Source organism: Pipistrellus kuhlii, unplaced genomic scaffold (genome assembly GCF_014108245.1).
Source record: "Pipistrellus kuhlii isolate mPipKuh1 unplaced genomic scaffold, mPipKuh1.p scaffold_m20_p_22, whole genome shotgun sequence".
Lineage (NCBI taxonomy): Eukaryota > Metazoa > Chordata > Mammalia > Chiroptera > Vespertilionidae > Pipistrellus > Pipistrellus kuhlii.
Genome location: NW_023425521.1, coordinates 1,719,582 through 1,855,342, shown reverse-complemented (window position 1 = coordinate 1,855,342; position 135,761 = coordinate 1,719,582). Strand labels below are relative to the sequence as shown.

General features: G+C 55.1%; 8 protein-coding genes across 16 annotated transcripts in view; 3 read left to right on the top strand and 5 right to left on the bottom strand.

The window, feature by feature from the left end:
- RSAD1 (radical S-adenosyl methionine domain containing 1) overlaps positions 1-3,265 on the bottom strand; it is a 6,032-nt gene extending 2,767 nt beyond the window's left edge. Inside the window, exons 1-4 of the mRNA XM_036451357.2 lie at positions 2,941-3,265; positions 2,215-2,348; positions 1,900-2,104; positions 1-74 (exon numbers count right to left, since the gene is read on the bottom strand). The exon at positions 1-74 is cut by the window's left edge and continues 292 nt beyond it. Coding sequence (XP_036307250.1) covers positions 1-74; positions 1,900-2,104; positions 2,215-2,348; positions 2,941-3,081 — 554 coding nt within the window. The 5' untranslated portion in view covers positions 3,082-3,265. The remainder of the gene's footprint in view (positions 75-1,899; positions 2,105-2,214; positions 2,349-2,940) is intronic.
- A 2,271-nt stretch (positions 3,266-5,536) lies between these two features.
- On the bottom strand, positions 5,537-35,708 carry ACSF2 (acyl-CoA synthetase family member 2). Its single transcript, XM_036451353.2, has 16 exons — positions 35,552-35,708; positions 18,943-19,135; positions 18,452-18,580; positions 18,160-18,213; positions 17,697-17,815; positions 17,397-17,562; positions 16,765-16,860; positions 16,467-16,624; positions 15,880-15,971; positions 15,520-15,596; positions 8,900-9,007; positions 7,543-7,694; positions 6,338-6,479; positions 6,142-6,252; positions 5,949-6,017; positions 5,537-5,688 (listed from the first exon to the last, which is right to left on the bottom strand). Exons 1-16 carry the CDS (start codon positions 35,677-35,679, stop codon positions 5,638-5,640), a joined length of 1,845 nt encoding a protein of 614 aa, XP_036307246.1. The 5' UTR covers positions 35,680-35,708; the 3' UTR covers positions 5,537-5,637.
- Positions 11,054-15,318, top strand: CHAD (chondroadherin). Of its 4 annotated transcripts, none has more exons than XM_036451360.2 (5): positions 11,055-11,259; positions 11,302-12,086; positions 14,118-14,281; positions 14,469-14,614; positions 14,810-15,318. In XM_036451360.2, the coding sequence occupies exons 2-4, from the start codon at positions 11,313-11,315 to the stop codon at positions 14,608-14,610; spliced, it is 1,080 nt and encodes a 359-aa protein (XP_036307253.1). In that variant the 5' UTR covers positions 11,055-11,259; positions 11,302-11,312; the 3' UTR covers positions 14,611-14,614; positions 14,810-15,318. The 4 variants fall into 4 exon arrangements, with proteins under 4 accessions (XP_036307254.1, XP_036307253.1, XP_036307251.1 ...); XM_036451359.2 differs by having other exon boundaries at positions 11,259-11,265; XM_036451361.2 differs by having other exon boundaries at positions 11,054-12,086; positions 14,900-15,318.
- Positions 35,709-42,488: 6,780 nt separating the features above from the next.
- On the top strand, positions 42,489-56,587 carry LRRC59 (leucine rich repeat containing 59). The gene is made up of 7 exons (XM_036451363.2): positions 42,489-42,819; positions 44,767-44,826; positions 46,954-47,112; positions 47,368-47,472; positions 50,841-50,913; positions 53,127-53,300; positions 54,674-56,587. The coding sequence occupies exons 1-7, from the start codon at positions 42,715-42,717 to the stop codon at positions 54,916-54,918; spliced, it is 921 nt and encodes a 306-aa protein (XP_036307256.1). The 5' UTR covers positions 42,489-42,714; the 3' UTR covers positions 54,919-56,587.
- On the bottom strand, positions 56,346-63,514 carry EME1 (essential meiotic structure-specific endonuclease 1). Of its 2 annotated transcripts, XM_036451354.1 has the most exons (9): positions 63,376-63,514; positions 61,296-62,086; positions 61,085-61,212; positions 59,363-59,452; positions 59,148-59,269; positions 58,814-58,940; positions 58,482-58,597; positions 57,288-57,477; positions 56,346-57,039 (listed from the first exon to the last, which is right to left on the bottom strand). In XM_036451354.1, exons 2-9 carry the CDS (start codon positions 62,059-62,061, stop codon positions 56,863-56,865), a joined length of 1,716 nt encoding a protein of 571 aa, XP_036307247.1. In that variant the 5' UTR covers positions 62,062-62,086; positions 63,376-63,514; the 3' UTR covers positions 56,346-56,862. The 2 variants fall into 2 exon arrangements, with proteins under 2 accessions (XP_036307247.1, XP_036307248.1); XM_036451355.1 differs by lacking the exon at positions 57,288-57,477.
- MRPL27 (mitochondrial ribosomal protein L27) lies at positions 63,377-67,755 on the top strand. Of its 3 annotated transcripts, none has more exons than XM_036451364.2 (4): positions 63,377-63,523; positions 65,953-66,084; positions 66,476-66,543; positions 67,385-67,755. In XM_036451364.2, the coding sequence occupies exons 1-4, from the start codon at positions 63,484-63,486 to the stop codon at positions 67,589-67,591; spliced, it is 447 nt and encodes a 148-aa protein (XP_036307257.1). In that variant the 5' UTR covers positions 63,377-63,483; the 3' UTR covers positions 67,592-67,755. The 3 variants fall into 3 exon arrangements, with proteins under 3 accessions (XP_036307257.1, XP_045442052.1, XP_045442053.1); XM_045586096.1 differs by lacking the exon at positions 63,377-63,523 and adding an exon at positions 65,093-65,230; XM_045586097.1 differs by lacking the exon at positions 63,377-63,523 and adding an exon at positions 65,096-65,211.
- A 2,483-nt stretch (positions 67,756-70,238) lies between these two features.
- Positions 70,239-80,806, bottom strand: XYLT2 (xylosyltransferase 2). 2 transcript variants are annotated; one of them, XM_036451338.2, is made up of 11 exons: positions 80,580-80,806; positions 76,519-77,011; positions 76,143-76,318; positions 75,678-75,880; positions 74,933-75,013; positions 74,550-74,766; positions 74,286-74,462; positions 73,811-74,073; positions 73,270-73,465; positions 72,332-72,665; positions 70,239-71,399 (listed from the first exon to the last, which is right to left on the bottom strand). In XM_036451338.2, the coding sequence occupies exons 1-11, from the start codon at positions 80,712-80,714 to the stop codon at positions 71,077-71,079; spliced, it is 2,598 nt and encodes an 865-aa protein (XP_036307231.1). In that variant the 5' UTR covers positions 80,715-80,806; the 3' UTR covers positions 70,239-71,076. The 2 variants fall into 2 exon arrangements, with proteins under 2 accessions (XP_036307231.1, XP_036307230.1); XM_036451337.2 differs by having other exon boundaries at positions 74,550-74,790; positions 80,580-80,790.
- Positions 80,807-110,275: 29,469 nt separating this feature from the next.
- TMEM92 (transmembrane protein 92) lies at positions 110,276-118,001 on the bottom strand. Of its 2 annotated transcripts, none has more exons than XM_036451319.2 (5): positions 117,851-118,001; positions 112,871-112,893; positions 112,018-112,095; positions 111,642-111,840; positions 110,276-111,448 (listed from the first exon to the last, which is right to left on the bottom strand). In XM_036451319.2, the coding sequence occupies exons 1-5, from the start codon at positions 117,917-117,919 to the stop codon at positions 111,335-111,337; spliced, it is 483 nt and encodes a 160-aa protein (XP_036307212.1). In that variant the 5' UTR covers positions 117,920-118,001; the 3' UTR covers positions 110,276-111,334. The 2 variants fall into 2 exon arrangements, with proteins under 2 accessions (XP_036307212.1, XP_036307213.1); XM_036451320.2 differs by having other exon boundaries at positions 112,018-112,092.
- Positions 118,002-135,761: the final 17,760 nt, after the last annotated feature.

Here is a 135,761-nt window from a genome sequence, read left to right as displayed (position 1 = left end):
TCTGCCAGCGTCCGCAGAGCATCGTTGGCCGAGTGCGTCCGCCCCAGCAGCTGCAGCTCGGCGTCATCCAGGGACTGGGGAGAGAGGCAGGCGCCGTCAGCACACAGGCCGGCTCAGGGAGACACAAAACCACGTGGCCCACCCTACTGTAGGTAGATCAGGCCCATCTGGATATTTATAACATCATTTCTTCTGCCAAGGGCCATTCGGATATTTACAACATCATTCCCGGGCCAAGCAAAAATGATCAACTTAAAAGTCAGCTTGCTTGCCCTAAGTGGGTTGGCTCAGTGGATAGAGGGTTGGCCTTCAGACTAAAGGGTTCCAGGTTCGATTCTGGTCAAGAGCATGTACCTTGGTTGCAGGCACATCTCCAGTAAGGGGTGTGCAGGAGGCAGCTGATTGATGTTTCTCTCTCATCGATGTTTCTAACTCTCTATCCCTCTCCCTTCCTCTCTGTAAAAAAAAATCAATAAAATATATCTTTTTAAAAATTAGCCTGGTATATTTGGTCAAATATGTCATCAACTCACCCCTAATGCCTGGGACGGGCCAGACCCAATACCGAGGGCATACCATTCACTGAAGGGTCACGCACTACGGGCCAAGCTTTTCTATGTGACATCTAATTCATCCTTATAACCCTCCAACGTTCACTCCAAATTTACAAAGGAGGAAACTGATGTTCAGAGATGTTACATAACGTGCCCAAGGTCACACAGTCAGACCCTGAACGTAGAGGACTGCCTGGCCCCAAAGCCAAGAGCCTTTCTTAATTTTACTTTTGATTTTGAAATATTTCGTATCTATAGAAAAGTTGGGGGGAAAAAGTCAACGAATACCACCACCATTCAGATTCACCTACCACATTTTGCCACATTTGCTTTGACTCTATAAATATACATGCATATGATGACGATGTTGACCCATTGGAGAGTAACTGACAGATTAGCCCTACGGGAATATCCCATACCTGCTCTGTCCAATATAGCAGGCGTTCACACACGTGGCTGTTTACATTTTAAGGTAACTGAATTTAAATGGTCACATGCCAAGTGTTCACCGACATACAGTCAGTGCGGCTATAGAGCATTTTAGCGGGAGATGGTAGCCACTGGCCACATGCTAGTGAGCATTTGCAAATGGGTTACTTAAATGTAACCAACTTAAATATTGCACCCTTTCACCCCTAAATAGTGAAGTGTGTACTTCCTAACAACAAGGACACTCTCTTACATAACCACAAGCCAACTGCAGAGGTCAGGAAATGTAACGTTGACAGGAAGCCAGTATCTAATACACAGTCACATTCAGATCTGGCCCACTGTCCCAATAATGGCTACTGCAGTAATGTCCAGGAGCCAAGCAGGGGTCACACACAGCACTCAGCCGTCACCGTTTCATTGGATGCCTGTAGTCTAGATCCTTAGCCTTCCCGTATCTCTCAGGATATTGACATTTTTAAAGAGTATGGGCCAGTTATTTTTTTTTTTCCAAAATATCACTTAATGAAGAAATTCGAGAAATCTGCTGCTCACCACTGTCCTAACAGTGAACAAATTTTTACTGTATACCGCATACTAAAAATTTGATAAGAGGTTAGATCAACCTCTTATTTATGCAGTCACTGGTTGATCCTTGTATGTGCCCAGACTGGGGATCGAACCCACAACCTTGGTGTATCAGGACAACACACACTAACCAACTGAGCTACCCAGCCAGGGCAAAAAATGTCTCTTGATTTACTAGGTTTCTTTGCAATTAGAGACCAGATATGCATGCATCTGGGGCCAGACTCTCTCAGCATTAGGAAATGTTTGCCTGATAAGTGAGTGTGACCAGTGGAGAGTCGGCACGGCAGGGCTGGTGCCCTGGGGTGGGGGTGGACAGACTGGTTACCTGGAGGCCAATGGACAGCCTATTGACTCCGGCTGCCCCAAAGGCTGCCAGTCGGGAGGCTGGGGCAGAAGTGGGGTTGACCTCCAAGGTGACTTCGGAGTCTGCAGGCAGGTGAGCTGTCTGGGCCACTGCCTCCAGGACAGCAGCCACAGTGTGGGGGCTGGCCAGGCTCGGGGTGCCTCCACCAAAGAACACGGACTCCACCCTGGGTAAAGAAGATAAAGAAGGTGAGGCCTGGGGGAGCCCTCCAGCAGGCCTGCAGCACCCGTCCTACCCACCTCCCTCCCAGCCCTGCTCCAGCCCCCCAGGACCCACCGCCGCACCCCGCTGAGCAGCAGCAGCGTCTGAGTCTCTGTCACCAGGCAGCTCCGCATCGCGGCCTCGTCCACGCCCCGGGGGATGTACTTGTTGAAGTTGCAGTAGCTGCAGCGCTTCTCGCAGTAGGGCCACTGGGGGCGAGGGGTGTTTGCAGGGGGTGAGCGGGGACTCGGGGCGGCCCTGGCCTCTCACCTCCAGGGCTCAGGTGCACACATTCCCACCCCATTCTAGGTCTGTGGACAGTGGTTACGCCCTCTGAGCCACACAACCCCCTAAGGCTGGGATTGTGCCCGCTCCAATAAGACAGGGTTTCCCAAACTTCTCTCATGATGAGAATCACCTGGTGGAGTTGTTAAAACTACCGATTCTAGGTACTCTAAGCTTAGTTAAGTATACAATTTTATCTATATGTTCCCCAAAATTCTAGTTTAGCACTTCTTAGTTGGGCTTCAGGAATCTGTCGTTGAACAACTCCACCAGGTGACTCTCATCATGAGAGAAAGTGTGGGAAACGCTGCCATAAGACAAAACTGGGGCTCAGAAGGGAAGCCACTGGGTCAGAGGTCGCCTCGCTGGTGCGCACAGAGCCTTCGGGTCCCATGTCCCTGCCAGGGCCCGGGGCCCTGCCAAGACCCCGCCCGGGAGCAGGGAAAGCCGGCGGGTGGGCTCACGAGTGACATGTCCCCCCGTGGAGCCCCGCTCCCCCGCCGCCGCCCCACTCACGTGGACGTACAGCGCCGCGCGCTGGCTCCGGGCCGCGGGGCTCGGCGATCCGCCCGCGCCCTCCGCGCGGCGGCGCCTCTGGGCCGCTTTGGCCGCCGCCGCCCAGGCCCCGGCCCCGGCCCGGGCGCGGGGAAGCGCCATGGTGCGCTCGGCGGCGGCGCGGTGCACCGGGCGGATCGGAGCCCGAGAGGCGCCCAGGGCGCACGGGGTGCGGGGAGCCGAGCCGGTGGGGCCGCCCCGGCGGAAGGAAGAGCGCCTGCGCGACTGAGCGCCGCGGCCGACGCGCGCGGAGGGCCGGGGGCCTGGGTCTCTGGCGCCACCTGCCGGGCACAGATGCGCTCACCGCATTTCTTTTCTTTTTTTTAAAAAATATGTTATTGATTTTTTACAGAGAGGAAGAGAGAGGGACAGAGAGCTAGAAACATCGATGAGAGCTGCCTCTTGCACACCCCCTCCCCACTGCGGATGTGCCCGCAACCAAGGTACGTGCCCTTGACCAGAATCGAACCTGGGACCTTTCAGTCCGCAGCTGACGCTCTATCCTAGGGGTGTCGAACTCAATCAGAGAAGGGGCCAAAATCTAAAATCCAGCCTAAATCGCGGGCCGAATGGTTTACTGAACAGTCATAAACTGTCATTGTGATGGAAACGCAGCGGAGTGCAGTGATGACAGCGCGGTGCGGGCCACATTGCAAGGCCTGGCGGGACGGATTTGGCCCGCGGGCCTTGTGTTTGACACATGTGCTCTATCCACTGAGCCAAACCGGTTTCGGCCCACCTGGCCTTTTCACTGGCCACTGGGGTGAACTCCCGCTGCCTACTTTCAGCACTCTGTGGAGCGCGGGTACCCCCGCCCACCCAGGAATTCCCAGTTCATTCAATGAATTCCCTTAACATCTTATGGGCCTGGCACAGAGCTGGGCACTGGGGGACATCGGATGCCTAAGACCGAGTCACAGTACAGGAGAAGCAAGCCAACGAGAGACAAAAGGCAACAGATGTCAATTCAGCATCTGCTGGATGCTAAGCCAGTCTGCTCTGTGCTGTGGGGCCATCTGTTACAAGGGCCCATGAGTTGGTATGGGAGGAGAGGACACTGGGCTGGACGTTGAAGGAGCAGAAAAATCCCAGGAGAAGCCGTTAGGCCAGGAGACTAGGCTGTCATCTCCTACATCAAACCCCCAGGCCCCCTGCACCTGCAGGGTGGAGAGCCGAGGGTGGTGTCCGTGGGAGAGACAGGGTTCAGGTGAAGGGCTCGGCAAGTAGGCACCTGAACTGTTCCCTGAAGTGGGAAGATCATGGGCTTTGGAGACAGAAAGTAGGTTCTCATTCCAGCTGTGTGACCCCGGGCAAGACACCAGATGGCTCTGAGTGTCTGTTTCATCATTTGTGAAATGGGGCTCATGTCCACTTGACAGGGTTGTTGGGGAGAGTTCAAGAAAGTATCTAGCATAGTGCCTGGCACCCAGAGAACCGTGAACTTATGTTCATGGTCTAAAAAGAGGAGAAGGCCCTAACCGGTTTGGCCCAGTGGATAGAGCGTTGACCTGTGGACTGAAAGGTCCCAGGTTCGATTCCGGTCAAGGGCATGTATCTTGGTTGCTGGCACATCCCCAGTGGGGAGTGTGCAGGAAGCAGCTGAATTGATGTTTCTCTCATCAATGTTTCTAACTCTCTATTCCTCACCTTCTTCCTTCCTCTTTGTAAAAAAAATCAATAAAATATATTTTGAAAAATAAAAATAAAAGAGGAGAAGGCCACTGCTGCTGAGAGTAGACACACTAGAGGGTATGGATTGCAAGAAGAAAGTACAGTTTTTATTTCTTGGGTCAAGGTACAGCCTGCTTATCTGGCTCTGCCCATCAAGCAAACGCAGGTTCATTGACTGAAAAAGATATATGTATTTGTTTTTGGAGGGTGGGAGAGGTAGGATAATAGCTAAAGGGTATAGAGTTTCTTTCTCAGGAGATGAAAATGTTCAAAAACGGACTGTGATGACAGTGGCATAGATCTGTGAATATACTGAAAACCAATGAGTCCTACACTTTATTTATTTATTTATTTATTAATATATTTTATTGATTTTTTACAGAGAGGAAGGGAAAGAGATAGAGAGTTAGAAACATCGATGAGAGAGAGTCATCGATCAGCTGCCTCTTGCACACCCCCTACTGGGGATATTCCTGCAACCAAGGTACATGCCCTTGACCGGAATCGAACCTGGGACCCTTCAATCCCCAAGCCCACGCACTATCCATTGAGCCAAACCGGTTTCGGCGAGTCCTACACTTTAAATGGGGCACTGGATGGCAGGTGAACTCTATCTCAGTGAAGCTGTTATGAAAAAAGAATACTTCCAGATGGACTAATCTGGTGATAATATGAAAAAGAAATGCATATAGTCTTTAAAAATCCTCACTGAATCCCTTTGGCATCTCCAGGGAGCGAGCGAGGATTACATTAAGCAGCGAACACACACCAAAGTGCTCAGCACCCGCGTTGACCAGGAGCGTGTCTGAAAGTGCTCCTTCCCCTTTGGAATCTGCCCTCCGTCCCCCAGTAGCTGCCAAGAGACCACCACCAGCGAGAGACCAGCCAAAGAAAACAGAGAAGCTCTTTATGTCGAATCACAAAGACAGACGAGGGGGATGTGGGGGGAAGGGCAGGGAGGGCCTCGCAGGCCCCCCTCCCCTTTATTCACAGGTTTAGATGCCGTTCCATCTGCTCTCGGAGTTTGAATTTCTGGACCTGCAGAGAAGAGAAAGGAATAAACACTGGGCTCACGGCCTCTGCCAGCGAGGGCGACCAGCCGTCTTGGTTTGCCTGGGACTGAGAGGTTTCTTGGGGTAAAGCCAGGAAACTTCGGGGCAAACCAGGATGAGTTGACTAGTTGGTCATCCCACCTCCATGCTCTTACCCATCCCTGGGGCAGAGTCAGGGCCCCCTGGCCTTCTGTGCCTGGGCCCCAGGCCATCCTGCCCCTCCCTTGCCTGCTCCACCATACACACCTTTCCTGAGATGGTGAGGGGGTAGTTGTTGACAAACACGATGTAGCGGGGAATCTTGAAGTGGGAGATCTGCAGACCAGAGGGAGACAGGGCGTGAGGCTGGGTGCGGAGGGGACAGTGGGTGCAGTGGCTGGCAGGGAGAAGGGGCGTGAAGAACGTAGCACAGTAACTTGAGGTGCGTGGAGGCTCCCACCTGCCCTTTGCAGAAAGCCTTGATCTCCTCCGGGGTGGTCTCTTCCCCGCTCTTCAGCTGAATGCAGGCACAGACTTCCTCCCCCATCCGGTCATCCTTCACTCCCACCACCTGCCGGGGTCACAGACAGGCCTCAGCCCTCACCATCCCCACGGGTGGCTCCTGCTCCCGGGGCTCCCTGGCCCGGGGGCCTCACCTGCACTTCCTGCACCTTCGGGTGCGTGTGCAGGAAGTCCTCCAGCTCGGTGGGGTAGATGTTCTCGCCGCCCCGGATGATCATGTCCTTGGAGCGGCCCACGATTTTGCAGAAGCCCTGCTCGTCCATGGTGGCAATGTCTCTGCAAGGAAAGGCCAGAAATGGCCTCTTGCCTCTGCCCAACCGGCCGGCGCACTCACCCATCCATCCAACCTCCACTGAGCACCTACTCTGTGTCCTGCATTGCTCTAGGCTCTGGAGGCCACAGCACGAACAAGACAGTCCCTGGGCCTTACAGTCTAGTGGGGGAGGGAGAAAAAAACAAGCCAATACCTATAGCGTGGCCTCTCTCAACAGATCTAGGCACATGCTGACTTTCTTTTTTAATTTATTGATTTGAGGGAGAGAGAAGAAACACTGATTTGTTGTTCCACTTATTTATGCATTCATTGGTTGATTCTTTTTTAAAAATATATATTTTTATAGATTTCAGAGCAGAGGGAGAGGGAGAAGGAGAGAGAGATAGAAACATCAATGATGAGAGAGAATCATTGATCGGTTGCTTCCTATATGCCTCCCGCTGGGGATCGAGCCCACAATCTGGGCATGTGCCCTGATCAGGAATCGATCTGTGACCTCCTGGTTCATAGGTCGAATGAGCCACACTGGCCGGGCCATTGGTTGGGTCTTGTATGTGCCTGACCGGGAATCAAACTTGCATCCTTGGGGCATGGGGACCGTGCTCTAACCACCCCAGCTACCTGGCCAGGGCTTGACTTCTTTTCTCTCATTCAGGTCTCAGATCAAAGGCTTACACCTTGGGAGGCCTTCTCTGACCACTCAAGCTACCCTCTCTGTAAGAGGCACTTCCTTTCCTCTGATCTTATATTCTCTTCTTCATTTTTATCAACACCTGAAATTCTCTTATTTGTGTTGGTCTCCCTCCACCAGACATGTGCGAAGTAACAGTAAGATCGTTCTCATCTTGCTTTCCACTGGTCTGCCAGTGTCCAGAAGAGGGGCAGGTGAGTAAGAATTTGTTGACTTAACAAATGAGTGTCTGACTCTTGGCTCCAATTGTGGAGACACTGGTGTAGTGCTCGGTCCAGGGGTCCTAGGCCCTGACTCTGATGGTCCCCAGCTCAGCCTCCGGACCCCAGCTTCCCCTCAGCAGCCGAGCCCTCTGCCCCGCTCCGCCCTCTCACCCTGTCCGATACCACTTGTCCTGTCCGATGACTTCCTCGGTCTTCTGGGGCTCCCCCCAGTAGCCCAGCATGACGCAGTACCCTCGGATCCACAGCTCTCCGGGTGTGTTCAGCTCTGCCATGGTCCCCAGCTCCATGTTCACGATCTGGGCCTGGGACGGGGCAGCTTCAGCTTCATGATTCTGCCCACACTTTGGGATTTCTCCCCCACCCATTTCAGGATGGGGTGGAGGGAGAGACTTGGGAATGGCTGGGAGCTTCGTCTTTCCTCCTCCTCTAATAGTGAGCCCTCCCCCTGACCCCTTCCCCAAGGAAGGGACACAAAGGCCAGAGCGGACCCATCACCAGGCAGACGCCTGAGCCGGGCACACAGAACAGGGAGGCCCAGCGCAGAGGGCCTGCGGACACGGAGGGGACAGGAGCTGCCAGAGGAGGAGGCCCATGGCGGGCCGGGCGGGCTGAGGCGTTACAAACTGTGCAGAGGAAGTGGCCGTGTTCCCTGACTTGCCATGTGGCAGCAAACAGAGGCGCCAAAGAGGGTGGTGTGGTGAGGCCGTGTGAACAGGACAGGCGGCAGAGAGGCAGCCTGAAAGCCAGGCAGGGAACTGGGCCGCAGCCAGCGTGAAAGGAAAACGCGGCCTCTGCGTGCCTCAGTGTTCGCCTCCGTGAAATGGGGAGAAGGGCGCTGGCCCCGTGCAGGGCATCCCCCCACATGGCGGGGAGGCTGTCAGACGCCTGGGAGGGAGGGGGCTGAGGTCACGGCACGCTCACTCCGGGGGGGAGGGCAGGAAGGATTCGCACCAGGCCGGCAGAGGAAGCAGCTGCCTGGGCACCCGGGCAGAGACCTCAGGGCGCCAGGGCACAGGGGGCAAGGGGAACCAGGCGTGGGCTGGCACAAAGCTCCAGCGACGGAGCAGGAGGGGAGTCACCGCTGGGAATGTAACAGTGAGAGGTGTTGGGGGTCAGCCTGGAGGCGCAAGGGGGTCCCCAAAGGGCCAGGCTGCTTGGGAAAGTCAGTATTTCCGCCAAGCGGATGGAGGAACCCGGAGGTGAGGGTAGGGGGACTGGGAGGTGGGGGTGAGCAGAGAGCGCTGTCAGGAAAAATCTCTGTGCCTGGCTCCTCTTTGAGGCTGTCCTGGCTGCCCCAGAACAGACAGTGGGGCTTGGCAAAAACACACCTCAGACAGGAAGGGAGCTGCGGAGAGGCGCAGCTGGCAGCTGCTCAGGCCGCCCTCAGCTCTTCCTCCGGGGCCTCAGCCCGCAGAGGAAGCCCAGGCCCGGCCGGGGAAGACCCTGCTGCGGGAGGGAGGGCGTCTCTGCAGGGGGTGGGCACTTGGGCTCCGTGGTCGGGGCTCACCTCTGTGTGAGGCATGATCCTGCCCACGCTCTGGGACTTCTGCTCCTCCGTGTCCTCGGGGAAGCTCATGAAGGTCACAGGACTGTTCTCTGTGGTCCCATAGGCGACCTGGAGGGCCCAGAGAGGGTGTCTGAGGGGAAGGAGGGAAGGAGAAAGGGAGGGAGGGAGGGAGGGAGGGAGGGAAAGAGGGAGGGGGGTAGCTTCGGAGAAAGGGGGGAGCCACCCTGAGGGACGGAAGGAATTGGGGGGAAGTGGAGGACAGCTGAATGGTGGGGAAAGAGGGGCAGTGGGTCGAGGTCAGAGGTCAGGAGGCAGAGCCGCCAGGACACTGGTCTGACTCAACGAACAGGGGCCCCGGATGCGAAACGGAGAGCAGGGGAGCCATCCTCTCCCAGCCGGGGCTCGCTCAGTCTCTGGCTCAGTCTCTGTCTCCCTGGAGCGGCCCCACGCCACCGTCTGTGGCCCCCAGCCTTCCCCGGGCCCAGCCTTCTCCCCCCATCCCCAGGCCGCCTTAGCCCCACTTCCTGACTTCAGGCCACATCAACCCCTCCCCCTCCCTCCCAAGCCAGAGATCCCACCAGCTGATGAGAAAGCCAGCCTGCCTGGCCCAGCTAGGAGCCGCAGACCCATTACCCCCACCCTACCCTGCCCTGTCCGTCCCCCAAAACCCGGGACAAGTGCCTGGCCTTGGGGTGAGTGCCCCTATGCTCTGGAGACTTTCCTGTGGGTTTTATTTCCATCAAAATAAAAATCCAGCCAACGCAAGGATTCCTAAGCCAGTGGCCCCCTCTGCCCTCCCCCCACCCCCCATCCCTAGTGGTTGGAACATCCTGAGCAACAGAAAACCAGAAGCCAGTCTTGGAGGAGCCTGAATACCATCCGGGAATGTCCTGGGCACGTCTGATCCTCACTGAGAGGCAACGGGGTGAAAGGGGCTTGGAGGAGGGGCAGGCCCCCACGCCCGAGTGAGGAGGGGGCTAGCCACTCTGTATCCTATGTCCTTCCCAGTCTGCAAAGACACGGGACCTTTGTCCTCCACACCGCTCCCCCCCCCCCCCCCCCCCCCCCCCCCCCCCACTTCCCTGTGCCGGCTGGCACCGCTCAGGCACAGCTGGAGTCTGGAAATCCCTGGGGTCCAGTTCCTGCACCCCCTCCCGGCACAGACCGCATTCCCCGCCAGGCAGCCCCGCACGGAGTCCCTGATTGCCCCCCCCACCCCCCACTTTCCGCAGGCATCCGGACACACAGAGGCCTGGTCGGCTGGGGCAGGGCTGCCCACAGGACCTGGGCCCCCTTGCCCGCCCGGCCCTCCTGGTCCTGGGGCCACTGCCCAGGTGTGGCCTCTGCCAAGTACATCTTGGCGCCACTCTGGCCGCCACCCTGGAGATGGGAGTGAGGGGACGGGATATTTTGAGGAGAGGAGGAGGGGTGGGGGTGGGACTGTGCTTGTTCAGTTGCCCTGACTCCCTGCCTGTGGTCTTCAGGTGTGTTTTGAGGTCTGTTGGTCACCCCCCTCCCTCTCCCCATCCTCTGCCCCTGACACACACACACACACACACACACACACACACACACACGCTGTTCAGGCTGGTCGGGCTGGTCTTAGCCATGGAAAAAGGGGAGAGTGGGTGCAGGGAAAAACCCAGCTTCAAGCTGGTAGATAGAGCCCCAGGCAAGTCCAAGGGCGTGGGGGGGGCGGGGTGAGAAGGACGGGGGGGGGGGGGGGGGGGGGAGCGCCCACCTCCCCGGGGCTGCCTGCGCGTCTGGCCGGAAGGGGGAGCCCGCCGCCAGGGCGGCTCGCACGCTCCGCTCGGCGGGCGCCGCACAAGAGCCCCATTAAAGCGCCGGCCGGGCTGGCCGACCGCGGCGGCGGCGAGACTCGCGTCCGGCCGTCCGGCCCCGCTTCCTCCCTCTCCGGGTCCAGGGCACCCGGCCCAGCGCGTCCGGGCGGGGGCGGGAGCACGGAGGCTCGGACTTGAGCAAACAAATACGTCCGCGGAACGCCCCCCTCCCCTCGGTGTCATCCCCCACCTCGCCCCCCAAAAACCCGGGGAAGGGGTTAGGCTCGGGGGTCTGGAGAGAAGCAGGATCCCGGAGCGGGGAGGAGGCGGAGGGCCAGGGTCCCGGTCCTGCAAGGTCGCCAGCGGGGAGGGGCCACCCCCACCCCCACCCCCACCCCGCGGAGGGCGGGGGCGCATCCCCGGGCGGGCGGGCGGGAGCCGAGCCCGATGGCCTCGGGGCTCCACGTAGGAGCTGGCTCCGGCTGTCCGCTGCGGTCAGGGCGGCCGTATAAATAGGGCGGGAGACCCGGGCGCCGAGGACTTCCCGCTGCTGCCCGGTGCCCCGCCGTCGTCGTCGTCGTCGCCGTCCAGGTCCTCCTGCCGCCCCCAGCCCGGCCCCAGGCGTCCCGGCCATGGCCGGCCCGGTGCTCCTGCTCAGCCTCGGCCTCCTGGCCGGCCTGCTGCCCGCGCTGGCCGCCTGCCCCCCGAGCTGCCACTGCCACGGCGACCTGCAGCACGTCATCTGCGACAAGGTGGGCCTGCAGAAGGTGCCCAAGGTCTCGGAGAAGACCAAGCTGCTCAACCTCCAGCGCAACAGCTTCCCCGTGCTGGCCGCCAACGCCTTCCGGGGCCTGCCCGGCCTGGTGTCGCTGCACCTGCAGCACTGCCAGATCCGCGAGGTGGCCGCCGGGGCCTTCCGGGGCCTCAAGCAGCTCATCTACCTGTACCTGTCCCACAACGACATCCGCGTGCTGCGCGCCGGCGCCTTCGACGACCTGACCGAGCTCACCTACCTCTACCTGGACCACAACAAGGTCACCGAGCTGCCCCGGGGGCTGCTGTCCCCGCTAGTCAACCTCTTCATCCTGCAGCTCAACAACAACAAGATCCGCGAGCTGCGGGCCGGGGCCTTCCAGGGCGCCAAGGACCTGCGCTGGCTCTACCTGTCCGAGAACGCGCTCAGCGCCCTGCAGCCGGGGGCCCTGGACGACGTGGAGAACCTGGCCAAGTTCCACCTGGACAGGAACCAGCTGTCCAGCTACCCCGCCGCAGCCCTGAGCAAGCTGCGCGTGGTGGAGGAGCTGAAGCTGTCCCACAACCCGCTCCGGAGCATCCCCGACGGCGCCTTCCAGTCCTTCGGCCGCTACCTGGAGACGCTCTGGCTGGACAGCACCAGCCTGGACAAGGTGAGCCCCGGGCGGCGGTGCTGGGCCCCGGCCCCGGCCCCATCTTCGCTGCCCGGAGGCCCAGGGAGCCAGGGCCGCGGGGGGGACACCGTCCCCTCTGTCCTAAAACTGCCCCGTCCCTCTGGCTGTCTCCTCGGCGAGGAGCTCTGTCTCTCATCTGGCCCAGCAGCCCCTGCCCTCCTAGCATGTCTACTTAGAAGCGGGGCCCGGCTGCCCAGGCCCCTCCAATGGCCCCTAGGAAGCTGGTCCAGGGCCCTCCAAGTCCCCCACTGTGGGCAGCAGCCACCTCTTCCTGTCGGGCCTTCGGCCCCTCCTCTTCTGTTTTTCTGTCTCCGGCAAACCTACCGCCCCACAAAGGAAGGTTTGTTTATTGAGGAGCCTTCCAGAGGAGCTGGGTGAATCGGGCCCACAAAGAGACCCTGTTCCCGGAGCGGGGTGTGCGTGTGCGTGTGCGTGTGTGTGTGCGTGTGGTGGGTTGGGGGGGCTGGGGAGCAAGGGGGGAGCAAATACCCAAGGAAGACCTCCTCCAAACACCCCAGGGGCCGTGGCGAATGCCCCCCCTCCGTCCACACACACATGCCACTGCATTCTCAGGTCCATTTCAACCAAATGGGGGCCAGGGACCAGAGCCACCCGCCCCCAAGATTGCAGGCCCAGCCCCCCAGGAGCTCTGTGAAAGGGCAAAGGCAGGCACCACACACCGTTGTCCACCTCTGGCTCAGGTCCCCAGTGTCTCCCGACGGGAAAGACGAGCTGTGCCACCCTGTCCCCTGCCCACCCCAGCCACCAGCCCCCTCTCCTGGCTGCAGCCTCGTGGAATCCCTCCTCCCCTATGAGGCTCAGCACCTGGCCCGGTGGGGCTGGCTGCCTTGGGTCCGGGCGGAATCCCTTCTGGGGGCTGGAAACATGGCTGTGGTGCAGGCGCTGCGGCCGGGAGTTCGGGCCGGCACCAGGGAAAGGCGGGGGAGGCGGCCACCAGAGCCGCCTGGTTACAGAGCCCCTCACACCCACCCTGGCCACAAGCATGGCGATAAGGACAGAATCAAACCTGGACGGCGGCCAGCCTTTGTTTGCATGAACGGAGCCTGCCCTTCCCCACCCTGGCCCCTCCCTCCCTCGCTGAAGTCAGAGTCCCGTCTGGGGGGGGGGGGGGGGGGGGCAGTGCCAGAGCTGCTTTTCGATGGGCAGCAGAGCAGGGGCAGCAGGGACGGACCTGGGCCAGGGGAGGCCGGGCAGGATCCGTGACGCCCGGGCCAAGGTGTGGGCACCAATAGAACATTTCCTCTGGAACAGTCCAGCCTGGCCAAAGGCTCCATCCACCAAGGAGGCTCCACAAATAGCGGCTGGCAGGCGGCGAGGGAGCAGCGAGGACAGGACTGGGGGAAGTCCCGGCACCCTGGGGCTGCGGGGAGCCTGGGCCCATGCCCATCCCACCACACACTGACCTGCTTCACCCTCTGCCAGCCTGGGCCAAGCTCTGGCAGCCTCCCCAGGGGCGCTGTTTGCGCAGGGAGAGAGGTGCCAGGGGTGGAGGAGCTGGGTGTGGTCCTACAGCTACTGTGGACTCCCTGATGTGACCCTGGGTGAGGGACTTCACTTTCCCCCCTGCCTGCAGGCTGGACACAGCACGAGCTACCTCTAAAGGTGGTTGCTTGCACTCAAGCAGTGGTCGGCAAACTCATTAGTCAACAGAGCCGGATAGCAACAGTGCAGTGATTGGGATTTCTCTTGAGTCGAAAACCCACTTTGCGCATGGGCCACGAAGTTTCAATCGCACTGAACGTGCATGCCCACAAGTGGCATTTTGTGGAAGAGCCACACTCAAGGGGCCCGAGAGCTGCTTGGGCCTCGGGAGCTGCGGTTTGCTGACCACTGCACTAAAGCATTAGAGACAACTTGGCCACTTTGAGACACTCCTCAGGGTGCTACTGCTTATGTCCAGGGAAGGACCCTGCCCCTCTGGAGTTGCAGAGCTGGGAGAGGCCGGGCCCTGGGGCCGGGGTGCTCACTCGTGGCTGCCTCGCCCCACAGATTTCCGACGGTGCCTTCCTGGGGGTGACCACGCTGAAGAACGTCCACCTGGAGAACAACCGCCTGACCCAGCTGCCCTCCAACTTCCCCTTCGACAACCTGGAGTCACTCACTCTCACCAACAACCCCTGGAAGTGTACCTGCCAGCTCCGGGGCCTCCGGAGGTGAGAGCACCCCCATGCCACCCCCAGAATCCCCCCCATGTGATGCAGTGGAGGCAGGCTGGCCTTTCGCAAAGACTCCTGGGCAGATGGCCTAGGTCTCTACCTGAGAGCAGAGGTCCTCTGTTTGTTCCTTCCCCCAGCGATGCCACATCTCTCCCCCAACCCCGGCATGCCTCTGTCTCTCCAGGTGGCTGGAAGCCAAGCCTTCCCGCCCCGATGCCACTTGTGCCTCACCTGCCAAGTTCAAGGGCCAGCACCTCCGCAACACGGACGCCTTCCGCAGCTGCAAGTCCCCCACTAAGAGGTCCAAGAAAGCCGGCCGCCACTGAACAGGTGGGCACAGGGCGGGCAGGCCGCAGCTGCCCAAGCCCGGAGGGGGGTCCCGGGGTATGCCCTCTCCACAGAGGGGCGAGCAGGCCCTCCAGTTTTGCAGGGAGCGGAGGGGGGATCCCGCCCACAGCTCTCCCCATTCTCCCCAAGCGTCCTCTGGGTTCCCAGAATCCTGACCCAATCCTTGCCTCCCTGCAGGTCCTGACCCGGCCAGTCCCGGCGACTGGTCTCTGCCTTCTGCTGGAGAAACTACTGACCGCCCACCTCTGACCCCGCCTTCTCCCACAGCCTCTGCTGACGCACAGAGCTGGCCTCCCCTGGATGCGTCCCGGCAGGGGGCTCGGCATCCAGCGTGAACCCAGCTCCGCCATCTCTGCCTGACAGCGAGGGCTCCATCACACCGGCTCCTCTCAGAGAAGTGGCTGCCGAGACCCTCAAGACCTTCAGAACCAGCACTGGGTGGCCATCAGGATGGCCGCCCTTCCGGAACCCTCCTTCCACTGTCCTCTCCCCTTTCCCTTCCGTTTGGAAACAAACATCAGATCCTTGCCCCGCCCCCTTGTGTCCAGAAAGGGTCTTGAGCCCATATGCCAACTCCGCCAGCCCCTGCTGCCAGGACGCTCCAGCAGGACGCTGGTGCTTTGCCAAACCGCCCCCTGCTGCGTCTCTCCCGGTTCCCATGAGTAAAAACGTATGTATGTCTGATAGTCACTCCCCGCCGTTCCCTCTCTCCGTGACGCGCCGCTGACGATGGGGTCAGACTGCATTTTCTCACATCCGCTTTCTGGAAGAGGGGTGGGCTGAGAGGGTCGACATTGGAGACCTGGCCTGGCTCATCCCCACACCCCAACATCTGTTCTCACCCCAGGCTGCCCTGCCTCCCTCCCCCAGCCCCAGCCCCCACTCACCACCAGCTCCTTTGCGTTCAGCTTGTGGATGATGGCTCGGACCACCTCGGGGGGTGCAGGGGACCCAGCGATCACACCTGGGTCAGAGGGAGGGCTGACACGGCTCGCTGCTGCCTCCCCAGGCCCCGGGGACCCCCTTCGCCCCCAGCTCTTTCTAGGGAAGAACATTCACTTCTCATCCCCGGTCCTGGACCTGCTCCTGCACTTGGCAGCTGGCCTTGGGCTGGTGTCCAGCGTGGCTGGGACCTTGCCTCCCTTCCTCCCAGATTTCTATGGTGACCTTTTTGCCCCCTCAGGACTGGGTGCCCATGTAGCGCGTCCAGGCCAATGCTGGCCTGACCACCCTTGGCCCCATCCCACCTCCACGCATGGTTGAGATGTCATAACTGGAGAAGTCTGGCTGGTTCAGCATGTCCACGAACATGGTGGGGGTGCCATACAGGAAGGAGCCTCTGTGCAAGGGGGGTGGCACCTCAAAATCAGGCTTGCAAGGAGAAGGGAACCCCCTCTTTCCACCCACCCACCCACCTTGAGCCTAGAGCACATGTGTCAAACACAAGGCCCGCGGGCCAAATCCGTCCCGCCAGGCCTTGCAATGTGGCCTGCACCGCGCTGTCATCACTGCACTCCGCTGCGTTTCCATCACAATGACAGTTCATGACTGTTCAGTAAACCATTCGGCCCGCGATTTAGGCTGGATTTTAGATTTTGGCCCCTTCTCTGATTGAGTTCGACACCCCTAGCCTAGAGGAAGGGCCGAGGCTGCCACGGAGGGAAGCAGGCAGGAGTTCGCTGGAGGCAGGAGCTGATGCTCTCCTGGGGCGCCCCCTCCCCTGTCTCCCTGACTCCTGGCTGGAGGGAGGCGACGTCCCGGAAAGGGATCAGGGCCCAGGATGAGGAATAGGAGGGTCTCGTGAGCCGGCAGGTAAGGGCCCACAGGTGCCCACCTCTCTTTGCTGACGGCCTCCAGCGCCATCTTGCCATCGAACACCGGAGAGGACAGGATGAGGGTGACGCCATGCATCATGCTCACCATGGTGCCCCCCACGGAGCCCAGGCAGTGGTACAGGGGGGTGGGCAGCACCACCCTCGACTCCTCTGGGGTCTGCAGACGGAGGCAGGAGGCGAGGTCTAGCCTGGAGCCCAAAGCCCCAGCAGCTAGTTCCTCTAGTCAGCAGGGGGCGCCCAGCAAGACCCCCCCCACCCATGCAGGGTACCAGCAAGCCTGCACCAGCACCCCCTCACCTTCAGGTGCAATTTCAAGCGCTCCCCTATGATGTTGGCGTTGTTGACAATGTTGTAGTGGGAGAGGGTGGCCCCCTTGGGGCTTCCTGTCGTTCCCTGATGAGACAAACAGGTGACACGTGGCCTCTTCCTCCCCATCCCCCTCACGCCCTGGGCCGCCCCCATGGGAGAGCTCTGGCCGGGAGTCAGGAGCCTGGGACTGCGGCCCCAGATCCTCTCATTCACGCAATACGTGTTCACCAGGGGTCACCACACGCCTGCGTGGTGTCAAGTGTTAGGATCCAGAAACATGGAGGAGGAGATTTCTGTCCACAATGCCTCTCACGTGGCTTAGAGAACTCCGTGGCCCAGCAGCAGACTCTGGGCCTCAATTTGCCCATCTGCTAAATGAGGGGGCCGGCTCTTCCTGTGCGTCTGCCCCTGGGCTGGGGACAAGAGGGCCGGGGAGGGGGACACGTGACCAGGGTCCCCATGGCTGATGGGTTCCAGAGGACCGCTGGGGCGAGCCCCAGGAGAAGGGTGGCTGCACGCCTGGCCTCCTTCGCGTGCCCTCCTTCTTGGGGAAGGGTCACGGGGGCAGGCGGGGGTTAGCATGCCAGCCCGGGCTCCGGCGCGGGCGACCTCTGCCTTACTGAGGTGAACTGGATGTTGACGGGGTCGTGGCAGGACAGGAACAGCTGGGCGTGCCGCAGCTCGGCCATATGCTGCTCTTTGCTCCCTGCGGCCACTATGTCGTCCAGGAGCATAGTCCCTGGCATTGGGGTGTCCACGGAGATGACCGTGGTCAGGTCTGGGAGCCTGGGGGGAGGGAGGATGGAGAGTCAGGGGCTGAGGACGGGCCCACAGACACACCAGCCTCCTCCCGGGGGTGGGGGGAGTGAATGAGGGGGCTGGGACGCCTCATGACACACTCCTAACCCGGGCCATCCCACCTCTGACTCCTCAGGAACCCTGGGTGGGCCTTCTCCACCTCCGGACAGATGTGCTTCAGGATGTTGTAGTATTGCTGGGTCTTGAATTGCTTGGGGAAGGCCAGGGCTTTGCAGCCCACCTGTGGGAGGGAGCCCCCTCCCCAGTCAGCAGAAAGCCCCCCCGCTGCTCTCTCTCTCATACACACGCACCACGACCCTTACACGCATGTACCACCTCTAACACCACACATTCAATCACACACTACTGCCGGGACACATACATGTACCGTACCACCAGACCACCCCCAACACATACACCAGCTTTGTATCTGCTCAACTACCTCCTCCCCCCACCCACTCACAGCCTAAGGAAGGACAGGCTCCCGGTACCCCCACCGGTGCATGCCTTCCCCGCCTCATCAACCAGAGCCCGTGTTCCAGGCACCCACCCAGCCCCAGGAACAGACCCAGGAACAGACCCTACCTTCTTGAGGGCAAACTCCAGTTCCATAGCCTGGTAGGCGGGGTTCACAGATACCTGATGGAGAGCCAGGGGATGTCAGGGTCCTGGGAAGACCTTGTCCCTCTCCTTGCCCCTCCACGCTCAGCAGGCAGAGAAACACCGTGCAGACAGAGGTAGCACCCTGCCCACCTGGCTCCCCTTGGTGGCTTCAGGAGAAAGCTACCCAAATAGCCAGGCAGGCGCTGGTTGGGTTCTGAGGCCACGAATGATGTTCCCCCACCTACCCAGCTGGGCCAGGCCAGCCCCTCCTCACCAGCACGATGCCCGCCTGGGCTGTGGCCAGCTGCAGGAGCACCCATGCATAGGAGTTGGGTCCCCACATGCCCAGCCGGTCACCCTTGCGAAGGCCGATACTCAGGAGCCCAGAAGCAGCTTTGTCCACCTGGTGTAAACAGACGGGGCACACGGGGTACGGTGTGGGCAAGCAGGGAGGGGCCACGGCTCCCACCTCAGCCCTCGGCCCAGCGGACCACAGCAGAGTCCCCCAGGAACAAGGGACAGGCCTCAGTGGACCTGGAGTGGGGCATGGAACACGGAATTAGCAACTGCCCCAGCGCGACTGATGCAGGAGGCATCCAGGCAACCTCTGCCCCAGTCCTGTCTCCATCTCCTAATGTCCCGTTCCCCCCACACACACACACACATACACACACCCCCGTCAGGTGCCACCCTTGTGGCTCCACCCAGCCAGGGAAGCCTGGGGGTAGCACCTGCCCACTTTCAGGGGTCAAGGTCAGGACCCACCTCTTCCTTGAGCTGAGCAAAGGTCAGTCTGACGTTCTCATGGACGACGATCAGCGCCTCTCGGTCCGGGAACTTTTGTGCCGCAGCATCCAGGCAGCGCCCCACGGTCTTGTTGATCAGACGGAACTTGGTGTAACCCTGGACATAGCTGAGGCCCCCGATGGGCAGCGTGGCAGTGCGGTCCTCTCCGGAGCTGCAGGGAGAGGCGCCGTGGGCTCCAGTGCGCCAGGCCAGGCCTCCCTGGCACCCAGGGCCTGGCACCCCCAGCCGGGAGGCAGGCTGCGAACTGGAGCCCTGGCCATGGAACTTAGGGGCCCTTCACCTGGGGGAGTTTCCAAACCAGAAGCTGACTTCCTGTCCTTTATCAGATTCCCCTCCCGGGTTTCCCAGTCAGAGCCAGGGCCCCGGAGCCTTGGTGCCAAATCACTGGAAAAGGAAACTGAGGCAAATCACATTCCTTGGACTAAGCAGAGAGGTTGCCTCAGGGCTAATAACCATGGCCTTATCCTAGACACCCTCGGGGGTTAGAAAGCCCCTGGGAATTCCTCAAAAGAAACCTTGATGTAAACTATGGACTTTGGTCGTAATAACGTATCAATGCCGGAAGCACTAACTGTACAAATGTACTACACTAATGCAAGATGTTAACAACAGGGAAACTGTGTCTGAGTGGGGTAGGCCAGTGGTCGGCAAGCTCACTAGTCAACAGAGCCAAATAGCAACAATACAATGATTGAAATTTCTTTTGAGAGCTAAATTTTTTAAACTGAAACTTCTTCTAACGCCACGTCTTCAAAATAGACTCGCCCAGGCCATGGTAATTTGTGGAAGAGCCACACTCAGGAGGCCAAAGAGCCACATGTGGCTCGAGAGCCGCAGTTTGCCGACCACAGGAGTAGGTATATGGAACTCTAGTTCGACCTGCTGGGTTATTCTGTAACTGTAACACTGTATTGAAAAAATTAAGTCTAGCCTGATCTGTGTGGCTCGGTGGTTGAACCACTCAAGGTCACTGGTTCAATTCCTGGTCAGGGCACATATCTAGTTTCCGGGCTTGATCCCCAGTAGGGGGAGTATAGGAGGCAGCCAACTGATGCAGTTTCTCTCTCACCAATGTTTCTATCTCTCTGTCCCTCCCCTTCCTCTCTCCCTAAAATCAATTCATAAAACACATACAAACATTAAGTCTATTATTAAAGAAACAAAACCAAAAAAGGCCTCCAGGAGTCCAGGGATCACATGCTTAGGCCAGTGGGTGCTCATTTGCCCATCCCGGTGACAGCTGCTGGCTCCCACCCAGGCCTGGGGAGGAGAGTAGCAGGCGTCAGACCCTGTGCCTGGCAGACAGAGCATGCTCCAGGCTCCAGCCTTCCAGGCCACCCCTGGCCCTGAGGGCCAATCCTGATAATTCCATTCTGCAGCTGCTAAAAATATCAAGGTTATCGTTTGTTGATTGATCGGTTCTGGCTTGTGGGGAGAATTTCTGGGAAGAACAGGTATGCAGGGCAGGAGGGAGCAAAACTAGGTCACCTTGTACACGAGAGAGGAAGCCACCACCATCTCACAGAGGGTGGGCGGAGATGCTGGCTGATGGGGAGGCGGCCCAGACGTGGCTCCTGAGTTAGAGCTGGGGAGGGGAGCAGGAGTCACCCACTGGGGGCTGCTGAAGCTCTGTAGGGAGCGAGCTAGCCCTAGGCTGGAGTTGGAGGCCTGAGGTCTCATTCCAGGTGTGCCACTGGCTGGGCCAGTGACTGTCGCAGACACCTTTGGTGTCCCAGGTCACATCTCCTCAGCGCATCTCTGGTTTCAGCTGCTGGGGCAGTTCCTGGGGGGTCTGTCTGCTCAGGGACTTCCTCAAGTCTCCCTTTCTGCCTCTGGGCAGTTCTGGGAGGCAGCGGTACCCCCTCAGAGGTCCTGGTTCCCTGGGGCAGTGGTCGGCAAACTCATCAGTCAGCAGAGCCAAATATCAACAGTACAACGATGGAAATTTCTTCTGAGAGCCAAATTTTTTAAACTTAAACTTCTTCTAATGCCACTTCTTCAAAACAGACTCGCCCAGGCTGTGGTATTTTGTGGAAGAGCCACACTCAAGGGGCTAAAGAGCCTCACGTGGCTCGTGGACCGCAGTTTGCCGACCACGGCCCTGAGGTGACAACTTCAATAACACAGCCGAGCCAAAAACAGTTTGGCTCAGTGGATAGAGCGTCCGCCTGCGGACTGAAGGGTCCCAGGTTCGATTCCGATCAAGGGCATGTTCCTTGAGTTGCGGGCAGGAGGCAGCTGGTTGATTTTTCACTCTTGTCAATGTTTCTAATTCTCTATCCCTCTCCCTTCCTCTCTGTAAAAAATCAATAAAATATATATTTTTAAAAAATAACACAGCCAATATTAGCTTCTCTTCCTCTCTCCTTCTCCCACTTCCTTACTCCCATTCCTAGGATCACAAACAAGTCCTTGTTCTCAGGGGAATCCAAACTAAGGCACAGGACTAACCCTCTCTAGGCCTCAGCTTTCCCACCCATAACGTGTGGGAACTGAATCAGTGGTTATTCTCAAGGGAATGTTGTCTGAATGAGCCTGACAATCTTCTCAAAGGATTGTGGTGAGCCACCTAAGCTAAGAAAATAGCCAAGAATTATTGCAGGGTGTAAGGTCCACAGGTTGACAAACTTAAAGAACTGATGATGTGGCTTCCAGTGGTCACCATGCACCACTCAAGACAGCGTACCCCAAGCCCCTACCTCACAGGCATACTGTAGAGAGTAAGAAATAGAGTGAAAATTCTCATCGTTTGCAGCAACCTGGATGGAATTGGAGAACATCATGCTGAGTGAAACAAGCCAGTCAATGAAAGAGAGACATCACATGACCTCACTTATTTATGGATGATAAAGAACATTATAAACTGAAGAACCAAAAGATAGATATAGAGACAGTAAAGCAACAAGCAGTCTGTCAAATTACAGCGGGGAGGCTGGGGAGATCTGGGGGAGATAAGAGATCAACTGAAGGACTTGTATACATGCATATAAGTACAACCAATGGACACAAAACTCTGGGGAGGGAGGGTATGTACGGGAGGGGGGGCATTGGTATATGTACAAAAATAATAACTTAATAAAAATAAAAAAAGAAATAGAGTGAAGAAATAAAATGGAGTCACTACTGTCAAGTTGCTCAATGACGAAAGTCTAGTAGGTGGAGGCGTGAGAAAATCATTCTTGCTTTAGCCCAGGCACTTACAAGTCTCATATAGCTATCCTATGGATAATCCCCAGGTCACCCCTGAAGGACGAAGGGGAGAATGTCTGGGTGTCCACTGGCTCTCTTGAGACAATCCAGAGGCTAAGCAGGCAAGGCTGGTTCTTCTCAAGAGTGTAATGTTTACTAGAAGAACGCTTAGCTTTTCATTCCTCCGCACACTCTAGCTATCGCCTGGTTGTGTTTCTGGTGTGCGAATCCTAAGAGCCGGGAATAAAGCCTCCTGCTTCGTTCATGCGAGGTCAATGAGGGCACCCACGTTTGCCCTGATTGGGAAACAGATGTGCTCTTTCCTTTGGGTTTGCCAACGCCACCGTTGCAAGAGTAAGCATGTGGGGAGAACCTGCGCAAGCAGAAAGTGACACAGGGGAAAGCAGGGAGAGAAGGAGACGGGGAGGCGGAGGGAGACAGAGACAGAAACAGGGAGACAGTGGCCAACTTAATCTTAAGATTATTGGATCTGTAGGCCCAGCCATGTAAGTCTACCTCTGGACTTTTCACTGTCAAAAGCCAATAAACTCCCTCTTCAAACAATTAAAAAAAAATTTTTTTTAAACAACCTGATTTTTAGAGAGAGAAAAAGGGAAAGGGAGAGAAACATTGATGTGAGAGCAAAGCATCAATCAGCTGCCTCCCACAAGGCCCCTCCAGGGATTGAGCCCACTACCTGGGCGTGTGTCCTGATTAGGAATCTAACCCGCAAGCTGTTGGCGCACAGGACGATGCCCAACCAACTAAGCCACACCAGCCAGGGCCCCTCTTTGAATTGAACCCGGTTTGCGGGGAGGAGGGAATCGCCAAACTCCGTTTGTGACAACGTGGATGAAAACGGAAGGACATTATGCGAAGCAAATAAGCCAGACATAGAAAGGCAAATATTGCATGATCTCACTTACATGTGGAATCTAAAATATTAATTAGTTAGTTAATTAATTAATGTCAGCTTTAGTTGGGTTTCTGTTGCTTACAACTGGTGAATCCTAACTATACCTACATTTCCCACAGTCAGTGGGTAACTGGGGCCCTGGAAGGCCTAGCAGGCCACCTCGCCCAGCCCAGCCCTGGATTAGGAGGCAGCAAAATGCAAATCTCTTCCAGGTTAATGGTCTGACTGTCAACAAAGCACTGAAGGTGGTGATGGGAGGGGGTGAGGTGTGTGTTTCTGCTTCACAACAGGCATCCTTCTAGCCTCACAACGAACCAGAGTTTTATTTGGTTTAGAACTTGGTTTTCTCCTCTTTCATCATTGTTTTTTGATTGGGCAGTGGCTTCTTGGAAAATCTAGTTATCAAATAAACAGTACAATATACATTCCCCCCACAAAAACAAAACAAAACCCTAGTTCAATTGTCACACATGCTGTCTCCGTTATCTTTACAGCAGCTCTGACAGAGACCCCTCCCCCCAGCCCCTTCTTCCTTGGTAATGCACCCTCAGACGTTTCCCTGGCCCTGTGGAATAGAGTCCACTCTTTCAAGCTCCCCAAGAAGGTGCTCTGACTCAAAGGTGAAATTCTGGCCAATGCTGTTTAAAGAGAGGGACTGGGTGCAACTTCTGAGAAGAATCCTCAAAGGAAAGACCACCTTCTTTCTTTTCTAACCAGCCACATGCAGCTGTGTCAGGGAAGTGTGGCAGCGAGTCCTCTTCAGGTTGGCTCAGTGGATAGAGCGTTGGTCCATGGACTGAAGGGTCCCAGGTTTGATTCCAGTAAAGGGCATAGACCTCCTACCTTGATTGCAGGCTCAATCCCTGGCCCCAGTTGGGGTATGTATGTGTGCAATCAATGTGTCTCTCTCATATAGATGTTTCTGTCTCTCCATCCCTCCTACCCTCCCTCCATCCCTCCTTCCCTTCCTCTTCCCACCTCCATTCCACTCTCTCTCTAAAATCAATGGGAAAAAAATACCCTGGGGTGAGGATTAAAGAACAAATAAAAAGAATGGCAGCTATGTGCACTACCTGCTGAGCTGGGACACCTCAGAGCAGCAAGACAGAGGGCCTGGAGCCTGCCGGCAGGATGCACCATGCCCGCGCCAGACTGGCCGTCTCCCAGAGACAGTAACTCCCACCTCCTCTAAGCCACAGGGAGCGTGGGTTTCTCTGCTACACATTGTGGACAGAAAAAGGGGTTCTATGGAAAGTAAGGTTGTCTTATCCTAAATTCTGGAGGTGGTCATAGCCCAGGTTTATCACTTCTTTGGTGAAGGTTTATCTTGGCCCTCAGTAAGCCTGTCCATTGTTTCTGTGCATCTGGGTTCACACACCTTTGAAATGAGCGTAACCACCTCCAGCGAGTGCACAATCTTACCAATTCCAACCCCTGCCTTGCTTTCCCCCACCTCCACGTAACCCTCCCTAGCATCCCTCCTTAGTTTCAAATGCGTAAAGGAACCTGCAAACTTTTTCTCTGAAGCATTTAGTCCGTCTGTTGAGATCTTGCTTCCAGGTGCATTCTCTTTTTGCCTCAGATACATTTTTTATAAAAATTCTCTACAGGCCGAAACCGGTTTGGCCCAGTGGATAGAGCGTCAGCCTGCGGACTGAAAGGTCCCAGGTTCCATACCTTGGTTGCGGGCACATCCCCAGTAGGGGGTGTGCCAGAGGCAGCTGATCGATGATTCTCTCTCATCGATGTTTCTAGCTTTTTATCTCTCTCGTCCTCTCTGTAAAAAATCAATAAGTATATTTTAAAAAAAATTTCTCTACAGGTTTAAACATCCTTATGTCGAATATATTAAGCAAATCCTAAGGAAACAAAGGTAGGAATGATGAACTCTTCATTCTGTAGATAAGAAAACTGAAGGTCAGCCCTAGCCGGTTTGGCTCAGTGGATAGAGCGTCGGCCTGCGGACTGAAGGGTTCCAGGTTCGATTCCGACCAAGGGCACATGCTGGGGTTGTGGGCTCGAACCCCAGTAGGGGGCATGCAAGAGGCAGCCGACCAATGATTCTCTCTCATCATTGATGTTTATAGCTCTCTCTCCCTCTCCCTTCCTCTCTGAAATCAGTAAAGATATATATATATATATAAAAGAAGACTGCCGAAACCGGTTTGGCTCAGTGGATAGAACACATGTGTCAAACACATCCCTGGTGGGGGGTGTGCAAGAGGCAGCTGGTCGATGTTTCTCTCTCATCGACGTTTCTAGCTCTCTATCTCTCTCCCTTCCTCTCTGTAAGAAAAATCAATAAAATATATTTAAAAAAAAAAGAAAGAAAAGAAGACTGAAGGTCAAAGAGGCCGAAGGGACGACCCAGCTGGTAAGCAACTGAGCCCAATGTGGAGAACCCAGGAGGACTGCCACGCTCCGCCTGGACCAGGGAGAAAGGGGTGCGCTGGGTACTTCTGTTCTAGGGTTTGGATTTACCTCCTCTCTGACCACCAGACTGTCTAATCTCAATGTTATTTTTTCCACAAGAAACTGGGACTGGGCTAGGGCAGGGCTGAGGTGGAAACAGGTGGCTCCTTCAAAGGACTTCAGAGTTCTATATAGAAACTCCTATCAATGCCATTTGCTCATGAACTTCAGCACCGCCCATCGTGTCAAAAGTCCAGGCACAAACAGACCGATTCTACTTCCCTCCTCCCTCCAACACACCCCAGAGGCTTCGGGCAAAAGGGGGGCCACTTCTTTTTCTATTCTCAAAACAAAGGGCAGAGACTCCGTTTGAACCCGAAAAAGACAATAAGGAGATTTGGTTGCAGGAAAGGTCGTTTGCTTGTTGAAACGTGCTGCCTTGGAAGGACTGCCAGCAGTCCCAGTTGCGCCCAATAAAGAACTCAGAGAACAAAAGTAAACACATGTCTAGGGAGGCCTTGGCTCCTGGGAAGGCGATTGTGAAACCCCAGGTCCCAGCTGAAGTGGGTGAGCCAGCCAGCCAGGTGGAGGCGGTGAGGGAGCTGGAGACAAAGCACAGCCCCTCACGGCACCCCCAGAGCGGGCCCGGGAGAACACAGCCCACATCTGCTGCCGGATCTGATTTCATAAGAAAATTCAGGAAACGGGTTTTTGTTTTTTTTTTACTTTTTAAAGAACTCTCTTGACTTCTCAGTGTTTGGCCACTGGTGTGTTCATTGTTTTATCCCAGTGCCTGGAGTGTAAGAGGTGCTCAACTGAATGACCAGATGAACGAATTGATAGTAATGCATACAGCAACCCGATTAAAAAAGGAGCAAAAGCCCTAGCTGGTCTGGCTCAGTGGATAGAGCATTGACCTGCGGGCGGAAGGGTCCCGGTGTGATTCCAGTCAAGGGCACATGCCCGGGGTTGCAGGCTTGATTCCCCAGTGTGGGGTGTACAGGAGGCAACCAATCAATGATTCTGTCTCATCATGGATGTTTCTATCTCTCTCTGAAATCAATAAAAAATATTTTAAAGATAAATAAATAAATAATGAGCAAAGGCCTCGAATAGATATTTTTTCCAAAAAGAGAGATACGAATGGTCATTGTGTGCAGGGAATGCAAACTGAAGCCACAATGAGATGCCAGTGCCCTCCACTGGGAAGGCTATGATTTAAAAACACACGAACAACAAGTGCTGGCCAGCACGTGGAGAAATGGGAACCCGGGTGCACGGTTGGAGGGATGTAAAATGGGGCAGTTACAGTGGCAAAAGATTTGGCAGCAATTCTCCAAACAGTTAAACACAGATTTACCGAGGGTCCCAGCAATTCCACTCCTCGGGATATACTCAAAAGAATTGAAAACAGGTATACGAAGACTTGCACACAAAGTTCATGGCAGGACTGCTCACCATTGCCAAAACAACCCAAATGTCAGCCATGGATGACAAAAGGTGGGACACCCATGTAATGAAATATTACCTGGCCATAAAAAGGAATGACATACTGATACATTTCAAAACATGGGTGAACACTACACCATCAGTAAAAACGAAGTCGCTCATTGTGTATTTAATGATATGGAGAATGCCTCACATAATTTAGGTGAAAAAGCACATTTTTTAATCATGTAAGCTGCCATTTCATGGTGTCACCTCATACCAGCTCTCCTCCAAAAACTCCACACTCGTGACTTCCTGTGATCTCTATAACCACACCCCGACCAAGAAGCGTGCCCCCTTCACAGGAGAGAAAATGAGGCTCAAAGTCAGGAAGACAGCCAAGATGAGATTCAAACCAGGACTGCCTCACCCTAAAGCCTTGATACAATAATAAATCTTTGTAGAGCCTGATGGCTTAACTTGGGCTTCCGTATATGCCTCACATGATCCTCATGTCAGCTTTGGATCTTCTATTAAGAGGCTTATTTCCTTGCCAAAACCAGTTTGGCTCAGTGGATAGAGCACATGTGTCAAACACAAGGCCCGCGGGCCAAATCCGTCCCACCAGGCCTTGCAATGTGGCCCGCACCACGCTGTCATCACTGCACTCCGCTGCGTTTCCATCACAATGACAGTTTATGACTGTTCAGTAAACCATTCGGCCCGAGATTTAGGCTGGATTTTAGATTTTGGCCCCTTCTCTGATTGAGTTCGACACCCCTAGGATAGAGCATCGGTCTGCGGAATGAAAGGTCCCAGGTTCGATTCCGGTCAGGGGCATGTACATTGGTTTCGGGCACATCCCTGGTGTGGAGTGTGCAGGAGGCAGCTGATCGGTGTCTCTCTCTCATCGATGTTTCTAGCTTTCTATCTCTCTGCTCTCCCTCCCTCTCTATAAAAAATAAATAAATATATTTTTTAAAAATAAAAGGCTTATTTCCTTCTGTGGATGAAGATACAAGAGGTTCATTTTTCTTAAGGTTCTAACTCTGGTGGAGGGTTTTGTGTACTGCTCTTTATTTTATTTTTAAAAATATATTTTTATTTATTTATTTATTTTACAGAGAGGAAGAGAGAGGGATAGAGAGCTAGAAACATCAATGAGAGAGAAACATTGACCATCTGCCTCCTGCACAACCCCTACCAGGGATGTGCCTGCAACCAATGTACATGCCTTTGACCAGAATTGAATCTGGGACCCTTCAGCCGACGCTCTATCCACTGAGCCAAACCGGTTTTGACTAAATATTTTTTTATTGAGTTCAGAGAGGAAGGGAGTGGGAGAGAGAGATAGAAACATCAGTGATGAGAGAGAATAATCAATTGGCTGCCTTCAGCACACCCCACACTGGGGATGGAGCCTGCAACCTGGACATATATGCCCTGACCGGGAATTGAACCGTGGCCTTCTGGTTTATTGGTCAATGCTCAACCACTGAGCCATGTTGGCCGAGCCATGTACTGTATACTGTAGCCCACCCCAGCCTCCCCTGGGGGCCTGCAGTGCTGGAGCAGCACACCTGAGGCGGATGGGCCTTCTGCCTGCCACAGGTGTGGCCCCCCAACTGCCACCTCTCAGTCCTCACACACACCTAGCCCTGTGTATTGTTCACTGGTGTGTCTGATTCATCTTCTTCGCTGCCTCTCTTCTTATGGTCCTGTCCTCACGGTTCCTGCACACCCCTCCTGGAACAAACTGTAATGGCCTTGCATCCTAACGGCACCACCCCCTGGTGGCACAAACCCGGAAAGCCTTGTACCCCAGGGTGGGCCTCGCCTGGCCTTCCAGCAGGAGCTGGGCACACAAATACAGGCTGGCCGGTTCAGGGGACTCCAGTGGAGCAGCTGTGACGCTCTGTCACTTCCCAAGGCTGACAACCAAGTCCAGGCTACAGGCCTATCTGGCACGAAGGCTCATATAGTCATAAAGGATCAGGCAGAGGCCACGGGCAGAGCTGGGCTCTGATTAGTCCTGGGAGGCAGGGATGGGCAGGTCACCTGAGCAAACAGATCTGCAGAACTGACTTGGGGGCCAAGCTGTTTGTTTGGTCTCCCGTCAGATTACTGCTGGGTGGAGGTGCTTAGGACCCGGGCCGGAGGCAGATTCTGTCCCGGATCCTGAGCGAGGCCTCTTAATCCTTTCAGGAGCCACCGGGAGGGCGGATGTGTAGATGTACGGGGCCCAGGGAACTGCAGAAACATGCCCCAGGCCGAGGCCGAGCGTTGCTCTCTGGGCAACGTGCCAGCGCCATGCCAGCCACCAGCAAAAAGGCTTTAGAAACAAAATTGAAAGCAATTGCCTGCTTTTGTTCCGAGTCTTGGCCTGGCCTCTGCCCCTCCCCCCCACAGGCGTTTGATGCCAGGCTGGCCCCCAGCCCTGAGGAAAATATAAATCATCAACAAAGCTAAAAAAAACAAGTAACTGCCTAGGTTTACAAATTTCACTTCACTTTTATAAATTTTATTTATTGATTTGAGAGAAAGAGAAAAAGAGCAAGAGAGAGAAAGAGACATCAATTGGTTGTGCCGCTTATTTACGCATTCATTGGTAGCTTCTTCTCTTTTCAAATACATTTTTTTTTTTTATTTCAGAGAGGAAGGGAGAGGAAGAGAGAGACAGAAGCATCGGTGAGAGAGTCATTGATCGGCTGCCTCCTGCACCCCCCACACTGGGGATCAGAGCCTGCAACACAGGCATGTGCCCTGACTGGGAATCGAATGGCAACTTCCTCATTCATAGGCTGACGCTCAACCCCTGAGCCATGCCAGCTGGCCATTAGTCTCTTCATGTATGTGCCCTGAAAGAAGATCAAACCCACACAAGGCTGGTGGGGTGTCAGGACAACGTTCTAACCAATTGTATCTAGAATACAAAAACGAACTTGGACAATTCCACAGTCATAAAACAAATGAACCAACCAGAAATTGGACAAAAGACATGAAGGGATAGTTCACCAAAGAGGATGAATAGGACATGAAAGGACATTCCACATCGTTAATAATTAAGGAAATGGGCGCTAACATCACAGTAAGATATCGCTATATTTACTTATCACAATGTCACACACAAAAAAATAGCGGCAATACCAGATGCTGGCAAGGATACTGATCACTTACATTGTTTGTAGGAAAGTAAAATGGTATAGTCATTGTGAAAAACAGGCAGTTTCTTTAAAAACTAAACATGTGCCCGGCCAGTGTGGCTCAATGGTTGAGCATTGACCCCATGAACCAGAAGATCATGATTTGATTCCTGGTCAGGGCATGTGCCTGGGTTTTGGGCTCCATCCCCAGTGGGGGAAGTGCAGGAGGCAGCAGATCAATGATTCTCTCTCATCATTGATGTTTCTAGCTCTCTCTCCCTCTCCCTTCCTCTCTGAAATCAATACAAATATAATTAAATATTTTTTAAAGTTTTAAAAAGAGATCAACTGCCATCTTGCAATCTGTACTTTTTGTTTTGTTCAGCAAGAATCAGCAAAAAAAAAAAGTAGCCCTTAATCCCAACACTCAGCATTAAACAGTTGCCCTACCAGAACTGTGTCCCTCCTCCTCTCAGGACAAGGTTATTAAACTGTGGGCCATGTCCTAACCGGTTTGGCTCAGTGGATAGAGTGTCGGCCTGCGGACTGAAGGGTCCCAGGTTCGATTCCGGTCAAGGGCACGTACCTTGGTTTCGGGCACATCCCCAGTAGGGGGTGTGCAGGAGACAGCTGATCGATGTTTCTCTCCCATCGATGTTTCTGACTCTCTTTCCCTCTCCCTTCCCCTCTGTAAAAAAATCAATAAAATATATTTAATAAATAAATAAAATAAATAAAGCCATTGTTTCACAAGCACTCCCTGTATAATAACTAACTCATCCCTGCAATGAATTGAAGGTCTCCTCAGCATGAGACTGTGGGTTAAGAATCTCCTTATATGAGCTCACTAAACCCTCACAACATGACACATGAGGAAAGTCAAGTTCAACTTCAGAACCAAAGCTACCAGCTAGAAAGAATCCAGGCCTGTCTGACTAACGTTTCTGCCTGTAGATTCAATCAGTACAATCGTGTTGGGGAGGTTAACGGGCTTCATACCTACAGTCAAAAGAGTTCAAGCACAAGCAAGATTTCATTCATGTCTAGAGGCTTCATATTTGAAACTATAATACAGTCCTAAGGGGTGGAAGTAGGGGGGGAGGGGGGCGGTTCCAGCCTCTCTAGGAAGCCTTCCCTAAGCCCATTTCCACCAATCCAATCCTCTCCTGCTTTGATTGACAGCATCCACGGTGAAGCACCCTTTCCGCCTTGAGTCAGTGAGTCTATGGTCTTCCCTGTAGACCTTTTTGGACAAAGAACTCAGTAAAAACAGGTTTGTACCCCCCACCACACCCTCTACGTAGAGTGCACACCTACCTTGTGCGAGGCATTAATGTGTAACGATGTATACCGTTCACTGGCTACAACGTTCAAGTTTATAGTTTATTTTCTATTGTTACATTCAGAGGGGAGGAGCTCCTGTGTGAGCCGCATAGGGCTGTCATTAACCAATCACTTTGTTAATCATCCCTAAGGAATTATGAGAAGAGTCTATGTTTTGTAACCATTATGGTTTCCATCCAAAACACTTCCTGGCTTAATGCAATCCCCTCATAGAGGGATGGCACTTTATAGTTTCCAATACTGGTCCCACCTAATGGCAGCCATCCCCCTGGAGGATGGTCCATGAAGGCAGCTTACCCCTCTGCCCCAACCACCCGCATCAGGTCACTGGAGCCCCAGCTCTGAGCATCACACCCATTTCTGAGAGGTTCAAGTCACTGTTCTCTCTGTCTGTCCCAGCTCTAAGGCTCCCAACACCCCAGACCAGTGATTTCCAACCTTTGTCATCTCATGGCACACGTCAACTAATTATAAAATTCTGTAGCACACACAAAAATATAGTTTTTGCCAATCTGACAAAAAAAAAAGGTATAAATTTGATTCATTCACACTGGACAGCTATTGTGTTGCTTGTTGTTATTTTTTTTAATCCTCACCCAAAAAATGAGGATATTTTTTCCATTGATTTTTAGAGAGAATGTAAGGGAAGGAGGAGATAAGAAATGAGGGAGGGAGGGAGGGAGAGATGGAGGAAAAGGGAGGGAGGGAGAGAAAGAGAGGAGAGAGGAGAGAGAGAGAGAGAAAAGAGAAGAGAGAGTACTACTGGAGAAAGACACATAGATTGGCTGCCTCTCACTCTCGCCCCAACTGGGGCCAGGGATCAAACCTGCACCTGAGGTAAGTGCCCTTGACGCTCCAACTATATTGAGCCAAGCTGGCCAGGGCCTATTGTCACGTTTCTGTATGACAGCCTAGCAGGGGTCCTCAAACTTTTTAAAGTGGGGGCCAGATCACGGTCCCTCAGAGAGCTGGAGGGCCGGACTATATGAACTACTAATTCCTACTGTAACACCTCGGCTGCGCTCACTGCCCAAAAAACCTGGCGGGCCGGATCAGACTCCTCTGCGGGCCGCATGTGGCCCGCGGGCCGTAGTTTGAAGACGCCTGGAAGGGGAAAAGAGGCCAGTGCCCTACCTGAGTCGTCAGGCTTTGCATGTCTGCCGCAGCCTGGCTGCAATCGCTGCCCTGGGTGGATGGCACTGTGTCACAGGTGGCCCAGGACAGCTTCAGAGGGAGGAGGAACCTGTTCATCCCGGTTCGTCAAGGAATCCGTGCTGGGTGGCTCCCTCCGGGCTCTCCGAAGCCCCACACTGGGGTTTCCTTGGGGAAGGGGATGTGGCGGCAAGGGGGCAGGAGTGGGGGTTCAGGGCGCCTGCAGAGCAATGGACAGCTTCTATTTCCTTCGGGGAAAAGGGCTCTGGACAGCCTTGACTTTTTTTTTTTAAATGTATTTTATTGATTTTTTACAGAGAGGAGGGGATAGGGATAGAGTTAGAAACATCGATGAGAGAGAAACATTGACCAGCTGCCTCCTGCACACCCTCCACTGGGGATGTGCCCGCAACCAAGGTACATGTCCTGGACCGGAATTGAACCCAAGACCTTTCAGTCCACAGGCCGACGCTCTATCCACTGAGCCAAACCGGTTTTGGCAGCCTTGACTTTTAAAAAAAATATTTTATTTTATTTTATTTTATTTTATTTTATTTTATTTTATTTTATTTTAGAGATAGAGGACAGGAGAGGGAGAAATATGTTTGAGAGAGAAACATCATCAATTGGCTGCCTTAAACATACTCCCCTCCTGGGGATCAAGCCTGCAACCCGGGCACATGCCCTGACCGGGAGTCGAATCGGAGACCTCTTGGTTCCTGGCCTGGGTGGATGCTCAACCACTGAGCCACACAGGCCGGGCTGGACAGCCCTGACGTTGACGGAGAGAGGAGTGCCCAGCAGATCCAAGGACTGGACTTGTGGCTTGGCAGAGACTGCCATCTTAGCAGCTGGCCAGGAGCGAGGACCAGGTGCAAGAAAGAGGCCTCTGACAGGGGATCCCAAATCAGTTGGAATTCCGCCCTAACCGGTTTGGCTCAGTGGATGGAGCGTCCAGCCTGCGGGGGCTGAAGGGTCCTAGGTTTGATTCCTGTCAAGGGCATGTACCTTGGTTGTGGGCACATCCCCAGTAGGAGGTGTGCAGGAAGCAGCTGATCAATGTTTCTCTCTCATTGATGTTTCTAACTCTCTATCCCTTTCCCTTCCTCTCTTTAAAAAAAAAAAATTAATAAGATACATTTTAAAAAACCGGTTGGAATTCCTACCCAGACACCATTCACAGGTTTGCAAGGACCAGCCTGCCTCAAAGGGAAGGCTGAGAAGGGCAAGCCTCCAGCGAGGAGGTGGCATGAGCGAGCGGCAGCTCACCATGCTCAAAGGTTAGGGGAGCTTGCCAGTGAGGTGCCAAAGGTCGTGCGGCAAATAAGGTGGAAGCCAGGGCTGTCACAGGCCACGCTGGGAATCTGATAAATAACAGGCCCGGCGTATTGAGCAGCAGACTCTCAGGCTGCACGGAACCAGATTAGAAAGAGCAAAGGACAGGCGGCCGTGAGCTTTGCACACCCTTTGACTGGGAGCAGGGAGCCAGGTTTAGGTTCTCCCCGCTAGACTGTACCAACGCCTGCGTCCAAGGGCTCCCCCAGCCACAGCCCCCAGCCGGGGCCGGACAGAACGCGTTTTCAGGAATGTCGGTGGAATGCTCGAGTCTCTTGAAGGTTTCTGAAGGGCAAATCGAGAATGGAAGCGATGGGGAAGAACTGGGCCAAAAGGCTTAGGAATCTTCTCTCTCCGGATAAATAGGTTTTCCTGAGGCCTGGCGCCCCTCCCCTGGAAGCCCCTCCCCTGGAATCGCAGGCCGGTAGCAGGAAGGTGGCCTGTTTTGTGTGTGCGCGCGCACGCGCACGCGCGCGCGAAAAGTCAAAGTTCAGAAATGCTGCCAGGTATCCAGAGGTGGCCCGATGTAGCATCGTGAGGCATGTGCACTCTGGGGGAGGGGTCCCTCACAATAAGAGACGGCCCCCAGAACTCACGAGGTGGGGGCCGGAGGCTAAGGGGGGAGGGTAGCCTTCATGGCTGAGCTTGCCCAGGGAAACCCTGGAAAGTAGCAAGAGACAGAACATGAGGCACAGGGATCTCAACGCAAGTTCAAAACACGGTGATCCAGCGCCCGTCCTCGTTAGTATAGTGGTGAGTATCCCCGCCTGTCAAAACACGGTGATCCTGGAATTCTAGCCAAAAAGAGGAGTCTGTGTCTTCCCCCAGCTCCCACCGTGCAATTCTGCTCTCCTGAACCCAACGGTTCTCTCCGCTGAGAAGCCTCTTCGGCCTTCTCCTCCTTGTCCCGTGCCCAGGCCCACACGCTGAGATCTGGTGTCCACCACTGTGTCCTGACCCCAGACGTAGGGCCTGGCCCAGCTGGGCAGCAGGGCGGGCTCAGGGGTGCCCAGGCCTGAAGGCAATTCCCTCCACTGAGCCATCCGTGGGTGCCCAGCCCGGCCAAACCAACACCACCTCCAGCTTTGCAATCCCGCAGGAAGGCAGCCTGGCTGGCGCTACCCCAAGCCTCAGCGCATCCTCCACCTGCCAGCATCCCACCCTGTGCACCGAGGACGGAGGCACACAGGCCAGGCCGGGTCAGGAGGGAGGAACAAAAGCTGTTTGGCGGCAGCCCACGAGGAGAAGGGAGTTCCGTGGCCTGGGGTGAGAGCAAGACCCGCCTGAAACCCCCCGACTCTGTCCCTGGCGCGGGGTCCTGGCCTTGCCCCTTCCCCTCAGACTGGACTGAACAAGGCCCGCGCCGCTGGCCCTCCTCCTGTGCATGAACCGGAGACCCTCAGCGCCCTGGACCAGGACCCGGAGCCGGAGCCAGGGCAGGGTCCCTACGCGCCACCCGCCACCCGCCGCGCCCACTCTGCGCCCGCGTCGCCAGCATTTCCTGTCGCCCGTGTGTGTGCTGAGCGCGGGGAGAGCCACCCATCGGCGGGCAGCGGCGGGATTGCAAACCTCCCGGGGGACGGGCCCGCCCCCTCTCTTCCCAGGCCCCCCCTCGGCCCCCCTCCCCGGCTCCCCGGCCCCCCCGTACCTGATGAGGCGGACGCCCAGCAGCCCGGCTTCCTGCCAGCCCCGGCAGAGCGCGGCGCGGGCCCCCAGCGCCCCGGTGCCCCCCGCGCACAGCCTGCCCAGGCGCAGCATCCCCGCGCACGCAGCCATGGTCGCCCGCCGGTCCCGGCCAGGAAACTTTTAAAGAGAAGCCGAGCCGAGGCGGGGCGGGCGGCGCCGGCGGGGGCGGGAGGGTCGCTCTGCCTATGGGTGCGAGCGGCGCCCGCGGGCGGGGCGGGGCGAGGCGTGGCGGGAGGAAGCGGCTCCGTGCCCCGCCACCGCCTCCCTTCCCACCGCCCGAGCTCTCCCACCTTCGAAGAATTGCTTATCTGAATTTCCCTCCAGCTCCCAGGGCCCGCGGCTGCAGCCCAGGGCGGGTCCGTTCCCCTCCTGGCCCCCGGGGACCTGGGTTTGGGGGCGCAAGATGTTGTGGATTTGGCAGAGGGAGAGCCGGTGGTGCTCGGATGCGGGGCGGGGTGAGGCACCCATTCGACCATCCCCTGAGACCGGTTTAGCGCGCGGGTTACGTGCAGTCTCCGCTCCCCCCTCCCCCAGCCCCACCCCTCCCCTTGTGTTCCCAAGGCCTGCCAGCTGGGTCAGGGGGCCGCGGGGACGGGAGATGGGGAGCCGGGACCAAAGGTGCCAGGGATGAGCCAGCCCAGTTGGGCCACACAAGTTAGCTTGTGCGGGTGGGGCCAGCTAGTACCCCCATCTCCCGTGGGGCAGCCTCCGCTCCCGGTGCCCAGGCCTCTGCCTTCCTCCGCCCACCTGTGCAGTGAGTGGCCTCAGGCACTGCCCCTGGGGGTCACCGTCCCTCATCTGCCCAGCCAGGCCCCGTTCCTGTGAGCTGCCCCAGGAGCGAGTGGAAAGCGACTTCACTGTCTTTCCAGATCCTCTTCTCCGTCCCCTGGAACCCCGGTGTGGCCGCAGGACGGAGAGGGAGCCGCCCATCGCTGGTCCTGGCTGGAAAAGGTGGCACCGGGCACCAGAGTGGCACGTGTGCCAGGTCCACCCTGTCTGACTCGAGCCCTGACCCTTCCTCCAGAGGCGGAGAGGGCGAGCAGTGGGGTAAAGGCCCCGGCAGGGTGACCCTCCGTCCGGTGACCCAGAGGTGGTGACGAAAGCGGGGCTCCACAGAAGGGACAGCTTCGGGTGCGGGGTGGCCCGAGAAGACCTTTGCCCTCATCTGGGAGGTTTGGCTGAGAAGGAGACTGAGCTGCTCCCCCTCTCCAGGATCCTGGAGGGCAGCCCTGGCTCCTGGGAAGGCTCTCCATACTTCAAACGGCGGGGAGCCGGGCCACGGCGGCTCAGGAGTTGAGCGTGGACCTACGAACCAGGAGGTCACGGTGCGATTCCCGGTCAGGGCACACGCCCAAAGTTGCGGGCTCAATCCCTGGTGTGGGGCGTGCAGGAGGCAGCCAATCAATGACACTCTCTCTCTCATCACGGCTGTTTCCATCTCTGTCTCCCTCTCTCTTCCTCTCGGAGAACAATAAAAATGTGGTGTGGGAATGGAACAGGAAGGAAGATAGGGGAGCAGAGAGGTGATGGGAAGCTGGGCTTGCAAGGGCAGGCCTTTCTGATGAGACTGACTCAAACAGCCCAGCCCAGGCACGTGGCCTGAGGGACGGGTACCCCAAGTCTGGGACATTAATCTGCCTGTCAGGCTTTGCCACCAGCTTGCTGGGTGACCCTGGGTAAGGTGCTGCCTCTCTCCCAGCCTGTGATGTGAGAGGCGGATACCCACCTTGCAGGCCCTTCCCCTTACCTTGCTGGTTTGAGGGTCAGTCTTGGGGAGAGAGACGCATGAGTTCATCCTTGAACTTTGCTCCAGCCTTGGCTCTCCACACACTGCGTTTCCCTGCCTTCCCAGACACACATGCCATGGAATCCCAGCCAGCAGTTTCAGAATTCCTCCCACAGTCGGACTCCTCATGGCTGTTCCCTCTGGCACACACAATGCCCTGCAGGGAGCAGGCGTGCCTTGGAATACGCTCCCATGGGTGAAGACAGACTCAGGGAGAGTCAGCCACTTGCCCAAGGCCACAGTGAGCCAGGCCAAGGCTCTCCCCGTGCTCGCTTTGTGGCTTTGGGTACGTGGTGGGGCCTCGCCGGCCTCAGTGGCCATCTTGAAGACGGAGGAAATAATATCATCGGCCTCCCGCCAAGGGTTGGGGTAAGGATGGAGGACCGTGGTACAGAACTGGCGCTCCGCCAGCTTTCAGTTTTTTGACTTTCACCATCCTCTCCCTCCTCCTGTGTCTACACGCTGAGACCGCCCTCTGTGGTAGGCGTGGCAAACCTAGTTTAGGAGGAGGGATTATTTTTTATGTCTGCGAAGACACTGGTTCCACTGGAGGTGGGAGAAAGGCTGGGAGAAAGGATAGAGATGAATAAATCCCGAGTATTTGTACTGGGCCGTGTTGTCCAGAATTCTGGGACTGGGAAACAGGGCATGTGGACCATCCAGGCCCTTCAACTTCCCTCCCTCTTTCTTCAACCGACTCCATTCCTCCTAGCTCCCCGAGTCTTTTTTTTTTTTTTTTTTTTTAATATATTTTATTGATTTTGTACAGAGAGGAAGGGAGAGAGATAGAGAGTTAGAAACATCAATGAGAGAGAGTCATCGATTGGCTTATATGCCCGCAACCAAGGCACATGCCCTTGACCGGAATCGAACCCGGGACCTTTCAGTCCCCAAGCCAATGCTCTATCCATTGAGCCAAACCGGTTTCGGCTCCCCAGAGTCTTTCTGCCTGAGCTGAGCACACCTGCTGTGAGCTGGACATGACTCACCCAGTGCACCGTCCCTGTGATTTCGCGCAGGCCATTGGCTACTCTGGGAAAGAACCTTAGCCCCTCCCCTTTGTCAACTCCCTTCCCATCTGTGCTTGGAAAATGGCTTAAACTGTAAACACCACCTACAGATATTTTAAAAATTCTTATTATCAACCTATGAAAAAAATCCAGAAGACTTCATCACAGTTAGAAAGCGATGTAAATACTATGAACCCAGAAGTCCACCTGGCTGCAGTTGAGAGGCAGTGAGAGAGCAGGAGGTGGGGAGTAGGAGGCACATGTTCTTACCTTGTAAATCAAGGTGTCAGGAGATCCTGTCTACCAAGGATGGACATGAAATAAAGGGTATGGGGCCAAAACCAGTTTGGCTCAGTGGATAGAGCGTCTGTGTGTGGACTGAAGGGTCCCAGGTTCAATTCCGGTCGAGGGCATGTGCATTGGTTGCAGGCACATCCCCGGTGGGGGGTGTGCAGGAGGCAGCTGGTCGATGTTTCTCTCTCATTGACGTTTCTGGCTCTCTATCCCTCTCCCTTCCTCTCTGTGGAAAATCAATAAAATATATTTTTTTAAAAAGAAAGAAATAAAGGGTATGGGGAATTCTTTCCCCTTCCCCACGTGGGAATCTGTTCTTGTTCTTCAATAAATTTCCACCTTTCATTCATATATATATATATATATATATATATATATATATACACACACACAATATATATATATATGGAGTATGTTATTCAGAGTTACAGAGCCAGCCAGTATATATACAAAATAACAGCAAAACTATTTAGGGGGGCTTGGGGAAGAGAGATGGAAGTGTAAATCCTTACTTATCAAACAAAACCAAGAAATAGCTGAATAACTATGTGGTTTGGAAGTAAATCACAGAAAATAATAAAAGAGAAATGGCTAAAATAGTTAAAAATGTTCCCCTTTGGACTTGAAAAGACATTTCTCCAAAGAAGATATATACACGAATGGCCAATAGGCTCTGGTAATGACAACATTACGAGTCATTAGGGGAATGCAAATCCAAACCAGAGTGAGAAATCATCTCACACCCATTAGAATGACTCTTCAAAAGAACAGAAAACAAGTGTTGGTGAGGATGTGGAGAGATAGGAACACTTGTGCACTGTTGGTACAAATGCAAAATGGTGCAGTTGCTATGGAAAATTTTTTGACTGTTCCTCAAAAAATTATAAACAGAATTTACCACATGATCCAGCAATTCCACTTCTGGGTATGGGTCCAAAAGAATTGAAAGTAGGGCCCTGGCCAGGTTTGTTCAGTGGTTGGAGCATCAGCCCTTGGACTAAGGGAATGGTGTCTACTTCCCTGAAGGGAGGGGGCATAGGGAAGATGAAAAATTTCTGGAGATGGATGGTTAGGTGTGCCGTTCAGCATTAAGTACTGAACGGCACACCTAAAATGTTAAATTTTATGCCCTAGCCAGTTTGGCTCAGTGGACAGAGCATCAGCTTGCGGACTGGAGGGTTCCAGGTTCGATTCTGGTCAAGGGCACATGCTTGGGTTGCAGGCTTGATTTCCAATGGGGGGCATGCAAGAGGCAGCCAATCAATGATTCTCTTTCATCATTTATGTTTCAATCTCTCTCTCTCTCCCTCTCCCTTCCTCTCTGAAATCAATACAAATGTTTTTAAAATTTTTATTGTCTCTTTTACCACAACAACAGGAAATGGTTCTATTTGGAGCATGGGACTGAGAGGAGGTGTAATGCAGAGAACTGTTCTTCTTGTTTAAAAGCCTCTTTCTTGTATTTTCCTAAGACAACATACATGCTTTATCTTAATAATGTTTTGGTAGCAGGGACTAGTACGTGAGTTTTTTCACTCTAAAGCGATGAGTGCAAAGGGCTTACACAGGCGTGTGGTCAGCCTGGGAATTTGGCTCTGCTTCTTTTTCTCTCAATGACCTTGAGCAAATATCTCCTCCTCTCTGATGTAATTTTCATAGCTCTCTGTTGTAATCGACTGTTTCCAAGGAGCATATAAAAAGCGCCCCTTTTAAAGGATTTTCTTCACTGTATGTCTGAGAAGGGAGTGGTGTACTAAGAAATACCAGAGAGTTGGGGTGGGAAGGGGAGGAGAGACAGCTGGCAGCCACATAAAGGAGCGGAAGGTGAGGAAGAGCGTTTTAATTTTGAAAGAAGAGATGATAGTGACTTGGAATATAATGCTTATATTTTGCCCAAACAGTACATAACAGTAGCCAATACCAAAACACAAACAAAACAAAAGGCTAAAAAAAATTGTTCTGAAAACGAAAGCTTCTGATTTTCAAATGGGAAGTGAAAAGAGGGAACTTGTTCTGAGCTGCTGTGTAGGGTAAACTTATTTTGATCACAACTGATAACTGAAGGCGGATGCGGGCCGAGGTGATCCGAAACAACCAGTATTTTCTTGCAGGAAATCGAAAAATCAAATAAGCTGCGATCACAGCAGCTGCCAAACATTGTGTAAGCCTTGCTTTCATGGAGTGTGGGACAACAATCTTCCTTTGGATGATGTCATTTTTAACTTGGGTCAAAGTCAAGAGCTAAAGTTATCGGTACAGTCTTGGAAAGAGACCCAGTGTCTTGATAAATTAGGACACATCCAATGTACCTCCTTTTCCTGGTTCGTGGTCTCACAGACACTTACAGAATGCTGACTCCATACCAGGCACCACGCTGGGTGCTCAGGCTGGAGAGCTGAACGAGACAGGGCGTCTGTCCTCAGGGAGCTCCCTGTCCACTCAAAGCAACGGCTTGCCAAGCGCTAATGTCTTACTACCCAACTGCTCTTGTCTACTTCCCAAGCTCTGCACAGTGCCTGGCTGGGGGCGGGGAGTGTGCCCAAGGATTTGTGACATGAATAGGCCACTGCACTGACTTCATTTGGTCTCCACATCTCCCTTCTGGGATAAGCTTTAATATCCCCATTTCAAAGATGAGAGAACTGAGGCTTGGACTGAATAAAGTGCTTCATCCATTCATTCAATGAACACCCGAATGAGCAACTATCATGCATCAGACCCTCAGATGCTGGGGATACGAAGATAAAAAATCTCTGCCCCTCACAGTCCAGAGTGGCAGGCAGACCCATCAAAATAAGTATAACTAATATTTATGGGGTTCTTACGAAGTGCCAGTCACTGTGGCAAGCTCTTCCTGTGTGCGTTTCACTCATTCCATCCTTCTCGAGCCCTGTCAGCTGGGGAGCATTCTTATGCCTGATTCTCATGCTTTCATAGATGAGGCACAGTGGTTGCTTAAGGTTTCATCAGGAGCAAGAGGCAGAGCCAAGATTAATTAACCCAGTTGGTCCAGTCCCCACCTTAGCCACCAAGCTCTACCACCTTTGACAATCAGGCAGCATATAGGGCATCGTCAGAGCCCCAGAGGGGGGCTTCTAACTCAGTCTGGGGTTCAGTCGGTGGCCGTTCCAGGAGAGGGAGAGGTGAGGAGCCCTCCACTGAAGGTCTCCCAGGCAGAGACGGGGGCTTAGGAGGAGGCTGCGGAAGCAGGCTGGGCCAGACTACAAAGGAGAGCCATCCATAGCCTAGCGGTCGCTGGAGGTTTGAAGGGTTTTAAGCAGAGGGGAGACCTGGCTAGATTTTTAGAAACATCATCTGGGCAGCTGCGTGGAGGTGGATGAGAGGAAGAGAGGCTCAGAGCAATCCCAGGTGCGAGTTGGTGGTGGCCTAGACAAGGTCCGGGGCAGTGAGGAGGGGATGAGAGACGGGCAGAGGTTGAGTTTTCCGGAGGATTTGGAGATTGTTGGGTAGAGGACAGGAGCAATTCTGAAGGACACACAGTTTCGGCTTCTCATCCAGGAGAATGCGGGTGATCTCATGAGGTCAGTTTTGGACGCAGCCCAGGTCTTCTGGCCCCATTCGCGAGCCCTTTCGCCCCGTAACGTGGTCAGCAATGATGCCCGCAGACGTGCCCCCAAGTCACCAGGGAACGCGGCGGCCCCGCCTTCGCAAAACAACTCGGAGCCTTGAACCCCACCCCTCTGGTGTTGGCGGCGCCTGCAGTGCGCGAGCCCGGGCACCAGAGGGCGCTCAGGCACCAGCTAGGGCCACTCTAGCCCAGCGCGTCTCGGTGGCCGTGGAAGGTGACGTGGACACGGAAGTGGTCGTCGTCGCGGCGGCACCGGTGGGAGCGGGGCGCGGGGATCAGAGTGCGGCCGGCGGGCAGACGGGCGGCGGAGGCTTTGCACCGGCGGCGGCGGAGGGCGCAGGCGTTATAGGTTGGGGGTGCAAGACCATTGAGCCCAAGGGCGGCTTCTCGAGCATCTCCTGCCGGTTGCAGCCCGAGAGAGACGGGACCGCTCCGCCGGCGTCACCATGACCAAGGCCGGTAACAAGGGCGGGAATCTCCGCGAAAAGCTGGACGGCAACGAGCTGGACCTGAGCCTCAGCGACCTCAACGAGGTCCCGGTCAAGGAGCTGGTCAGTACCGTCGCGCGAGGCCCAGGCGCCCACCGTGCCTGCCTCTGGCCCTGGCACGGGCCGCCGCCTTCCCCGTCCCCTGCCTCCGCTGTTAGGTCTCGAGATACGGCGGAGAGAGGGGGACGGAGGCCCCGGGAGGCCGCGTTCGGTCCCGGGGTTCTTCTGGGATGTACACGTGTCACTTTGGCGCAGTTCCAGAGATGGGGTTTGGGGGAGGGGGGCTGCTGGTCCGGCCTTTGGCTTTGTACGGGTCAAGAGTAAACCTGCCCCCTGCCCCATCTGGGCGGTTTTCACAACGCCCAGCTCCGTGCCGGACCCCGGCCGGGTAGGCGGCCCACAGAGCGGCTGCTGGAAGTATTCGGAGAATGAATGAACAAATGAATGAATGACGAGGTCTGAGAAGTAGGCCTCCAGGTAGACCGGGGTGTGGCCCGGAACTAGGGCTTTCTAGGGAGCCAGCAATCCCAGGCGGCCGCCCCAGCCCCAAGGCGTCCTTCCTGGAAGAAGGGGAAGTCTCCCTGCGTGGTTGGCAAGGTCTCTCCTGTCTACGGGACTGAGACTGTCCGGAACCCCCGCTGCCCCGGGCCCATCCCTCCAACCCCTCTACTCCCACCCTCCAGGGAACCGAGGTCTGAGGCCCTTAGGAGATGACACAACTAGTTTGCCCAAGTGGAGTGAGTGAGATGGGCCAAGCCGGTGCCCCACCTGCACCCTCCTCGCTTGCCTCCCTTTGGATGACGTGGACTTTTCACTGCCTTTGGCACTGGACCCAGTCTCTTCCCTCGCCGTGGCTGTGTGGTATGGAAGTTAGCACGGGATTCCCAGTTAGCGTGTCAGCTCCCCCTTGCTTCATAGCTGAGTGTCCTTGGCAAGCTAGTTCACTTTTTTCCCTTCCTAGATTTCCTCATTTTATAAAATGGTGATCATAGTTCCCATCTCATAGAGGTTATGAGGATTCGGTGCAATTGTGATGTGATGTCAAACAGGCAGGCAGCAAATGCTGGATTAGGGCTTAGGTATTAGAGCTTTTTTCCCACTGTAAAATGTACAACTTTTTTAGGTGGTCAGACTTTAATCCTGGGACTTGCTGACCACTGGAAAGTGTAGGTTGGCCCAGGGTCCTTTATCTGAGCACTTGGCTTCGTTCCCACCCCAGGAAGATGGCCAGCCTCGTTTCCACCTGGCCGAGGCCTGGGAACCATGTACTCCAGGCGTCTGGTCCCACAGCATTGCCCCTAGGGTTAAGTGACCAGATCGCCCCGCTTTTGGCAGGACAGCCCCGATTTTCAATAATTTTTCCCTGTCCTGCAGCGTTTTAAAAAAGTCCCGATTTTTGAAAAGATTCCAAAAATTGGGACTTTTTTAAAACGCCGTGGGAAAAATTGTTGAAAATCAGGACTGTCCCACCAAAAGCTGGACGATCTGGTCACCTTACTGAGGGAGAAAGAAGGGTTGCTTTTGCTGAGCTTCTCCAGTCCTGGACACCAGGGGAAATGGAGATGGGCCCTGAGGGCCTTATTTTCACTCTGATAGTCACTCATTTACTCATTCATTCATTCAGTCACAAACCGGCCAACACGTATAGTGAGAGAGCCCAGAAGGCCTTAAGTAGGGAATATGGAAATTGCAAAGCTGTTATTAGACTAAGTCCCTTCCTTTAAAACTGATAAGGGTGCTAGAGAAAATACTAGAAATGCGAGGAAGAATTCCTTAAGTTCTGTTTTCCTTCCTTGGATGTTCCATAGCCAAACCTCTGTTTGCATTCTTCCCTAAGTTTTGGTTGATGGGCTCATTTTTCCTCTCCTATTTCTAGGAACGTTATACTTTAGTGTTAATTTTTTTTAAAGGCCTTTCCTGATCATGGGAACTGGTAAATGCTTCCTCAGCAGATGTCACTGAATCAGTTTATGCGTTGATTTGATGTTTTGTTCTCATTCCCTTTCCTAGGCTGCCCTTCCGAAGGCCACCATCCTGGATCTGTCCTGCAATAAACTGACTACTCTCCCGGTAAGACGGGCGGACAAGCACAATTCCTTCTGGAGCCCTGATGCTTCATCTTCCTTTTGAGCAGTTGTGTCTTAGGCATAATTTCAGAACAGGACTACAGCCCGCTTTTAACTAAATCTGAGTTGGGGGTGTAGTCGTCTCAGTGGGAAGGAAGGCAAAGTAGGGGCCTTGTTCTGTGGACCAGTGGGACAGACAGCCACGGAAGACTACAGTCAACAACAGGATGCTGGCCGAGCCCCTTATTGAGCTCATCCTTTTTTTCCGACTGATATTATCACTTTGTAAAATAGTTTATCGCCCTGCTGCATAGAGGAGACTGGAGAACTTCTTAAATTGCTCGTTATCTGTGCAGCCGTTAACGGGGAACAGGAAAAAGTGTGGTCGTATGGGCTGCTGTGTCATTATCCTTTCAGTCTTTAATTGCTTGAGATAACTTTTTGTTCAGCACATCCAATCTATGGTCAAATCCTTTTGCTATTTCTTGTACCAATTCTCCTTTGCTGCACCTGTGTAGGCGCTGGCCTCCTTCATGCCTTCAGCCTCTCCTGGGCAATGGCGGCTTTCTCCTCTATAGTGGTGCTCCTTCACAGTCAGGTCTATGTGGGGGGTCATTGTTGTCTCCCCTGTCCATTGCCCTGGCCAAGTCCCTTCTTGCCTTTTTCTGATATTCACTCATTTGCTCAGGAATCGAGTCTCAAGTTGGCAGTTTCTTTACGGGGTCATTAGTCCATTCCCCTCTCAATATTCACCTGGACCTCACTCATTATCTGCAGCATCATCCCACAGCTCACCAAGAACCATGTTTATTCCTGAAAAAGGCATCTGAGCTCCCCCACTTCTAGGAAGTAGTTTGTGCTGAATTAAAGGGCAGAATTCCTTGCAACCCGACACCTGCTGTGCACTTTGTCGGATGGCCCCTTGGCACTCCCAAGTGTGCTTTTCAATCAGTTGTCTTGCCTTCCTCTGCAGTGCAGATCCCCTGGCGTAGGTCCCTTGGCATTCACAAGTCCCCAGAGAACAGGAATAGTACCTTAACGGCTTAATGACAAGAGGGATGTTTTGACATGAGCTGAAGAACAGCCAGGATATGGGTAGGGTGTGCCTCAGCCCATTCAGTCAGTCATTTAAAGAACCCTCACAGGGCACTTGTGCTAAGTACTGTGTCAGGTGCTACAGAAAATAGAAAGAAATAGAATAACTGGCATTCAAGGGGCACTTGATCCTTTTAGGGAAATGGATGATCTCACTATGTTCTGACAGCTCTGTGAAAGGTGAACATAGGGTGGTGTGTGAGTAGCAATGTGGAGGAGAGGTTAGAGCAGTGGTTCTCAACCTTTCTAATGCCGCGACCCTTTAATACAGTTCCTCATGTTGTGGTGACCCCCAACCATAAAATTATTTTCTTTTTCTTTTTTTTAAAAATATATTTTATTGATTTTTTACAGAGAGGAAGGGAGAGAGAGAGCCAGAAACATCGATGAGAGAGAAACATCGACCAGCCGCCTCCTGCACATCCTCCACCGGGGATGTGCCCGCAACCAACGTACATGCCCTTGACCGGAATCGAATCCGGGACCTTTCAGTCCGCAGACCGACGCTCCACCGCCAAGCCAAACCGGCTTCGGCCATAAAATTATTTTCATTGCTACTTCCTAGCTATAATTTTGCTACTGTTAATGAATCATCGCAACCCACAGGTTGAGAACGGCTAGCAGGTTCAACTAAGACCATCAGAAAATAGATATTTACATTACGATTCATTAACAGTAGCAAAATTACAGTTAGGAAGTAGCAACAAAAATCATTTTATGGTTGGGGGTCACCACAACATGAGGAACTATATTGAAGGGTCGCAGCATTAGAAAGGTTGAGAACCACTGGGTTAGAGGGAGAACTATGGTGAAGGGACCCACATTTATTTTGGCTGCTTTGTGCTCAGCCCTTTTGCATACACATCTCACCAGTGACCACCAGGAGTGATGCTCATTGTGTCTGTTCTCGTTGGAGAGGGAATCGCTGGTAAAAAGCAGAGTCAGGATTCACACACCGGTGCCTGAGCTGGGGGCTCCGGGGCTGTCACACCAGTGTGCGCGCCCCAGGCTCAGGTGTTCTCTCTTCGCGTCCTAGTCGGATTTCTGCAGCCTCATCCACCTGGTGAAGCTGGACCTGAGTAAGAACAAACTGCAGCAACTGCCAGCCGACTTTGGCCGTCTGGTCAACCTCCAGCACCTGGATCTCCTCAAAAACAGACTGGTCACCCTGCCTGTCAGCTTTGCTCAGCTCAAGGTAACAATTCATGAACCACTGCTTCATGGCCAGGGATGGCACAGGGCTCAGGGACTCCTGGACCGCGGCTTTGAGAAGGGCTGGCCGGAACAGGTGCTGCCTCATGGCGTTTCCTGCGGCTGGGACCCAGAGGAGCTCTCTCCCTACTCCTTTATTCCACTCAGAGGGACTCAGTGTGTGAACTCAGACCTAACCAGTCTCAATGCCCATCTTTTCCTTTTTTTAAATTTTTTTATTTTTGCCCTTTCTCTTTAGAGCCTGAAGTGGCTGGACCTGAAGGACAACCCCCTGGATCCTGTCCTGGCCAAAGTGGCAGGGGATTGCCTGGATGAGAAGCAGTGTAAGCAGTGTGCCAACAAGGTAAGCTACCCGCCCACCCCCCCCGCCTCCTTCACAGACTCCTGGGACTTGCCTCTGCCTCCTCTTGTTTTCCCTTCCAGGGCACCTGTGGTTCTGTGTTGATTAAAGTGATAAAAGTGACATTTGTCTACTATGAACCTGGCAAGCAAAGAGACCTTTGTTTCTGTGTTGACTTTACAAGTAGTAGAACAATACTAGCTTGGCTCTCACTGCAGGCCTTCCATTCTTAGAAACCAGGACCTCCCTGATCCAACATTTCACTGTCACTGTTGTTTCAATGGAGCCAGAGAGTTAGGGGCAGTGGCCTTTCTGAGTCACAGGAAGGAACTTCGATAATAAAGGTATTATTTGTATTTGTGAGTTTATAGCTATAAACAGACCTGGCATTTGATTCCAGTCGAGTCATGTGAAATAGCGAGGAAACAAAGGCAACGTGAAGGCACACATTGCCAATAACCCTGAAGACGCCTCACATGCTAAGAACAGCACTGCTCCCATCTCTCAAATTCCCCACCTGCAGCCATTTTCCCTTCCAGCTCCAGAACGGGCCACCCGATGACTGGCTTTGCTTAGGGGGTGTGGTGAGCAAAAGGCCTTAACTTTAAAAGCAAGAATTAATGTAAGTGGAACATGCGTATGATGGGTCTCTATGGGAATCTTGAGAGTAATGGACTTTCTTATCATTAGCTTCTTAGATAGTCCCATCATCTGTACCACCTATTATTGTAAGAAACCAACAGCAAAATAAAGGCAGCCGAGGAACCAAGGCGACAGCGTGCCCGTAGCTGAGGACACTTCGGGATCAGTGACGTCCCCTTTTGAAAACGTGGTACTTTAGGAGGGACGTTGGTTTCGGAGAACAGTGGTAGCTACCGCTGACTACTCTCTCTCTGTACTGCATGCTCCGTGGGAAATATGTGTTCCTCTCTCTGACACTAGGCACTCTCATTGTGCACATGCCTTTCGTTTGTCCATTTATTTGGTCAACAAATAATACATTGAGCCGTATGAGATTGCTGAGACTCTACAGTTAGTGACCTATAGAAACAGTTTTTATTGGTCTTCAGTGCTCCCATATGCCTTACAGACAAAGCTCCAGGTTGTGGTAACTAAGCCATCCTTCCGGCATGGCTGCCCCTGAGCTGTCTCCTGCAGCGCACCATTAGGCCTTGCTGGGGAGTGGCCTGGGCCACTTCCCATAAGTTAGTTTAGATCTTACCTCACGTGGGTTAGTTGTCATTCATCAGCTTGGTACGTAGTAAAGAATCTTTTAAAAATGTTAGTTCAACAGTATTCATCAGGTGCTCACTATATGCTGTGAACTGGTAAGTAGACAAAATCTATTTCTAGGGCATGGATGGGGAACATCTGGCCCACGAGCGGTGTAAGGCCTAAAAAACCATTTGGTCTAACCCTGCTAAGGCATTAGGGGTGAGTTAATTAAATGTTTGACTACATACAGGCTAGTTTTCAAATTGATAAATTTTGTATGGTCTGTGAAAAATGTTATAAATATCCAAATGGCCCTTGGCAGAAAAAGGTTCCCCTTCTGCTCTAGGGCTTACAGTCTAAATGAAAAGAGTCCCTCCCATTTCTGAACTTGCTGTGTTTTCAGGTAAATGCAAGTTACTCCGTTATAAAGGTAAAAGGGACGTCTCTTAAACCTCCGAGCTCCTTCTTTAGCCAGCTGTATATTCCCTAAAACCAGCCGAGTGGTTGGTGCTTATTTAAAATTCAGAGACACACAGACTGTCCCCATGCTTTACCTTCCTCCACATCCTGTAACTCCTCGTTGAGAAGCCAATTTTTAGGATGTTGATTCCCTTTGGAGAGAAGAGATTCGATCCTGGGTTACACAGGATGGTTCCTTGTGACTTCAAACCAGGCCCTTGGAGGGGAGTTGCTTTGGCAGGCCTGCCCCTGAGCCCTCTCATGATGGGTGTGTGCATGTCTGAAGTTCCCATGAAGTAAAATAATTGCACATGAAAACATGTCCTGTAGGGTGTCTAGTGTGGTAGTGAAATGCAGACCATTTGCTGTTGTAATTTACCATAGTTTAGGTTTTCCTCTCCTCATTAATGCAATTAGGAAGATGAAGTAAAAAAGCAGACGTATTTAGTGAGCACACATAATGCCAGGGGCTAAGTTAGGCAGCTAGCACAGGTTATGTAATTTAATCTTTGCAACTACCCGAGAAATTTTTTAAAAATATATATATATTATTGATTTTTTGCAGAGAGGAAGAGAGAGGGATAGAGAGTTAGAAACATTGATGAGAGAAAATCATCAATCAGCTGCCTCTTGCACACCCCTTACCGGAGATGTGCCCGCAACCAAGGTACATGCCCTTGACTGGAATCGAACCCGGGACCTTTCAGTCCGAAGGCCAACGCTCTATCCATTGAGCCAAACCGGTCTCGGCAGGCCTGAGAAGTCTTATCTCTGTTTCCCAGATGAGAAAATCAGCTCAGAAAGGTTAATAAAAAAGAAAGGTTAAGTCACTAAGTCACTTGCTAAGGTCACACTGTTAGTAAGGAGGAGTCAGGATTGTGTTGGGCTCCAAGCTTGTACTAAGTCCCCTACATCCAAGGAATGTCAGCTGCTAAACAAATAAGGTGTTTTCTTCCTCCCTTAACTGTGCCCATCCGGAGAATCTCTGCGGTTAAATTGGAGGTCAGCCCCTCCGGTGCCAGTGGGTGGTGTGGTGTTTGGGTGGGATGGCTCCTTCCCCTTCTTCTCAAGCTCTCCTGCCTCTGCACGAGGGAGTGGAACAGGCTCTGGGCTGGGAACTCAGAAGACCTGCCCTCCCAGCTGTGTTGCTTCCAGCCTGCAAGGCGTGGACCGAGCGCCGAGTCTCAGTTTTCCCCCTTTTGAAATGGGAATCCCGTTACTCCTATACCCAGTCTGTCAGCTGTTCATCAAACATGTATTGAGTGCCTATAATTAGCTAAGCTCTGTGTTCGCCTACAGTCAGGACAGTAGTGCCTACATTTAGGAACTCAAAGTCTTGTAAAGGAGTTAGATAAGAAAACTGCCCGGGACTGAGGAGAAGGGAACATGAGGAGGAGGTCGGAAAGCATCTTGGGGAAAACTGCTGTCCCTGCTCATCACCGAGTGGTCCATGTTCGGCACAGAGTTGCTGGGAGAATCACGCAGAATTATGAAATTGCACATTAGAGACTAAACGGCAGGGTTTTACAGATTCCAGTTGTCACTGAGCTCTCGGACTCTTCTCCGGGGATTGGCACTAAGGGTTATTAGCTCCCAGCTCTGCACGGCTCCGGAGGCTTGTGGCGATCTGGGATCCTGGGAAGTGTGGCTGTGGGCTGCTGCGTGGAGTCGTTGAGCGCCCTCTTCTGCCTTTGCAGGTTTTACAGCACATGAAGGTTGTGCAGGCGGATCAGGAGCGAGAGAGGCAGCGGCGGCAGGAAGTAGAGCGCGGTAGGTGGCCATCCCGCTTCAGTCATCTTCGGGGCCCTGGTCCCAGCCACTGGTTCTGCCTCAGGAGCTGGCATCCAGCAGAGGCGTCATGCAGAGCAGCGGGAACAGTGTGGGGGTAGACCGCATCATCTTTGTCTGACCAACCTCATTCCGATCTTGGTTCCTCCACTGAGCTTGTCACGTTCAACTGCTTGTCTGCCTGGAGGATTAATAGGCGTCTCAAACTCAGCCCGGCTAAACCAGGTCCTGGCAGTGTTCCCCAGGAGAGGAAATCAACATCCCTGCAGTCATTCTAGCCGGAAATCAGAAAGTTGTCCATGATTCCTTTCTCCTGTTACTCCTCTCCCCAGTCTGTCAGCACGTTTGTATGAGACTGTTCCCCCACCTCCGGGGCCAGCACTCTCATCAAGCCTCCACCCGCGGACTGCTAGTGTCTCCTTCTCTGTAGAGTTCTCCACACAGCAGCCAGAGGAATCTTTTTTTAAAACAAATCAATTACGCTGCTTTTTGTTTAAAACCCTCTAATGCAGTGGTTCTCAACCTTTCTAATGCCGCGACCCTTTAATACAATTCCTCATGTTATGGTGACCCCCAACCATAAAATTATTTTTGTTGCTACTTTATAACTGTAATTTTGCTATTGTTAATGAATCGTAATGCAAATGTCTGTGTTTTCCGATGGTCTTAGGTGACACTGCTAGCGGTTCTCAACCTGTGGAAAACACAGATATTTACATTACGATTCATAACAGTAGCTTCCAATTGAGCTTAGAATGAAACTCATACTCAGTAAAATGGCCGTCAAGACTTGCCATGGTCCACGCCTGCTTGCTTCTCCAGCCTTCTCTGTCTCTCTTACACACACACACACACACACACACACACACACACACACACAGAGACTACAGTTAACTTCAGCCACACAGGCCCCTGCTGTTGCTGGAACACAGCAGGTAGTCTCACCTCTGGGGCTTTGCTTGGCTTCCTTTTCCCTCAGATCTTCCCACGGTTGGTTTCTGTAATCCCCACGTCTCTGTGCAAATGTTGCCTTAGGTGAACCTTCACCCTTCCCGGACCACCCAAACTAGAATACCACCCTCCATGTCATTCTCCATCTTGCCCTCTAGCATTTAGTCTATGGAACACGGCATTTCTGTTTTACTGTTTGCTCACTTGTTTATTGTTGTCTCCTCTACAGAGTAGACGACTTGGGCATTAGAGCCTGCTTGTCTTCACGGTTGTCTCTCGAGCAGTTAGAATAAGGCCTGGCACCCAGGTGCTCTGTCGCCTGGCTGGCTGGCTCCTGTGGTTAGAGGCTCACGTGGTACTGATGGCACGCAGTCCCTGAGATCCGAACTCGGAGCTACGCCTGTCCCTTACACGCACATGGCTGCTGTGATGCCATGTTTACTCCCACTGCTTCCCGGCCAGGCTCTGGAGGCCGAGTGTTCTTGGCATTCCCAGGGCTCAGCAGGCACTGGGAGCCTGCTTGTTCAGAGCCAGTGGAAAGCTACCGTACTTATAGTGCTGCTATTCAGCCGCATGATGGCTCAAACGGGCCTTGAAGCCCTAAAAGGACATGTAGCCACCATTTGTGGCCTCTGGCTTTGGAAAAATGTACTTCAGGTGTCCAAATAGCGAATTTGGCAATGCGTTTTTAGAAGCCAATAATTTGTAAGTTGGGGACTGCGTGTAAACATCTTTGAACTGTGAAGTAAATCAGAATAAGTCTAGACATTACAAACTGTTCATCTCGCCTGTTCAGAAAAACATTTCCATCGCCTCTACCCCTGAACCCGAGTGCTCACTTTCTCTTCTTACTTGTCCTTCTCAAGCCACATTCCTTCCCGGAGCTCGGGAGACAGGAACCCTGTGGACTCAACACCTCCACTGTTGCTTCTGCTCGATCGCTGTGCTCTCTGAGCCGGTACCTGTTCTAGGGGAGCACCGGCCTCATCACGCATGCCTTGTGCCCCTCGTTAGCTCACCCTGATCTCTTCGCAGCTTGTGGCTAGAAAGCCCCTCATGAGTCCGTCCTTCAAACCCCGGAGCCGCTCATTACACTGCAGGGAGGGCAGGAAGGCAGCTGGCTCCTCATGTGTCCTTGGTGACCCTCGGCCTAGGGGACGGGAGGCTGAATCCACGCTTTCAGTCGCTGGGGAAAGCACACGGGAGGTGGGGAGAGAAGCCATGTGGGATGTCTTTGCTTGTAGAGGCGGAGAAGAAGCGGGAGGCCAAGCAGCGAGCCAAGGAGGAGAAGGAGCGGGAGGTGCGGAAGCGGGAGAAGGCGGAAGAGAAGGAGCGCCGGAGGAAGGAGTACGATGCCCTCAAAGCATCCAAACGGGAGCCAGAGAAGAAACCCAAGAAGGAAACAAATCAGGCATCGAGTAAGCGTTCCCTTGGTTGTAAGGCTCCGACAGGGGCAGTGGGGAGACGCACGGGTGTGTGCAGGCGTGGGTGAACGAGTGAGCTTGAAAGCTCAGTCAGATACAGAGACCCCTCTGGCCTGGGAGCACCTCGGAGGGTCTGCTTATGAGGAATGGGGGGTTCTCTTTGGGAACAAGTGTCTGGCTGGCTTGTTTCCCCACGGGCACATGTGGGGTTTTGGTCAGATGTGGCTGAGAGCATTCCCAGGACAGGGAATTGCACTTTATGTAATTACCAAGAGCTAAAATTACCAAGAAAGGTTAAGGATGCAAGAAAGGTTAGGGGACTCTTAAAAGTCCCTCGCATCATCCATGGAGCACACTGGGGGTGTTTTGAGAGCGTGGTGCTGGCCCAGGAAAGCCAGCACTGCCTATGGCTTTCTTTCCACGTTGGAACACATTACTCTCTTTCTGCTTGAACACCACGGAGTCATTTGGTCCGTGTTCGGGGAGCCATGTGGTATAAAAAACACCTTAGTGTTTTGCCTGAGTGTGCCCAGTTGTGTTTGTGGTGGTATGTGGCTCCATGTACATGGGACGGTCGTATACCCGCGGGGCCAAAGGGACCCCCGAGCAGGAGCAGCTCTGGAGGGAGGCGGAGGCCTGCTCGCCCTCGCTGGCCGTGAGCAAGGTGCCTAACCTCACCACTCTTTGGCTTCCTTGTGTAAAACGAGGATCCTCCTCCTTACAGGGCAGTGACAGGATGAAGGGATAAAATCATGGCCTCTTGGCATGAGAGTGCTCAGTCAGGTTTTTTTAAATGCTGCCTAGTAATTTCAAAACCATTTTTTTTCTAGTTATAAATGTAATATACATGTTCACTGCAGACAGTGTAGGAAGGTTCTCTCTAAATAGATCAGAAACTGGCAGTCACCCCCATTCCCAGCAGTAATCACTGTTTTTATATGTATCTTATACAGGGTGGGACAAAATTAGGTTTATAGTTGTTCCTATGGAAAATAATCCATATTTAATAACTAATAATACAAAAAATAAGCTGTTTCACGGATTCACAACTATTCAAAACCTACTTTTGTGCCACCCAGTATAATAATTAACAATATTAATACATCTCAAGGCTCTGGTCGGATAGCTCAGTTGATTAGAGCATTGTCCCAATACACCAAGGTTGCGGGTTCAATCCCAGATCAGGGCACATACAGAACCAGTGAGTGCATAAATAAGTGGAATAACAAATCGATGATTCTCTGAGCTCAGATGTTCTTACAACAATATTCATGCCTGAGAGGGGTGTATGTGGACACTGAGTGGTGGACAGTGTGGGTCTCCTCAAAATGACTGAACTCTTTTGTCTACTGTGACTGTCACTCCAGAATCCAAGTCCGGCTCTCGGTCCCGGAAGCAGCAGTCCCGGAAGCACACCCGGTCCTGGGTGGTGCTGAAGCTGCTGCTGCTGCTGCTGCTGTGCGTGGCGGGCGGGCTGGTGGTGTGCCGGGCGACGGAGCTGCAGCAGCTGCCCCTCTGCACCAGCGTGAATACCATCTACGACAATGCGATTCGGGGCCTGCGCAGCCACCACATCCTCCAGTGGGTCCTGCAGACCGACCCTCAGCAGTGAGCGTGTCCCCAACGCCTGCTCCTCCCAGCCCCGGGACTTGGATTCCTATGGAATTGGGTTCTGCTGGACACAACCTCTTTTTAGCGTCAGACCTACCTGCCGTCATTAAATGGCTGCTGATTGGTACTCGAGACCTCCTCTTTGTAGGACTTCCTTTGTTCCGTAGTCAGGGTTCCCTGGAGGAATAAGAAGTGGGAGTTAGGGAGAGGGAGTGACCACAGGCCTAAAGGAATAGGCTTGGGGGTGGGGAGAGGAACAACAGCCTTTTCTGGTTGTTATACGAAACTGTTCAGGCAAGGCTCATTTCTAACTGGTCAGCTGTCACTACATTTATACTTTTGTGTGTCACAAACCCTTTCATTCCTCCCCGGGGACCCGGGGCAGATCAGGAGGCAGCGGGTTGTTATTGGGAATTAGGACACCATACTCAGCAAATCTAGCCTAAATCGGAGGGGAGGGGCATTCCTATTTTCTTAAGGACCTCAGGCATTCAGACATGTTAATGACCACGCAGTCTCAGGCTCAGAAGGGGACTTCTAGACCATGCAGTCCAATAGAACACTGGCAGATAAGGAACTTGAGACCTCCCATGACTTGCTTATGGTCTCCCAGCTGTTTTGAGGGAATGGGACTCCCACTCTAGTATTCTTTCTTTTCCATCATCTTTCCTTCCTTACCATGTCCTGAGAGACCAGAATGGTATCTCTCAGCCAGAGTGTGGAATCTTTCATGTAGACAGATTCATGGCCCACAAGTAGAAACCTCATAGCCTTGAGGGACTTGGGCAGCTCCTGTAGAATCCTGTCCCAACTCATGTGGCTTCCATACAATGCCTCGATTTTAGAGCATTAACTTCCCCATTGCCAGTAAACCAGACGTAGCCTCTGTGACAGCTGTTAGGAGTTGGTGTGACTACCTCCAAGGCAACCTGAACACTCCAGTGTCAGAGACTGAGGTTCAGAATTGTTCGGTTCCAGCCCCAGAACTTACCTAGGCAGCGAAGGGAATCGAGGAGCATCGAGGCATTTAAATGGGGTCAGGAACTCCATTGACTTGTGCAATTAAGGGCAGGGCTGTCACTCATTTGCCAGAGTAAGCGTTTTCTTGCTCAGTGGCCTCCTCTGCTTCATCTTTGACAACAGCTGGATGTAGGGATCAGGAATGGCTGTGTCATGGTGCCTGCTCACTGAGACTCCTGATTGCAAGTTCCTTGCCCCTCACCGAGGACAGCTGCTAAGGTTCAGGGATGAAGAGGACGGGCCCCAGCTTTCTAGCCCTAGTGGCCCAACTGGATAGGATTGCCAGCTGTGACTATCCTGATCCTGGCAGAAATGACTTTTCTCCCCTAAGGATAGCTCTGCTGTGTAGGCCCACACCTTACTCTGGATCACTACGCATTCCTTTAGTCTTCCTCCAAGCTCCAGAGCCACTGGTACAAATGCTTTATTGAAACTAAACACATAGTACATAAGAAAAGACTGAGAATACAGAAGTCCGCACAGTATCAGACCCGTTCCCTGGCTGGTTGAGGCAGCCTCCGTGGGCCAACAGGGCTGGACAACCAGCTTAGCAAAGCCAACCCACCGAGGGCACTTCACTCATGATCTCAAGCCTTGATGTTGAGGTTCTTTTGGATTTCTACAACTATTAAATACGTGTCTGAATGGTCTGTCTGTGTTCCTTTGTATTTTGAGGGCTGGCTGGGGCAGGGGTGGCTTATGCATGGCACTTGATTTTTGCCAAGAGGCAAAACGAATGCTGGTGAAGAAAACGGCAAATATCTCAGCCAGCTGGTAAGTAGGGAGACTTCCACAATGGCGCCCAAGAAGGAGCCTGGTGTGGGCCTGACCTAGGCTTGTGCTCCAGGAGACACTTCCCTCTCTTCATTGGTCATGTCCCGAGGCAGGAATCTCCAGCTTTTCACCCTGTCCCTTGGGGCTAGCTTCAGTCTGCACCGTCTAAAGAGAGATCTGGCTGCAATGTGGTCATCTGAAGGCAGAGACGCCTGGACAGATCCGGTCCAATGCGGCGGGAGGTAGATGTCACGCCTTCTCCACGGCGTACCTGTATGTCTGCAAGCAGATTCTGGCGTTCTGGCTCTGAGAAGCACCGCCTGTAAGCCTGAGGGTGGAAAATGATCTCAGTACCACTCCATCCAGTCATCCCTCATCGAGGAGCAAGGCTGTGGTGAGCTTGGGTTGGGGGATGAGAACTGTCCCCCCACCCTGGGTCAATGTTAGCTCGGGTCTCCGCAGACCTGCATGTTGACCTACAAGGCAATCTTGGGCCCTCACCCATGCTGTCAGCGAGGATCATCCGGGAGTCCCCTAGCCGCAGGGCACGGGGTGGTGGGCCCTGGAGCAGCATACCTGGACCAGGAGCTGTGGGGAGGGATAGGCGGCCACAATAGCACTGGCCATTTCCAGGCTGACTCGGTTCAGCTGCTGAATCTGCCGCCGCCAGACCTGAGCAAGGCCCCTGCCAGCGCGGTCCACCTTCGCCCCTCCAGCCCAGTCACTCTCCGGGCAGAAGGAGAAATTAGTTTGATCTCGAAGTTTCCTGCAGGCAGCGGGGATGAAGAGATTTGGTTACTTTCCTGTACCTGTCCCCTAACTGGGATCTTAAACTCCTCCTTCCAGTGACCTTGAAAGAGGTGGGCACAAGGTTATATCTTTCTTGCTCACTTTGATCCTAAGCAATGCTAGTTACTGATTCCCTTAAAAACAACATCTAGTCCTTTTCATTAAAAGGGAAGGTACCAGGAAAGTGCCAGAATCTTTAGTGTATGTTGAGATAGGGTTGCACTGGCTGGAGAGGCAGTGCACACGGTCAGACACCGGGGCCTGGGTGTCGGGCGTTGCACAGTCTAGTTCTGGTTCTAACGTGCTAGGAGCTTGGCTAAGGCAGTCTCTTCAGGCCTCAGTTCCCTCAGGTAGAAAACAAGGGACTTGGATTAGATGGCCTCTGAGGTCTCATTTAAATTCTGACTGGGAACACTCCTTGAGCTAAGTAGGCTAAAACTTTCCTTTTTATTTTTTATTTATTTTTATTTATTTTTTATTTTTTTACAGAGAGGAAGAGAAAGGATAGAGAGTTAGAAACATTGATGTGAGAGAAACAATTCAGCTGCCTCTTGCACCCCCCCCACTGAGGATGTGCCCGCAACCAAGGCACATGCCCCTGACTGGAATCGAACCCGGGACCCTTCAGTCCGCAGGCCAACACTCTACCCACTGAACCAAACCGGTTTTGGCAAAACTTTCCATTTTATGAAAGGCTCTCACATTGTGACCCAACCTGCAATGCATCCTGGTAACTTTGCCTACTGGTGAACCTGGGCCAGCCGGCAGCACACAAACACACAAACACACAAGCTAAAGCAGAACATCTGAAAGGGCCTGGGCCTGAGGGCTCTTCCCCAGAATCCCCCTTGTGAGGACAGCTCCTGCTTCGAACCTGTGACAATGGACTGACTGAGTTTGGGGGGAAGGGGCATCTTTGGGACCAGAACGACTGTAAAGGACCAGAGCCGGCAGCGGGCTGGCATTTGCCTGGGCACTTACTTGAAGGGCGCCTCAGCCACGGCCTTCGTGAACGAGCACGCGAAGTCGGCCAGCTCTTTCCAGCTTTGCACAACTCGAGCCTGGGCGTGTGTATGTAGCTGCAGGTCCACCAACGCCTAAAATCCAGACACTGGACTGGAAGGGCGGCGAGACTAGTCTGAAGTTTTTCTTCCCTCCATGTTCCCTGAGGCTTCTCTCCTCCCTGTTCCCGACCCCATGGCTCCTGTTTAGCCCGTCCTCTCCTACTTAGTCCCAAGGCAGAGCACTTCCAATAACAAATGGGGTTAGTAGAATGGATGCCCCGCCTGACACAGGCAACAGTACGCTCTTACCTCCTCCATGTCTACCCTGGACACCGTGGGCCCTGAGTTGGCCTCTGGTGGTCTATGTTTCTTCTTCTCCTTGGCCTGTTCTCCGTTTGCCACTCCCTGTTTCCTTCTCCTTGGAGGATGTGGAGCACTAAAGCAGGGGAGGAAATCAAAGAAGGGAAGCAAGCACCTTCAGGCTGAGCTGAGGCAGAAGAGGTACAAGAAGACCGGACCGAGCATCCCACAGGGCTCGGCAGGAATGCTACCTGGCAGAAGGATCTAGATTTGGGATGAATAACTTCACCCCTGTTGGCCCAAGAGCTGCCCCTTTTGATGCTAAGTCTTGACAAATCCAAACCTGAAGCGTCTCTCCTGATCCACAATCACCAGTGACAGAGCTTTTCCCGCTGTTCTTAACGTGATGTCTGTGACAAAGCTCCGAAGCGTTTCCTTCCCTCTCTCAGTGCTGCCTGGACCTCCCTGCATTCAGGGGCAGGAGCCGCATTAGTGCTTGCTGCCTAGAGTCAGCCCTCTGTCCCATGCCCCAGCGCCCACCCCTGCGCCTCTGCCCACCTGCTTGAAGTTGTGGATCATGGAGACAAACGCCTCTGCCGGAAGCAGCACCAGGACCATCGGCTCCTCCACCCAGGCCTCCTCTCCATCCTGCCAAAGCACCCGGAACCCAGCAGAGGGAGGCAAGTCAGCAGGTGCTCAGCACCTGCCAGAGAGACCCAGGTCTTCTAGAGCAGTGGTCGCCAACCTTTCGGACCTCCTGGACCACTAGTGGTCTGGACCACTAGTTGGCGATCGCTGCTCTCCAGGAAGGAGCTCACCCTATCAGTCTACCCCATTTTGTTTTATTCGTTTTCTTCTGGAACGAAGTCGTGGTGGCAAGAACCAATAACCATGATCCCGTCCTGACCCCCACTCTCCCCCCCCAGTCCTCAACTGTTTAGCGTCTCAAAGGTAGTAGATAAGGAGCCTAGGCAGTGTGGCTCAGTGGTTGAGCACCATCCCATGCACCAAGAGCTCAGTGGATGGATTCCCTATCAGGGCACATGCCCAGATTGTGGGCTCGATCCCCAGTAGGAGGTGTGCAGGAGGCAGACAATTGATGTTGATGTTTCTCTCTTATCCTTGTTTATATCTCTCCCCTCTCCCACTCTCTAAAATCAAATTTTTTTTTTTGGGGGGGGGGAGAAAGAAAGGAACATTCACAAGTTGAAATGAGCTGAGAAATTTATGAGATCCAGACAAGAGAGCAAAAATATAATGTTTCACCTATAGACTCTTGAAAATGCAGGGTCAAGTATTTTGGATTCGCAGATAAAGAGGAGTGGAAGGTACAGGAGGTATAGTAACCTGGGTGCCCAGGCCAGGAAGGAGGATGTACTATGTGCCTACTATGTGCTCGGTGCTTGGTTATCCCATTTAGTCCTTACAACAAGGGCGGGGAGGACTGGAAGTAACCGTATCCTCATTTTATACAAGAAGCACAAAGTGATGTTATAACTTGCCCGGGGTCATAGCAATAAAGCCACGAGGCTGCAATTCAAACACAAGCCCGCCTTATCCTCAAAGTCCGGTTAGAGGGAATCGGGAAACCTGTGTGGATTACCTCCCCTCCGCCCCACAGATCACTCTCCTCCCTTCCCCACTCTGCTCTCTGCCCCTCAGGGTGATCTCTGCGGACCATGTCACCAGGTCCACATGCCCCTGGCTGGTGGCCCTGGGGGTTAGAGGGAGGGAGGAGAGTAAACTCAGGGTATCTCTTTCCCTGGCTCCCTCCCAACAGGATCACCTAGCATTTGCTATGGCTTAGGTGGTCTTCTCTACATTTCCCTCCTGGATTCCAGGAAACACTTTCTCCCCTCATCCCTTCAGGCCCAGGCACGGTAACAGCTATGATAACCTGGCGGTACCCAACCAGAGCGATTTTCCTCAAAGAAACATTTGCAACATCTGGAGACATTTTCAATGGTCATAACGGGGGAAGGTGCTACTGGCACTGAGTGAGTAAATGGCAGGGATGCTGCTAAATGTTCTACAATGACAGGACAGGCCAGCACAACAGAATGATCCGAAATGACAACAGTCCCTGAGGTGGAGAAACCCTGACTCAACACTGTTATCACCCCGAAGTACTGCACTGTCCTTTGCCGAGGCCTTGGAAAATAGTCCCTTTATTAAATCCTCCTCAAGTTATCTGAAGTTGAGTGCACCATCTGTTTTCCCGCTGGGGCCTTAGATGGCTAAGAGGGAGGAGGGAGAGGACAGACACAGCAGAAACCCTACCGCAGCCGGCCAGGCCCTCCTCCTCCAGGCGAGGCTGCGAGGCACGGCCTGCGCCTCGATCACACAGCGGCACTCCATGGCCTGCAGCGCTCCGAGCAGCTGGCCCCCGCCTTCCATCTGTAAGAGCTCTGCAACACACGGAGAGGGCTGTCAGGGGGTGGCCCGGGAAGCGGGAAACTCAGCGCAGGGCGAAGACAGGTGCTGGGAGGACCTGGGTCCAGCGCCACAGCGACGTGCTTTAAGCATTCCTCGGGCCTCAGGGCTTTTGGTCTGTTAGCCGGTGCTGCCTCTTTGTCCCTTGGCGGTGGTCTCCGGGTGCTTTCCTTCCGGCGTGCTCGTCCCGGGGAGCCTCTCCGCTGGACCTTCGGACTGTGCTTGGTTCTCTTCTGAGCTGGGCGGGCCTCAGCATTTGGTTTGGTTACTGATGAGCTGAAGCTCCGGAGAGGGCAGGTGGCTTGGGAGGCTGGAACCTGAGGGCGTGGACTGTCTCCCGTAGAGTCCGTGTTATTCAATGTACACCTTTCTGAGGGGTCTTGGAGGGGCACGTCACAGATCTTTGGAAAGAGTTTTTCCCAGGCACGTGAGGCTCCTTCGGTATTCTGATGATCCGAAACGCTTTTAACTGGGGAGTTAGGATCCTCAGGGCTCAGCCGCTTGTGGGTCAAAAACTTACATGCAAGCCTCTCAGCCAGGGGAATGAGTTCCTCCTCCTCCTCACTTCCACTGCTCAGCACCCTGACCGGCTGTGCTGCTGTGATGGTGTCAGCTGTGTCTGGGGCGGGTGGTGGATCTTTCCACCTTGGTGATGGGGGACAGGAGGCCTCAGAATCGGAGGTGTGAACCACTACGATCTTCTCCTCCCTCGGGGGCTGCCTCCTCTCTGTTGAACATGGTTCCTTCTTCAGAAAGGTAAATACCGGCAGCTCCTCAGCATCACTGGAAGAGTCCAGGGAGACGGATGACTTCTTTAGAGCCATTAATACGCGCTATCAAATTAATTCTCTAAAAGACAAAGAAAGATGAGACAGACTGTGGCATTCAGTTCAGTCCATTAGATGTGTTTTGTAGCCAGGCTTTATGGAGATAAACAAGATATAGAAAAACAAAGAAATAGGGTATGTCCTCAACACATTCAACCTGGAACTCAGAAAGCGGCCCGCGTCGTCAGCGCCAGCCTCTAATCCTTTCAGGGTCAAGGAGAGATGTAAATGAATGAAAGTTTCTAATACAAAATGTTAAGGGGGTAGTAACAAGATTCACACACCCCTCCCACATTGTTCTTTACATCTGAAATGGGGATGATAGAAGTCATCCTTAAAAAAAAAAATTAACATCATGAAATTTATCCTTTTAAAGTGCATAATTCAGTGGTTCTTTGTATATTCACAAAGGTTGTGAAACCATCATTACTATCAAATTCCAGAATGTCTTCATCACCCCCAAAAGAAACCCCAGAACCATTGAGAAATCACTGTGTATTTCCTTCCCCCCAGCCCTTAGCAACCACAAATCTACCTTTTCCTGTTATGGATATTTCGTATCAATGAAATCATACAATATGTTTCTTTCGCTTAGCATCCAAGATTTACTTTTGTTGCGACATGTTTCAGTACTTCACTGCTTTTTATGGCTGAATAATAGTGCAGTGTGTAGATATGCACATTTTGTTTATCCTTTCATCACTTGGACATTTGGTTTGATTCCATTTGGGGGCTATTACGAATAATGCTGCCATTGCACAATCATGCACAAGTGTTTATGTGGATGTGTTTTCAATTCTCTTGCTAGGTATACAGTTGCTAAGTCCGTGTGAGAGTCATTCTTGGAACTAATTTTTGTAACACTGGAGGGGTGAGCCGGGATAAACCTTGTAACCCTCCTGGGCCTCGCTTTCTTCTTAGTCAAACAGGGATAATGCCAACACCTAGTTTATAAGGCTGTGAGAAGTAAGAGAAACCATGCATCTTCTACAGCGCTTACGCCAGCATCTGGCACATTCCGTAGTAGGAGCTCCGGAAAGTAAATTTAAGGGATTAGGGAGGGGTCTCATCCGGTCCCCTGGCAGAGTCTCCAAAGACCCTGCAAAACGAGGGAGTGGGGCAGGCGGGCCCGCAGAGCCTGCTCCTCTGCCAGGCGGCTCCTTAGTTCACCCACACCCCGCGCGGAGGCCCAGGACGGCCAGGCCACCAAGTGCCTGTAGAGCAGGGCTCAGGGGAGAAGCGCAGCCCAGCCCACCCCAGCCCGCCCCGTCCGTAACCGCTTCCGCAGCCGCGCTGCGCGCACCAGCTCACCTGCAGCTTCTCCCGCTTCTCTTTGAATTGCCACGCAGGACCCGGAAGTAAATCCCCCGATAGCGGAAGCAGAAGCTTTGTGAGACCGGAAGCGAGTATACAGCAAACATGGCGTCGGCGGTGCTGGCGTTGACGACGCGGGCCGCTGGTAAAGGGGGGAGGAGTGGAGGTGGAGCGGGGACCTTGCAGGGAGCCGTGGAGGCGGTGGTGCAGGCCGCTCCCTGCAAGGGCCCTGGGTGCGGGGCGGGGGGGGGGGCAGTGTGCGGGGCCACGAGGTTTGAAGGGCGGCTGTCGCTGATCACGTGACAAGCCCGGGCGCCGAGCTGTGGGTGGTGGTTGGAGGAACACGTGTCCTTCCTGCCTGGAGTGTAAATACAGCTTCCCTAGCGGTGGGTGACATCGGCTCCCGCTTCCCTCCAGGTTTTGTTTGGGCACTTTCATCTGTATAAATGGGTTTACTAACATTGGCACACTGAGCTCAAAAAGTTAGTCTGTTGGCTCAACAGATGGAGTCTTTGTGCCAAACACTGGTGATCTCAGCAGAAAATGAGACATAGTCTGTATCCCCTGGACCTGTGGTCGGCAAACTGTGGCTCGCGAGCCACATGCGGCTCTTTGGCCCATGAGTGTGGCTCTTTTACTAAATACCATGGCCTGCGCGAGTCTGTTTTGAAGAAGTGGCGTAAGAAGAAGTTTAAGTTTAAAAAATTTGGCTCTCCAAAGAAATGTCAATTGTACTGTTGATATTTGGCTCTGTTGACTAATGAGTTTGCCGACCACTGCCCTGGATGATTCTTTCTAGTGAATAAGCCAATAAATGAGCACAAATGAAACGTAAATAGTGCTGTGAAAGAAAGCAGGTGTGTGTATGTAGGTTGAGTGGTCAGGAGAGCCCTCAGAGGAGGTAACATCTAAGTTAAGACCTGGAGGATGACAGGAAGCTTAGCTCTGTAAGAGTGAAGGGCAAAAGAGTGATCTGGCTCAGTTTTAAACGTTGAGAAGCAAACTCTTGTTCTTACGTGAATCTGGAAGGTTGGAGTGGAAGTCAGGAGCCCAGGCTTCCTGAGAGATGAGAGAGGATTTAGGCGAGATGGTAGTGTCAGTGAACCTGGAGGCACATGGATGGATTTGAAGTCTGTTTTGGAGGTAGAACCCATTGCGCTTGCTGGTGAACTGAAGACTGAGATGAGCAAAAGGAAGGAATTTGCGATGATTCCTTGATTTCTGCCTGAGCAACTGCATAGGTGGTAGCATCACTTACTTTGCAAAGAAGGCCGGGAAGTAGAGTGAAGGGCAAAGATTTGTGAATGAGATCATGTAGGTAAAGCAGAAGCCCAGTTTCTGAGCTTAATACGTGAGTGAACCAATGAATCGGTATTTAAGTGGAGGTAGAGCAGCACATGTGTTTAATGTAAGTCCTTCTCTCTGGTGTTTTGCCCCAGCGAGTCTCAGTTCTCATTAAAACTTCAAAAACTGCCGAAACCTGTTTGGCTCAGTGGATACAGCGTCGGGCCTGCGGACTGAAAGGTCCCGGGTTCGATTTCAGTCAAGGGCATGTACCTTGGTTATGGGCACATCCCCAGTTGGGGGTGTGCAAGAGGCAGCTGATTTATGATTCTCTCATCGATGTTTCTCTCTATCCCTCTCTCTTCCTCTCTGTAAAAAATCAATAAAATATATTAAAAAAAGAAACTTCAGAAATTTAGGCTTTAGGAACTCTGAACTTACAGGCTCCAGAGACCCACAGGATCTCTTATACCTGGCATGTCCCTGGTTCACCATGGCTGTGTCTGGAGACTTGAATGCAGGGACTGCCAGCCCTGGGCTTGTCATATAGCAAGTGGCTTTCATCTCGGTTAGTATGAATTTTAGTTCACTTTCCTTTTTAAAACAAATGCCACTGAGCACCTTAGAATAGGTATGGAGAGGTCGGATTCGCAGGGCAGTGTGTCAGCCCTCTTGGTTGGACCTGTGTTTGGTGGGCTTGCTGAAGAAAGGGTCAGCCTTCTGGATGCCCAGATCCTGTGGGAGCCAGCCGTAGAGAAGCTGCTCTTGTTGTTTAAAGGATTTGGTGTGCAGTGGGTGGGAGGTGGCTAAGGAAGTGGTGGGTGTCTCTCTGGGTGTCCTGTGGCTGGGCTCTGTGGTCTGGCCCCTCCACAGTGTAGGAGCCTTGAGGACATGATGGTGAGTGAGGCTGAAATAGGCAGCTCTGTGGTGTCCTCTTGCTGACTTCTATTTCTGCAGTGTTTGTTTCTCCTCAGCAGGGCACATGGTGTTTTGGGTTTTTCTCCCCCCATTAATATTTTGCTGCCCCATCCCTCATCCCCTTGGCCACACACAAACATATCCCAAGCAGTGCTTACACTCTGGACAATACAAGGAATGACTTGTCTCCTACCCTGGGAGAAGGCCAAAGGCTTGAGACACTCCCTGAAAACCAACACAGTCCAGTGGCATTCCTGCTCACCTATCTCCTCACCTCCCCTGCCACTGCCTCCCGCCACCCCTCAAACTAGCAAATGGCCACTGGGGCAGAGAAACAGAGTCTGCCTGAACGCATTTCTGTTCTCTCTGCAGCTGCAGCCCTGCTGAGGCCTCCTCAGGTGGCAGCTCTTGCCGTCAGATACGCATCCAAGAAGACAGGTGGCAGCTCCAAAAACCTCGGTGGAAAGTCACGAGGCAAAAGCTATGGCATCAAGAAATTGGAGGGTGAGGTTGCGCCTTGGCTTTCATTTCCCCACTGCACCCTGCCTTGTGCCCTGGCCTTCCTTTGCAGAGCAGGAGAACCTGGCCTAGTGCTCTCCACTTAGCTCACCAGAACATTGGGCTCCAGATTAAAGAGTCAGAGAAAGCCTGAGGCGGGTGGGGGCCTTGAGGAAGAGCAGATAGTGTTAACCTTGGGCTTGTGACTCGGGGGAAGAGGCTGCTGGGTGGAGACAGGGAGCTAGCTGCTCATGCTGGACCACCTGGAAACTGGTTTTATCCAGGGGCACGCTCAGAGGTCGGTGTGCAGCCTTTGGGTCAGGACAGTGTAGGCCACCATGTTTTCTCGGCAGTCTGTGTGCTGCCCCAGTCAGTGCACTGTGGACTTCTCTTCCAGGTCACTATGTTCATGCCGGCAACATCCTTGGGACTCAACGCCAGTTTCGCTGGCACCCAGGCGCCCACGTGAGTTGTTTTGTGCCCCCTCCCCATTTAGTTTCTGGAACCACCTCTCCATGCTCGTATGCACAGTAATCCCACGTAATAAAGAGGTAATATACAAATTGCCCATCACTCCAACACACAAGATAGCTGCCCCCATGTGTACACAAGATGGCCAATCGGGGAGGGAAGTTGTGGGCAATCAGGGCTGCAGGGGAGGGCAGTTGGGGGCAATCAAGCCAGCAGGGGAGGACAGTTGGGGGCAACCAGACCAGCTGGGGAGGGCAGTTAGGGTGACCAGGCCGGCAGAGAAAAGCAGTTTAGGGCAATTGGGCCAACAGGGGAGCAGTTAGGTGTCAATCAGGCTAGCAGGGGAGTGATTGGGGGTGATCCAGCTAGCAGGTAGAAGCGGTTAGGGGCGATCCGGCTAGCAGGTAGAAGCGGTTAGGGGCAGTCAGGCAGGCAGGCAGGCAAGCAGTTGGGAGCCAGCAGTCCTGGATTGTGAGAGGGCAGTCAGACATCCCTTGAGGTTTACACATGTTCAGTACTATATGAAGTATTACCTAATATCGTTATGTTTAATTAGCATATACATTGTCCATATAGCTTTGGTCTGTTGTTTCATTAAAGCCTACACTTACAGGTCACTGTATAAATGAAAATGAGTGTCAGACTAGTGTTCAGTATGACAACTTCTTAGTCTACATGAAACAAGTCCCCAGGGGCAGAGAGTAGGGGCATTTCCTGGGCCTTTTGAGATCTGGCCAGGGTGGCTTCTAGCCAGCTGCGCAGACATGAGTAGCTCCTGGGGTCCCTTTCCCACCTGCCTGGCTTTTCCTGTAGCGAGCAGGTCTGTGTGTTGCAGGTGGGGCTGGGGAAGAGGAAGTGTCTGTATGCCCTGGAGGAGGGGATCGTCCGCTACACGAAGGACGTCTACGTGCCCAACCCCAAGAACGCAGAGGCTGTGGATCTGGTCTCCAGGCTGCCCCAGGGCGCTGTGCTCTATAAGACTTTTGTCCACGTGGTTCCTGCCAAGCCTGAGGGCACCTTCAAACTGGTGGCTATGCTTTGAGCTCCTGGTCAAGGCTGTTGGATTGAGACTGGAGCCCAAGTGACAGGAGCGGGTGGTACCAGAAGTCAAGGGTTGGGGTGACAACGGGTTCCTGAGGAAGAAGAGTATGAAGTGACTTTGGAGACCTGACCTGGGGGCAAGAATAAAGTTAGTTGAATCGAGTCTGTGTATTTAGGGACAACCTGGCTGGAGCTGCTTATTGACTTGCTGGTCTTTCTGCATGTTGTGTAGTGCACACCAAGGGGGAGCCTCCGGCAGGAAGGAGGAGCCTGAGCAGATGACAAGAGGGGACTTGCTTTGGTGAGGGGATTGTTTTGTTCCATCCCCCAGAGGGGAGGGAAGAGGAGAGCTTGTGCTTGAGGGTGTCACTGCTTCCCCTCCTGGATCCCACAGAAGCTGGGTTGGCCCTGCGAAGAGCAGGTAGGAGGAAGCACTCCAGAAATGGGCCCAGGACTCTGGCACCCTTCCACTGCCTGTACCTCAGTGAGGCGTCCCATGAGGCTGAAGCAGGGAGGGGGGCCGAGTGGTCCTGGGGATGATGAAGGATGGCTCGGAGTGAAGCTCAGGACTTAGATTTGGTTTCTGTTGAACCTCACAGCCAGCCAGAGGAGCTCCAACTCGCCCACATCTCTGCACTTGGCATTCCCAGATTCCCTCCCAGCCCGACTGCCCCACTCTACATCCCAATGACCCAGGTAACTGGGCTCTGAATGCCAATTGGCTATCCTCTGGACTTGGCTCCACCATGAATGGAACCTAGATGGCCATGGTTGCCTAGAAACCAGGCGTGCAGGCCACAGAATACAAAAGCCCTGGCTCTCCCTCCAAAGGAACTGTGCAGCACCCGGGGCCCAGACTTCCCCGACCAGCTCCCACCCCACCACTATCCCACTGCCCGACCAGAATCCTGATCTTGACCCCGGGGAAGGATTTCAAAGAAGCCTCGACAAGCCCAAGTCCCTAGACAGCTGACCCCACAGAAAGGTGAGGTGAGAAACACTCAGCAGAGGAGCTGCACTCACCACCCCTGTGATGTGAATGGGGGGGAGGGTGTAGGAAAGGAGGTCCTGCACCCCCAAGCCTGCCCTCTGAACCTGTCAGGAATCAGTGGAGCCTGGTCCCTGGTCTGCAGTGATTCTAACTCATAGGGCCAAGACTTGCCTCCAGAGCAAAGGGGGCAGGGCTGGACTTGTGCTTCACACGGGTGTGCAAATTAGAATCGCCCGTGGGAGTTTTGAGCCCAGACTTCGTCGTCCTGTTCCCACATGAGGCCAATTAGCTCAGAGCCTTTGGTGAGGATCACGATCCACTGGACTGAAAGTGCAAAGGCAAAATGTTAGGCAGGTGTCAGTAATGAGGAACAAGGGCCTGGTGTGACAGTGGCAGGGACTGAACCAAGAGCACCGGTCCCACCCAAGCTCAAACAGGAAGACAAGACCTATACTAGCCTGCCAGTAGCATAGCCGGAGCCCGGGTCAAACTCGCAGGCTGGTCCGAGTCCTTAGCAAGCAGTTCAGCTATTCTGATCTTAACTCCCTGGGTCCAACATGCTGAACTAAGTTCTTTTTATTTACCTAAGATTTGATGTTAAAAATATTCTAGAGAATGAGAGTAGAGTTTCTCAATGTTCACTAAAGTAGGGGCTAGAAGAAAACAGTCATCTTAGCCACTCAGCCCAAACACTATTTTCTGAGTTCTGGCTGTGAGGTGCCACCCCGAGCAGAATGTAGTTACAGAGTGACAGGGAGGCCTGCTCCATCTGAAACCTGCTGCTACCACCTACTAGTTGTGACTGTGGGCTCATCATTCCGGTTTCCTGATGTGCTAAATGACGGTAATAAAAGTCTGCCTCAAAGGATTCTGAGGAGTAAATGAGATTTTGCACGCACAGTGGCTAAACAAACGGAAAACCCCAATGCCCTTATTGGTGGTCAGGGGTGCCCTCTCCTGGCCACTAGGAAAACTTCACATGTGGCAGCCAGGGCAGGAACTGAGCCGGTTGTTCCCAGGCTGAGCTGATCAGGCCAGCGTGAGTGGCTGACAAAGGCCAAGAACCGTTCACCTTCACCCCCACGTGAAGTAAGGCGAAGGACTGCTACTGAGAACCCTTGCTAACAATGGCAGGAAAGGAGGAGGGAAAAGGTCTTGAGAAAATGGGGGAAGCTGGATGATCATTTCCACCATGGCCTTCCCAGGTCCGAGGGCAGTGGCCAGGGCCCTAAAGGGACAAGCTCTGAAGGGAGCCGGCAGGCCATGGCCGGGACCCTCTGTTCTTGAGGGCGCTCCATACTCAGGGCTGGCGGGAAGCAGTGAGGAGGGCTTCTGGGATGGGCCCTGGGGATTCCCAGAGCAGCGGCATCAGCTTTGGCCTGGCAGCAGGGGAGGAAGAGCTGGGTCAGGACTCTCAGGAACTGAACTGGCTCGCCGGCAGGCCTCCTGGGAGGCGATGGAAAGTCTCTGGGCCTCGTTACCCCTTCGAAAAGGACAGCTGAATTAGATGGGTTTTTGCTTCCCTTCTGGGTCTTGGGTAGATTCTGAGCTGTCGCCATTCTGGAATGGCTGCCAAAGTATCAGCCAAGACTTTTAGGAGAAGAAGGCCTAAGGGTGACGGCTTCTGACGCCCAGAGGAAAAACACAGAGGCTCGGCTTAGAGAGATAGAGATATATTTCTCCTGTTGCATATATCAGACTTCACACTGAGCTTCAGGCACAATGCTGCTCCAGGTTCCGCTGAGAGCCCCGGCAGAGAATTCTTCCCACGCTGCTTGCGAGGGCTCACCCCTCAGGCAGGAGCCCAGGCCCTGCTTACAGTTCTGGGTGCCTTGGGAGACTGCACTGGTCTCAGCAGGCCCCGGTGTCTTGCCTTTCCCATCAAGGAGCAGGGCATGCTGGGAAGCCCTAGAGCCAGCCCCATCCCCTCCCTACGGAGGAGAGGCTGTCCCACTCGAGTCCAGCTCTGCAGTGCTCCCCCAGATCACCTGTTCTCAGGTCCTCAGAGCCTGGCGTGGCACTTACAGAGCCTCAGCCATGAGCATCAAGGCCCAGGCTGGGGGCGAGGCCCTGGAGAGGGAGGCAGGCCCCACCCCCAGAGCAACAGCAGATGGGCTCATCAGGCCCTGCTCCCCAGAGCCATGGCCCACTTTCTGGGGCTCCTCTGAGCCCTATTGCACATCTTTTGTTTCCAGTTCCTCCCCCACCGCCCATTTTTCTTTAAAAAAAAAAAAAATAGCAGGGAAGGTTTAGAAGCGTGGGGCATGGAAACTGAAGCCCTTCTCCCCACATTCCTGCCACCCGCTGGTCCCCAGCAGAGCCATCAGCGGTCGTAAGGACTACGCCCACCTTCCTTGCCGTCCGTGTAGGTTCCTGATGGCTGTCATGGGTGTGTTGCCTGGGCCTCTGGTCCTTGCGCGTGTGTGGGGGGACAGCCCTCCGTTGTCCGTAAGGTGCAGTTCCCCGGGTGTTCTGGAGGTGCTGGCCGGGCCCTGCTACCTGAGTCGCCCGTCTGCTTTGACAGGCCCCAGCTCCGATTTGGGGTCGGGGAACAGGGAGCTCCAGCTGGTGAGTCTGCAGAGCTCCAGGGCGGGGCAGGCGGAGGGGCCCGTGGCACACAGTCCAGCCACTGACCAGAAGCCGCTCAGTTCCCCATCTGTCCAGGCCTCGAGCGCCGGGCCTGTGAGCAAGGCGTGCCGCCGGGCGGCCTCCTCGGCGGGCTCCGGCTGAGGCAGGCTCAGGATGCCACTCAGGCCCTGGAAACTCTGCTCCATGTACTCGTTGTGGGGGGGCCCGGCATGCAGCCAGCTGGCTTCATCTGGGGGTGCAAGAGCCTGCAGTCAGCACACCTGGCCTCACTGATTCCATGAAGGCCAGACCCCAGGAAGTCAGGTCTGGGCACCCCAGTCTGTCCCCAAGTCTACTACTAAGTCACACACACCTTGCTAAGTGACCTGGGCTCATCCACAGAACTTTCTGTGCTCATAAAACCATTAGTTTATAAAATCAAGACAGTCATTGCTGAATTCCCAGCTTGAGGATTAAGTAAAACAGTAGGTTTGAAGCACAATAGAAAATAAGGTAACCTTCCCGCCCCTTCTCAACCATCTCCAGTGGTTCCCAGACCCATCAGAAGCCTCATGCCCAGGCCCTCCGGCTGTGGGGCCCTGCTTTGCCAGCCTTCTTTCCTGCCACCCCCTGCACCCCACTCCCCTCCACTCTGCTTCCCCCATGCCCGGACACCTGCCAGCTTTGTTCCCTCAGCTTAGAACACCCTTCGGTCCATAAAAGCGCAGCCTGCTCAGGGCTCAGCTCCTATACCTGCCTGCTGTGAAGCTGCCTCCTGGGAAAGCAGGGGTGCGGCTGCCTGCTCAGGATCTGCCACAGCCCCCCACTACTCCATCCTCCTCTGGGTGACCCCCAGTCTGATCCGTCTTCTCTGTGATAGGATGTGGCCAGAGGACGGAAACATCTACCCACCTAACAAGGGGCCACAGAGCCGCAGTTTGCCAACCACGGGTCAAAGCTAAAAGCCCAATGAAAGTGTCAGAGCCAAGTTCCAAAGCCAAGTCCACCTGACTCCACAGCTCCCCTCTCACACCACAGCAGATCCCCAGGGTGCTAAGGGGCAGGCCATCAAGTTCCCAGCATTCCCTCTTCCCCTCTCTAGCTATGGGGGGTGAGCTCTGATGGCCAGCTTCCCAGGGTCACCTCCCTGGCCTCTGGCACGTCTGGGAACTAGATCCTTACCTTTCCTGAGAGGTAGTTTGCGGTTGAAGGTCAAGGGCAGCACGAGGAAGCGGGTCTCCCCTAGGGGTTCCCAAAACTGAAGCAGTCGAACCGTCCAGGCCCCTGGCCGCAGGGGCCGGCTCAGCGGGGGCTTGTACTGAGTGACCTCGGTCTCTGCGTCCACCACGAGGTCGTAAGACGTGGCCACCACGTAGGTGGGGTCGATCCACACCACGGTGGCTGTGAGGTTGGGGCCCCGGGCCCAGCGCTGCATGGCCACAGGCTCATCCAATGGTCCCAGCAGCCCCCCAAAGTTCCGAAAAAGACGCTCTTTAGGGTCCCACTCGGTGCCAACCTGTAAGGAGGGAGGCAGCTGGGCAGGAGCGTGGGGACCAGTCCTCTCTACCCTGATGCTGCCTCTGACTCTCTGTGGGACCCCGAGCTGGTCACTGTCTCCTGCTGGGTCCCAGTTCCCCCACCTGCGAAGCGAAGGTCTTGGACTACAGCTCTTTCTAGGCTCGCCTTCCCACCTGCTCTGCGGTGGCGGGGCAGGAAGGCAGATAGGGTTCCAGGCCCTGCCCAGAGGCCACCCCACAGGAAGCCAAGGCCTCTGAGGAAGAGACTGAGAGACTGGGAAAGGCCTAAGCGACAGCCTGAACGGGATGTCCAAGCCCCTCTAGAAGGAAGCCCTGCAGTTTGGAAGATGAGGGTGCCTCACAGGGGAACCAGTCCCCTCTCTGATCACTGCGCATCCTCTGCACCCAGGGGGCGCTGCTCCGCCATGTGTGCATGCAGAGGGGGCCAGGCATGTGCACACAGCCTCGTCAAGGCTGCCGTCACTGGGTAAGGGGGGCCCGTGAACCCAGTCCTGAAAGGCCCAACCCAGTCCTCGTCCCCTCCCTTAGTGTCTGTCCCTCTCTTCCCTCTACCCTGAGTCTTGCGGGGGTCAGATGTCCCACCTCCAAACTCTGGAGCCGGCTGGCCTGGTCACTGCGGCCCAACCGCTTCAGCGACCCCTGGGGCCTCAGCCACATCTCAAGCGTCTCTGCCGGCCCCTCGGCTGAGGACTGCACCTCCTGCGTCACCAGGTAGCCCTGGAAATGGTCGTCATAGAAATACAGGTGCACGCTGGACGGCAAGCCCCTGGGCTCAAACCTAAGAAGGTTCCAGCAGGGAGAAAGGGAGATGCCATCAGCATATCCAACGTGGTCTGGAGTCCCAGGGAGGGGGTTTTGGGGAGTCCCATTCCCAGGTACTTCCTTTGCCCCAAATCTCACACCCAAGCACCTCTGTGCTGTGTTTTAGTCGCCACTTCCCCCTGCCTGAGACTGGGGGCTCCCTGGGTGCTGGGGCTCTCTTTCTGATTGGCTTCCCCCTAAGTCCCCACACCTCGAGGGTCTGCAATGTGTGGGGTGGTCTCTGGGCAGGGCCTTGAACCCTATCTGCCTTCCTGCCCCGCCACCGCAGAGCAGGTCGGAAGGCGAGCCTAGAAGGTCTCACCTGCAGAGAGAGGTGGCTGGCGCGGGCGCAGTAGTGACGGCATGGCGTAGGCCGAGGCGGACAAAGGCGGTGTAAGCGGTGAGCATGACGTCACTGAGCCCACTGGGGCCATCGGCCATGTCATAGACGTTCTCCCAGTAGGCCTTGAGGGCGGGCGTGCCAGGCGGGTAGCTGCCATACAGGTGGAAGTCCAGAATTTCCAGGACCTCCTGGTTCACAGTGGACTCAAACTTCCGGGCAAAGAAAGTGGGCCTCGAGACTTGCTGGAGAGGGAGAGCAAGCATGGGAAGGGGTCTGGAGGTCCCAGGGGCCCCTTCCAGCACCCCAGACTGGCCACAGTCATCCCGAGCCCCGAGGGCAGCTCCAGGGGCAGGCCCTAGCTCCTCTGATCCGCCCACCCGAGTCCTCCCTGACCAGGCGAAAGGCCTGGTGCGAGGCCCTGGCGAGGGGCAGCGACGGGGGCCACGGGGAGCACCTGCAGCCGGAGGAAGTCCTGGGGCTTGAAGTCGTTGGGGGAGCAGCCGCACCAGTCCACGATGTGCTTGTACTGGCACTTGCAGCCCAGCTTGCGGTTCCAGTTGGTGACCCGCAGGTTGTTGTCCACGAGGCTCTCGCAGGCCGGGCTGTTCTCCAGCACCGTGTGGAAGAAGGACTGCAGGGGGCAGGGCGGGGCGGGCGGTGAGCCACGGGCACCCCACCGTGCTCCCTCCCTGGCCCGGGTCAGGGCCGGGCCACCCACCTCGGCCGGGAGCAGGGTGTAGGTGTAGAACTGGCGCAGCTGGGCCACCAGCGGGTCGTCCGTGTACACCACGTACTCCACGAAACCGCGCGTCAGCACGAACCAGTCGGAGCCGCCGTCCACCACGATGCCCGCCGGGATCTGCCGCTCGCCCAGGCGCCACATGTGCGAGTCGCACTCGTGGAAGAGCCGGTCCAGGCCCTGCTTCTTGATGAACCTGTGGGTCGCAGACCAGCCCTGGCTGTGGGGGTGCGTAGGGTGGGGTCCCACCCGCCCAAGACCCAGCACTCCTCCATCTGCGATTGGTTTCCTGTGAGTCCACACCCTCTTGTGGGAGGGATTGTGTGGAGAGCCCAGGGCCAGGCCCCCTCCCCGACCCTCACCTGGAGTTGTCCCTGCCATGCGACTTGAGGAAATTCTTGTCCCGGTTCTTGGACAGGAAAGCCACCAGCTCCTCGTTGGTCCTGGAGAGGGAATGGGGTGGGGGCAGTGGTGTGAGGGGTTGCTCAGTCACTGGCCCAGAGCCAACTCCCTCCAGCCCTCGTCACCCTCACCTCTTGGCCTCCAGGCCAGTGCCCTACCCCGAGGTGATGGGTACTTGAGGCCCCCGAGAAAGACCACCCCATCCTTCCTGTACCCCTTGCTGTCTGACCCAGCACCCCCCCGGACACACCTCTGGCTCCTCCTCTTCCCCATCTCTTCTCACTCTCAACCCTCACATCATCATTCACCAATCCCTCCCCTAAAACATGGCTGGGGCCGAAACCGGTTTGGCTCAGTGGTGGAGCGTTAGTCTGCGGACTGAAGGGTCCCGGGTTTGATTCCGGTCAAGGGCATGTGCCTTGGTTGTGGGCACATCCCCGGTAGGGGGTGTGCAGGAGGCAGCTGGTTGATGTTTCTCTCTCATCGACATTTCTAGCTCTCTATCTCTCTCCCTTCCTCTCTGTAAAATATCCATAAAGTATATTTTAAAAAAAAACAACATGGCAGGGGCCAAGAGAGGAGAAGGAGTCTGGGCTGTGTGGATCCCAGAATGAAGCCTGGGGAGAGGAAGGGGTCTACTAGGACCCTCCCACCCCAGTGCCCACATGGGCCCCTTCCCATCAAGAGGTTCGGAGCGCCCCCCACCTGGTTGGGTAGTCAGTGGCACTGAGGTTGATGAAGAAGTCCCAGGCCCAGCCGGGCACCTCCAGCAGGTCCTGCATGCTCCGCAGATACATCCTCAGCAGGCTGGCCCCGCCCCAGATGGTGACCATGCGCCAGGGCGTCACACGAATGTTGTCATACTGCCGGGCCAACTGCACCACCTCCCGGTGCAGGTAGTTGGAGCGCTAAGGGGGGCAGGGGGAGAGTCTTAGCAGCTGTAGGTGGGCCTCGGCATTACGACCTCCACACCCACCCCACCCCACCCCACCCCACCTCACCCCACCCCGGGACAGAGTACAACTGGCAAGGAATGGCGAGCACATGCCACCTGGTTCCGGCTGCTCCCTACTCAACTCTGGGCCACCTGAGCAGATCAGGAACCCCCGTGTCTGTGCCCACCCTGGTTCCGCTCTGCTCACCCCGAACCCCGGGGCCTCCCCACGGTACCTTGTCCACGTGGATGTAAAAGAAGTGCCGCGCGTGGTAGACGGCCTTGAGGAGGCGCTTCAGCTGGCGGATGGCGCGGCCGTGGACCACCAGCATGTAGGCGATGCGCACCGGGGGGCCCTGGGCGGGCGGCTGGGCCCCGGCCTCCTCCCACTGCACGCCGGGGCTCACCTTCCCTGAGCAGACAGCAGCACCAGTGAGACCCGAGGGGAGCCCAGCGCTCTAGGCCAGGCCCCCTCTGCCACCCGGTGTGCCCGACACCAGCTGGGCAAGGAGGTGGCTGTGCCCCTCTGAGCTGTCTGCTCTGAAACGGGGTGGGGTCCCTGCCATGTCACCGCCCGGGGCTGCCACCTCTCCACCCAGGCCTGTCCCTTACCAGCCAGTGGGCAGTGCCGGGGCACCACCTTGGGCATGAGGCTCCCGGCCTGGTGCTGGCACACCACATTGGCGATCTCTTGCTGGCACTGCTTGGAGCTGGCCCGGGCCAGTGCGGACAGCGCGTCCTTGCCCAAAATCTCGCACTTCGGGGTGAAGCCATTGTCTGTGGGCTGGGGGGCGCCCTCCACGCTCCCCGTGTCTCCATGCGGGGGGAAGCCGGCTGCCCCGGCCAGCGCCTCCCCAGCGGCCGCCCCGCTCAGGTTCTGGCGGCCAGGGGCCTCCGGGGGCGGGGCGGGAGGGACCCTCCGGCTAGCTCTGTGCCGGCTGGTCACTGCCCGCACCACTTTGGCCACGGGCACACCTGGGCTCTCGGCACGGCCCCGCCAGCGCCCATGCCTTCTGCCAGCACTGCCCCGCCGCCCCGCCGAGCTGTCTGTGTCCTTGGAGCCCTCGCCGGGGTCCAGGGGCCGTGGCTTCCTCTGTCGTCCTTTCTGTGAAAGACAGGCAGGCACCGGTCACTGGGACAGTCACTCCCCGCTGCTCCCTCAGCTCCCTGCTGGCCTCCGGCCACGGAGCCCCTGCCTCCCTTTACCTAGAGAAGTAGTGTCCTCCCTCCAGCACCGCTGCACGTCAGGCTGGCGGCCACCTTAGGGCCAGAGCCCCATCCCTCCACCCGAGCACCCACACCCTTTATGCCCTGCACCCAGCCAGCCAGCTCATCTCTTGAGAGGCGCCCAGGGAGAGCCGGGAGTGTTTATTCCCATCTGAGAAGAGGCATCTGGCAGAGGGAGGGCAGGGTGGGGAGGAGGCAGAGACCCCGTCCTGTGCCCACGCAGGAGAGGGCACCTGGAACTGGGCCGTCCCCAGGAAGGCTGAGGGCAGCTCCACGGAGCTGTGTCACCTGGCGCTGTCTGATCTGGCCACACGATGGACAAAGGTACCCTCAAGCTCAGGTGGGCAGGATGGCAGAGGAGCTGTGGGCTCTCAGGGTGGGAGTCGGTATCAGCAAGTCAGAAAGCTGGTCGGGAGGGCAGGGGCCAGGGCACAGGGCCAGGCCGGCTGCGGTGGGGGACAGGATGTGGGAGGAGAGGGGCATGCTGGTGCCTGCACTGCAGCAGGGAGCTGGCTGACGCGGAGAAGGACAATCCCCGAGGAGGCTGGGGGGCCAGGAGGCAGCAGTGAGGAATGGGGGGAGAAGAGGGTCCTTGGTGGACAGCCGGCCCCCAGCCCTGCCCCCTTGCAGGCATGTGCAGATGGGTAGCTACAGGGCTGTCTCAAATAGTCCTTGAGGTCAGAGTCCCTGGGGTCAGGGCCCCTCTGATTGCTGAGGGGGGGGACTGTCCCTCTGACCTGGATGCCTTCTGGCCCCCAAGGCCCCCTCCTCCCAACTGTGGAGGCATTTGAAGTCCTCCGCCACCTCCGGGCTCTGCAACCCCTCAACCCCTGGGGATCCTCTGAGCCGGGGAGACAGAGCGCAGAACCGCTCACCCCACACCCACCTCCCTGGGCTTCTCAGGCCGCGTTTAAAACAAGCGGCGAGGCAGTGTTCGTGAAAGCTCGGTAAGCTGGCTCTCTGGATGCTAATGATCCTCCTGGCCTCTGCGCCAGCCCCCTGCACAGAGTGGCGTCCTAAGTGCACACCGGATCCACCGCTGCGCAACCCTCTCCTGGGCCTGCCCACGGCACTTACACTAACCCCCTCAGCCCTCCCTCCCTGTGGGCTCTGGGATGCATCCTGGACTAACTCCGGAGCCTTCATCCAGGGAGCATACCACACCCTCCCTCCATTCCTCGAAGGCAGGCGAGCTCATTCAACCCAGGGCTTCTGCCCAAATGCTGCCCCCACTTCCCCAGGCTGACCGGCTCTTCTAGCTCACAAGCTACCTCTGCAGAAGCCTTCCCAGACCAAGAAACCAGCCCCTTGTTATTCTAATGAGTTTCCTTTCCCCTGGGGGGCTCTCCCTGCAGACTGTCGGGGGCCCATGAGGGCTGCGATCCTGTCTATTTTGTTTATTTCTGCATTCTCAGCATCAGCATAGTGCTTACTACCAAGTAGGACTTAATAAATATTTGTTGAATGAATGAATGAATGAATGAGTCCCTACCCCAGTGTGCAGTGCTGGGATAACGAGTTATTTTCTGATGGCTTAGCAGATGCCAGGATCTCCTGCAGATACTTCACGGGCATCACTTTCCTGCAATCTCTACAATCGCCCCACCAACGAGGTGCTGCTATTCTGATCCCCTTCGTGAGGGGGGACGCTGAGGGGGGCACAGAGAGGTAGGTGACTGGTCAGTGGTCACCCACTGCTTAGTAGCTGGGACGGGACACGGGATGGCCAAGGGGGACAGTCGAACGTCAGTGCCCACCTCCCTAAGTTCTAGGTTCTGCTGCCTGGTGACCCCGAGATTTGGCCAGGTGGCTGCTGAGGGCGCCAAGCACTGATGGCACGTGGACTACACAGTCTCTCAGTCACAGAGGATCACCTTCCATTCCCTCCCAGGACCTCCTCATCAGCTTCTGCCAGGAAGAGGTGGGAAGGGGGGATCCCAACCATTGCCCCCGGTCCCCACCCCAGGGCAGCCAGGAACTTCAAGCCTGCACAGTCCCTCAGGCTGGCCAGAGCCTCTCGGCCATTGGTCTCTGAGAAGCCTCAGAGGTTTCGCTGGGCCCCTCCTCCCCAGAGGCCGCTGGCCCCTGCTCACCTCCTCCAGGGTCAGAGGCCTCCTAACTGCCTTGGCAGCCCATTCGGTCTTAGGATGTCTCCTCTGCCCAAAGCGCCTTCTCACCCTGAGCCCCAAACATCCTCTTCCTCCTACTTACTGGGCCACACAGAATAAGCTCACTCCCTTCAGGTTCCCGGGAGCCAGCCTCCCACGCCCCCACCCTCAGCTCCCCTCACCATCCCAGCCTCTCGGTTCTCCCAAAAAAGGCAAGGACAGCTCTTCCACCAGCCCCCACACCGGGCCTCCCCGACGCCCAGATGCACAAAGGGACCGTGGACCCGGGGCTTCCTCTGGTCTTCACCCTGCCAGGTGGAGAGGCCCGGGAGGGCAGGACGCTGCAAACAGCACCTGCCTTAGAGCCACCAAAATCCAGCGGCAGGGTGGGCACAGGGTCTGCCCTCTGACCCACAGTGGAGGGCCGGGATTTGGCCTATCCTCCCCAACCTTCCAGGACAGCCACCCACAGACCCCATTGGACTCCTGACCACGTTGGGAAGGACATACCCGGGCCTCTAGCTGAACCCATGGTCAGCCAAGAATGTCAGAACCTCAGGCCTTGGGATGCAGGGACCAGGGACTGAACAGGGTCTGCCCTGCTCCAGGGCCTGGGGCTCTCAGCCAGCCACCGCCGCCACCTCCCCCTTGGAGCCAATTCCCTGAGGTCAGCTCACCGGTTCACCCCCCACCCCACCCCCTCTGGCATCTCCTACCCAAGACCCACCCGTGCAGCCTCCTCGGATCCCTGGCGTCGCGGGGCTCAGAAAGCCACGCCTCGGACACTAGCAGGTCTCTCCCTCGGGGTCACTCCCTGTCCCCTCGGTTGCTGGACGGAGTTCCACCCCCGGCCTCTACTTCCCCACCGGCCGCTGCCCGGCAGGCGCGTCTGGGGGTCCCTGTGCCCCCCGCCTCCGCCCGCGGCGCGCACACCAGCCCCCTCCCAACTTCAGAAAGTTTGGCCTGGGGCTCCCCACCCCGGAGCGGGCGCAGGCCCAGCCCCGCCTCCCGGCCCCGCTCCCCGCGCCTGACCTTCACTGCCCCCCCGGGCCGGGACCACCCCACCGAGACCCGCTGCTCCCGCCCCGGCCCCGGCCCCGGCCCCGGCCCGCCTGCGGCCCGCCTGGGCCCGCGCCTCCGGGTCGCGCCCCGCCTCGCGTGCAGCGCCCCCAGGCGCGGCTGGGAAGGGGCGCCGGGTGCCCGCTGCCCCAGCTCCAGGCGGCCTCCGCGCCAGGCACGCCTGCGGCCCGCGCCCCACTTCCCCCGCCCCGGCCGCCCTGCGCCCCGCCGGGACCCCGCGCGCCCCGCGCCCGGCCTGCCCGCCCGGCCCCGGAGCACCTCGCCCGGCTCGTCCTCCTCCAGGCCGCTGAAGCTCCACACCACCAGGCCCTGCAGCAGCAGGATGGCGAGCGCCGTGGCGATGGCCAGCTTGTAGCGCCGCACCAGCTTCTGCACCCGCGCGCTCGCCACCATCTTCCTGCCCCGGCGCGGGGCGCGCGCTCAGCCCTGCAGCCCGGCCGCGGGCGCGCGCAGGCGCGAGGCCCCACGGCTCCCCCCACGCGGAGGCGGGAAGGGGCGCAGCGCGCGGGGCGGGGCGGGGCCGGGGGCGGGGCCGGGGCGGGGCCCGAGGTCTGGAATCGCGGAGCCCTGCAGGCCGGGGGCGGGGCCGAGCGCGCAGAGCCGCCCGCTGGGCTGTGGTGGGTCGGGCGCGGCGCGGCTCTGGGACTCAGTCCAGGCACCTCCCTCCCTGTCTTTGCTGGATCCCAGTCCCGCGTGGGCTCATCTCCTCTTGGACCGCAAACCCATGGCTCCGCGGTGCGAAGATGCCTGCACCCCGACCTCTCTTCTGCCCGCCGCCCAGTGTTTGGGGGCGGGGAGGGGGAAATCAGCACATTCCTCGGACCCAGGTGCACAGAGAATGTCAGAGCCGCCAGCTGAGAGCTTGTACAGGTGACGCAGGCCCCTGCTTTTGTCGCGACCCTGGAGGCAGCACCTGTGGGGCAGTCTCACCCTCTTGGCTGGCATCGGAGGCCCTCACAACGGCGCCTTTTCTTTCTCCTCGCCCTCTCCTCTAAAGATCCTCCACTAGAGCCGTGGTTCTCAAATTCTAGGGTGCATCGGAATCCACTGGAGGGACTTGATCAAACATTGCTGGGTCGCGCCCCCAGAGTGTCCCCACTTTGGAAGGTCGGGCGTGGGGCCTGAGAATTGGAATTTTCAGCAAGTTCCCAGGTGATGGCGATGCTGCTCATCTCTTGGCCAAGCTCTAGCAGCTGTCCCCCATCGCCCTCCCTCCGGTGGCATCCCCCCCCCCAGGCGCGTCCCCAGCGCTGACCACCACTGCTGGACTTTGGACATACAGCCATGCGCAATGCGTGTTGTGAAAGGAAGAGCCGGTGAGGCCCAACCTCCCGTTTCACCTGCTGACCTGTCGTGTTTGGAGAGCCTGGCATGTCCAAGCTCTGCGACCACGGGTCTGAGCCCCTGCAATCCCCCCCCGCCCCCCCCCCAACCCGGCAGGTGCGTGGAGAGAAGGCATGGGAGGAGAGGGAAGTGCCCACCAGCAGCCAGGGGCATGCCCAGCCAGGGGGAGCCAAGCAGCGTGAGAAGGAAGTGATAAGAAGAGCAAAACCAAGACTAAAGGTTTAAAATGAAGACTTTAAGAACCATTACCGAGAGGTCTGGGGGGTGGGGGGGGGAGGGCGGGGATGGCTTTAACAAACAAGTTCAAAAGCAATGATGGTGAAGGGGTTTGGGAATTGCCAGGAGATTGGCTTGGTGAGGGACTTCTAGGCTGTGTGAGCACAGCAGAGCCAGTTATCCAGGGGTGCGATGGGCACTGAAATAAACCGTTCTGCCCCACTGGTGTTTGTAATCATTGTATGCTTCGGTCTCAGTTAAAGGGGAGGATTATAAACAATGTTTCAGATGACAGTTCGCTACTTAAGAGAACTTACCCCATGAGTGTTTTGGAAAACATCAGTTGACGTGCCAGCAATTGATATGTTAATTAAATATCGATCTTTGATCTTATGTGCTCATCAAATGAGGACCCCTGGGGACCTCTATGCGCCAATACTTCCCCCTCCCACCCCATGCTTTGTTTTCCACAGATTGTATAAATAGCATATACTCATGACATAACATTTAAAACACGGAAAAAAATATAAGGAAAAAAAGTAAGTACCCTGCAATTCCACCCCCTGAGATAACCATCATTAATATTTTGGGGGCCAACCTTTCCCCCCATCTCTATGCACATAATTTTGCATGGATGGAGTCACATCATACACATGGATTTTAAGCACAGAGACTTATTATTTTTAAAAATATATGTTTTATTGATTTTCTTACAGAGAGGAAGGGAGAGGGATAGAGAGCTAGAAACACTGATGAGAGAGAAACATCGACCAGCTGCCTTCTGCACACCCCCCACCGGGGATGTGCCCACAACCAAGGTACATGCCCTTGACGGGAATCGAACCCGGGACCTTTCAGTCCGCAGACTGACACTTTACCACTGAGCCAAACCGGCTTCGGCGAGACTTATTTTTAAGTAGTGTTTCTCTCCCCTCCCTCTCCATGTTAACAGCCTGTCTAGCTTCCTTCCTTCCTTCCTTAGGGACTTCTTTCCTTCCACCACTCTGTCCAGCAATTTACCCACACACTCAGAGGTTTTATATTTTGAGGGGACAGGTGTTATATTTAAAAAGTTGCATCATGCCCGGCTGGCATGGCTCAGTGGTTGAGCATCGACCTATGAATCAGGAGGCCAGGGTTAGGTTCCCAGTCAGGGCCCATGCCCAGGTCGTGGGTTTGATCCCCAGTAGGGGGTGTGCTGTGCAGGAGGCAGCCAATCAATGATTCTCTCTCATCATTGAAGTTTGTATCTCTCTCTCTCCTCCCTTCGTCTCTGAAATCAATAAAATTATATTTTAAGAAGTTGAATCATATTAACATACAATACTCTCCACCTTGCTTTTCTCCTTTAACTGTGAGTACATAGTAGAAATCCCGCCATGTTGGGGTGGAGGCCTAATTAGTCTTTTTACCAGTAATGGCTGCATAAGATTCCACTCCCTTCTTAAAAGGGCCTTCACTCACGTGGTTTCCAGATTGCCACGACTACCAGGCTATGGTAAACATGGTTCTAGCCAGATCTCAATGAGTTATTGCCTTTATTTCCATGGTGGTTTTCCAGGAACGGTTTTACTGGGAAAAGGGAAAATTTTTTATTGTAATTCACATTTCCAACAACCACGTATGAGAGAGAGTATTTCCAAGCAAGCCTTTCATCAGTAGGTGTGATCACTATTTTTAATTTTTGCTCCTCCGCTGGGTGAGAAGTGACCTCCTTGGTTTTTTAATTTGCGGTTCTCTGCTGGGGAGTGTCTGTTAATTGGTTTCTTGCCTGGATCTGCTCTTGCCAGAATTGCCTTTTCGCCATCTTCATGAATTTATCTACTGCTGTTACATTATATGTCTTTCTCTTATCGATTTTAAGAGGTGTTTTTTTTTTAATCCTTTTAAAATTTCCCTCAATTTATCACTGCACTTTGATGTAAGACCTTTATAAAATTTTTAATTTGAAGGGAAGTCAAAAGTGTTCCTCTTGTTTTATGACTTACTTTTCTCCGTTCTGGTCTAGTAGATCTCCTGATCTTGGAATAAGTATATGGTCTGGAGACATGCGTGTGAACCGTTGGGTTTATTGTCCATGAATGAGTTCACGGACAAGGGAGGGGTACGCAAAAGGGAAGAGCCATTTGCTACAGCTGGAAATAACAAAGCTCTCAGATTGCCAGAGGGGTCCCAGAAAAGGGTTGCCCAGAAGCTCACTAGTCTAGGGGGTTAAATTTCCTGCACTTGCCTTCCATTGGCTCCTTCAAAAAACACCAGCCAATCCCCTTTTGCCCTCATCTCCCCACTTTTAGTTCCCGCTCTTGGGTTCAGGGGAAAGGCAGCTCTGACTGGTACATTCTGCCTGTCTTGCTCACATCCTGACCATCAGCTCCTCTCCTCCTAATCTACCCTCTTTCCTCCCCAAGGCCCTTGCCCTAAACTGCCTGATCCCACCTAATCCTCAGCCATATATTTTCTCCCACAATTTTCATTTTACAGCTTTACATGTAAGCCTTCAGAGAACCTGGAACTTGTTTTTGTGTATGCTATGAAGTAGAGGTGTGTGGGGGGTCTTTACTAAGGTGACCAGATGTCCCGCTTTTGGTGGGACAGTCCTGATTCTTAACAATTTGTTCCGCGTCCCAAGGCGTTTTAAAAAAGTCCCGATTGAATCTTTCCAAAAAGTGAGAGAACAAGTTTTAAAAGACATTAGTAAGACACAAACAGGCTGAAAAACAGGGGAAACGTCTCCGTGGACAAGAAAGAGAACCAACTGAAAAGCCGAACGGTGTGTAGGGCCAAAGCCAGGGGCCTGTAGGAACTAACATGTTGCACATGGAATGGAGGACGGAGCCAGACGCCCTGGCTGAAGCCAGGGCTGGGATGAGGCCGTCCCACTTGAGAAAGAAGGCTGGGGGGGGGGGGGGGGGGTGATGGCAACTGACCAGCTCTCAGGAGCCATTACCAAAACTGGGCTTAAGGAGGCAGCAGAGGAAAGACAGCCCTGCAATCAAGAATTGGGTCGAGCCGGGACCAGTTTGGCTCAATGGATAGAGCGTCGGCTTGGGGACTGAAGGGTCCTGGGTTCGATTCCGGTCAAGGGCATGTACCTTGGTTGCGGGCATATCCCCAGTAGGGGGTGTGCAAGAGGCAGCTGATCGATGACTCTCTCTCACTGATGTTTCTAACTCTCTATCTCTCTCCCTTCCTCTCTGTACAAAAATCAATAAAATATATTTAAAAAAAAAAAAAAAAGAATTGGGTCGAGTCCTGGCCGGATAGCTCAGTTGATTAGAGCGTCATCCTGATACACCAAGGTTGTGGGGTCCATCCCTGGTCAGGGCACATACAAGAATCAATCAATGAATGCATAAATAACTAGAACAACAAATCTCTTCTCTTCTCTCTCCTCCCTCCCTCCTTTCATTTCTCTCTAAAATAATTTCTTTTTTAAAGAAAACAATTGGGTTGAGCCATCTCTTAATGTTGAACAAGACCCCCAAATCAGTGAGGAGCACGTGTTCGAAACTGTCCCCACATACCAGTCTGAAAGAGGGCACAGTGGGTGCCAACACAAAATTAAAGCCATCAGACAAGAATGGAGAAAGAGCCGAAAACCGGTTTGGCTCAATGGATAAAGCATCGGCTTGGGGACTGAAAGGTCCAGGGTTCGATTCCGGTCAAGGGCATGTACCTTGGTTGCGGGCATATCCCCAGTAGGGGGTGTGCAAGAGGCAGACTCTCTCTCAACAATATTTTCTAACTATCTCTCTCCCTTTCTCTGTGTACAAAATCAATAAAATATATTAAAAAATAAAAATAAAATAAAAAGAATGGAGAAAGAGAAGAGCAACAGCTCCAGCCATGACGAGCCTGTAAACCAGCATTCCAAAGCACAGGAAGAAATCAAGTGCTAAAAACAACCACCAACCGATTCAACAGCTGACATAGAACCCACAGGGAAATTAATTTTTTGGACTAATCTGCCAAACACCTGAAAATACAGACGCTCAAAGAGATAAACAGACATTGTTTGACAAACAACAAATTACGAAACAATGCAGATGAAGAGGAGAGGAAGGTACAAGTATGAAATATAAACACTCTGCCTATTGCAAGCAGCATCTTAGGCCATATACCCTTTGATACTGGTGTCTTTGTTTTTGAGTGAGAGATCCCTAAGAGTCAGATGAACACATCCCATTTCAATTTTTAAAAGATATTGCCCGAAGATTAAAAAAAAAAAAAAAAAGATGCTAGGAACTCACATTCTAGAATACATGGAAGTTCTTCGTTCCCTAATCACTAAATGGGTGCTTCATACAGGATTTTCTTCTCATTCTTTTTTTTTAAAATATATTTTATTCATTTTGTACAGAGAGGAAGGGAGAGAGATAGAGAGCTAGAAACATCGATGAGAGAGTGTCATCGCTCAGCTGCCTCTTGCACACCCCCTACTGGGGATATGCCCGCAACCAAGGTACATGCCCTTGACCGGAATCGAACCCGGGTCTCTTCAGTCCCCAAGCCGACGCTCTATCCATTGAGCTAAACTGGTTTCGGCTTCTTCTCATTCTTGAGGTTTCTTTTGCATCGGTTTTTTCCTATATCCCAACAGGCATTTTTAAATTTGTTTTGTTACTCCTCACCTGAGGGTATCTTTTGTCTCTTAGACAAATGGGCTTCCTTGTGGCTGACACTTGAATTAGGCAGATAATGATACTCACCTGAGGGTATCTATTCCATCCAGGCAGAAATCAAACCTGCAACATGTGCACAGGTACCTGCCCTGCCGTTTTCTTGTTTTTTTGTTTTAATATGTTTTATTAGTTGTTTGTTTGTTTTTTACAGAGAGGAAGAGAGAGGGACAGAGAGTTAGAAACATCGATGAGAGAGAAACATCGATCAGCTGCCTCCTGCACACCCCCTACTGGGGATGTGCCCGCAATCAAGGTACATGCCCTTGACCGGAATTGAACCTGGGACCTTTCAGTCCGAAGGCTGACGCTCTATCCACTGAGCCAAACGGGTTTCGGCGCCCTGTCGTTTTTTAAAGCAGCATCCACACCCAGGAAGGCCTTTCCGTCACCTTCATCCATGATGGCAGCGGGCTTTGCCTTTAGCTTCTGTAGGTCAGTGTTTCAGACTGGACTGGTCACAGCCCACTCAGCTTACTAGACTGCGAGTGCGTTTTTAAAAACATAGAACAGCATAGACAAGAATATAAACTACTAAAGTGCATTGAATGTGGTGAAGATAATTACTGCAGCATGACTGTCCAAAGATCTGAGCAAGCGGAAGATTTAATTTTTCTTTTCTTTTTTTTTTTTATCCCTTATCCTGTTTAACGATATATTTACAGAGCGAAATGTATTTTTAGTGATGAGTCCGAGGTATAACGAATTGGCATTTGTTTCTCTGGCTATTGTGAGAAGTCTAAAAACATTTTCATGGTAGGCTCTTTGTTCTTTGATGTCTGTGAGGTCCTTATTTCTCACCCTTCCCTCCAACTTAAGCTCGTTTGTAAGGTTATAAAACACAACAGAACAAAGGATATAAAAAGAAAACTCTTTCCCTCCTTTCAGTTCCCTGATGCAGGTGTGTGTGTGTGTGTGTGTGTGTGTGTGTGTGTTTCAGGAATTTGAACTCCTTCCACTTTCAGAATCCCACGAGTGTGGCTCTCTTTTCATCAGCTTTGCTTGGGACTCAGCACATACTCTCGGTTTCCAGCTGAGTTCTTGCTGTGTTCCAGAAAAGTCCTCTCCGTCCAGGTCTTTGATGACTGCTTTCACTGTGTCTATTCTGTTCTCCCTGGAATTCCTATTATTGCCGGGTCTGTGCCCTGGGCCTGACCGCCTGCCTCTTTTTTTCCCATCTCCTCGTCGTTTCTACCCTTGACGGTGTTCATTTTATCCCCTCCAGCGTCCTATCTGCTATTTACAGCTGGCACCGTGGCTTCTCAGCCAGCTGTTGTGGTTTCTGTCTCCCCGCTGCACTTCCTGCTCTCAGGTTTCTGCCTCTTTACTGTGATCTTCTCTAGTTTCTAGGACTTTTCCAGAGCCCCCTGGAATCTTACTGAGAATTCAAATCAGATATTTGGATTTAAAAACCAACTTGTGCTGCATTAACCCTCCCCCCCTACACACACACACACACACACACACACACACACACACACACACTCCAAGAGGCAGCTTCGGGACTGTGTAGCCTCTAAGCTGCATCATCTTCCCAGATCCTATGAGCTTTCCCTCAGCCTCGCAGAGGGAAGTCTAAGTCCGCCCAGTCTAGCTGTTGGGGTAGAATCTTCATTTCCTTGGTTTCATCTTTCCATGTCGAGGTGGCACTGACTTAGGAGGCCTCTTTGTTGCCCGCTCCTCACAAGAATGTCCTACCTGATCTGTGAAGGTGGCTCAGCTCCTCCCCAGGAAGTGGTTTCTTTCTGGGCTGCGCTTTGCCTGCAATAACCCGCTTGGCCCTACAGGGGGCGGTGTATCAGGGGTTGATGGCAAAATCTGCCTAATTCAAGTGTCAACCACAAGGAAGCCCATTTTGTCTGAGAAACGAAAGCCACGTTTCCAGTCCCCTTTGCCGGGGATAAAGCTGACATTCTCATCTCCGGTTGCCCAATTCCTGTGACCTGTTTCTCAAATGACCCCGCACTCAGTGGGAGGAAGAGGAGGATTCTGTTCTGCCTCGTCAAGAAGAAAGGAGCTGGGGTTGTGGGAGGCGGTGTCTTTCTCAGTCATTTAGGTTCAGACCAAAGGCCCAGAGGAACATTGACAGGGAACTCAGCAGGGAGCCAGCCCTTCAGACAGCAGCAGCCCAGGAGGAGTGGGCGGAAGCAGGAGCTGAGCAGTTCCTGCTGGGAGATGTAGTCACCGCCATGGTGAATCTTTAGGAAAGGAAAAAAAAAAAGGAGTTTTATTATTTTTAAATTCTCAAGAAGAAATAATCATTGCAAGTATGTTACTGAAAGGTCTGGGGGAATTCCTGGCAGGATGGAGGCATGCTTTTCCGCTTCATGGAGCCCACCAGCTGCTTCCCGGGCTCCTCCGCGGCTGAGCCCAGGTGTGAGTGGGCAGGCACCCAGAGTGCCCTTGGGGTGGTCTGTGGGAGGGAAGCGGAGGCGGGCACCCTCCCCCCATCATTCCTCGGGCCGCCCTGGCCTCCAGGCCTTGCCCACTGGCTCCCTGGTGTGGGCTGCAACCCTGGCCAGGAGCTTCCCCGGTGAAATGTAAACCAGGCCCTGGCAGGCGAAGAGAGAGGCAGCCCACCCCGGATTGGTAGGGGGCAGGTTTAATAAGCAACACAACTCGTAAGTAAGTCTAGGACGGCTGCAAAAGGAGACGCTTTCTCACATCCACCCGCCAAATGTTACATGTTGGTGGGGAGGTTGTAACCGGATGAAGTCATGTGCACAGAGGCCTTCGCCGGGTCTAATCACGTAACCAGTCCAGAGAGTCTCATCACCACATCGCAATCTCAAGGGTGTGTCTTTGGCAGCTGCTGGGAGCGGGGAAGGCAAACAGAGCACACATTCCAGAAACAGGAGGGCGTGGGGAGCCTCCGACTGCGTGTCCTTTTCTAAACTCTATTTCTATTGATTTCAGAGAGGAATGGAGAGAGAGAGGGAGACGGAAGCATCAATGATGAGAGAGAATCACTGATCGGCTGCCTCCTGCAGGCCCCTACCCCATGGGGAATTCAGCCCGCAACCTGGGCATGGGCCCCGACTGGGAATCGAACTGTGACCCCCTGGTTCCCAGGTTGATGCTCAGCCAATGAGCCTGCCCCCTCTCTCCCCCACCCCCAGGCCCGGCTGGTATGTCTTCCCCCGCCCCCTCCATCTTCCTGACGACCTCTCAAACCACCTGGGTCACCAGCATCTCCGACCTGGTCCCGAGCACAGGGCCCCTGTCTGACGGGGAGCAGCCTGGCTTTCTCGGCGATGCCTTCTGTTGGGTCCCACAGGGCAGGCTGGCCCAAGTCCCGTTCCCTCGGTGTGGATGGCCGGTTCCCAGGGCTGATGCAAGCCTTGGCCATTCCGGAGTGTTCTGTTGGGACAGGAGGGCGGGGAGCACTAGCACGAGATCCAGAGAGCAGTGTCTAGGCCACCATCTTGGCAGGAATTCCCAGCTGAGTTTTGTTCGCTTATTTGCTTGAATTTGCATAAGAACTAGAATTTGCATAAGAACTTGAAGTTCTTATGTCTACTTGGAACACTTAAAAATAAGAAAACTTAACCCCCCACCCCCACCCCATTCTTAACATTCTACACTCAGGCTTCCTGGACCCTGTCCCCCATTCATTACCATGATATGGTTTTCAGTGAGTAAAGACACTAAAGACAGATGCTTCTGCATGAAAACAGCATCAGATGGGAGAGTCCTAGGCCTGGGGAACCCCTAACCCTCTCACCAGCTGTTATCTGCTGAACACGACCTCAACTCTAAATGTAGCATCACCTCAGATTAACATAAAAATATATCAGTTTACTCTCTCTTTCTCTCTCTCACAAACACACACACAAATGCAGCTTAGCCTGGTTGGCGCGGCTCAGGGGTCCAGCGTTGACCTATGATTCAGGAGGTCACGATTCGACTCCAGGTCAGGACACATGCCCGGGTTGCAGGCTCGATCCCCAGTGTGGGGCGTGCAGGAGGCAGCCGATCCCTGATTCTCTCTCATCATTGGTGTTCCTATCCCGCTCTCCCTCTCCCTTCCTCTCTGAAATCAATAATAAAAGTATATTTTTAAAAACAAATGCAGCTCAGCCACCCTTCTCCTGGCTCTCTCCCCTCCCCAGGCAGCAGTCACCTCGTGAAATCCCCAAACCCCCTGCACGCACCGGCCTCCCACCAGGCCTGCCTGATCCACTCTTGCTCTGCTGAGGTTTTAAAAGGTTCCCTCCGGCCCCCGTCTGATTTCTGATTGTGAGAGCACTTAAAGAGTCATCTTCCGTGCTTTTAACATTTTAAAAATTATTACAGAGAGGCTGATGCCGCGCTGAGCCATCCCCGCTAATCAGGCCTCCCGGTGTGTGTGCAGCCGAGGAGCTGGTGCAGGTGGAAAGCGCGCAGCGGCGCAGACGGGGCGGCCGGGGCAGGCTGCAGGGGGCCGTCCGGGCAGCCGGGGGCCGCCCATCGCCTGCTGGCCGCTGGCCCCGAGGACACTGCCTGCTGGAAAGAAGAGGCCGCTGTGCGAATGCTTGGATTCGCCTCTGTGCCAGGCTGATTCTCAGTCTGGGCAGAGCACCAGGGGAGACATCCATTGCTTGGATGACCAACAAGTTCCCTCTGGTCTTTCCTGCAGAGGACCCGGCGGACACTGACCGCCCGAGTCCCTGGCCATCGGAGGTGAAGTAACTGCTCTGCTTCCAAATGCGGGGGGTGCGTGTTTGCCTGGAGCTGGACCACATCTACAGACGCAGGAGCTCCTCAGAATGGACTTGGATGGTCTGTGTCTTGTGACCCGTGTGTGCGTGTGTGTGTGTGTGTGTGTGTGTGTGTGTGTGTGTGTTGTTCACACACTCGCGGACAGGAACGCCGGGGCCCTGGCAAAGCTCTCCCAGGCCTGGCCCTGTCTGTCTTCACTCTGACGGACTGAGAACACCGAGTCCTGGGTTTGGCAGGGCTTACCTTTGACCAGACCAGGGACGCCCTCTCAGAGCGGCCTTCCACCCCAAATGGCCATCGCGAGGACAGATCCTGAGGCTGAGAAGTTCCGTCAGGGTTGGTTGGGGCTAAGGACTAGGCTGTACCCCTGTGGGGGGTGTACCCCCAAGGACAGTTAGTATTTCCACCCGCAGGCAGGCTGGGAAGAGCTGGGTCCCTACAGAACACCAGAGCCTCGGAGGTGAGCGTCCCACCGGGGGGAGGAGGAGGGAAACCTTTCCTCTCTCTGGGCTGTGGGACCAGGACTCCAAGTAGAGAGGACAGTCGACATTCAACGGCCAGTGGACTTTAAATGAGCACCTGCTGTGTGCGGGGCACATCCTAAGACTGAGATACAGTGGTGAGCGGGACAAAGTTCTTGGTCGCCTGCGGCTCAGAGTCTACTGAAGAGAGATGATGCTCAAGCAAAAATAAACGAAGAGGCCTATCCAGTTTGGCTCAGTGGATAGAGTGTCGGCCTGCAGACTGGGGGGTCCAGGTTCGATTCCGGTCAAGGGCATGTACCTTGGTTAGGAGCACATCCCCATTGGTGGGGGTGCAGGAGGCAGCTTATTGGTGTTTCTCTCTCACTGATGTTTCTAACTCCCTGTCCCTCTCCCTTCCTTTCTACAAAAAATCAATAAAAAATATTTTTTAAAAAATAAAATAAATGAAGAGCGATTCATATAGTGATAGATGTCTGAACCATAAAGGGCTGAGGTGACAATGGCTGCTGTAGAATGGCACCATTAGGAAGTGAAGGCCAAAAGAAGCCAGCCGGGCCAAGGTCCGGGGAGTGAGTCCCCGGACAAACAAAAGTCCTGGCGTGGGAGTGGCCGGAGCACATTCTTGGAGCAGAAAGAAGGCTCAAGGGGCTTTGGGTTGATGAACAGGAAGAAGAGGAAATGAGGGAGGAGTGGTGGCCAAGGTCAGATCATGTACTTGAGGGCAGCTGCTGCCCTGCCCACAGCACCAGCTGGGTGGTCCGAGAGATGTCAGAGGCCCTGGGGGATGGGCCTGAGGGCTCCTTGACTGCGAGAGGGTGCAGGCCAGGCTGAGGAACTCCTTCCCCTCCCCCACAGTGTACAAATTTCATGCACCAGGCCTCTAGTTAAACAATAAAATGATTCTCCCCTTCTGGGTGAGCAGTCCTCCCCCTTGTGACTTGGTTTCATGATTTCCACTGCCTGCAGCTGCCATCTTCAGGGAAGTGTGTCCAAGCTGCTGCTGGTTTCAGCATTGATGCCACACCCAGGGCTTCATCTGGTGATTTCCATGTGGGTGGAAATACAACAGAAATCGTTTGAGGCTGGTGAGCAGTATTTTAAAATGTGCACCCCAGCTGGTGTGGCTCAGTCGGTTGGGTGTCGTCCGTGCACTGAAATGTTGCTGGTTTGAATCCCAGTCAGGGTACATGCCCAGGTTGTGCTCTCTCACCGATGCTGCCCTCTCACTATCTCCCTCTCCCTTCCTTTCTCTCTAAAAGTTAATAAAAATATATATTAGCAAAGTGTGCCCTAGGGCACTGCCCAGTCTGGCAGGAGTGGGGATGATTCGCATCTGGCTCCTTCTGTAAGGAGTTGCTTGTGGAAACCTGGGTTAACCGGAACCACTTTTCGTGCTAACACCAAGGGTTGACTGCAGGCAACGGCCAGGCTGGCCCTCCTCTGAATCTGGCTCTACCGAAAGCATCCGGGTTAGCGTCAGAGGGGATTAGTATTGGTTTAAGCTAAAGGCAAGTATAACACTTCACATTTGAAAGGGTGGGAAGATAAAACCTTATCGCTGGACCATCAACCCTACAGTCAGAGCCTCCAGAAAGGTATAGAAAAGTCTCCTTTTTCTATGGAGTCTTTGGGAAGCCACTTAACCTGGGGTGAGGCAGAGGTAGCATGGTATGGGAATAAATAAAGCCTGAGTATTGACTGGCATAAATCAATGCCTGGAGGACTCAACTTGGAGCCATCCACAACCAATCCTCCCAACACCTGGGGGTATGAGAGCCAGAGCAAGAGCGAGGTTGCACTTTCGACCCCAGCTTGTTGGTGGCTTCCTTTGAGCTGCTGGATGGAACCTTTTCTGAAGCCACATTTCCCGGGTACTTCTCACTGAGGCAGCAAGTACACTCTTTCCGTTTGAGCGAGGTGAGTTGGGCTTTTCACTGGCAACATAAAGACTATCCGTGACCTGTGAATCCAAGTGCAAACATGAATAGTTTGTTGTCTCTTTAAAAACCAAAAGCCAAGATGGAACGCGTGAACTGGAAAATTTTTACTAAAAAAAGGTTTCTGTGTAAATTAATGATGATGGTTTTTTTTTTTGGACTGCAGTCCTACCGGAATGTGGAGTGAGGATTACTTATGGAAATATTTACAAGCTTATACTGCAGCATAATTGGTTGCTTGTTTGAGCGCTTCGTTAATATTTAATCTTGCATCATTTCTTGAACTAATTTATTGGCACATTTTCGGCATTCCACCAAGAGACTTAACTTACATCACATGAATAATAAATGGCGCGGGAGTTTTTTTATATTTAGTTTCTGAGCTATCGTTTAAAGATAATGTCCTACGACCCGGCGTTCTGGATGTCCTGTTGAAGATAAGACTGGCTTGATGTCTGCTCCAGCGGCCAACCGGAAACACCATGTGATTTTAATTCTATTCGTGTCTTGGACGTTGATGCTGTGTTTTCTGTTATTAACTCTCGTGACGTGTGCCTCTTTACAGAGTATCTCCAGCCTTCCATGAAGACACAGGCTTGCTTCAGCAAGCTCTCGGAGCTAAATGAAACGACCGAAGCACAGCCATCAGATGAAGCCAAGTTTTCCTGTGGAAACCAGGACAGGGGAAGTTTGTCAGGTTGTTCTGTCCCACCCACCTCCTTGTGGACCAAAGGGGCCACATACTGACCGGACAGGCTCGGGGAGGCCTGCATGGCAGTCTTGCAAACTCAGAGACCTAAAGTAGCCACAAGGATGGTCTGAACTAAAACTTGAACTAAACGCAGTGATGGTGGGCAGTTACGTCCTAGGCTGGTATCTTCACTGATAAGGTCACCCTTTACCTTAACTGAGCCTGTCTTTTTGCATCGATGATAACATACCCTTGAAATGTCTGGGTAACTTGTAACTTTCCTTTTTTGGAGCCCCTGGGACACACCAGGACAGATACCACCGATTCCTTCATTATCATGTTAATTGTTCCTGCAACAACCTAAGCATGTGTCCATCATTTTACTTTTTTATCCAATCTTAAGGGTTTCCTACCTTTGCTTTGCTTTATCCCAACTCCCTAATCCATCACCAATGAATTTCATGTAACCCACCTATGTCCCTTCCTTTGATGGCAATGTATTGTATAAATACAGATGTAACCCGCCGTTCTCCGGAGCATTATCTCAATTCGTTGAGGTTCTGCTTCCCGACATCTGTCGACAGTTTGGCTCAAATAAACTCACAGAAATTCTTTACAGGTTTCAATGGTTAACGTAAAAACCAAACCATTGGAACCTGTAAAGAATTTTTGTGAATAGAGTGGCAAGGGCCTAAGATCTCCAGGTGACCAATATTTCTGTTGTTGGGCTATCCTGTCCCACCCACCTCCTGAAACACCACAGCATAGCTCCTTAAACAAGGCACAGGTACTAATAAGTAATTCAGAAGGTTTATGTGGAGGAGAGGAAATAGGATAGCTCGTCTTTAAATGATGATTTTTTTGCATATCTTTAAATGCACGTCAAATTAAGTTTAACCTGTAAAATAATTCTTTAAAAAAAAAACCACACACTTTTTTTTTTAGTAAAACACATGGATACTAAAACTAAATGCAAAAATAATTTCCTGGGCCTCCCCCACTCCCACCCCTCCATCTCCCGCACAATGCTTCTATAACAGCCAAGATTCTCCAGATTGCAAATGACAGAAATCCAGTATAAAGGGCAAGGCTGGCCCCTGACTTTCAGTCCACAGGTTGATGATGCTCTATCCACTGAGCCAAACAGGTTTCAGCTCCTATTCTTTATATATATATTTCAGAGAGGAAGGGAGAAGGAGAGAGAGGTAGAAATATCAAATTCATGGAGTCCATTGGTCCCCGCTCCAGAAAGAGCAGAACACACACATTCCTTGGCCTCTGGGCCTCGGCAGAGAGGGCAGCAGGCAGCCTCGCTTGGCAGGGCTCGGCCTGGGAGCCTCTGAGCGGGGGCTCGCTGGGCTCGCTGGGCTCGCTGCTCACTGTGCCCACCATCTGCTGATGATTCACGCCGGCCCGGCTGCAAGCAAAGCTGGGGCCCCCTTCCGGTCTTTGGACTAGAAGTCATTCCAAAATCAAAGGTGTCAAGTTCAGAGGCCTTAACGTTCTGGAATCCTTTCAGGAAATGGGAACCTTGTTTGATCTTTTGATAAAAACGTGAAGACAGTTCAGAGGGGCCCTGAGACGATGCCTTCCCCCAACGTCCGGGGCCCCTGGATCAGAGGCGGGCTCTCCTGGCAGCTCCTGCCCAGACTCACAGCCCACCTCCTGGACCAGCTTTCTTCCTCCTTCCTCTCTCCTCCTTTCTCCCTCTTTTTGTTTTTTTTTCCTCTCTCTCTTTTTTTAAAAGATTATTTTTAATCCCCATCAAGGATATGTGTGTTTTTTTTAAATTGATTTTAGAGAGAGAAGGGAAGGAAGGAGTGATAGAGGAATGGAGAGAGAGAGAGAGAGAGAGAGAGAGAGAGAGAGAGAGAGAGAGAAAGATTGGTTGCCTCCTGTCTGCACCCCAACCAGGGATTAAACCTGCAACCTCGATAAATGTCCTAGCCAAGATCCAACCTGCAGCCTTTTGGTGAACGGGATGGCATTCCAACCCACTGAGCCACCCGGCCAGGGCTTCCCCCTCTTTTATAACTTCAGGTACAGAAACCTGAGTTAACCTCATGTTGTAGTTCTTAGCACGGCAGCGTCGCTAGCCCATACAGGGCCCACTCCTGCTTGTAATTATTTATTCTCGTCATCTACATCCCCCTTTGCCACTCTCCACTCCCTCCCCTCTGTAGACAAATGTCCAAGTAAGTGAACCTTTTGTTTGTGGTTGTTTTTGTAAAAGGAGTAATGCTGTTTTGTATTTCCAATTTTACAGACGCATACATTTTAAACGTTCTCAAATGATGGTGGGTTGAATTTCTCATCCTGACCCTCATTGGTCTCTCCTGGTGCTCTCCATACACTTGGGTCTGTGTAAATCTAACCCAGTGGTTGACAAACTCATTAGTCAACAGAGCCAAATATCAACAGTACAACGATTGACATTCCTTTTGAGAACCAAACTTTTTAAACTCAAACTTCTTCTAATGCCACTTCTTCAAAATAGACTCGCCCAGGCTGTGGTATTTTTGTGGAAGAGCCACACTCAAGGGGCCAAACAGCTGCATGTGGCTTGTGAGCCACAGTTTGCCTACCGCGGATCTAACCCATTGCTTCTAAATATGCTAGCTTCTCTGTGGTGTGTGTGCTGGGCACTGCCACTTGCCCCTCTGACCCACTTGGCACGGTGCTCTGTGCTCTGAGAAGCTGAACTCTGTGACCTGTATCCCCAGATCCCTTTCCTTTCAGTTTCCCACCGGGTCCAGCCTTGGGAAGGTGCACCAGGAGGTTAGAGGGTGAGGTCGGATGTTTATCAGATCTGATAGGCTGGGGGAGCAGTGGCTGCTTCTCTACCAACGGTCACCGGCCACGGCTCACATCCCCGCCCTGGCCCCTTCGACACATGGGCTTCTGCTCTCGCCTTGTCCAGGATCCCAGCATTGAACCCCCTCCGCTCTCCGCTGAATCCTGACTGATTCCACGTGTACTCACCGTATCTGTTCCTCCTGGCTCACCGAGCGGAGGACACCTGCACCGTCTCCAGCTCCTCCTCACCACGAGGGCTCTGGGCAGACCCCTCACTCTCTCTTTGTGCCCCTGGTCCTTTGCTTTCTGATTCAGTGCCTTCTCCTGGCTCCAGGAGCGGGAGCATCCAGGATAATGGCCGTTCTTCCTTGTCTTCTGGTCCGTTAACGCAGCAGTTCCCAACCTGCAGGGATTCATTCCACCCAGGAGGACCTTGGCACTGTCAGGAGCCAGTTTTGGCAGTCATGGTTGGAGGTGGGTGTGGGAACGTCCTCTATTTTCCATTCAATGTTTCTATAAACCTAAAACTGCCCTAAAAAGACACAATCTAGCCCTAGGCAGTTTTGCTCAGTGGATGGAGCATTGGCCCATGGACTGAAGGGTCCCAGGATTGCTTCCAGTCAAAGGCATGCACCTTGGTTGCAGGCTGGATCCCGGCCCTGGCCGGAACACCCGTGAGATGGATGTATCTCGCTCACACCGATGTATGAGATGTATCTCGCTCACACCGATGTTTCTCTCCCTGTCTCTCCCCCTCCCCCCACTCTCTCTGAACATCAATGAAAAAATATCCTTGGGTGAGGATTGACAACAACAACAAAATCTATTAACTAATTAAAGAAAAAACACCCACATCTATTAACACCAGGCCATTATTTCTAGTCTCTTCCAGTTAAAACACCATAGCACCTGGCTACATCTGTATTTCCTACAAAGAAAACCATTCAACACAGATAAAATGAAGTAAGCCCTAACTGGATCATAACATCAGTTACACGTTCACAACCTTGAGCTGACACCACCCCTGCCCCGATTGCCATGCTAAGAAGGATCCAAAGTTTGTACAGTGCTCACCTTCACAGTCTCAACCATGCAATTATCTCCGAAACATACAGAGCCTTGGGCAAGGAGCCGCGTGGAGAGCTCTGGGAAATAAGGTCTCTCATGTGCTCCCATCTCCTCCTCCTCCAACACAACATTCTTTGCCAAATACATCTTTTTTTTTTTTCTTTAAAGATATATTTTATTGATTTTTTTACAAACAGGAAATGAGAAGGATAGAAAGTTAGAAACATCGACGAGAGACAAACATCGATCAGCTGCCTCCTGTACACCCCCTTCTGGGGAGGTGCCCGCAACCAAGGTACATGCCCTTGACCGGAATCAAACCCGGAACCCTTCAGTCCACAGCCCGATGCTCTATCCACTGAGCCAAACCGGCCAGGGCGCAGTAGAGGCTTTCTACAATGTCCTGGTTTGCATTTGGACAAGTACTGTAAACGCATTTTAGTGAGCCCGCCTCGGAAAGGTGGAAGCTGAAAGGCAGTGTGTTTAACATCAGTGTTTCACCAGCTCAGACACATACCCGTTGCCCGGGGACCTGTTAAAATGGGGGCCCCATTCAGCAGGTTTCTGGGGAGCCTGAGATCCTGCATTTTCCCAACATGCTCCCAGGTGACACTGAGGCTGCTGGTCCAAGGACGGCACGCTGAATAACCAGGCTCCAATGCAACCCTGGGTTTAGAGCTCAGGGCTCAGGGTTCAAATCCCGCCCCTGTCCCTAAGGTGTAGTTCAGCTTTGGGGAAAATGCACCCTACTTGGTCTTGGTTTCCTCTTTTTTCTTTTTCTTTTTTTTTTTTTAAATCCTCAGCTGAGGATATGTTTTCATTGCTTTTAGATAGAGTGGAAGGGAGGTGGGGGAGGAAAGAGAGAGAGAGAGAAACATTGATGTGAGAGAGACACAACGATGGCTGCCTCCTGCACTGGCCCATACTGGGACTGAGGAACCTGGAACCGAGGTAGGTGCCCTTGACCTGGAATCACACCCTTGACCCTTCTATGCGTTGATCGATGCTCTAATCGCTGAGCCAAACTGGCCAGGACTTGGTTTTCTCTTTTGTAGAAGGAGGTGAGACTAGACCTGTCGTGGTCAGAACTCCCTCTTTTGACATTGAGCCCTCTCGGGGGGCTGAAATGGCCTTGCAATCAGCTTCAGAAGCCATACCTCCTGCCTCTTCAGGGGAGGTGCACTGCTGGCCTCTCGGGAGCAGGGAGCAGGCCTGGGTCTCTTAGTCAGCGAGGGGCAGTCCCTGTGGCCCACCCATCCACGGGTCTCTGTCCCTCCGCGTCCCTGCAGCCCCTCTTCTCTCCAGACGATGGCAGCAGAGGACAAGGAGTCCCGGAGGGTGGCCTCCTGCCAACTGAGGGTGTCAAGTGGGCATTTGTAAATGTTTTTGTATGTCCTTTCAAACGGTTACAAGGCGAACTGTGCCAGTTCAAATTCACACGGTTTTATTTGCTTAAGATTTAAGCTCCAACTCCCCCTGCCCCTGCCGCCTCCTCCTTTCACCCTCCCCCCACTCCCCAAGATTTTATACGAAGTGAAAGAATTTGGGATTAAAAACAGAAGCTATGCAGAGATCTTACTGGTACCTGAGCTGAACCACAAGTCTTTTACTTTTTAAAAATACATATATATTTTTAAAATATTTTTACTGATTCCAAGCACTCTTGAAATTAAACTCATGATTCTCGTGGCTTATTCTTAGGATTCCCAGGGCTCCCCAAGGCTTTCTTCTGCAACTGAGACTCTGAGAAGCTACCCTGGGGGATCCCGATGCCTCCCAGGTAGAGGAGAGTCGAGGAGTGGGTTCACTTCCGGTGTGAGTAATAGATATATGGAAACTAGATGCCAGAATACTGTGGATGTTCTAAGGCAGTGGTTAGCAAACTCATTAGTCAACAGAGCCAAATATCAACAGTACAATGATTGAAATTTCTTTTGAGAGCCAAATTTTTTAAACTTAAACTTCTTCTAACACCACTTCTTCAAAATCGGTATTGGTATTTTGTGGAAGAGCCATACTCAAGGGGCCAAAGAGCTGCATGTGGCTCAAGAGCCACAGTTTGCTGACCACTGTTCTAATATAGTACAGATCTCATGGACCATGCCATTAGCAGAACATATGTCCCATTTGGGGTCTGGATCATGGAGTAACCATATACATGGATCAGGCTCATGTTTTGGAGACGGGGGCACTTTTTTTTTTCTTTCTATTTGAAAACGTTTGTAGGATTTCTGAATTGTATTTGTTGGTTCAGAATCAGGCAGGCAATTACTCTTCAGATTAGGAAAAGCATCATGAAGATGTCTGTTCATGGGAGGCAAGACGTCAGAGGAATGGAAAGTCATAGATAAAAGGAATTAAGATGCTCTTCAGAGTGGGCTGTAGGCCGGAGTTTGGGGTTCCTTGTGCAAACACCAGGTGAGGTAGGGTACTTGAGGCTGCAGTCTTGTGGTGAGGGATGATGTCCACACGCCGTGTATGTGTGAGATGGAACCCTCTGGACAGGTTCTGCACAGGGTGGGGCTTGGGACTACTTAGAAGTTGCCAGAACCGTTTGACTATGGGAGGCCCTGAGGGCGCCAGAGGAGAATGAGCTGAGGGAGGTCAGCAATGATAGTTTCTTTTGGGGCCCCCAGGTTTCCGGGTGGTTGCCAAGGGACTCTGCCTGTCCTGGATAAGATATGTCGTGTCTTGCCCGGCTGTCATGGCTCAGTGGTTGAATGTCAACCTATGAACCAGGAGGTCATGGCTCGATTCCTGGTCAGGGCACATGCCTGGGTTGCAGACTTGATTCCCAGTCAGGGGTGTGTGTGCAGGACACAGCCAATCAATGATTCTCTCTTATCATTGATGTTTCTCTCTTCTCCCTTCCTCTCTGGAATCAATAAAAACATGGTTTTAAAAAGATATGCCGTGTCCTGGGGCTCAGCAAACCCTTTGGCCCCCATCTTCTTCTTCCCGAAAGTGGTCACAGCTGCCTCACGGAGCCGTCAGACCTGCTGTGAGTGAGGCGGGTTCCTGGATCTAACCGTCATTCTGGAGGCAAGTTCTCGCTTGGCCACAGATACCATCTTGCCACACATTTCCAGTTCAGGCTGTTGAGTCATCTCTTCAGCAGTAACCACTCTTTGACCCTCGTGTGTCACGTGACCAAAGAGGAACCCAAACTCCTGCAGACCTGCCAGGGCCCACCTCCCCTCTCTGTTACTCCAAACCTTCGGGGAAAGTCACCCGTGCCTTTTCGATAGAGTGGGAGGGAGGATGCAGGGAGGAGGACTGTGTCCAGGGCGGGGAGAGGGACCAGGAGGAGATAGTCAGGCAGGACCCTTCACTGTACAATATGGGCTCCCCTTCAAATTATCTGATTCTATATTGAAGGTCAGGGTGTGGCCTCAGGAGGTGTAGGGACTCACAGGCAGCTGACACCTGGGTGGGTCTCTGATCTCCCTTTCGCCTTGGTTAGGAGGGTATTTATTGCCTCCTTTAATCTGATTCTGCGTGAGAGTTTTGCAAGGAGAGGACGCCCTCCTCTGACCCTGTCTTCCTTGTGTGAGAGATCAGCCCCAGAGCGGGGGTTCCTTTTCCTGTTCACCTCCCACAATCCTGGCTTTGTTCTTCCCGTTGTTCTCCATTTCCTGTGCCAACCTCCCTCCTCCCAGGCCTCCAGTTATGCTTCTGACGGGCTTTTATTTTTATCCTTCCACTTTGTTTTGTAGATGGGAGCAGGCACAGAGGTATTTCCCTCCAACCGAGGACTTTGGCTGACCGGCTTGGGGAGAGTCGCAGGGCGCTGTAGCGGCAGCAGCTGTGCAGGGACACGCGTGAGCTTCCATTGGGAACTTGAGGTTTAATTCTAGCCTCGCTACTCACCAACCTTGCAGCCTGAGGGGAGTCACAGTCCTTCTCAGAATCTGTTTCTCCCTCTGTAGAGTGAGGTAGTTGGTCTAGTCCCTTAATCTGGGCTCCTCTGGTGGCAAATGACAATAAACCAACGCACACTAGCTTGAGCAAAACGGAAGCCGTGTCAGCTTTTGGTTGCCACGTAAGGCTGGGATAGCCAGGCTCTGAGAAGGCAGCTGGGCCTCGGGAACAAAGGGAGTCCAGCATTTGACAGTCATCGGGACTTCCTCTCTGTCTCCTCTCTCTGTGTTCCTCGGAACGTTGGCGTCTTTCTTTCTCGCTCACCCAGGTGTCTTCATGTAGGAGCTAGCGTGGGCCCCAGTGGCTCCAGGCCCTCCATCTAACAGCCTGTGTTACCTGAACAATCTACAGATTAGATAGACTCACTGAGTCTAGACTCACTGAGTTCCACATCCAAAATGCTCATGGTAGGCTCTGATTGGCCCACCCTGGATCAGTGCCCGCCCCTGAACCAGTCAGCAGTGGCCAGAGAGACAGAGCCTCTTTGTGGAAAACGGCTGCTCCCCAGCCTCACAGTCTTTATGGGAATGGGGGATGAGGACAAGGAGAGACACTTGCGAAAAAAAAAACCCCAGGAAGCTGGGCATATGGAAAAAAATAAAAAAAGTGAGGTATCACAAATTGAGTCTGATTGTTGGTATAAGTTCTGCTATTGCTGGGTGAAATTGTCTCCTCAAGCCTCTGATCAAAGTTCTTAACATCCTTTGTTCTGAGAAAACGTTGGCAGAAAACTAAAGCAAGTTTTAAAGTAAGTTGTGGGTCAGACCTCAGCTAACTCAATTGAATCTTCTCAAATGAATACGATGAAAATATAATCTCGCCGAGAGGATTGTGGGAAGATGATGGAGTACAAAGCGCCATGAACCTGTCTCCCCGACCTAAAAGCAATTGAACTGTCCGCATCTGCCCGATGTAAATATTTCGGAACTCTGGATCCTATTAAACGCTTGCAACGCTCAGGGGGAGGCTAGGGAAGTAAATTGCAATCCATTTCAGCTCTTAGCACAGTAGCAGCCACCCACCCCCCACCCTGGGCCAGGTGGCAAGCAGCTGCGCACGTGTTCCTGGGGCAGCGTGCACACAGCCTGCTAGCACCGTGGTGGGAAGAAGGACCTGTCATCCAAACATCAGGGACCCGTGCTCCCACTGCTGACTGCTGCTTCTGAGCTCAGAGGTGTAGACGGAGAGGAGGGGAGCCATTCCTGTTGCCTTCTTCCTCCCCTGCTCCCATTGAAGTGACATGCAGGGTATTTAAAGGGCCAGGACTCTTTCCCCCTCATCATTTTTCTTTTTCTTTTTTCCCTTTTGAGAGCCAGAAATTAAAGGCTAGGACATTCAAAACAAGTGCATACAAAGATAAAATGAGAAAGTGACCGCACATGCCCAGGGAAGGCACAGATTCGGAAAAGGCCTGAGAAGACTGTAGGTTTACACCTTAGTCTGGTCCCCAGCCCAGAGACAGCCTAAATAAGAACAGCCAAACAAAAGAAGAAAAAAAAGTAGCCAGCCCTGAGGAAGGGCGAGAACCAGATTTCCAGAGTTACCACATTATGAGATTCAAGTGTCCAGTTCCCAACAAAAAAATCTCAAGGCATACACAGAAATAAGAAAGTATGGCCCATCCCAAGGCAGAGTGAGGGTGGGGTGGGGTTAATAAGCCAACAGAAACTGTTTGTGAAAAATACCTGATGGCAGATCTACTAAACAAAGATTTAAATACAATTGTCTTAAAGATGCTCAAAGAATTAAAGGAAGATGTGGAGAAAGTCAAGAAAACGAGGAATGAATATACTGAAAATACCAATAAAGAGACAGAAAACCTAAAAAGAAATCCTGGAGCTGAAAACTACAAAAATTAAATGAAAGATTTACTAAAGGGATTTGAAAAACAGATTTGAGCAGGCAGAAGAAAGAATCAGTAAACAAAGAGGGAAGGAGAAGACCCCTCCGCCCTTGCACTCCCCACAGCAGCCGAACGTGTGCCAACTGCAGCCCTCTCCGCCCAGTGACTGCATCCAAACCAGCCGCAGCCCCTGCGAGGCAGTACTCCGCGGGCCTTTGTATCGGGCCCTGGCACAAACCCAACCAGCACTTGCTCTGTTTTAAGCCCATCAAAAGCCCTCACACCTGGAAGCAGGAAACGGATTTTTAAAGATCTTTTTGTTTTGAAGGGATGACAGACTGACAGGAAGTTGCAAAGGCCGTGCCGAGGTCCCAAGTTCCCTTTGCCCTGTGTCTCTCCGATGTGGCACCTGATGCAACACCCAATGGGTACATTAGGTAAGAGGCAGCGATGGCGAGAAACAGGATCAAAATCAGGAAGTTGGCTTCGGTATGATGTGGGTGTCTACTTCTGCCTTTTTTTTTTTTTTTTTTTTTTTAGGAGCTTTCCTTTTTTACACTACTGGTAGTTCATATATATATATATATATATATATATATATATATAATTGATTTAAAAATATATTTTATTGATTTTTTACAGAGAGGAAGAGAGAGGGTTAGAGAGTTAGAAACATGGATGAGAGAGAATCATCAATCAGCTGCCTCTTGCACACCCCCTACTGGGGATGTGCCCATAACCAAGGTACATGCCCTTGACCGGAATCAAACCCGGGACCTTTCAGTCCATAGGCAGATGCTCTATCCATTGAGCCAAACCGGTTTTGGCTAATTCTGTCTTTTTATCACCCTGTGTCCACTGGTGTCCCCTCCACGCACTCAGGGGGTAGACAGCTACTTTAGTTACACCCTCTCCTTCCCCCTCATCATCCCTAACCCCTGGCACTCACTCGGGGGCTCTCCCTCTCCATCATCTCGAGGAGCCTGAGTCTTAAATCCCACTTCGGACCCTGCCAGCTTTGTGGCCTTGGATGAGTCGCTTCTCTTTTCTGGACGTGACCCTCTCACCCACAGTAAGACAGAGCGTGTCTCTCAAAACTCCACAGGAGGATAGGGTCTCAAAATTCCACCGGGATTATGAGAAGGAAAAACCGGTTTCCTGGTGAAATATACTAGAGCAATGCTGCTTTAAGTCCCGGCCAGGGGGCTCCTTTCCTGCGACTCCTCGGCCCTTTAAGAGGCTGAGGGTGAACTGTGGCTCTCCCCGAGGGAGAGGTGCATGCAGCCTTTCCCAGGTTTCCCCGAACACAGAATGCCTCTCCCCCCTCTCAAAAACACCTTCCAGAATATCCGAAGATATGCTGCTGTTTGCGATATGCCGTTTCAGATGAGAATACCTCTGTAGTGGATTGCATTGTGTGTCCCCTCCTCCCCCCAAAGCTATGTCCACCCAGGACCTCAGAACGTGACTCTCTTTGGAATAAGGGCCTTTGTCGATGCACCCGGGGTAAGGCTCTGCAGGTGAGACCGTCCTGGATCAGGTGAGCCCTGCATCCAGTGAAGAGCGTCCTCAGAACTCGCTGGCATGGAGAAGGAGGTTGTGGGAAGGTGGAGGCAGAGAGCGAGGCAGCCATGAGCCAAGGAACACTGAGGGCAGCCCTCAGAAGCCACGAGAGGCAGGGAATGGAATTGCCCTCCAGTTTCCAGAAGGCACCAACCCTGTCAACACCTTGATTCCGACTCCCGGCCTCCAGAACGGTGAGGAAATGATTCCTGTGGTTCTAAGTCCGCCAGCTTATGGCTATTTGTGCTGACAGCCCTAGGAAACGCGGACAGCTCGCCGAGGATCTTGGGGATGTTGAAACAGGGAGGCGTCTCCTTTAAGGCTTCTGAGCCACCAGCTCCTTTCACCCTCAGGGCCTTTGCACGGGCTGGCCCCGGCAAGGAGCACTCTCCTCCCCGTTCTTTCATGTCTGCCTCCTTCTCTGGCTTCTGGAACTAGTTCCATGTCACTGTCTCCTTAGAGAGACCATACCTGACCACTCAATCCAAAGCAGCCCCCGGCCCCACCACAGTTCTCCAACGTGATCTGGGCATTTTATCTTCCACAGACTCACCTGTGGCTAGTTTGACTGGCGTCTGCTTTCCATGGGGGCAGCAATAATATCTTTACCCCGGCCCTGACATGTGAGAGGTGCTCACCGAGTATTCAGTGGGGAAAAAGGAAAGGGTGGAAAAGAGGGAGGGAGGGAGGAAAAAGGAAGGAAGGAAAGGAGGAAGGGAGGAAGAAGGGAGGAAGGAAAGAAGGAGGGAGGGAGGAAGGAGGAAGGAAGAAGAAAGGAAGGAGGGAGGGAGGGAAGAAGGAAGAAGGGAGGAAGGAAGGAAGGGAAAGAGGGAAAGAAAGAGCCCAATAACTCCTTTCGGATGGAGGGCCAGCATCCACAGGTGGCAGAGAGGGGTGTTGGCAGGGCCAAAGAACTCCTTTCCCGGGCATTCCTCTTGCAGGAACTTTTGGGCTTTCAAGGTGCCCCTGGCCATTATCCCTGGCCGCTGGGAGTGAGTCAACAGAGACACCTCCCAGGTGCTAGGCATTGTCCTTGACTCTGAACCCAACAGTGAAATGGAAAATCCCCATCCCGGAGGAGGGTGGGTCCGGAGAGAGAAAACAGGCCGTGAGAGGTAAGTGTGTAAGTAAATAAGGCGATTTGCAGCTCGGGGACGTGCTGTGAAGGTCACAAAACAGCATCGGGTCCCAGAGTGGGGCTGGCAGGATGCTCTGTGCAGGGTGGTCAGGGCGGGCTTCTTGGAGGAGGTGGCAGCTGGACTCGAAAAGATCGGAAGTCAGCCAAGTAAACACTCAGAAGTGGGTGGGTGAGGTTCCCAAGCAGAAAAGCCATCAAAAGCCCAGAACCAGAGAGACTTGAGGCAACCCAGGCTCTGAGAGCAGGCCACGGTGCCTGGCATGCAGTGAGAAGGGAGGAGACCAAGGTCAGGAGTTTGGAGCTTATTCTGAGTGCAATGGGCAGCCATCAGAGGCCTCTGAGTAGGGGAATGTCATGTATTCTTTATGCTTCAGGGACCTCCCTGGCTGCAGTACGGAGGATGACCTTCAGGGGGCAGAAGGAGACAAGTGTGGGGACAGGAAATCAGTGGGGATGTCCTCAGGGTCGCCTAGGCTAAGTTAGTTTCAGGGCTGTGTCTGTGAAATGGTGAAACGTAGACACGAGTCTATTCTGGAGGCCGGATGAGGAGGCGAGGAAAAGAGAGAAATTAGAATAAGTCAGTGTTCTGGCCGGAACGAGCTGGCTGGCTGGTGGTGCCGTGTATTTATGATGTGACAACTTGGGGAGGCGTGGATGTGGGGTGGGGTGGAGGGGAATTAAAGGCTAGTGCTGGCTGTGAAATGCCCGTTAGGCATCCAAGTGGAGGTGACAGGTGGTTAAATATACGTTAAATATACAGGTCTGGAGGTCAGGGCCGAAGTCTGGGCCAGACCCACAGGCTCGAGATGGTCTATGAAGCCACAGCACCAGGTGAGACCCACCGTGGGAGTGAATGAAGACCAAGGAAGACACCTCCGGGGCAGCTGCCAGGGAGATGCGGTGGAGGAGGAGCGGGGAGGGGAGCAGCCCTGAGGAGGAGGAGAACCAGGAAGTCCACCCGGGAAAGGTTCTCAGGAAAGCAGACATGGGCCAAGTATGCCAAAGGCCATTGACAGATAGGAAATGTGGCGAGAGAATTGAGCTTTGGCTTCAGCAAGATGTAGGTCACCGATGATATGAATGAGAGCCAGTTCCTGTGATGACAGAGACGAAGAGCTGATGGGAGCCGGATGGAGCACGGATGGGGAGGAGGAAGTGGGACCGCACGTTCAGAGGCTGAGGGAAGGCTTCTCGAAGCTGGGCTACGAGGCAGCTTAATGTCCAGGGGACAATAAATGGGGGGGTGGGGGGGTGGCTAATGTGGGAGCACCCGCAGGAGTGAGGTCTTCAGAAGGACTGAAGAAGTGGAATCCAGTGGCCGTGTGGGATTTAGCTTCCAGAGGTTGGGGGGTCGGGGGTGTCAGGGGGAGTCAGAGGGAGTCAGGGGGGGTTGGGTGGTTCTCTCGTGATTACATCAATTTTTAAAATATATTTTATTGATTTTTTACAGAGAGGAAGGGAGAGGGATAGAGAGTTAGAAATATCGATGAGAGAGAAACATCGATTAGCTGCCTCCTGCACATCTCCTACTGGGGATGTGCCCGCAACCAAGGTACATGCCCTTGACCGGAATTGAACCTGGGACCCTTCAGTCCGCTCTATCCACTGAGCCAAAGCGGTCATTTTTTTCTTTGACTTACGTGGTGCCTTCACTAGCTGAAATTGAGGCCGGGATTGTTGGAGGCCCAGGGGAGTGGAAGGCACGACTCGGGCTCTCAAGAGGAAGCACAGCTTCTACAGCATGGTGGGGAGGTTGGGGGGCCTCTGGAGAGTCACCATTTTGATTTTGAGGTGAGTCCAATGGCCCGGGTGTGCTGGCTCTGGAGCAAAAGTTGATTCCAACCAGAGCTCGGGGTTTTGCCAGGTGAGGACGATGGATGGAGAAAGGGGTAAAGGAGTGAAACTCCGGGTGGTGATCACCAGGTTGGATCAAGGCCTCCACGCTGGGTAAGCAAGCCCAAGGACCTGGCTGAGGGGGCTGCCGGGCTAAGGCCAGTGGCTTGGAGGTCTCCCTGGGCTTAGGGAGTCACTGGCATGGGACTAGTTCGGTATCTGGACTGGGAGAATGGGAGCTGATGGTCAGGGTGTGGGAGGTTTGAGGTTATTGGAGTGACAAGATCAGGTGTATCCATCTGAAGGTGTGGCTGAGGCGGAACGGAGGGAAGGCTGTGGAGTCAGAGGTGCTTTGAACTCTCTCCCCTCCCAACTTGGGGAATGCCCTCCCTGAGTGAGAAGGGGACAAACAGGGCAAACAGGAGGTGCTGGGGGCAGAAATGAGCATGTTGGGAGCTGGAGTTCTGAAGCTCAGTCCCTGGTGAGGTTAGATTCTTGGTGTCCTCCTCCCAACTTCCCACCACGAAGGGCTCCCTTCTCCCCCTTTCTCTGACCCTGGAGCTTAAGGCCCTCCCCCATCACCCAGCATGCCCCTGGGCACAGCTTTTCTTGCACTCCCCAGTCCTCTGGGGGGTTCCCTGCAGACGTTCAAGTCCACAGATGCAAGGACCACCTTTTTGGTGTTAACCAGGCTGTATGTACTAGTATCTTTACAAATGTCTGATGGCAGATCTTCACATCTGTTCATTTATTCACTCATTCATTTAAGTGAATCCCTCTTTCTTTTTTTAAAATGTTTTTAAAAATTGATTTCAGAGAGGAAGAGGAGACATAGAAACATCAATGATGAGAGTGTATCATCGGCTGCCTCCTGCACACCCCCTACTGGAGACCAAGCCTAAAACCCAGGCATGTGTCCTGACCTGGAATCAAATTGTGACCTCCTGATTCACAGGTAGACGCTCAGCCACTGAGCCCCACGGGCCAGCCAGGCGAAGTGACTCCACCTTTTATTATTCATTCATTGGGTCTGAACTGCTAAACCAAGCAAGAGGCATGAAATTCTCAGTCATTGTGAAATTGCTGATCCACCCACCCAACCAGCCAGACATCCTATATACACTACGTGCCCAGTAAGCCTGTATAGGTCTCATGAACGACCCTCACATGCCCTCACATGCCTGGTGGCGTCCAGGCTTTCCCATGTTCATTGCGTATCTACTCCCTGGGCCACATATATGTCATGAGTGCATCACATGACTGAGCCCTTCTAGTCTCTTCCTCATAGCGGGGCTGATAACACATGAATTACTGCCGATCAAAGTTCACAAGGTGAGTCTTTATTAACTTCCAACGATGATTCCTTGAAAGAAATCTTTTGTTCCATTGGTAAAAGCCATACTTGCTCATGGTAAAAACACAAACAACGCTAAAGCATACAAAGTAAAAACCTTCCTTACAACTGCGCCCCCTCTGAGGCCGCCTCCAGCAGGAACTCACCGCTCAGCCCCTGTTCCTGGCCTTTTGGGGGCCGGCTGTGTCCTGCCCCTGCCCGGGTCCTGATGCCCCAAGGCTGGGCATGACTAGGCGAGGCCTGGAGGAGCCGTCCTGGCCACACACCAGGGCCAGTTCCACCTCGGGGCCTGCCAGGAGCTTGGCCAGCACTACCGCCGGGCCCGGGGGGGGGGGGGGGGGAGGGGGGCGGGTAGGGGGAGGAAGGCCAGCACTCCTGGGCTGCAAGGTCCTTGTGCAGAGGAGCATGCTCTCGCTCACTCTGCCTGCGCCAACCCTGTGCTCTGCTACAGACTCCCCGGGACCCAGCCCCAGGCGCTCTGAGCGGCACTGCTTTCCTCTGAAGGGTTAACAGCACAGAAGGGACTGGAAGAAACGGGTGGGTCGGCCCTCCAGGAGATCCCAGGGTGGGGCTGGTCTTGGGAGGCCCAGCCCTACAGATGGCGGGACTCCTTGTTCCCCTCCCCCATGGCGAGTCAGGGAGCTGAGCTCGGTCTCCCCAGGACAGCAGCGGGAGGACGGGGTGTGGAAGGAAGCCCACCGGCCACTTCCACCCCGGCAGCCTGTCCAGGCTCCGTAGCACGCAGAGACCTCCCGGGGCGGGAAGCCAAAGCGTCTGTGAAGATCCTCTCCCGGAGCGTAGCCCCCGGATGTACTTTCCTAGGCTTCTTGTCAACATGGTCCCTGAAGACTCAATGGTGGGATTTGGGGTGCAGAATGTGTGTGTGTGTGGGGGGCACCCCCTTCCCCCCCCCACACACACACTGTCCCAGCAGAGTCTGGGCTCACCTGCACACATAGCCAGAGGCAGGTGCTCAGCAGCAGCAGCAGCTAATTTGTGAGTATGTGTGCCTGGGGTGGGGTCTTCTCCATTCTGGTAGAACTGGAGCCGGCTCGGAGCTCCTGGGGTGGGATCCCCTGGGTACGCCCTCGGTACGCCCACAGTGTCCTTCACATCTCAGAGCCGCTGTCCCATTGAGAGGCGGGTGCTCACCCCTCAGAGCAGCCCATCCTCCTGCCAGTCCCCTCCACCTGCTCGCACTTTCCTCTTGGCAGCCTCTAACTTGGGTGTGCGTGTGTGTGCGTGTCTGGACACTGTTGCTCCAGCCCAGCCTTTGGGACGAGAGAGTCAGCTGGGGTGGGACGGGGGCAGGAGAAGCAATAAGTTAAATCCAGAGAGGTAGCAGACTAGGCGGGGGCGTTTCGGGGGCCCCAGGCGTCTCTGGCTTGACCCAGGAGGTGTCGGGAAGGAGATGGCGAAGGCAGGATCCCCGGCAGGAGGTGGCTCAGAAGGCTGGGTTGTCGATGCCTCCGGGGCCCCCAGGATGGTCTTCAGGCCTGAGGCTGTAGGGAGGGGGCGGCTCCATGGGGGGCAGGCCCAAGTCCGGCTTCAGAATAATCTGCAGGGAAAGGCGGGGACAGACACAGAGACCGCTCAGGGCCTGGCGCTGGCACTGCCATCCGCGTGCACCAGGGACGGGGTGGCCCAGTGCCGGGGTAAGGAGCCTCCGCCGTCCGCGCTGCTCGGAGAGCCGGACAGCGGGGAGGTGCAGGAGGCCACGGGGCCGGGCGGAAATCAGGACGGACACCCACCTCACTGTAGGAGGGTGGGGGCTCGGGGATGGGCACCACGGTGACCCTCTCTGTGGGGGCGATGGGGGGCTGTACTGGGGGCCTCATGCGATCCACCAGGGGGTCCGGCTCCTGCTCGTTGCAGTGCCGGCAGAAGCTCCTGGCCAGGCCGCACATGCACATGATGGGCATCAAGACCAGGAAGATGATGAAGATGACCCTGGGAGAGGAACCACCACTGTCATCATCCTGAGCCTCAGCCATCCCCGCCGCACCTCCCTCCTTCCCTCCCTCCCTCCCCTGCCCTGCACCCGTCCCCAGGCCAGGAAGGCCAGCCTGTCCTGTGCGGACCAGGCCCCTCGGAGGGCTGTGCCCAGGGGCGCTGGCCCGGGCTCACCTAAAGGGGCCGGAGAAGAGCCCGTTCTCCCGGCAGCAGGTGTCCCCGCAGCATTCGAATCCTTCGGGGCAGAGACTTGTGGGGTGGAGAGAGGCTGCTGTTACCAAGGTGGGGAGGCCGAAGAACCCAGTCTCCCCCAAACGCACCCAGACACTCAAACACGAGCCATGCCCCTTGTGGGGTGAGGGCAGGGGCCCCTGCTGGGCTCGGTGGGAGGAACCTGGGCCGAGGATCAGAACCAAGGTCCAAGGACATCTCACTACGGGCCTTGTACACTTGGGCCCTGCTCCTTCCTGGGCCTCCCTTCCCTCATCTACAAAATGGGTGTAAGGAGAGTCCTGCCGACCTCAGTGGGCAGGGGGGAGGGACTGAGAGTGGAGGTGGAGAGAGGGGAAGCGGGAGTGTCCAGGAGCTAACAGAGGAGGAGCGAGAGCCCACAGAGGAGGAGGGAGAAGGAGCCGGAGTTCCTGCCACGCGCGGTGCTGACTCTCCTGCCCGTAGGCCACCCGCCTTCTCCAGAACTCAGGCTTCCCGGCATTTCTATCTAAAGGTCCCCCACTCCCGGGGTCCCTTCAGAGGGGAGAGGGCCTGAGACTGTGGCAAGGAAGAGGGGGGCTCGGCTTCAGGATGCCCATGTGTGAAGCCCCCCCCCCCGGCCCCGGGGTGGCTGGTGGGGAGCCGGAGGGGCAGTCTCCTTCTCTGGGTAGGGGTGTGTGGGGTGGTTTCTGGTTTGAAGGGGAGAGGGAGAGGGTGAGGGTGACGGATGTGGCATTCCCTCCCATGAAGGCAGGTAGGACAGGTGTGGGGTGCCTCCTCCCCAGTTTGGAAGTTATAGCCCAAACCCCAGACTTACAAGGAGCCACATCTGGCTGCAGCCTGTGGAAGCAAAGAGGCAGAAGTTAGGGCCATAAACTTGGATGCTGTCCAGGTCCCCAATGGAGTAGCCTGCTCTCCACCTGACTCCGCCATGCCCCCAGGTCCATGATGGGGGCCCTGGCTGCCGGCTGGGGGCCCCCAGCCCTCCTCCCCCTCCCCCCACCACATTCGCTGCTCCCCAAGTCTGTAAGCTCACGCCCTCTTACATCTACAGTTCAGGATGCTAAACTCTCCTGCTGCCACCAGAGTCCCTTCCCACAAAAATCCGATGACCGGCAACCTGGCTGGAAGGCCCTGACCCCCAGCCTCCAGCCTTAGCTGCCCTCTGCCATCTCGCGCACACACCCACTGGGAGTTCCCTGCACACACCCCGCTGCTTTACCCCGACAAGCAGGGGCAGGCCAACCCTCTTCCCCACGCCTTCGTGGCCTGCTGAGCCCCATCCATCCCTCAGATCCCTGCCTGGCAGGGCTCCTAGCTCTCTGAAGCCGCCCGGCCCTGCTCTCTGGAGCCAGCCCCTCTCCCTAGCTCTCCTGCACTAGTTCTGTGGGGCAGCCAGGGGTCTGTCCAGAATCCCATCCCATTCATAGCAACGATGTGTAGTGCTTGGGACATTCTTTCCCCAGGTATCTGCAAGGCTGCCCCAGCACCTTCCTTCCTGACCCACTTACTTAAAAGTTACACCACCGGCCCAAAGCAGTCCCCTCCCCTCACAGCACTTCCCGTTTCTGCATTAGCTCTTATCAACATGGAACATGCCACATGGAACAAGAGGATGGATGCTCAGCCTGGTGAGGCACAGACTGCCCTCTGAGCTGTTGGGAGGAACCAACAAGAGGATGGATGCTCAGCCTGGTGAGGCACAGACTGAGGCCTAGGGCCTGAGGAGAACCAGGGCTTCGGGGCAGAGCGGCCCTGAAAGTCAGCGAAGCCAGCCTGGTTCAAACCTGTCTTCTAGACGCACACAGGTCTCCAGAGCCTCCCATCCAGACCTGGGCAGCATTTCCCCATCCCTGGGATGAGAGAAGGTGTGAGAGGGTGTGAGAGAGGGGGTGTGAGAGGGGGTGTGTGAGAGAGGGGGGTGTGAGAGAGACTTTAACTTGTTAATTGTGTGTTCCTGGGTAGAGCATAAACTCCACAGGGGGAGGGTTTGGGTCTGTTTTGTTACTGTTGAAAACCCAACAATATCGGCAGAATGAAAGAGCATTCGTTGGTCACCTGGCTTCATTTCTTCCCGGCCGCTCCCAGACCGGGTTTGGGGAGGAATGCAGCGATGGGAACAGAGCAGGGAATGGGAGGTTATGTCACCCCAGCCTCCCAGGGACAAACAACCAGGGCTCAAGAATAAGAAGGTAAGGCCGGCCCTAACCGGTTTGGCTCAGTGAATAGAGCGTTGGCCTGCGGACTAAAGGGTCCCAGGTTCAATTCCGGTCAAGGGCACGTACCTTGGTTTCAGAAGGGAGTGTGCAGGAGGCAGCTGATCGATGCTTCTAACTCTCTATCTCTCTCCCTTCCTCTCTACAAAAAAACCACAATAAAATATATATATATTTTAAAAGAAGTTAAGTCTGGCCAGCATGGCTCAGTGGTTGAGCATGGCCCTGTGAACCAGAAGGTCATGATTCAGTTCTGGTCAAGGGCACATGCCTGGGTTTGGGCCTCGATCCCTAGTGTGGAGCATGCAGGAGGCAGCCAATCAATGATGCTCTCTCATCACTGACATTTCTATCTCTCTCTCCCTCTCCCTTCCTCTCTGAAATAGATAAAAATAAAATAAAATAAAATAAAATAAAATAAAATAAAATAAAATAAAAAGAAGTTAACTTTGGTGAGACCATCCTATCTTTAGACCTTTTCTGGAAATAGTCCAGTAACATTACAATTGCTAATGACAACAGCAGTGGAGCTAAGAACATCCCTGACAGCCCCGTGTGTGTGCAGTCCTGTGTATCAGCGTCTCACACGGTTGGACAGTGGGGACCGGAGCAGCAGTGAATCCCTGAGGCAAGTGGGCCCAGGGAGGGGCAGGGCCACACAGCACAGAGGGGCCACGGCAGAGTGGGGAAAAGACCAAGGGGTCCAGATACTCAGTGGCAGCCCCTTCCTCTTCAGATCCCAGGCCTTACCCCTCCTCCCTCTGCTGGCCCCCAGGTAAGCAGAACAGATATGAACAGCTTACCAAGTTTGCCCTGAGTTCCTGTTTGGGAGGGATAGGAGATCTTCTCTCAGATCCTCTTCCCCCATATATGGGGGGGAGGGGGGGGGTCTTGTCTGAGGTGGTCTGGGATGGGGGGGGTCTAGTCTGAGGTGGTCTGGGATGGGGGGGGTCTAGTCTGAGGTGGTCTGGGATGGGGGGGGGTCTTGTCTGAGGTGGTCCAGAGCCTGAGTTCTATCAAGTGTCAGGATGAACTTGGGGAATCTCAGCTTACAGTCATGTGCTGCATAAGCACGTTTTGGTCAATGATAGACCACATAGATAACAATGGTCCCACCTATCTATCTATCTATCTATCATCACCCTAATATGCAAATCAACCAAACAGCAGAATGACCTCTGGAACGACTGGATGCTATGACATGCACTGACCACCAGGGGGGCAGATGCTCAATGCAGGAGCTGCCCCCCAGCCCGCAGGCCCTGACTTGGTGGCAGCGGGTGGTGCCAGGCCAGCCAAGGTGAGTGGGAGTGGCCCCGAAGAGGGAGGCGACTGGTGGTGGTAGGGGACAGGGCCGGCAAGTGGGCAGCGCCAGGTCAGCCAAGGCATGTGCAAGTGGGTGCCCTGATCGCCCCACTGATTGCCCCACAGATCAAACCTACTCGTGCACCAGGCCTCCAGTAAGATTCTAATGGAGCTGAAAACTCCTGTTGTCTAGTGATGCCATAGCCAGCAGAGCATCTTCCAGTCCTGCAAGCTCCATTCCTGGTTAATGTCCCACAAAGGTGTACCGTTTTTTAAATTGTTTATGTAAGTGGTCGGCAAACCGCGGCTTGAGAGCCACATGCGGCTCTTCGGCCCCTTGAGTGTGGCTCTTCCACAAAATGCCACGTGCGGGTGGGCATGCACAGTGCGGTTGAAACTTCGTGGCCCATGCAGAAAAGTCGGTTTTTGGCCTGGGCGAGTCTATTTTGAAGAAGTGGCGTTAGAACACTCAAGGGGCCAAAGAGCCGCATGCGGCTCGCGAGCCGCAGTTTGCCGACCACTGGGCTACACCATCGAGGTGTGTGTAGGTGCACTTGTGAGGCTCCCGCGGTGGTTAACCAGAGCACAGCCTCACCTTACGTACAGGTGAGTCGGGGACAGTGGCAGCACCTGCCCTCTGAGCTGTTGGGAGGAACCAACAAGAGGATGGATGCTCAGCCTGGTGAGGCACAGACTGAGGCCTAGGGCCTGAGGAGAACCAGGGCTTCGGGGCAGAGCGGCCCTGAAAGTCAGCGAAGCCAGCCTGGTTCAAACCTGTCTTCTAGACGCACACAGGTCTCCAGAGCCTCCCATCCAGACCTGGGCAGCATTTCCCCATCCCTGGGATGAGAGAAGGTGTGAGAGGGTGTGAGAGAGGGGGTGTGAGAGGGGGTGTGTGAGAGAGGGGGGTGTGAGAGAGAGGGTGTGTGAGAGAGAGGGGTATGTGAGAGGGGGTGTGAGAGTGTGTGAAAGAGGAGTGTGTGAGAGAGAGGGGTGTGTGAGAGGGGGTGTGAGAGAGGGTTTGTGAGAGACGGGGGTGTGAGAAAGGGTTTGTGAGAGAGGGTGTGTGAGGGTGTGTGAGAGAGAGGGTGTGTGAGAGAGGAGTGTGAGAGAGGGTATGTGAGAGAGGGGGTGTGAGAGAGGGGTATGTGAGAGAGGGGGTGTGAGAGAGGGGTATGTGAGAGAGAGGGGTGAGAGAGAGAGGTATGTGAGAGGGTGTGTGAGAGAGGGGTGAGAGAGAGGGGTGTGAGAGAGGGGTATGTGAGAGAGGGGGGTGTGAGAGAGGGGTGTGAGAGAGAGGAGTGTGAGAGAGGGTGTGTGAGAGAGGGGGGTGTGAGAGGGTGTGAGAGAGGGCATGTGAGAGAGGGGGATGTGAGAGGGGTATGTGAGAGGGTGTGTGAGAGAGGGGTGTGTGAGAGAGGAGTGTGAGAGAGGGTGTGAGAGGGTGTGTGAGAGAAGGTGTGTGTGAGAGAGGGGGTGTGAGAGAGAGGGGTGTGAGAGAGGGGGTGTGTGAGAGGGTGTGTGAGAGAGGGTTTGTGAGAGAGGGGGTGTGAGAGAGGGTTTGTGAGAGAGGGGTGTGTGAGAGGGTGTGTGAGAGAGGGTTTGTGAGAGAGGAGTGTGTGAGAGAGGGTGTGTGAGAGAGGGGTGTGTGAGAAGGGTGTGTGAGAGAAGGTGTGTGAGAGGAGGGCGTGCTGCCCACTCACAGAATCACAGATTACAGAGCCAGCCTTGGGTCAGCAGCCTGATCAAATCCCCCCAGGCGGCTGGGGTTCTGCCCCCACTCCTAGAAAGGGCCTAGGAGCCAGCTCTCCCCTGGAGGACAAGCAAACACAGAGTCCAGAGACGGCCAGGGCCTCCCCAAGGTCACCCAGCCCTGGAGGAACAGAGCTGGGAGACAGGCTGGCCAGGCGTCCAGACCTCAGCCCCAGACAGTCCCCGCTCTCTGACGCACCGGGGAGCGGGGAAGGACTGACTACCCAAGGCCAAGGTGCGGGTCAAAGTCCCCAGGCGCACAGGTGCCAGGTGTCAGATGGGGTGGGCGGGGGTCAGAGTCACCACACAGCCCCCCGGAGGCGAAGGAGCCCCGGCCTTTCCAGGGCCTCCCTCGGCTGCCCCACCTGCACCTCCCCAGCAAAACGAGAAAGGAAGTGGCTCATTGCGTGCGGTCACGAGGAAGCCCTAACAATGGGAGGTGGTGACCCGGCTCCGGGAGCAGGCCCGGGACCCCCCAAGGCCGGACCCTGAAAGTTCCAAAGCTTTACCTCCCGAAGGCTCACCTGGTGGAGGCCGGCCAGCAGGCCGAGCAGCAAGGCGGGGGAGAGGCGGCGGACCCAGGCGACCGACATCCTGGCGGTGGGGCCACTGAGCTTCCGTGTGTCAGGGGAGGAGGGGAGGGGAGGAGGGGCGGGGAGGAGGGGAGAGGCGGGAGGGGCGGGGCGGGGCGGGGCGGGGCCGCGACTTCTCCCACGTCTCTCCACCTATGGGGACCCGCCTCGGGCGGGGCGGGGCGGGGCTTCTGCACCTCCCCAGCCGGACTTGGGGCGGGGAGGAGGCGGGAAGCAGAGGGGAGAGGTCCGGGTTGGTGACGGTAATTGGGAAGCAGATGAGATTAGTTGAGAAGTAGATGAGACTAATCGGGGAAAATTGTGGGGTCAGTTCAAGGCTACTAAGCTACTCCTTCCCAACTCCCAGCCAGTGCCCGCCCCCCTAAGCGGGCCCAGGCTGAAGGGGGGGGATGCTGCGCCGGGCAGGGGGCGACAGGATGCTGGCAGAGGGGCCCCTGGAAGTCCCTTCGCCCCTGGCCTTCTGCGGGGCAGAGCGTGGGGGGAAAGGAGGTTCCGGAGTGGATTCAGGTTGTTGTATGGGGGAAAGTGCTCCCCCCCCCCCATTTTTGTTTCTTTCTTTCTCTCTTTCTTTTTCTTTTTTCTTTTTTTGCCAGGAAGGAAGGAGGAGGGGGCCCGGCTGACTTCTGGGGCAGGAGAACCAGGAGCACCGCCCCGGTACAACCGTGACCCCTATCTGCCTACGTGCACTTCCTCTTTTTGACCGCAGGGGCAGTTAAGGCCCCAGAGTTTGGAGATTTGCCTCCGGGTCCGAAATGGGGCTGAGCGGCAGCCAGGGGAGGCTCGGCGCCGGCGAACCGGTCCGCCCGGATTCCTGGGGAGACCCCGCGCGGGCCGCCCCAGCCCCGAGGGGCGGGATTCCCACCCGCCGCGGCCACGCCCCGGCCCTCGAGGCGTGCGGTGCTTCCCCGGTCCCGCCGGCAGGTGGCAGCATCGCCCAGCCCGGATTTCCCGGGAGCGAGGGGCCGCGGGGCTGGGACCTGGGACCTGGGACCTGGGTCTCTCACGCTCCCACCCTGGGGAGCTGGCTGATGAACGGGGTGGGGTGCCGTCTCGGAGGTGATGGGCGCAGGATGGGACCTGTGGGAGCAGAGCGGGAGCTGGAGAGATGAAGCCCGGATGGTGGGTGGAGAGCTGCTCTTGGGCCTGGGGGAAGGGGAGGGCTCCAGGACGTGCCCGTCCTTAAGTTGTGAGATGTCTCCTGCTGCGTCTCAAATCCGGTTTTCCCCTGGAAGCTATCCCCAAGTTCGCGTGAAAGGACAGCCGGTCCCCTCTGGCCCCCTTTTCTTGTCCTCTTTATCTCTGCTTCCCATCTCCCCCAGGCCTGTTATCTCTGCTCAATGTTTACACTTCTCCTCCGCTCCCCAGGCCTCCCAGTCCATCTTCCTGTTTCAGTTTCCATTCAGTTTCTCTCCATTTCTCCATGTTCCCCTCTGTTTCCCATCTCTGTCTCTCCTTTCTTCCTTAGTCCGTTCGTCTCAGCCGAGGACTCTGTTTTTCTTTCTCCGTTTCCATTGATTTCCTACCTATGTGTATGTGTGTCTTTCTCACCAATGTTTTGGCCTTTCTCTGCCAGTATATCTTTCCCCGGTCTCTCTCTTTTTCTCCTCTTTCCCTGTCCTTGTTTCTCATCATTTCTTGTCCCTTTCTGGCCCCTAAGGACAGGATCTTCTGGTCTCCTGATCTAAGTGGAGTTAGGGTCTGGCCCTACAGAATGCCTCCTCAGTTCTCAGTTCTTGGTGACTCTGAGCTTGGCGAGGGGAATGTACGTGGGGAGGAGGCACCTCTCCCCTCACGCCTCCTGCAGGTGGCTCTGTACCCAGCCTGCCTCTCTGCCAAGGGGGGCCTAGGTCAGAGCGCCCGTTCTGCTGTCTCCTTGGCAAAGTCATTGCCAGCGTGGACTCCTCAGGCCTTCCCACCCCTGCCCTGGCCTCACTGCGCCAGCACCCAAGGTTGGGTGAGGGGGTGTCTCCACCACCCCCGCCGCCACTCTGCCAGGCCCAGAGCCCCACAGAGGCGAGGCCCTGAGAGGAGAGGAAGAGAGGTGAGTTCAGAGGAGGAGGATGCCCTGGGGAGTGAAATGGGGGTGCTGAGAGGGCATGGAGGAGTTTGTGGGGTAGACGTGGGAAGCTGGGAGGGCTGAGGGAAAGGGACCGGGCAGGCATCAGAGCCCCGGGGATGGGCAGGAGGAGGGCGGGAGGCTGGCATCATTCCCTCTGGCTCTCTGGCATCCACCTGGCACAGAGCTAGGGCTGCCAGACAAAATGCAGGACACCCGGTTGTATCTGAATGTCACACAAAGAATGGATAATATTTTCACCATGACTGTGTCCTGTGCAAAAGTTGGGATCTATTTACACTAGAATTTATTTGTTGTGTACCTAAAATTCATATTTAACTAGGTGTTCTGTGTTTTTATTTGTTGGGTCTGGCAACGCCACCCACATCCCTGAAATGTCACAGAGCAGGCATTTGAGAAGAGCTGCTCCAGCCGCTGGCCCACAGCCCCCGGGGGGGCGGGGGGGGAGTAAGGCTCATGGGGAGGGGACCGCAGGGCCCCTGGACCCTGCCTCCGGGCCCCCAGTTTTTTCATGATACAAAACTGCCCTTCTCTGCTCCTTCCTGCAAACGGGGAGGGGGAGGGCCTGGAGGTGGGTGGTCCCAGCCCAGGCGAGAACACTGACCCTCGTTGTCAGCATCCACCATGGCTCCCGGGGGCCCCAGCATTCTTCATGGGTGAGGGCGGGTGGGGGTGGGGGCACAGTGGGACCCGGGACAGAGCAGACAGGAGGCTGTTCTTGTGTAGAGGCAGGAGGGTCGTGGACAGGGCCAGCATCTGCTGTTCGATGCGTCCTCTGGCAGAGGGAGGGGAGTGTGTGCCCCGGCGTGTGGGGGGCAGCGAGGCCCGAGGACCTCATGCGGGTCCTCAGTGGGTCCCTCTGGATTCCACGCCACATTCTGTCTGGGATTTCCCAAGAGCAGCAAAGTCCAACTGTCTTCATACGCGCCCGCCGCTGCCCCGGCCCTTTCACCAAAGAACAAGCTGATTGTCTGTGCCTCCTGCGAGGGCCCAGCTGGAAGGGTCTGGGAGGTCAGCGAGTCCAACAAAGAGGCCAGCGGGAGCTCAGAGGGGTGGGGAGGCCAAGCCACGCGGGACCCTGGGGCTGAGTCAGGACCAGACCCACGCCGGTGTGGAGACCCCACACCCAGAGGCAGCCTCAGGCGGCAGCTGCTGCCACGATGGAGAATCCTGCCTTGGGACCCCTGCCTTGACTGAGCCCGGCCCAGGCCGCGGGTGAGGGGGAGGAGCCAGGCCAAGCTCTGTTCTCCTCTACCCGCTCCCCGCCATACTGTGGTGGACACACATATCCACGATGGCTTACGGCTGTGGGCTGGATTCTTTCTTTTCAAAGCTCAACAGGACATTCTGCTCTGGCCCGGCTCTGCCTGCAGGGACGGTGTCCTGTTGTGTTGCTACGTGTGCCACTTACTGTGGTGTGCTGTGTGACCTTAGTCCAGACACCTAACGTCTCTGTGCCTCTCTAAAAATTCATCTGTGAACGAGGTGGGTGGGTAACTGACTTTATCACACGGGGTCATAAAAGCCCCTCAGTGTCTGGAATACAGTAATGGTAAATAAACGTTCGTTTAATAACGACATGCAATAAGTGTTTTATTGCTGGCAAAAGAAAGAGGCCCAAAGCTCCCTGTTTTCATTTCACATAGAGGCAGAGTGAGGTGACAGGGAATTTAAGGGTTTGCCTCCAGAGAGAAGCTGTCCCCAGAATGCTGGCTCACCATCGCCCTCTGCTGGCCATAGTGTTCTGCACCTGACAAGGGCCAGACCAGAGAGGGCTGGTGCCCACTCCAAGGGCCACAGGAGGCCAATGGGACAGTCATTTGATAAGTCCCCTCTATTTCTGCTTTCCCCCCTCCTTCGCCTCCCCCACTGCCTGCGTTGGCCTCCTGGTGGTGCCTGCCTGTCCCTCAGGCTGAGCACTCGGAGGGACTGGGGCCCCGCTAGTCACAGGTGTCCCTGTTGTCATCGCCCCCAAGCGGTGTGGCTCCCCAGGGCCATCACAACCATCTTCCCAAGACCTCCAGCCTAGGCACTCCATTGCCTACTCTCTTGCTCCCTAATTTCCAGAAGCTCCCCGACTTCTGCCTGAATAAAGTCCAGGCTCAGGGAGTCCCAGCCCCAACCTGGCCTAGAGTGTGCGCCTCTGCTTTGCCCGTGTCCTCCAGCCACACCCCCGACCCTTTCCTGCTCCTCTCCTTTCCTCAGCTGGGGTGGCCCCCTCCCCCCCAACATAAGTCCCCAGACCCCCCTGAAGCCTAACTGATTCTCACCCCATCCTTCAGAGCTCCACTCGGATCCCACCTCCTCCGGAAAGCCTTCCAGCACTCGGACCTTCACAAGAAGGGACTGTTCCCTCCCTGCTGCCCCCGCCAGGCCTTCTCGGCTTCTCCCCTAGATGTGTGCACATGTCCTACTGCCCCCACGCCCCACCCCAGCCCCCGGCTGCGGGGCCGGCCCAGCCCAGCTCTGATTCAGCCTTCATTTCCCCATGGTGCTTTGTTCGGAGTAAACACTGTCTCCGTTGTCACTGGGCTGGAGCTGCTTGGGGCCCTCCTGAGGTCAGGGGCCAGACCTCTCCTGGGAACGAATTTAGGGAATGAATTCCTGAAGTCCTCCGTGGGGAGCTGTGAGTTGCGGGGGGAGAGGGGGTGTCATTCCTGACTGACTGAGCTGCCCAACTCCACTGGCTGCGTGGTTTGGGGAACCCACCTCTTCGGCTTGCTGCCCCTCCCAACTGTACACCCCCCCTCCCCAAACTCACAGCTCCCTGGGGACCCAGCAGCTCCCACAGGTGAGCACAGGAATGCCTGGCGCCCTGTCCGCCTTCCAGGAGGGGCCGGTGCGCGTTGTGTTGCCAACAGGAATTCTTGGGCGTGGGCTCAGGGTCTGAAGCCCCTTCCCAGAATTCCCCTGGAAACAGAAGTCCACTGCCCCTCACTCATCCTTGGGGTGATGGGTGGGAGGGTGGCGAGTTGACCCCGGGTCTGAGCCGCCCACCTGCAGGCGGGGAGAGTGGCGGGAGGAGGGTGCAGGGAGGCTGCCACCTGCCAATTAGCGGTGAGAGAGCTCATTATCCTCTGAGCGGGCGGAGGAGCTGGCCCAACGAGCACCTTCCGAGGCTTAGCGGAGACAAAAAGGGCCTTTGGGAGCCATTATCCTCCCAAAGTGCAGGTTTCCGGCAGGGCCAGCAGGGGCGGGGGAACACCTCCCCTGGGGGTGGGGGTTCTGGGGGGGTAGGCTCCTGAGGAAGGCTGGGGTGCAGATGGAACAGAGACTCAGGTGGGAGGGGCTGAGCCAGGACCAGGTTAAGGCTTGAGAGTCCCCCAGCCCTCATGGCCTCTCAGACACCTTGACCTCCGGCCCCACTGCAGCCCCACTCCCACCCCCACCCTCACTGTTGACTCTTCGATGGGACCCTGTAGCCAGAGAGGAGAAAAGGCTTGAGGATCCCCTAGGACCCCCACTTCCTAGCTCTGCTTTCGTTCGCTCCTCGGAAGAAGGCTGGACTGCACCCCGCTGTGGGTTCCTCCGCCTCAGACCCACATGTCACGGGGGATGGTGGCTAGACTGCAGCAGGACTTCCCAGGCCCAACGAAGCTGGGGGTTCCGGGCAGCCAGTGGACAGGGTGGCCCCTCTGTGGGTGGGCCGTCCTCAGGGGAGGGTCTGGGGGTGCAGGCCGCAGTGTGGGGCACATGCAGCCGGGGACCCCCCTGAAGCTGATCCCTTTCTGGGCCTCAGGCACAGAAAGAGTGCGATGGAGCGATCGGAGGGGCGGGAAAAGAGGGGGTGGAGGGGGGGCGCTTCTTCCACAAATCTCCGCTCCTCCGAGCGGCCACATCATCTGGCCCCCAGCCCAGGACAGGCTTGGCTTCGGCTGTGTGCACGCACGCCTGTGTGGGCGTGTGCAGGGTGTCTGCCTGTGTACATACATGGGCACGCGCACATGCACACATCCCGCTCGCCCTGCTGATGTGGCAGCCCCCCGCCCCGCCCCTGGCCTCCTCATCGTCCAGGCTAGCCTTCGGGGAGCCTGGCTCCCGGGCTCCCCTCACCCCAGGGGCCCTGTTAGCACCTCCTCTTTCCCTTGTTAGCGCTTCGCAGCCCCTCTTCCTGCTCGGCCTCTGCTGTCCCCCGAGGGAGGCCCCGTGGCGGGCAGCCCAGTTCTCTTCCGACTCCACTTCAGCCTCTATTTTCCAAAGCCTCGGTGTCCCCTCCCCACCCCGTCCCTCGCGCCCCTACAATTCGGTGCACACTGCTCTTCCAGGTGGGGCACCCCCCACCAGGCCCTCCTGCCTAAGGGTGGGAGGGGGTGGCTTGGGAGGGAGCCCTGGGCCAGGGGCCACAGCTAAGTCCTGGTGCAGCTGTGGCCCCTCAGGAGGGCAGCTCGCCACCCCCCTGCAGCACTGAAGGGGGGGGGGAAAGCGGGACGGTAGAGCATCCGCTTTGCCCCCCTCCCCCCTCACTGCTGTGCCCCTCCTGAGCCTGGGCTGCCGATGGGGACAGGGTGGTCCTTTGCCGGAGCCGGGCTGCCAGGCCGCCAGCACTGCAGGCTTCCTCTGCCGAAGGGCCCCTTCCCCGAGGCTTTGATGTGTCTGCGAGGTTAGAGGAGGATGTTTGGCTTCGGGGCCAGGTGCCAGGATAAACTGCCTCTGCCCGCCGGCCAAACCGCTGCCTCCTCAGCGCCTGGCTCACCTCCTTCCCCAGCCCCAGCCTGGCCCGGCTTCCCCCAAGGCCGGCACTGCCCTGCCCACCCAGCGGGGTGGGCACAGAGTGGCGCGTGGCGTTTGCTGCCACTGGGAAGAGACCCCGAGGCTGGCGGGTGACCTGTGGTGGAGGCAGCACTGGGGTGCCTGCTGGGTGACCAGGGCCTGGCCCAGGTGGGAGTGGAGGGGCCAGACCCCAGCTGTCCGTGGAGGGGGGGGTGCGGTGGAGTTTGGAGGAGGGGTGTCCACGTGGAGCCGTCTGCACAGGCTCAGCTCTTCCAGATGTGCAGCGCTCCAGATGTGGGGATGACTCAGCCTGGAATGGAGGGGGGGGATCCAGGTCCACGGAGGGGGACAGAGAGCAGGGGGAAGTGAGGTCCTGAGCAAGTGCCAGCTGCTGCTCCCCTTCCCCTGCCCCCAGCCCCTGGGGTGGACGGAGGAGTGGTGGCTGCCGGCAGCTGTGCAGCATTCAAGGCTCCTACTGTGTGCAGATGGGAGAGGAGAGGAGGGGAGGGAAGGAGAGGAGAGGAGAGGAGAGGAGAGGAGAGGAGAGGAGAGGAGAGGAGAGGAGAGGAGAGGGGAGGGAAGGAGAGGAGGAGAGGAGAGAGGAGGGGAGGGGAGGGGAGGGGAGGGGAGGAGAGGAGAGGAGAGGGGAGAGGAGGAGAGGGGAGAGGGGGGAGGGGAGGGGAGGGGAGGGAGAGGAGGAGAGGGGAGAGGAGGGGAGGGGAGGAGAGGAGAGGAGAGGAGAGGGGAGAGGAGGAGAGGAGGAGAGGGGAGAGCGGGGAGGGGAGGGGAGGGGAGGGGAGGGAGAGGAGGAGAGGAGAGAGGAGGGGAGGGGAGGAGAGGGGAGGTGAGGGAAGAGGACGAGGCCTCTGGGCTAGGGGCCCAGAGGCAGGAGAGGGGGCAGAAGGTAGGGGGCAGCGAGTGGAAAGAGGGGCTAGCAGAAGTGGTGGGGGGAGGGCAGAGATGGGAGGGGCAGAGTGTGTGTGTGTGTGTGTGTGTGTGTGTGTGAGACCGCACTGTGGAGTGTGGGTTACACGCGGGGAAGGGGGAGCTGGGGAGAGTGCCGTGTGTCTGCCATGTGGAAGGGGACTGTGTGCGCTGGGTGTGGCGGCTGGGCGTCTGGTCTCCGTGGAGTGGGTGACAGAGGGGGCAGCATCTCCACAGGGATTGGCTGAGGGGGCTTTGATGGTGCTCTCTTAAGTGTAGCCACGTGTGTGTGTGTGTGTGTGTGTGTGTGTGTGTGTGTGTGTGTGTTTGGGGGCATCCAGGCCAGGCCAGGGCTCCAAAGGCCTGGGGTTCCCCCCTCCCCTCTTCCTCCAGCCCCCTTGCTCCCTGCTCTCTCCGGGGGAGGCTTCCAGAATCCTTAGGGCTGCAGTTTCTCCCTGTGGGCCTGCAGGGCAGCTGAGGGGGCCTAACATTTGGGGAGCAGTGCCCCGTGGGCTGCAGGGCCAGGGCCAGAGCGCAGCTGGACGGGGTGCCCCTCCATGCACCGTGCCCCCCCCCCCAGAGCCCCTGTCCTGGCCTCCTCTGTGGCCTCCAGGTGGGTCCTGGCTGCGCCTCGGGCCGCTCCCTGGAGAGCCCCACCTGTGCCAGCCAGCCATGCCAGGGTAAACAGGGCCCTAAGTGTCTGGGCCGCTGCCCGCGCGAGCCGGGCACTGCTCCTCCAGAGGCTGGGCTGCCGCCTGTGGCTCCTCCAGCTAAATGACAGGGCTGCTGCCCAGGCCCTATAAACAGTGTTTTCTGGGCAGGTGGGGGTCCCGGGGGCCCGGCCAGCAGACAGATAATCAAGTTCCATCAGCAGACGATGTGTCACCCCCTCTAAGGGGGCTGTTGTGACTCGCACCCCCCCATCTCGTGCTGCAGGGGTCCTCTCAGAAATCCTCTGTCCCCCATGCCCACCCAGCACGCACACACACACACACACACACACACACACACACACACCAGTCCCTCCTCCAGGTGCCGGGCACACTTCTTGGCCCCGGTTCACTCGTGTGTGCAAACATGTCCCCTCGGCGGTGGCTGGTGGTGGCTGAGCCCAGGTCAGCTCACCTCGCGCTGTCCTGTTCCCTCTCTTTACAGCCTGTGGGTGGGGCCCCATCCCCTGTGTCACCAGGGAGAAATAGGAACTTGGGTGTATACACTGCTCTCCAGACACTGAGGGACCACCACCCACACACCGCGGGCCCTGGCCATCTCCGTCCCTCTTCCTGCGACTACAGCCTGGAGGCCAGCTCCTTTCCCGGCTCTCCCAGCCTCTCTGCTCCTTCCCTCCCCTCCCCTCTTCCTCCCAGTGCCTCTCCCCTCTCCCTCTGGGCTGAGTCCAAGTGAGAGGGGGCACTTATTTCTCTGCCCCCCCTCTGGACTCACTGCTTCCCCCCTACACACACGCGCGCGCGCGTGCACACACACACACACACACACACACACACACACACACACACGGCAGCCAGCAGGAGGAGGACCCTCGCCTCTGGACACCCTCATGAGGGGCCGGTGATGGCCTGGCCTCTGGGGAGTGAGCGGGCGCCCGGGGCAGGTGGAGCACTGAGCAGGGGTGGAGTGTAGAGGAACAGGAGAGTCTTCCTCCTGGGCAGTCTGGAGGCCCTTCACCCACATGCCCTGAAGCCCGAGGGCAGGGAGGGGGCCCAGGAGCCGGTGGGCAGTGGCCAGGCATCCAGGCTCATGGGTGCCATGTGAGAGAGATGAGCGATGCCAGGCCCCGGGCTCCGGAAGTGCCCCCTCCTCCTCCTCTTCCTCTCTTCCCCCTGTCACGATCCATCCCTGTGTGTCTGTCTGTGTCCACGTGTGTGTTTCTCGGTGGGTGTATGTCTCTACTTCCCGCTCTCTTCTCTCTTGCCTCTCCCCTCTCTGCCCCTTCGTACACTTCGCGAGGGGGCAGCCCCTGTGGTGGAGCCACGCTCCCCGGGTGGGTTTCGGCTTTGTCCAGGGAGGTCCCTGGCTTAAGCCCGTGGTCTCGAAATAGCCACGACCAGCTCCCCACTCGGTGCCAAGGTCCTTAGAGTCAGAGACGCCAGCTCTTCTTGGGTGCTTTGGGGAGGGGGGTCCCCTGGATTCAGAGCTGCTCCCCTCAGAGCTGAAGACTCAATATCCTTTTCTACCCTCTCATTTTCTCAATTTCTCTGTCTCTCTCTCTCTCTCAATAGCCCTGTCTCTTAACCAATCTCACCCCCGTCTTTTTCTCAATTAATCTCACCCCTCTCTCCTCTCTTTCCTATCTCTCTCAATCTTTTTTCTTCTCTTTCTCTCTCCTTCTTCCTTTCCCCCTTCTCTGGAGGGCAGCAGCCTGCAAGGCCGGAGCCCGGGCTGCTTTCCTGGGTGGCCAGATGCCCTCTGTGCCCAGCACAGTCCAGGTCTCTGCTGGGCCTGAGAGTCATTGTTAGCGCTGCCCACAGCAACCTGATTGAGCCTAAATTCCTGGAGCATCTCACCGGTCCCCCCAGCCCCTCTCAACTCCCAGGAGAGCCGTGCAGCCCGCCCGGGCCTCGCCCAAGGACACCAGGGCCAGACGGCAAAGAGGGGAGCTGTATAAATAGCCCATTTGGGGTGCCCCCCCACCCCCCGCCAGCATTGGGAAGGGCGGGTCTGTTTGCTGGAGAGGGAGGAAGGAGAGCTGCGGTCACCCCCCTGGCAGTATGTAATTTGGGATTTATTTTGGGGCACTCTCTATAGCGCTGGGTGCGGCGAGGTTAATGTAAGGGTTTAATGGGGTGGAGGGAGGGATGGGGAGGGGAGAGGGAAGCCCTCCCACTCAGGCCTGGCTGGGAAGGTGGGTCCTTTCCAAGACCCCTGCTCCCCTTGGTCCCTGGGGGCCTCCTTGGAGCTCCCCTCCCCCCAGCCCCTCCGTACCTGCCTTCTCCAGTCTCCTCCGCGGCCTGGGCTCCAGGTTGTGGGTCCCAGCTGCAGTGGGCGCCACTGAGTAACGATGGCTGGGGGTGGGGGGTCAATGGCCAGCAGGTGGGCAGAGAGCACCCGCCAGAGGGTCCTGGGGGCTGGGAAGCAGCCACCCCTGGAGCTTGCTCGACACTCTGCTCCTGCTCCCAGGTGCCCATGCTCTGCCCGTCCCCGAGGTGCAGGGTGCAGGGCACTCCGTCTGGCGTCTGGCGGAGGAGACTCAGGCTCTGCCCACAGGGAGCCTCGGGCTGAGGGGGAGACAGGACACAGGCTCCACTCTCAAAGGGCCAGTCATTATTTTCTCACCACCCCTATCATGATCTTAATTTTTAGCCTTTGTTTGTGACTTGCTAGTCTGCGTCTCTTCCGGGAGCTGGGCTCCGCGGTGGCAGTGCAGTCTCTTACAGCATCTTCCACCTGGAGAGCACAGGACGGGAGCTCCATCAGTAGTTCCTGAACGAATGAATGAACGAACGAATGAATGAACGAGGACGCAGCACAAGATCCCAAAGCCCGGCACCAAGTTGGAAGGTTTCCCCCGGGGAGTTCCAGGCCAGGGGTCTGACCCCTGCCCCTTGCAGCCTCTGCCCTCCTCTGGCCCCACTCTGTGAGGCCACCGGCCACCCTGCGCTGTGGACCGCTGCGCCAGCGTGGGGCCTCCTTGTCCATGTCCAGCCCTTTCTCTGCACATCCCCTCCACCTGCAATCCCTCTGTTCCCATCGCCTCTGGACCAAATCCTTCCAGTCACTCCAGATCCCGTGCAGCCACCTCTTCCAGGAAGCCTGCCCGGATCCCTCTGCTAGGCGGAAACTTCCAGAGCCTGTCCTCTGGGTCTCCCCTCTCACTCTTCTTCAAACCAGAAGCCCCTGAGCTGTCCCGGAGCCTGGCACCCCATGGGCGCTCAATCCGAGGACCCTGAGTCACCCAGGGACAGATGGTGGTGTGAACTCCGGGTGATGTGAGGGTGATGGTTGTATGTGATGGGCTGGTGGTGCAAGGCGGCGACTTCAGGAGCCAGAAGAGCCACCGGCACCTGAGTGGGGTGAGGGTGGCATGAAGTTTTCCTTAGAAACACGGATCCTTTGGGTCAGAGAGGAAAGGAGGGTGAGGGTGCATTGGGAGGGGGAGGCTGGACGGCAGGCAGGGCGGTGGGGACACAGGGAGAGGCGGATAGAAAGTGGGCAAGGCTGGGGGTCAGAGGGAAGGGCAGGCTGGGGGTCAGAGGAGGCAAAGACCTCGTCTGGCCCACGTGACCCTTCTCATCCCACAGCCGCTTCACGTCCTTTGAGAAGACCTTGCTCGGGGGGGTTCAGAGGCCCCTCGCTGCCCCTCAGGCACCCTTCCCCCAGCTCCTTTGCAAGCTCTGTTTCTTCATCGTCCCTCAGGCTGGGCCTGGCTCCGGTCCCCTCCGCTCTCTCCTGGGCAGTGGTTGGCACACTCATTCGTCCACAGAGCCAAATATCAGTGCAACCACTGACATTTCTTTTGAGAGCCACATTTTATAAACTAAAACTTCTTCTAACGCCACTTCTTCAAAATAAGACTTTCCCAGGCTGTGGTATTTTGTGGAAGAGCCACACGCAAGGGGCCAAAGAGCCGCATGTGGCTCTGGAGCCTCAGTTTGCCAACCATGGCTCCAGGGGATCTCCGCCTGACGGCCACCTGCTGAGATCCGCCCTCCACGTGGACGGCGCACAGGTGTGCTGAAGTCACCGCGTTCAACAGCCCGAAACTGGAGCCAGCCCTCACCCCTCTGCCCCGCCGGTCACCAAGTCCCGTGGCTTCTACCTCTTACACCTCCGGCGTCTGCTCGCCTCTTCCCACCCCGCAGCCCGGGGTCAGGCCTAGTCTCCTCCACCTCCCACCCGGGCCTCTGCAGCAGCTTCCTTGTGGCCACGCCCCGCACCCCCCAACACACACCCACACACTGATCATGTTCTGATCTAGGGGTGTCGAACTCAATCAGAGAAGGGGCCAAAATCTAAAATCCAGCCTAAATCGCGGGCCGAATGGTTTACTGAACAGTCATAAACTGTCATTGTGATGGAAACGCAGCGGAGTGCAGTGATGACAGCGCAGTGCGGGCCACATTGCAAGGCCTGGCGGGACGGATTTGGCCCGCGGGCCTTGTGTTTGACACATGTGTTCTAATCCATCCTCCGCCCTTCCCCCAGAAACCGTCCCGGGACACAAACTGGATCATGTCCTCCCCGCTGCCCGCCCCTCTGTGGGCCTGCCCTTGGCAGGTGGTTCCTCGCCCGCACGCTCTTCCTCGGCTCCTCTTCCTCCTCACGCTCTCTGGGAGGGCTTTCTGATGTTCTTCTCTCTGAGCTCGGCCAGGAGTGTCCTCCCAGGGGCCGCCAACCCCTCACTTCCCCATCCGAGCTCTTTACCCATAACTTCCCTTCCCGAGGCCTGGCCCCAGCAGGTAGGTGCCCAGGAGTCACTTGTGGATGGAGCATGCATTCAGCGGAGACCTGCAGAGCCGGAGGGAAGAGGACCTATGGCTTCGGCCCAGAGCCGGGCCTCTGGGGCAGTGGGGCGGGGCCTGGGATGGAGCAGGAGGCCTCGGTTAGGGTCCTGGCCTGGGCCTCGGCGTTGAGGCTGCCCCATCTGTACCGCTTACCCTGTGAGAGTCCACCTCCCCAGGAGACACAGAATCAGCAGAGGAATCTGCCCAGGCCCAGGGGTGAGAGAGGGCCTCTGCCCCCCAGGAGGAGCCCAGGTGCCCGCTGGCACCCACCAGCATCCTCAGTGGCAGCCGGGGATCCAGACACACTGGCCACACAGAGAGATGACCAGCATCCACCGCAGTTCATGGCCAGGAGGAGTGTGCTCCCTGACCTCTGTGGACGGCCTCCAGTGGACGTCTTCTTTGCAAACTTGTTTTCTACCTAAACAATTCAGAGGCAGCCCCGGCTGGGTGGCTCAGTGGTTGGAGCATCGTCCTGTGCACCGAAAGAGTTGCTGGTTCGATTACCATTCAGGGCGAGAATGGGAGACAATGGCTGGATCTCTCTCTCCTCTCTCTCTCTCTCTCTCTCTCTCCTTCCTTATTCTCTGTCTAACATCAATAAACATATTCTCAGGTGAAGATTTTTTTTTTTTTTTTATAGGCATTTTACGTCTTACTCCATACTCTGTCCTTGTGTGTTTTAACATCAGACTCATGTTTGAAATCACTTACGGTCGGGAGAAGAGAAAGGAGCATGCTGGGAGATGGGGCGGATAACCAGGGCGGAGCTGCTCTTGCCCCCTGCCCAGGCCCCGGTCCCAGGCCCTGCTCGGCCCACTCTGATACGGCCCCCTGGCAATGCTTTTACTTAAGTCAATGGCCACCGTGAAACGGAGCAGCGGGTGTGCGGACTTAATGCTTCACACATGGCACCCTCGGTGCCAGGCTGGGTGCCCGGGAGCCTGGGCCTGCGGGAGCAGCAGGGCGCAGCGAGGGCCCCACCTGGCTTCCCAGGAGCGGGCTGGGGGTCCAGGCAGCGGCCACCCCGTTCCAGGCTGGAGGAAAGGGTGAGCTCAGCTCCGGCCGGGAGCGCCAGCGGGTAGGAGAATAATTAAAATGCCAGAGGTTAGGAGGTGAAGTTACAATGGAAAGAATGAAGGCGCAGCTCTGCCGCCCGCCCGCCCGCCCGCCCGCCCGCGGCTGCGTCTCCCACCCGCTCCCGCTGCCAAGCCCACATTTGATTTTTATTTCGGGAGCCGCCAGCGCAGCACTTGGGAGGGAGCGGAGAAACCTCACTCCCGCGCCCCTGCCACGTCTGGAGCTGGGGCCCTGCGAGGGGGAGGGGGCTCCCGGGCCCAGAGGGAGAGCCTGCAGGCCCCACCCCGGGCCCCACCCAGCCAGCCCTCCTCAGGGACCGACTCGAAGGAGGGGGGGGGGCTGTGGGGCAAGAGTGGGACTGGAGGCAGGGAACGGAGACCCCAACAGGAGGAAGCTCTTCCTGTCCCACCAGCCTCTGCCCTTTCGCTTCACCCTTTTGAAGGCGAGGGAGAGAAAGCCCCTCAGCTTCAGCTTTCCCCCGGCTCCAGCTTCTCTCCACCCCCCCCACCCCCTCAATGCTGGGGACCTCCACTGTGTATAGGGGTGCACAGATGTGGGAGGGCCCTAACTCTGATCTTGTTCCTCCTGACTTGCTCTGTGGCCCCGGGGGAGTGACTATCCCTCTCTGAGCACTGGGTCCATCTGTGAAATGGGAGGGGAGGGGAGATGAGGATTTTCGAAGTGGGCTCTGCAGAGCACGTTCCCCCCCCCCCCCCACCACGCTGTCCTGGGCACACCCTCCTCTGCCCCCTCGGGGCCGCTGGCCTGTCCCCGAAGAGCACCGAGCCCCCTCTTCCTGCAGACGGGAACGGCGGGGCCAGCTCACATTTTCCTGCTCTCAGCTTTCTCCACTGCCCATAATCCACTCCAGATGGTTTCCCCATCGCCGCGAGGCAGCGGATTCCAGAGGGAAAGTGGTTGGGCTCCTCTCGGGGCTGCTCTTTCCACCGGCGGAGAGGGCCGGGGCCAGGCACCGGGGCTGCTGGAGAGACGGAGGGAGGGCGGCGGGCGGTGGAGGGGAGGGCTCCCGGGCCCAGGGAGGAGGCGGCCAGTGGGAGAGGGGAGAGATGGGGTCTGTGCTGGGTGGGGCAGTCCCTCCTGGATTCCTGCAAGGCTCTTGCCCCGCCAGTGGCTGCTCAGGGGGCTCAGCCCAGGAGGCAGGCGTTCGGGGTCCAGTGCTGGGGAGAGGCACCGGCCAAGGAGCCAGACACCCTGGGTTCCAGTCCTGCCGCTGCTGCCGCGTCAGGCTGGGCGACCTTGGACTTCTGGGAGCCTTAGATGCCTCCTCTGTAAAATGGGGGTGGCCAGTGCTGCTTGGGGTGGTGGTGCCCGGGAAATGCACAGAAAGACTTCCTGTGCCTCAGGGATTCGGGAGGCGCCCGCGCTCGCCTGGGGACCCCTGAGCACGGCCCCCCCTCCCCCCAAAGAAAGCCCTCTCCCAGTCTCACTCAGACCTCTCCTACAGCAGCTCCCCCAGGTCCCTTCAGGAGTCTGAGGGGACTCTGGAGCCTGTTTTTGGGGACAAGCCCGGGGAGGGGGCTGCCGTGAGCCTGCGGCTGAACCCAAGCCAGGGCTTGCTTCCTCCCAGCCCCCCCCCCCCCCCCCAGCTCTGGACCGTGCCCTGGGCCTGCAGAGCCACGTAGAACAGAGGGGGCTGGGAGGGGGCAGCCTTTCCCGGCCAGGCTGCCAGGCCCCGCCTGCCCCCGGCTCCCCTGCCAGGACGGCCTCCCAGCCACGCTCACCCTCTCCGCCTCGCCTCGGCGGTACCAAGGGGCGCGCTTCGATTTTTCCACCACAAGAGCCAAGAGCAAAATGAGTAACAAATTCAGCCTGGGGCTGCCGTCCCCCTGCCTGCCCCCATAGTGGAGGGGTGGGGAGGGGAGAGAAGAGGACGGGAGAGGAGAGTGAGCCCTCAGCCCCTTCCCTGCCACTCCCCCCTCACCCAGGACCCCGGCTGCTGCAGGGCCCCAGGGGCAAAAGGCTTCCTGGGGAGGGGAGGGGGGAGGGGGGAGGACCCCACTTCCCATGCCCACCTCGAGGGGGAAAGTCTGGGGCTCACACTACATGCTCCCCCCTCCCCCCAAAGCCCAGAGAAGAAGAGCGAAGAGGCCACCTCCTCGCCTCCCCATCTGCGGCTGAGTCCCCGTCAGAGGGGTGGGACACTCACCGCTCTCAGGTGCTCCTGTCTAGACGCTGAAATGGGACCTCAGAGCCCCCTCCCACGTAGTAGCCCCCTCTCCCTCCCCAGCCTCCTTCCTCTCATGGAGCCGCCTCCCCCCACGGAGCCCCTCCCTCCACTGCATCCCAAAATGCTTCCCCCTCTCTCCATCTCTCTCCCCTCCGTGCGCTGCCCTCTCTGCAGAGACCTCACCTCCAGCCGCTCCAGGAAACAGCAGCCCCAGAGGGGGGTGTCCCACCGTGAGACAGCCTGTGTCCCATCATGTCCTGTCTCCCCCGCACGCCCCCCCCCCCGTGGCCCCAGTGTGTCCTCTCCTCACCCTCAGAGAAGGAAGGGGCCCAGTCCTGTCCAAAGCCCCACCTTGTTCTCCTGCTGCAGCCCACACCCCCCATCTGCCCACAAACACACGCTAGTGTCTCTCACCCCCCTACACTCCTGAACCCCCAAATCACCTTCCTGGCTCTCGCCTCCCCTTCCCAGCGGCACTTCTCAGAAGGGCTGTCTCAGCTGCCATTCACTCCTCAACCTGCTCCAATCTGGCTTAAGCTGAGACCCTGAGAACGGCCACACCCAGGAGTGAGGGAAAACTGGGCCAGACCAGAAATGAAAGGCTCCTCGGAAAAGACCCTGTCACCCGCCCCACACCACGTCCCCTTTCAATCCAAACACTGCCAGGCCGCTCCCTTCCTGCTCCTCGTCCTCATCGTCCTCGTCCTCGTCCTCGTCCTCCTCCTCCTCCTCCTTTTTCTCTTCCCCTCTGTTCCTTTCGAGAACACTTCAGTCCAGAAGTGGGGGAGGGGGAGAGGGAGGGGGAAAGGCAGTTGCCTGTCATATGGTTTGGGGGCTCAAGTGAATAAGGAGTGTGTCTTCAATGGGCGGTGGGGGGGGGGGATCAGAGGGGAGAGAGAGAGAGAGAGAGAGAGAGAGAGAGAGATCGTGTAGGCAAATGGCCTTGGCCAGAAGAGCCCAATACAGGAGGTCAGACCCTGAGAGGTGGAGGGGAAAATGGGGGAGTTGTTTAGTGGATATAAAGTTTCAGTTTTGCAAGATGAAAATCTGTATATTGGTTGCACAATGATGTGAATGTATTTACCACTAGCAAACTGAACACTTAAAAGCAGTTAAGATAGTACATTTATATTATGTGTCTTTTCTCACAATTCAGATTTCCTTAGTTGTTTTTTTTTTTTAAAGTATGGAAATGTTGAGAATAATATATCATTACCGGTTAATTAATTGTGACCAATGAACCTTTATCATGTAACATGTTAATAATATGAAAACTGAGTCCAGGATATATGGGAAGTCTATGCTATCGTCACATGTGCTGATCTTACCCTAAAGCAACCACTAAAAAGTATTTAAAAGAAGTATAGATATTGGACATTAATAGATCTAAAAGTAATATTT

What these genes read in the sequence shown, in the direction of transcription:
- LRRC59 (XM_036451363.2), top strand. Translation starts at nt 42,715, where the DNA reads ATGACCAAGGCCGGTAACAAGGGCGGGAATCTCCGCGAAAAGCTGGAC. An exon ending in GTAAGCAGTGTGCCAACAAG is followed by an intron (nt 47,473 to 50,840) that starts GTAAGCTACCCG and finishes CTGCCTTTGCAG; the next exon opens with GTTTTACAGCACATGAAGGT. An exon ending in GGAAACAAATCAGGCATCGA is followed by an intron (nt 53,301 to 54,673) that starts GTAAGCGTTCCC and finishes CTGTCACTCCAG; the next exon opens with AATCCAAGTCCGGCTCTCGG.
- ACSF2 (XM_036451353.2), bottom strand. Translation starts at nt 35,679, where the DNA reads ATGGCTGCGTGCGCGGGGATGCTGCGCCTGGGCAGGCTGTGCGCGGGG. An exon ending in CTGGGCGTCCGCCTCATCAG is followed by an intron (nt 19,136 to 35,551) that starts GTACGGGGGGGC and finishes CTCTCCCTGCAG; the next exon opens with CTCCGGAGAGGACCGCACTG. An exon ending in CGAAGGTGCAGGAAGTGCAG is followed by an intron (nt 6,253 to 6,337) that starts GTGAGGCCCCCG and finishes TGACCCCGGCAG; the next exon opens with GTGGTGGGAGTGAAGGATGA.
- MRPL27 (XM_045586096.1), top strand. Translation starts at nt 65,140, where the DNA reads ATGTCCCTGGTTCACCATGGCTGTGTCTGGAGACTTGAATGCAGGGAC. An exon ending in TGGCATCAAGAAATTGGAGG is followed by an intron (nt 66,085 to 66,475) that starts GTGAGGTTGCGC and finishes CTTCTCTTCCAG; the next exon opens with GTCACTATGTTCATGCCGGC. An exon ending in GCTGGCACCCAGGCGCCCAC is followed by an intron (nt 66,544 to 67,384) that starts GTGAGTTGTTTT and finishes TGTGTGTTGCAG; the next exon opens with GTGGGGCTGGGGAAGAGGAA.
- XYLT2 (XM_036451337.2), bottom strand. Translation starts at nt 80,714, where the DNA reads ATGGTGGCGAGCGCGCGGGTGCAGAAGCTGGTGCGGCGCTACAAGCTG. An exon ending in CCGGCACTGCCCACTGGCTG is followed by an intron (nt 76,319 to 76,518) that starts GTAAGGGACAGG and finishes CTGTCTGCTCAG; the next exon opens with GGAAGGTGAGCCCCGGCGTG. An exon ending in ACACCCTGCTCCCGGCCGAG is followed by an intron (nt 74,463 to 74,549) that starts GTGGGTGGCCCG and finishes TGCCCCCTGCAG; the next exon opens with TCCTTCTTCCACACGGTGCT.
- TMEM92 (XM_036451319.2), bottom strand. Translation starts at nt 117,919, where the DNA reads ATGTCGGTCGCCTGGGTCCGCCGCCTCTCCCCCGCCTTGCTGCTCGGC. An exon ending in CTCTTCTCCGGCCCCTTTAG is followed by an intron (nt 111,841 to 112,017) that starts GTGAGCCCGGGC and finishes TTCCTCTCCCAG; the next exon opens with GGTCATCTTCATCATCTTCC. An exon ending in CCCCACCCTCCTACAGTGAG is followed by an intron (nt 111,449 to 111,641) that starts GTGGGTGTCCGT and finishes CTTTCCCTGCAG; the next exon opens with ATTATTCTGAAGCCGGACTT.
- CHAD (XM_036451361.2), top strand. Translation starts at nt 11,313, where the DNA reads ATGGCCGGCCCGGTGCTCCTGCTCAGCCTCGGCCTCCTGGCCGGCCTG. An exon ending in ACAGCACCAGCCTGGACAAG is followed by an intron (nt 12,087 to 14,117) that starts GTGAGCCCCGGG and finishes CTCGCCCCACAG; the next exon opens with ATTTCCGACGGTGCCTTCCT. An exon ending in CAGCTCCGGGGCCTCCGGAG is followed by an intron (nt 14,282 to 14,468) that starts GTGAGAGCACCC and finishes CTGTCTCTCCAG; the next exon opens with GTGGCTGGAAGCCAAGCCTT.
- EME1 (XM_036451354.1), bottom strand. Translation starts at nt 62,061, where the DNA reads ATGGCTCTAAAGAAGTCATCCGTCTCCCTGGACTCTTCCAGTGATGCT. An exon ending in GGAGGGCCTGGCCGGCTGCG is followed by an intron (nt 59,453 to 61,084) that starts GTAGGGTTTCTG and finishes GTGCTTTGGCAG; the next exon opens with GATGGAGAGGAGGCCTGGGT. An exon ending in CCAGGGTAGACATGGAGGAG is followed by an intron (nt 58,598 to 58,813) that starts GTAAGAGCGTAC and finishes TCTGGATTTTAG; the next exon opens with GCGTTGGTGGACCTGCAGCT.